This window comes from Sceloporus occidentalis, unplaced genomic scaffold (assembly GCF_023333645.1).
Source record: "Sceloporus occidentalis isolate IW3139 unplaced genomic scaffold, rSceOcc1.0.p SCAF_4, whole genome shotgun sequence".
Taxonomy (NCBI): domain Eukaryota; kingdom Metazoa; phylum Chordata; class Lepidosauria; order Squamata; family Phrynosomatidae; genus Sceloporus; species Sceloporus occidentalis.
Window position 1 is genome coordinate 103,931,456 of NW_028316984.1, and position 121,896 is coordinate 104,053,351.

General features: G+C 41.6%; 1 protein-coding gene across 6 annotated transcripts; it reads right to left on the reverse strand.

Moving 5' to 3' along the window:
• Nucleotides 1–14,045: 14,045 nt before the first annotated feature.
• On the reverse strand, nucleotides 14,046–121,336 carry STK33 (serine/threonine kinase 33). Of its 6 annotated transcripts, XM_089521123.1 has the most exons (17): nucleotides 102,167–102,352; nucleotides 101,001–101,169; nucleotides 99,684–100,396; nucleotides 84,185–84,317; nucleotides 74,675–74,995; nucleotides 67,068–67,187; nucleotides 64,133–64,246; nucleotides 60,439–60,543; nucleotides 56,264–56,402; nucleotides 53,032–53,120; nucleotides 47,823–47,907; nucleotides 40,244–40,319; nucleotides 30,704–30,816; nucleotides 30,360–30,445; nucleotides 20,813–21,064; nucleotides 20,555–20,638; nucleotides 14,046–14,906 (listed from the first exon to the last, which is right to left on the reverse strand). In XM_089521123.1, the coding sequence occupies exons 4-17, from the start codon at nucleotides 84,224–84,226 to the stop codon at nucleotides 14,730–14,732; spliced, it is 1,803 nt and encodes a 600-aa protein (XP_089377249.1). In that variant the 5' UTR covers nucleotides 84,227–84,317; nucleotides 99,684–100,396; nucleotides 101,001–101,169; nucleotides 102,167–102,352; the 3' UTR covers nucleotides 14,046–14,729. The 6 variants fall into 6 exon arrangements, with proteins under 6 accessions (XP_089377249.1, XP_089377247.1, XP_089377250.1 ...); XM_089521121.1 differs by lacking the exons at nucleotides 99,684–100,396; nucleotides 101,001–101,169; nucleotides 102,167–102,352 and adding an exon at nucleotides 121,239–121,336; XM_089521124.1 differs by lacking the exons at nucleotides 99,684–100,396; nucleotides 101,001–101,169; nucleotides 102,167–102,352 and adding an exon at nucleotides 120,716–120,871.
• Nucleotides 121,337–121,896: the final 560 nt, after the last annotated feature.

Below are 121,896 nucleotides of genomic sequence, written 5' to 3' on the forward strand. Positions count from 1 at the left end.
TTTTAATGGCACCTCCTCAGGGTTAAATATAGATTATGCAGTACAAATATTTTCATGTGTAACCCCACACACAACTCTCACTCCTAGTTCTGCAAATCATTCATGTTCTTGCATTTATTGCTATAAAAATTCTTAATCAGGCACCAATAAACTATACTGAGTAACATTCCTTCAACTCCAGTACATGATTGAGTGCTATGCAGCTTTCAGAGCCTTGTTTAGAATCCCTGTTTTGGTTTATTCACAAATATTGCACTGGTGCTTCATGAATTTCAGCGTAATGATTGTTATAAATATTTGTGGTTGCAGTTGTTATTTGGGGAAATCTTGTTAGCTTACCAGGAAGTTTTTTTTAAAAAAATACCAAAGCAAAGAGGTTACACTACATAACACAAATTAATTCTGTTATATATGGGGCCAGGCCTGAGGAAAGTCTTTGTATTTAATTCCCTGTTTTAATAAAATAATTTCTCACATGCATAGAGATTTTTTAAAAAGTTTTGTGTTGAAGTGAAAATCATGAAAATCCTTTGGAACTGTCCCTCAAACCCACAAATACACTGGGCCCTTGGTATCCATTGGGGTCTGGTTCCAGGACACACACACCATGGATTTCAAAATCAGATGCTCAAGTCCCATTAAATACAATGGCATAGGGCATAGGTCCAAAACACACTGCAGAAATAACCCACTTTGAGACTGTTTTAACTGCTCAGGCTCAATGCTAGGGAATCTTGGGAACTTCCGTTTTGTGAGACATTGAGCCTTCTCTGTCAGAGAGCTCTGCGGCCATAATAAACTACAACTACTAGGATTCCCTAGCACTTAGCCAGGGCTGTTAAAGCGGTCTCAAACTGGTTTCATTCTGCAGTGTGTTTTGGACCCTAGTAAAGTAGTGTCTCTTATATTAAAATAGCAAAATTATGGTTTGTATTTTTGGAATTTATCATTTTTAAAATATTTTCAAGCTGTAGATGCTTGACTCTGTGAATATAGAATCTGTGGATATGGAGAGCTAACTGTAATTCTTTTGGATGGCTTTTTACAGCCATTGTAGAAGGAGGTACCCAGAACCTCTTTCATGCAATGACATCTTCTCTGCCAAGGCAACTTTGATGAAGGGATGTACAAATTCTCTCCTTGTCTGTCAGAACTCACTAGAAGATTCCACATTAAGGTCTGTACATGTCTTGTGACCACCAAGTATGGAAACAAATGCTTCATGTGACCTAAGTAAAAGAAAGAAATCAAGCAAATTGCAAGTACATGGTATGCACAGGTTATATATGACTTCCAGTGAATTGTGAATCATGACTGCCAGTCACAATCCTGCTGCATATCTCAGTGATCAGCTGCTTTTTCATAGTTACTTAATGATCCTCTGAACCTGCCCTATGTGCATACTTCAAAAAATGTACCCTTAAGTATTTCAAGTTGGAGTCTAGCCATGAATAGCAATTTCCATCTTAGTCATACAGATTGTAAAACTAAACACACAGTTCTAATGTGCATAATGTGTGTCCAAAAGTCCAGGTACCATAAGCACCCTACATGTGAACATTTCACAGATGCTTAAAAATGAATTCTCAGTTTATGTCATTGGATGTGGAGATTACTGTAAGAGCCAAGCTTGAATAGCATTTGATCTACAAACACATTAAAGGAACCAAAGAGAATCACCTTGGGTATAATTTCACTCCAATCCAAACTTACATGAACAATCACATCAAAAGTCAGTTCTTGAAACACTGAATATTTAATTTAAGAAGATGTGAAATAAGAGCATTTACAAAAATTAATACCATGTAGTGGTTGACACCCATGTGCGCACGCTATTCCGACACAATAATTGGAAATAAGCTTCTGGAAACATGGTACAGGAGCTCCTCTAATGAAACCTTTGGAGAGCATAGATAATCTTTAGTTCAACCATTCAACTTTAGGGTTTTTTTCCCCCTGTTCATCTCAGATGTTTCCCCCAAGGTGTCTTTGCTGAGAGAATACCTTTATGGTTAGACGAGTTCAAACACAACTTAAAGAAAATGTGTTTCATGTAATTTTTACAAGCTGAGGTTGGCACCTCACTGTTCTACAATGTCCCTAGCAGGTAAAGAAAAAAAGTGAATGGTAGATGTAAAGAGAAATATTCAAGCTAAGCACTAGAGCAGTAATTCACTGAAAAGTTTAATTATTTTTCAAGTGTCCCCCCCCCCCCCCCCAGACATGCTTATCTATTGACCTAGCCATTCCCACTTTTTAATCTCTCGGCTATGTTCTTCGGTGATTTGCATTCCCTGTCATGTTCAGTACTATCTTTCCTACCACATTGATTGGAAGACTGACTTTTGCTTGGTTTTTTTCCCTCCTTTCTTTTTTCATGGGACAGTCATATTATTGGCAAACAAATGACAGTATCATCCAACGAACTATAAACCAGATACATTTCAGTGGATCATCAGCAGGGCTCACACCTACATCAAATACACTCTTTACACAGTCACTGTTTTATCATAGCCTTGTCAAACATATCCAGTGAGTTAGGAGATTAGTTAAAAAAGGCAAGCATGTTACTGGCACAGCGACATCTGAACCTACCTTGCACCACTATGGAGCTGTAGCCAATGCGAGGGAGGCACTACTGGAAAGTGTCATTGCCTACTCAGCTTGGGGCAGCTGATTTTCACCAGTCTCTACGACCCACTGCAGTTGTCTGCACCACTTGTCATCCTGTTTTAAAGCATGTCCCAAGACTTGGTTTTTCATAAGAGTCTTGAGATATAAAATTGGGGAAGGGGGAAATCTAGCCCAAACAGAGCACTCCTAAATTGACTTTCCTGAGTACAAAATGACCAGATGTCCTAACTGCAAAGGAGGACAAGGCACTGTAAAATGTAGGACATTCAAGAAAAATGAAGAACATGACAAATAAAAGCTCAAAACACTCCTATAAATCTAAATTCTTGCTTTTTAGTCCTGCCCAAAATAGAGGACATTTTGGAACTCTTCCTGGACTGAGAGTGGAAATGTAGGACATGTCCTAGAAAATGAGGACGTGTGGTCACCCTGCCTGAGCAAAAGCCTGTTTCATTAAAGCAAAAATGGACCTGAGAAGTACCCTTTAGGATCACCATAAATTGGAAATGGCACACAACAACAATAACAAAGAAGTAACTAGACAACAAGGATAGAACGGCATAACTAAATTGTAGCTTAACAATTGAAGTGTAACTATAATTTTCATTACTTTTATAGGTACAGATATGTAAATGGTAAAAGAGAAGTATCACCATGTGTTATGTTTCTTATGTTTGTTGAGGCAATAATGGGGTAGACAAGAAAAAAAGTATGTTTTGTACCGCAGCCCAACAGTCTGCATCATACAGATTTTGTTAAAGTAAATAAAAGCAACCATCTAATAATTTCTAAAAAACAGAAATGGAGACGGTTAATTTTAAAAATTGTAACTGTAATGGTAACTAAGGTCCAAAACACATTGCAGAAATAACCCACTTTGAGACTGCTTTAATTGCTCTGGCTTAGTGCTGGGGAATCCTGGGAATTGTAATTTATTGTAACACCAGAGCTCTCTGACAGAGAAGACTAAAGGTCCCATAAAACACAAGTTCCCAGAATTTCCTAGCATTGAGCCAGGGCATTTAAAGCTGTTTCATACTGGATTATTCCTGCAGTGTGTATTGGACCTCAGTCTTGTTACGACAACTCTACCAAATTACTGTTGAATGTTAATTTTGAGGCCTGGATGCCAGCATTAGCTATAACACATGGTAAACTAAGAGGAGAACAAAAGCAGCCAGATGGCAACACCAGTCTCCACACACATATATACATACACACACACACACACAAAGCTGCAATATCCTTTTCCAGCTCCCATAGACTGCTTCTAATCAGGTAGCTGAAAAACACTTGTCTTCTTTGTCTTTCTTTGGCCAGGTTTAAGCCGCAAAACTAGGTCACTAGTCCTCATGAGGCAATCCCACATCCACCAGAGAAGTCGGTGTGACACACATTCCTTTATACTGGAGTAGCTAACACCTATCATTGCCATTAAGCAAACTATGTCAGCTGTCAAACGATTTTAAAAATAACTTTAGAGGTAAAGCCTCTAGAGATTGGGTTTGTGTGGGTGATAGTCCACATAAATACAACTTTTCTACAGTAGTAGAAAGAACTCATTAGTGGCCCTCTCCAGTAAGGATTTTTTTCCCCTCCAACCAACCAATTTTTTTTTCATGTTTAAAACCTGAAATCTCCTTCAGGTTTTCTAGTATTTCCCTCTTTTAGAAGGTTTGCCCCACTTTGGTTGATATAAGGACTGCCATTCCAGTGAAGTAATTCCTCTGTTCTGAAGGCTTTCTTCTATTGAGTAGTGTCTCTCCTACCGAGAAGCTTCCAAGTCTGCTGAAGTGGAGGAAAAACGTATATTAGCTAAGCACAATCACCATCCACTGTGTCTCTGTGCATTCTGTTCAAGAACATTTGGTTAACGACTGATTTCTCTGCTTTGGGCTTCAGTATAACACCATCTCCCAGTCCTGGTTCAAATTCTGTAAGCTGAGATGGGTGCTGATATATGTGATACAGCTTTGTTAAAAAAACCAGTTACCTCCATTTTTACAAGGAACATTTGTTCTGTGCTAACAAAGACAAGATCTGGGGCAGTTATACTTACCTGATGAAGAAAGGAGAAAGGTTAGGGGAAGTGCTGTTGGGGAGCAGTTCCTGTATTGTGCTATTTGAAACTATATTTCAACCCCCAAACTAAATGGGGAGGAAAGCAAAGCATCTTTCTTTTCTTTTTCTTTTTTCGCACAGTAGCCCAGGAAATTTATCTGGTAGATGCTTGAGTGAGCATGAGGTTTTTAATTTACTTCAAATTTTCAATTTACTTTTCATTTTGAAATGAACAAAAGGACAAGTCTTCCCTTCAGCAGCCTTATTTCCAAGTCAGGAAAGCAACCCCGTGCCTGAAAACGCCAAAGGACTTTACACTTCCACAATTTTTCTCTGGCGAGAAAAAAAATCAGCTGAACTCTAAATTGCAGAAAAGAACGGACAGAATTTGAAAGGGTTAGTAGTGGGGAAACCTTGAATTCTCTCAGCAACCTTTCTACTGCTAGTTTCATTTGGGACAGAAAGATCATATAGTGAGGAGGTCTGGGGTGGTCATTGTCTTATAGAACAAGGGGTCCATGAAGGTGTGAAGGCTGCTCAGCCCACCTACTCCCCAGAGTGTAGCAGCTATATAGCTGGACCAAGGCAAAACCTGGCTGGCTGGCTTGCTGGGCCTGGCAGTGAATGTGTTCGGATTGCCATTGGATTATACTTCCAGTTTTCCTTGCCTGATATCATCCCATGACTCTGGAGACCAGGTTTCAAATCACAGCTCAGCCTGGAAACCCACTGGCTGACCTTGGATGAGTCACACTTTCTCAGCCTCAGAGGATGGCAATGCAAACCTTCTCTGAAGAAACTTGCCAAGAAAGCTCTTATGATAGGGTTGCTTTAGGGTTGCCAGAAGTCGGAAACAACTTTTGAAGACACACAACAACAAAGTATTATTATCTTAATTCTTGGGGTTCCACAGCAAGAAAAATATTTAAAAGGTGTGTATTTGTGTGTGTGTGTGTGTGTGTGTGTGTGTGCATTGCGTGCTGAGTCATTTTGACTTGTGGCAACTCTAAGGCAAACCTGCCATGTGATGTTCTTTGCAAGATTTGTTCAGAGGGGGGTTGCCATTACCTTCCCCTAAGGCTGAAAGAGTGTGGTTTGCACACTGTCACCCAGTAGGCTTCATGACTGAGCTGGGAATTGAACCCTGATCTCCAGAGTCATAGTCTAACACTCAAACAACTACACCATGCTGGTTCTCATTTAAAACAGTTAAGCATCACTGCTGCAGAGCCTCTCTGATGAGTGATAGCCTTCGAAGCATGGGAAACCTTGCTCTTCTGCAGCAGTAGCGGTCTAGATAAGTTTAATAATAACAATAATAATAATAGGTGGGTCATAACCTCTTTGCCAAGCTTCAGTTTTACAACCATTTTAGGAAAAGTGTCTCTTATTTGAATATCTCAAAATTAAATGGAATTACACCAATAGCACACCATCCCCACCACCACCCCACATACACACATATATTTGTGATTTGCTGCACCACATCAGGAGGGGATTTTCAAACAATCTCATTCTCTTGACTTGTAGGTACCCTTAAAGAGTGAGCTCCCTTAGGCTTCTTTGAAAAGCCCAACCTATAATTCTTGTACCTCTTTATTCCTCTCCTGTGGAGACTACACTGAACTGTAATAAGGCAGCTCTAGTGCCTCCATTGCACTGAAAACTCCTTTCTCCATTATCACATCTATCGTCTTTTATCCTTTGAGATGGAGGAATGCCCTGTGTGTTGGGGCCTTTGAATTTGATAGGATCTCTCCTCATTAAGAGTAATAAAAGAGCCACTTCTTATCCATGAAATTATATTAAGTGACAGAAATACCCTCTCTTTCTGATGTAAGCATATGGACAGCTGCATTCTTTCCCATGCCATTAGCATCAGCCATCAAGTGCATTAATATTGAATTAGAGGCTGTAGATCACTTTTCCATTCTTAATGAGTACTTAAATTTTGCTCTAATAAAAATACTAATTGGTATGATGTTAAAATGAACCTTTTTCCAGTGCAATTTCAAATATTCCCGGTGCAAAGAGGCCTAGAATAGCAAGTGATCGCCTTTAAAAATGAGTTGTTGCTTTAAGGCAAAAGGTTTCTATATTGCATGGACACTCTCAGCACACCTGCATACTTGTTGCAAAAACATAATGCACATTTTTAAAGTAATTTTTAAAATAGGTCCTTAAAATGAAGGAGACTTTTAGACTTCATGTTTGAGATTTTCCTTCGAACAACCTCCAAAAAAAGAAGACATTTTATACAAAATAAGAACTAACCTGGGGAGAAAAGAGAAAAATAAAATCTAGCACAATCATATTGTTCAGTACAGTTTGTAACCACTTCAAGCGATAAATAGGAGTACAAAGTTTGGATAGGACAATGGTCAGATTGTATTCTCTTATTATCCTACTTCCCATACAGAACCATGTCTGAGATATCTGAAGATATTTGGTTAGTATGCAAATATACTCATTCCCAAGGCTCTGAGACACAAGAGTCAGCCAAAATGGAGAAGGCTGAAATTTGTGGGTTACACAGGGAACAAATACAGGTTTTTCCTGGGCAATGGACAGGTGGTCTTTGCAAGGTGTGCAAAATTTTGAAACACACAGTGGTTGGGACAAGGTCCATGCCAACCAAGAGGTTTTAGTCCATCAATTAGACCCACCAGAACAAAAATCCACAAATGGAGGGGTAGAAATTCCTAACACCACAGAACAACAACCTGTGTATATTGTTTTGGCTGTAGCTGGGTAATTTTTACCCAGACTGTACCAGGAGTTGGCCTTGTCTCCAATATATTACTGGCTGACATTATCTGCCTCTTTGGGAATTTACAGCACACTCATTACTGAAATTTTATGTAAGTGTTTATATCTCTGCAAGGGAGTAATAAGCTCTCCTGCAGCTTGGAAATGCTGAAGAACACAAGCAGTCAGGTCATAATGCACATTTCATGTTTTGGGTGAGTGTGGTGTCACAAAGATTCCTCTCCATATAATAGATGTATGAAGATCAGTGGCATATTGACAGCTAATGGGGTACCTGCAGAACAAATGGTGGAAGAAGTGGAAAAGGAAGAACAGACTTTAGAGGTCTGCAGAAATGAATCCCTCCAAACATGTATTGCCAGAGGCTTCATAAATGTTCTGCTTTTGATTTCTAACTGGGACAGGGAACATATCCACAACCTGGCAGGACATAGTACTTTATACATGAGTCATAAACTGTGTTTGATTTGTAAGTCAGATGTTGTGAAGTTCTGCCTTAGACCTGAAACAAGTCATTGGCTGAAAACACAGTTCTGAGCAGAGCTTGTAACTGCTACTTTTGTGGACTGCAACTCCTAGTCTTCTTCATCAACATGGCTATCATGCTGCTGGGAAAATTTGGGAGATGCAGGCCAAAAAAGTAACTTTTGCAGGCTTTGGTCTTGAGGCCAAGCAACTGAACAATATCCCATTATTCTGAAGCACAACTGACTTTTTGTGCTTAAAGCTTGTATGCTACTTTTGAAAGTTCCCATTTAAAGAACTTTAAACAACTGCATACTTGTTCTTCTCCAAGTATTTAAAACATCACCATTCATTAAGAGAGAGAGGTTTATTTCCCATACAATTAGATTCTCAAATTATATCTTGTAATCTTGGCCAATCTGAAATTTCTCTTCTTTATTAATCCCCGGAGAGCTGCCATCTTGATTTACACTGGACACTCAGTATGAGAATAACAAACATATAGCAAATATACGGCAGCATCTTGAGAACTGAAAAATAAAATACAAAATACAAAATGATCTTGCTAAATAAATAAGATATAATGTGTCCCTATCCAGCAGAAATGGCAGCCTGAAAGTTCCCAAATCTGGATGGTGGTCTGCAATATTCCAGACAGGTAAGTTCTTCATGGAAAAACCCCTATCTATAGTTTTCTAAAGGATAAGATGTTCAGTCTGTTAAGAAAATCAGTCCAACCAAGCTTAATTCCTGTTATGGTGCAAGGAAAACTTTAAAAAACCATAGGGCACAAGTTATAGTCAGCACTTTGAATTTCTCCTATAAAGTGTGTGTGTGTGTGTGTGTGTGTGTGTGTGTGTGTGTGTGTGTGTGTCTTTGGAAGCCAATAACGAAAGTTAAGCAAAGGTGTTCTGGTGCTGGCTTAAAGTTAGCCCAAGCACAGGACATTACAGAAGTCCAATCTAGGGGTCACAATAACAAACAAAGGATTTCTGGAACCAGAGACATCAATTAGGTACCTTTAAGATGTACCAACATTCACTAAAAAGGTAAGAAAGGGAAAGATTAAAGTTCTTTTGTCGCTTTGAAAAGGCTCATCCTAACCTTTCTTTACTCTAGTTAGAAGGAAGCCCATTTTCCCCCCATCGATCATATCAAAGAGAAGCAACCCTTGTGCTGCCAGGTTTGCTTTCTGTCCCTCACCTGCACATCTTTTCTTTTTTTCTTTGATTGTGAAATGCTGTGTTCCATCTTCTTTTTTCTTCAAAACAGCTCCACATTTAACAGCCAAGAACCTTCCACTACATCCCTAGTACATTCACTACATTAAGGGGATAGGACTATGATTTTAATTTGGGACTAATCCATTAATATTTCTTTATTACGAGTAATTAGCAAACTAGAAATATAAAGAAAGGCAGACATTGGGCTTTTTTTTTCCAAAAAATCTTTTATTTATCAATTGACTCTAAGCTTAGGAGGCCTTGAGGTTTGCACAGTGCCTTTCTAGTCCTTTGGCAATTACAAGCATACAAATAAGGTGTGCTGTACAGTGTTATTTTATATCAACTTGCAAGATGAATTTTCTAGCAAACATTTTCATTAAGCTTCTGTTCTATTATATATGAGTCTGGAATACTCATTCAAACACATTTTATAAAGTTTTCTGATATAAATTTAATAGGGAAGGTAAAAATACATTTCTGAAAGAGCTTCTTTTTATCACAGACCCTTAAAAACAACACCCTCCAAGGCCAAGGTACTATTTCCATATGAAAGGATGTTTTTTGGAGAGGGGGTCTCCATTTGGATTTTTTTGCACAGTAATTGTATTATTTAGGTTGTTGTCATTTAGTGCATAGATCAAACTACATGGCAAACACAAAGAAATCACAGCTAATGGTAGGCAAAGCTCATCCACTTACAGCCATAAAAGGTCTGGGTCTGTCCATACTTTTAAAGGATCAATTGGGGAAAGCTCAGGCTTTTAAAAACAATTTTTAAAATCTTAGAAAGGTGTGCACGTGTGCACACACACATACACACAGAGCTAATCCCTCATAAGCAGTCCTTTTCTACATTATCCTCTTTTCCCTAAACTTATGAAGTTGGAACAATTTGATGGTGGTGATGTGTGCCTTACTATGCCTTCATGCATAATTATAGTTTAAGTGCATGCCAAATGCAGTTAGGGGCTGATGTACTGGGAATTGAATGAAATTCAACATTTGTATCACCAATTTTAATGTTTTTTCTGGTATGCTAACAAATGGATTTGATGTATCCATTCCAAACTGGCTATGAGACCTAGGCCTCAGTCCTATGAACTTAAGTCTTGATGATGTGTCCAGGACAGGACTAGAAATGGCAGGCAATGTCAAAAATTTTGCTGGAGGAAGTTAACTGTTATGACCTTCTAGTTAACCTTCTAGTTAACAGTCATTCATATTCTTATCAGTCATGGAGAAGTCAAAATCTAGTCATTCCAAAACAGTAATACCAAGAATCAGTATCTCTTGGGCCAAAGACAATATTTGATGTTTTCAGAATACTAAAGGTCACTCTGCTCATCAAGAATGGGTGTTTCCTAGATAGAACCTTTTCTATAACTCTTCTGTGAGTAAAGCCTCTTCTTTCCTGAATGGACAGCACTTTCATAGCAAAGAATGAGAGCCACATATAATGATAACACATCTGGGTCTTTTGCTAAGCAGACAAAAACTGGGAACCTACAGCTTCCCTACACATATATACAGTGGTGATACATACACAGTTTGCTGGAAAGGAATAGGCTGCTTCTGCTCATAAGTAAGTAGAGGGAGCCTGATGCCCTTACCAGAGGGTACCATGAAGCAACATTAGAGATGTAGGGGCTGCTTATTTCAGGACCAAGAAAAAACACTATCTTTGGCTCCTAAATGAAGTAGCAGGCTCCATGCCAAACTCACAATGCCTTCTGGGTAAAGATCTCCACTCTCCAATAACCATTCAGCAGCAGAACCCTATTACTTTCCATTGAACCACCTGACAAACAACTACTAAAAATGCCTATGTGGGTACATAGCAAAATGTTCATGGACTATTGTCAAGTGACAGTGATAGCCAGACAGAGAAAAACCATGTCAAGGTTCTGCAGTGATTTTTAGAACTTATATTGAAACAACACTACTTTCTATACATTGGTGGAGCAAGAATGCGAGTGTATTCACACATATCTTGCTCCTGTCTAAAGAAGGTAATACATCCAGGACTAAACTCAAAGTATAGCTTAACAGAGCACAGTTTTCCAACAACTGGTGAATTATAATGCCAAAAAGCAATGCAGAATGTACAAAATTCAGGCCCAGCATGTAATTGCTATTGGTTTTAGGAAATAAAGGAGTGGGGGAAACCTCAAAAGTCAGTTTCGTTGACATTTTCACATATCTCTTTCAAAGATTTATATATGTAGCACTGTTGAAAAGCAACATATATTCCAGCAGTCTCTTCTACATGCATATGCATGCATGCATGCATTCTTACCTATGCACTCACACATATATAAACAACTTTATAAAATCCAGCTTCAACTCTCCCTTTAATTAAATCTAATAGCTATTAGTAAAATCTTGGTGTAGAACAAAACTACTGTGTGTGCAAACTACTTGTGCTATTCACAGACCCCTTTTTTTATATAAGTAGAAAGGTTCTCTGTTGTATCTCTACATACCATTAATATTTGAAATATTCTTCAAGGTGATTGTTTCTATCAAATTTTCATGTAGATAGGCTGAACAAATGCAATAGTATTGCATTTTTAAAGGATCAGACTACTGTTGATTAAGGCTTTGTCAGATCAGGCACTTTCTTTCAGTTTTCCCAGTGGTGCCCCTGACAAGCCACTTATACAAGCATTAGCATAGGCAAGATTCCATTGCAATATGAAAGTGTCCTAGGAGAGATATATATGTACACACACACACACGTACATACAGGGACAAAAGTTCTGGGATATATGTTGTTGGTTTTAAACTTTTAACTCCCACCCCAGGACCCCAGAGCAGCAGCCAGTGAGGCAGACTATTATACAGTGATATGCCAAGCATCACAGCTAAGTGGGAATGTGAACTTGGACTTCTAACTTATACACCAAGACTCTAGTCACTGTAAAGGGAGACCATCTTGGATAGGGAGCTATAAATCAGGATGCTGGAAACAATACATTATTGAATGTGATACTGAAACTTCATGATACCAAAGCAAATGTTACACATTCACAGTAAGTAAATAAATCACCCCACTCACAAGGAAATTTTACTGATGTATTCCTTTTATATAAGTATAGCATTCACAGGCCCATGGTACAAAAGAACAGAGGGCACCATATATGTCAGCTTGGCTCATAAAAAATTCCATTTACAATAGCCAAGGACTTATTTGAACACAAAATGAAGTCACCCTTAACACTATGTAGTCAGTTTGCAAGTACTGTGATCAGGTAGGACTGACCTGAGGTTGGCTAATGATGCCTCTGCAGCTCTAATAGAGCAAGTCCTGACATACCCTTCAAGCAACTGTCTCACTAAAGGGAAAGAACTAGCAGTGAGAGTTAATAGCTAACTAGATCTGCTGTTTTAGGACAAAAGGGACCTATTGTGCTTCTGTCAGGAAAATCAGAAAGCTGGACGGACTTTCTAAGAGACTCTGTCCGTTTTATATCAAACTAGAGAAACTGTCAGATTCAGTATCCAGAATTTGTTGAGAATAACCTGAATGTGGGATGTGGAGTGGTGGTTTAAGTTCAAGAGAAGCACTTCTGAATATAAATTGTTACAAAATTAGACTCTGTCACATTCGCATGAACAATTCTTTAAACAGCTTAGTGAAAACATTACATTCTTGCAACAAAATTCTTAACTTTTCATACAAAATACAGTAAACATGAATGCATCTATTGATTTCAAATAGACAAAAGCAATTCCCCATCACCCATTCATACAGTATTTAGAAATAGTTCAGAAACAGTTCGGTTAAGACATACACATAGTATTTAGAACATTTGAAATACAATTACTTCAGGCACTTTGAAAGGTCAAAAGAAGTCTTTGCAAGTGACAAGGTATGTCCATTATGACACTGTTAGGCACCAGGGTGCAGAAAACTCTCTGTAGCCTGTTGCTGGCACAGTGGGTTCTCAGTATTTCCTCAAAGAGTCACCTCAAAAGGGAGAGGAAAAGACAATGTAATCTGTATCATGCAGGCCAGAGATTCACAGAGGTACTAGATATTTCTACATGTACAGGGAGGATTCCGTGCAATTATGGGAAGAAGAAGAACAGTTTGTTTTTACAGATTCTAAAACAATATGGGCGCGTTACATACGCACACAAAGTACACACAGAGCATGTATTAGGGTTAGGAAGGGGCATCACTTCCTGACGCCCCTAACCCTAATATGCGCAGAGCGTGTAGAAAATGGCAGCGCCCTATACACATGGGTGCCGCCATGACTATGTCATGACCGCACTGCCTCCAAACGGGGCGGCGAAGAAGTGACGTAGTGGGGCTGCGCGAGGGCGCCTGGGGCGCCCTTTCCGTGGCCCCGGAAGGAGCTCCGTTTCGGAGCTCCTTCCACGATTTGCGTTGCTGGCGCAACCTCTACACGGCTGCGCCAGCAACACAAATGGAAAAGGGGCCGAGCGGCCCCTTTCTCCGCACTCTTGCCGCCGTCGGGTGTCCTTGAGGCATGAAGCCCCAAGGACACCCCTTTCTAGGCCACGGGGAAGCGGCCTTTTGCCACTTCCCCGCGGCCTGGGAAGCGGCGGATCGGCGCCACAGAGGCTGCCGCTGTGACAGCTGAGGCCCCGATCCGGCAGGGAAAGGGCCAGTTACAGGCTGCCCCAAACAGGCGATCTGTAACGTGCCATAAACATATTTGAAAGAATCAAATGCTATGAAAAGCATCTGGATCAAACCACTATAAAAATATTTAGCCTAACGAAGGGATTTTAAACAAAAAGGGCATTATTTGTAAATGAAAAAGAATCGTATGACATAAGCATTTAACTTTTCTTTCACAACACAATTGAGTTTTCATTTTAAAATGAAGACGAACTAGCATGTGAAAATAATTTCCCTAAAATCTGGTTTATTTAAACATGCAAGAATTCTAGCAGGAAGAATATACTTAATAATACAAAAACATTTAAGGTAAATTATCTAAACAAATTATAGTGACATTAAATATCAGAAACAATTTTCACTTGACCTTGGTAAATGGGTATATAATTTTGACAAATTTATAAGCAAACTGCTAACAAATTATTTGAAGTGCAAAATGCACAGTTATTACAACACACATACACCAAAAAAAAAAAAAAAAAAAAAAAACCACATCACGTAGCCACCATAGGTTTGGCTTTTCCTTACCCCCCCCCCCCTCAACTTCACAAATCTTTCTAATACTAACCAACCTTCAGTAAAACACAACAAATGAATTCAAAGAAACTAATTGCTTGCCGGAATGATGCATAGCCTACAATAAATAAAAGCCAGATGGTTTTTTTTACACACTTCTGTGCTCTGAACATTATACTATCAGTGGATGCCCTCATATAGGTTAGGAATTCACACTGCTTTACCATTGTTAACAGCACTACTGTGAGGCTATTGCTCCTGATGATGATAATAATAATAAATCTCAGAACAAGAAAAAAGGCATAAGTTTAGGATACATTGGTCCTTTTTAAATAGTTGCCACACTTTTGGCACCAGCAATAGTTCCTTCATAAGAATTGGAATCTGAATAGACAGATTCCCCCTTAAGGTTTCTTTTTCATTTTGTGTAGGCTACTAAGGACAGTTGATTTTGGTGTACTTTTGCCAGATGATTCTTGACTCAAAGATGAAGACGATTTTTCCATTTCCATTTTTTTCTCTTGATTATCCAGACTCCGCTTTGTGATTGACCCTGGAGACAATGACCCAGATCCACAACTCTGTATTTTTAAAACAAACAACAAAACTCATGAGCACAAGGAGACAATGCTATGTTGAACATATTAATTAGGGCAAGGGAGGGAACATGTGGGGAATAAACTGAGAGTATTTGTCCTCTAACTTATATAGCTTACTTTAGCCTGATCCAGACAGGCCAAAATAAAACTGCTTCGAGTCACTTTGGAGGTATGCTGTTTAAATGATACATGCATCCTAAGAGTCCAGAAGGCGCACCAAAGCCACACTCCAGTCCTAAGGACTGGAGTGCAGCTTTGGTGCAGCTTCCAGACTCTTAGGATGCATGCATCATTAAAAACCATACCTCCAAAGTGACCTGAAGCAGCATTATTTTGGCCTGTCTGTATAGGGCCTTTGCTATTCTAGTTTCAACAACTTGTATCCACAAAGACATCAGTAAGGACAGATTGCTTACCTGTAACTGTATTTCTTCGAGTGGTCACCTGCGAATACACACAAATGGGTTATATCTGTACTTGCATAGAAATCTCGGAAACTTCTGGAATCACTGGGCAAAACTTAGTTTGCAATTTTTGGCAGTAGCTCCGCCTACCCTTATAAAGCCCCTGGCGTTCCTGCTCTTTCCTCAGCTCCATAAAGTACACCGCATAGCAGCGACAGAGAGAACTTAGCCATGAGCAGAACACAACTGAGGGGATGATGGGCGGGATTTGTGTGTATTTGTGGACGGCCACTCAAAGAAATACAGTTACAGGTAAGCAACCTGTCCTCCTTCTTTGTGGTCTGCGCGAATCACATAAATGGGTTAGACGGACAAGCTTTGGTCAGTGGAGGAGGGAGTATCATGGCACCAATTGTGGAGTTCAAACAAGTTGTGTTTATTAACAACAATAAACTCTTGAACTTAAGTTCATTTGTTAGTGTCATTTTCTTTAGTTTCAAAGCATATACAATATGCAATGCAATTGTCAATGTCATTTATTGGCATCAAAAGGCATAAAAACAACAATAATGCATTTGTCAGTGTAAACTTTCTTGGTTTCAACAGCAAATACAACATGTAATGCAAAGAACTGTTTCAATGCAAACCCCAAAACAACACTGCCCTACAAAAGCTGCATCCCATCTGGCGAAGAGCCAGTTGTCCAAATAGGGAAAGACTATGATTCCGCGTTGATGGAGGTAGGCAACGATTGGAGCCATACACTTGTGAAGACTCTCAGTGCTGTGGAAAGTTTGAACGAAAAGATCCTGTACTGGAATATGTCGGTCCCAATGGCAAAGGTGAGGAATCTTGATCTTGACAAACCCCTTGTGATCTTGACAAACCCCAATGTGGAAGTAGGTGTCCTTGAGATCGAGGGTCACGAAGCAATGATCTTTCTGCAAAAGTCGCAGAATAGAAGCAAGGGTTATCATGTGAAAATGGAAATAGACAATAAAGGAGTTCAGTTGCCGTAAGTCCAGAATGGGCCTGAAGCCAGAATCTCTCTTAGGAACAGTAAAGTAATGGGAGAAGAAACAGTAGTGGGCCTGAGTGGGGTCTACCGGCTCAATAGCACCCTTGTGAAATGTGCGCACTGCGTCAAGTAGAGTGTCTGAGGGTGTGGTGGCGTTAATCAGGAGCTCTTCAAACTTGAGGGTATAACCCTTACAGATAATGTCCAAAACAGTAGAGATGATTGAGGCCCAGCAGCTGAAGTAGGGCCTCAGCCTATCCCCAAAGGGAGTAGATACAAAGTGCGCAAGCCCATTTCACAACCTCCTCTTACCTTTTTGAGCATTCTTCTTCTTACAGCCCTGGCTGTATTGTGGCTGTGGTAGTTGGTGACGATCAGATGAAGAAGAGGAGGATTGGGATGGTCGGCACTGTCTGGGTTGGTCCTGCTGATACCAGTGCTCCTGTGGCTGGTAAGACCTCTGTTGGTACAATTGATACCAAGGGCGTTGAGCTCCGTACTGACACCAAGGAGACTGAAATGAGGTAGAAGATATGCCATGTTTCTAGGCAGCGGCCTGTCAGGGATTTGAAGGGTTAAAACACAGCACACAGGGAAATGCTTGATGTGTGTGTGTTTGGCCATGAGCATTCAACAGAGTGGCAAGGCTGATCAGCTCAGCTGAAGCTCATTGTCTCAAGGACACTTCAATGCCCAAGTGCACGTAGCCATGGCTGATGAAACCATGTGTCTGGACTGCACAGGAGACACATGACATGGCTACACACCTGAACTCACTGGGTTTGAGAGACCACATGGTCTGGAGACTATATAAGCCCAGGGGTTGCAAGGGTGTGGTGTGGGTTTGTAGTAGGAGTTGGATTGGTATGGTTTGGAGTTTTAGAGATCTAGTTTTGTATAATAGCACTGTGAATAAAGAGCACTTTGGGAGACTTAGTTTCTCTGGTGGTTTATCAGAAGAAGCTATAGCATCGGTTTGCTGTGTGTCCCCGGAGGTTCCTGCATTGCTGCAGTTCCTGGAAGACATCCAGTTGCTGTCATCCCAACTTGGACTTTGGAGCCACGCTTCGGCTTCTGGAAATTTGCCAGCTCTGCTCCAAGGGTCTGATTTAACCCCAGGACTCGTTTGAGTTGCTGACAGTGGTTGTTGGACCCCAGCAGTTGCGCTGACACGGCCTTCATCCAGTATTGAAAATTGAGCTTCTCAACCATCTCCTTGTTAAAGAGACCAGAATCATAAAAGCGCATGTCCTCAATGGCTTATTTGGTGAAGACATGAGAGAGAGCCTTCTCAGTGGTTGCTCACACCCTGTGGAACTCCCTTCCATGGGAGTCTAGGCTTGCCCCCTCACTGCTGGCCTTTCACAGGGAGGCAAAGACATATTTGTTTAAACAGGCCTTTTAAGATCTGGCAGGCTTGGTTTTATTGGGGGATGAGAGGGTTGGTTTTAGATTATTATTTTTAACTTTGTATGTTTTACATTTTATATTTGTAATTGTTTATAATTGTACGATTTTAATTGTACAATTTTAGTTGTTCTGTTTTATATATGTTGTTAACTGCCTTGTGTCCCACTTTGGGAGAAAGGTGGGATAAAAATAAAATAATAAATAAATAAATAAATAATGGCAGAACGAGCATGGGGGTTGAGATCAGAACAGTGCAGCCAAGTGGGCCTCCGAAGGCCGCCAAAACCGACAAGATCTTGGAGGCTCTGGAATGGCGCACTGAGATAACCTGTTGGCCACCTATGGAATAGGCTTCGGCACAGAGGGCCATAGCGAGCTGCTTTTTGTCATTTGGCATCTCATCCAGGAGGGGCTCCATATGCTCCATGCAATCCGTGTAGTTAGCCACCTTAAGGTTGAGCACTGCCGTGGCGTAGAATTTTTCCACCAACCCATCAGTCTTCTTACTCTCCTTGTCAGAAAGGGCAGAAGAAGTTCTGGAGAAGAAAGGCAGCTGCAAACCCTCAATAATTGCCAAGTTCAGCTTCGGATGCTCAAAAAGCCAGCTTGGGCCTGAGGAAGCAATTCAGTATAGGCTCTTGATCTTTCTCAAGGTGGAAACAATTGTAGCTGAAGTGGACCAAGAGTGTTTGGCAATCTTCTCCAATGAGGGGAGGTAGCCGATGAAGGGAGGCGTCAGTACCAAGCCATGGATCCTGCGTTTGATCAGGTCCACCATGTCACCATCCATACAGGAGACCTCTATCTCAAGAGCATTCGCCATCTGAACAATGTGATCGGTAAAGGACCTGACATCATCCGTGAGGAAGCAGGATCCAGCTCCACAAGACATTAATGGAGACTTCTCAACATTCGAAGTAAGGCTCGGGCAGCATGATTCCCTCGGAAATCGACCTGAACCAGGGGAATCCTTGGGAGTCCTCGGTAAGGGCCTATCATAGATTCCTGACAAGGTGGTACTGGCAGCCATGTTGGAGGGGAGGCCCTGATGACCTGAGCCTCAGTCACGATCTTAGCAGGAGCGGATGGTACAAGCTTTGGGGGCTGGAGATTGTGGCAAAGATCGGCGGGATCCACTAGCAAAAGATAGCTCCCAGAGTCAGAGTCGAACACCAAATCCGGATAATGTTGAAGAAGGTCTTGTGAAATGAGGACTCCACATCGACATTAGCAGCCTCATCAGCCTCGGTCACGAGACTGGCTCGATCCCATCAGAGTGGAGAGACACAAGCCCATAGGCTAACATCTACTACTTGACCAGACAAGTGTGGAGTCAGTGTCTGAGGATTTGTGTCTTGAATCTCTCCTTCTGACTCGGGAATCAGTATAGAGATGGACAATCTGGGAGGTATCAAACAGAACCAAGAATTCAGCAGCAGAAACAGTTGGGCTCAGGACCAACGCCTCTGGGTCAGCACCCAAGGCAGCAGATGGAGCCAGACTTCAAACCGAGAGCCCTTTTCAGCTCAATTTAGTAGAAGGTGCAGCAGAGCAGGCTCATTTTGAAGCCATGCATTCGGTAGACTTATCCTTTCAGGTATGGGAGGTCTTATCTTCAGAGTGCTTATGCTTCAACGCCTTCTTGGAGTCATCACTCCAATCCTTCTCCGAACTTGGAGCCTTGGGGTCCTTGGAAGACTTTTCTTTAGGCTTGTCCCTGACTTTAGATTTCCCTTTCTCCTTACCAGAGGTAGAGGGATGATCCAGAGCAGGGGCAGAGGTCAGTCTTAAGGCCTGCTCCCAGAGAGCCACTTTGAGCTTGATGTCATGGTTTTTCAATGCCTAACTAGTCATGGACATGCAAAGAGGGGAAGTCTTGGCATTATGTGCTTCTCCTAAGCACAAGACACACAAATTGTGGTGATCAGAAGTGGGGATTTTAGTCCCACATTTGCCACATCTCTTGAATGAAGCCCTCATAATCAGAGTTGACATATCAAAATCACAAAATGGAGTAAAATGGTCAAACAGTCCTAGGTCAATCAATCAACAAACAACATCCAAGTGAATTTCTAAAAGGAAAATAAAAAAAAAGCTGTTAGGTCAAAATCAAAAGTACAAGTGATTCCACAAGCGGTTCCCTCGAGCTGCTAACGCGGCAGATGAAAGTAACTGAGGAAAGAGCGGCAACGCCAGAGGCTTTATAAGGGTGGGCAGAACTACCACCAAAAAGTTGTAAACTAAGTTTTGCCCAGTGATTCAGGAAGTTTCTGATCTTTTTGCACAGGCACGAATATAACCCATTTGTGTGATTCGCAGAAACCGAAGGGAGGTTCTGGAGGAGGTTAAACTTTTTTAAAACAAACAAACAAACAACTCCACCAACAGCAGATACTCAGAGTAGGGCAGTACCTGATTTTCAAAATGATTATAAATCACAAAAGTTGAATATACCTGTAAGAACTACAACAATCCACTAAAAAATAACCTGGAAATGTATAGGGCCATCACTAGGCTCACAGCTAAATTCAGTTCACCCAAATGTGCTAATTATGTGAACCAGCATCAGCTAATGGGTAATCTACATAAATGTCATGATGGTGGCACTTTTTCTCATCAGGAAATCAGGGTTTTCAAATATATGCTCTACTGGCTGGGGATAATATACTCCAACATATTTGGAGCACCAGACTGGGGAGGCTGATATTTAAAAAGGCAAGAAAAATACATATGAAAAATAAATAAAATATTAAAGTAGTTGGGGGGGATATGACTGATATTTTTGTAAATAAGCTTACACTGGAAGTTGATCTAGCAGATGAACTTTTCTTTTTAAATGTTCCATTTTGTAAAGTACTGGTGTGATGCTTTTTCTTGTTAGTCTGAAAAAAAGAATAAAAGTCAGAATGGTTTGAAGAAGAATTCACAGTAAAAGAAAAACAGAAAGAAGTCACTGTGATGCACAAAATTTGATTTTCTTAAACATAAATCAACTTTGTTCTGCACCATCATCTACTTCCATTTATTTAATTGAACATGTATTGGTAAACTTTTACTTGTTTTGTTGGTGTAGAAGGTTTGCTGCTCCCACTTTCAGTTTCTGTGTCAATATTAGGATCTGAGTTGCCATTGCTGCTAACAGGACTGTTTTGGCCTTCACAGATTTCTTCCTGTTGGGTAGTGGATGATGAGCCATTCAGTTCACTTTCAGAAATGCTTGTTTCTCCACCCTCTGTGCTGGAGCTCTGATTCCACTTCTTCATCAGCTCAAGGACATTAAATTGCCTCTGAACAATGTGTGTTTCTCCCTAAACAGTAACAGTGAGTTCAGTATTTGCTTCTAAATTATGAACAACAAACAACAAAACAAATAAGACATTTACATTTGTGATGCAGGGCTTAGTATTCATCAAGCCTATGTGTTTCTTCAATTCTCTCAAACAGATAAAAACCATAAGGGATTTGATGTAGTTGAAAGAAAGAGCTTGTGCTCTGTGTTGCCTGGCTTTTCATCCTCATTGTCAACCAGAGTGGAGTAAGGTATGTACTTTCATTTGCTTTGTGAGGCCTCCACAATGATAGACGTGAGGTCTGGTTAGTGAAACAAAAGCCCACAGTCCTCCTCACAGATATTAAATAGCTTCTCTACTTTCAAAGTGGTAGGAAGCATAGAACATAGTCTATGATTCTTTCAAAACAAAAGTAATGCTGGCAACTCTGAACACTACCATATTTGAGCGGTAAACAAATGCTTGTTTCAAGGCCAACAATATTATTATTATTATTAACCTTTATTTATAAAGCGCTGTAAGTTTACACAGCGCTGTACATAAATATTTTAGTCAGACGGTTCCCTGCCCTCAGGCTTACAATCTAAAAGACACACAAGGAGAAGGGAGTGCTGGTGAGGAATAGGATCAGGTCCAGCAGATCTTCTCCACCTCCGAGGCCTGGACCAAGGTAGATGGGCCGGAGGAAGGGCTTGGATTCTTGATGGATGGTTAGGAGGAGGCTTCCTGGGTCAGAGAGGGGCTCACCTCTGGGAATGCTTCTCTAAACAATATAGTCTTTAATTCAGTTTTGAAACTGGGTAGAGAAGTGATGAGGTGAATACTGAAGTCCAGATGACTTGCTCCACAAAGACCCATGTATTACTGTAGGCCTGCACACCATATGGCCCAGGGGCTGCATGTGGCCCACCAGAGGATTCTGGGCAGCCTATGAGGATGTGGAATGACTTTAAGGCTCCTCCACTGCTCAGCATCCTCCTGAGGAGAGGGGTCATGTGTAGGAAGAAGAGGACAGGCAAACATTTGCCCAGTTAGGCTCCTGCACTGTTTTGCTTTCTCCTGAGGAGAAAGACGGTAGGGGAGAAGGAGGGGGAGGACAGTCAAGTGCTTGCCCCTCAAGGCTCTTCCGCTGCCCAGCTCGCTCCTGAGGAGAAGGCCAAGTGGCGAAGGAGGAGGATTGGCAAATGCTTGCCCTGCGAGGCTCTGCTGCCACTCTTTCTCCTGAGGAGAAAGCCAGATGATGGTGGAGATATAGGAGGACAGGCAAATGCTCACCCAGCAAGGCTCCTCCTCTGCCCAGCTTTCTCCTGAGAAGGCCAGGCAGCAGACAAGGAAGAGGGGCAAATGCTTGCCTCTCAAAGCTCCTCTGTCACTTGGCCTTCTCCCAAAGAGAAGTCCAGGTGGAGGAAGAGGACATGAAAGGCTCTTCCACCACTTGGCTTTCTCCTGAGGAGAGGGCCGGACAGAAGAGAAGGAAAATGGAATTAATATTAATTAATCCTAATTGATATTAATTAATTAGTATTTAATTAAAACCTATCTGTAGTGCGAAGAAGTTTAGCCTATTTTAATTTTGGCCCAAACCCACCGCCAAGTTGTGCAGGTCTGTATTACTGGGCAAGAGCAATGGTGTCTGATCATCTAATGCTACATCTAGGGAAGGGGTGGCAATTATATCATTGTAGACATTGGTGTCTGTCTCAAAGGCAGGAGCATTGCCAAATTCAAATCAAAAACTGTTGGTGGTACAGTTAGTACAGTGGTACCCCGGGATACGAATTGATCGCGTTACGAAATTTCCGGGGTACGAAAAAGTTAGATTGGAAAAAACTGTTCCGGGTTACGAAAGATTTTTCGGGTTACGAAAATCATTTCGGCGCGAAATTCAAATGCGAAGCGCGGCTAGCGGCTTTCCAGCGCTAACGGAAAGCCTTTTCGGGTTGCGAAATGTATCAGGTTACGAACGGCGCCGTGGAACGAATTAATTTCGTAACCCGAGGTAGCACTGTATTGCAGAAGCTGTCTGTGACGTTGGGACTTAAAGGAAAAAAGCACTGATGGCATAAAAAGACTGGAGAGTTTGGGAGCCCTAGTAGGCCTTCTAGGTACTGGATGATTTGGGATTGGGCAAGCTACAGTAAATATAACCAGCCAGTAATGACTATAGTGTCCAGCAAAGGGAGACAGAGATCGTGGTAAAAAGTATAGTAATTCCAATCTCTCTGTCCATACTCTGGATCATCCTACACAATGTATTTAGGCAGAGCTCAGTCCAACCTATGCAGATATTGCCTGCCTCTTATTCTTACAGCTGGTACATTTGTTAAACAAGGCCTTCAAGGCCATAACTCCCTGGGACATAGAGACAACATCTGAAGATGACACCTGAAGAATAAAGAAAATGAAAATCTCTTGACAAAATGGGGATGTTTAACTAGAATAGAAAAGAAAAAATAGAAGAAATTAAAACAATCAAAATTCAGCAAGTTGTAAAGACTGGAAAAATCTCTAAAAAGAGGCCATTCCAAAAGTTCTTGCAGCAACAAAAAAGGAACTAAATGGAATAGCACAAACCACTTCTTTTCATCATATGCAATGGCAGGCTCTCACAAAACTCTGCTCAATAACAAAATGTTCCAAATCACACTGTGCACTAGTACAGACCTCATATGTGGCACTCTGAACACAAAAAAGAATATAAGATTTCACCTATACCCATAAATACCATATAGCAAGGCAATTCAGGGCAAAACTTATGTCCTCTTTTCCAGCTACTAGATTACATTGCCTGTATCAGTATACTTCAGTTTTTGTCTTCCAATACTTTTATCTTCTTATAGTACAGGGCTGTGCCTATATGCACGTGTCGTTTTTTAAGCACTTAGGGTTGGGATGAGACACACACGAAAAGAGAGAATTAATTCTCTATGAATCAGGGTAATGTATTCCTGGTCCTTCCAAATTTATAGAATGATTTTCCAATGTGGACTCCAATTTTGCAGGTGCAAATTTGCATCTGTAATTAACTATAGACAAATTGATGTTGTAGACATCCAAATAACTACCTTATTTGCAAGCGCATTCAGGTAATTAAATTTCTAAGTGCACCAAATCACACCTACAAAATAAGAGGCTGAGTTGTGGCCTCAGGGGAAAAAAACCCGCTATGTTTTAAAGAGCTACAAATACTTAAATAGCACATGAAATGGAAGGGTGGTTGTGTTCTGACAGTTTTTAAGAAAGTGGAACCACTTAAGTTAATTGTCTGTATTGCCTCATTTGAACACCTGTTGAGTTTAATTGGCTAGCATCTGGTGCTAATTGTAGGGAAAGTGGAGGATTACTAATTGGTTGCCTTTTAGATTGTTTCATTTTCTTTTGTCTTTCCTTCAAGCTTTTTTACTTCAGATTTTAAGGGAGTGCACATCAGTGAGATTCAAAGAAGAGAATGAAACAGTTCACCGCTCCATCATGTGGCACCCAGCATATGTTAGAAACACATTTTCCACTTTGTGATTTCCAGGAGATTCTGTTCTGAATGGCAATACTCCCACACCCCAGCACCCAGAGAGAATAAAGATTTCGTGAAGATATTGTTCAAAGAAAGAGGAAGCTGTTCATAAATGATATTAATAAGAAAATATGATATCATGTGTATAATGAAGAAATTCAAGACTATTTACATAGCTGCCAATTATTAACTAGTAAACAATTTGTGACAGCAGGAATACACAAAAACAGGAAACCAGAACAATCATTTATATACTCAGTAAGAGCAAAAATCTGGTCAATAGGAAGGCAGGAGGAAAACAGGTGAGAAACCGCCTCAATAACGGAAAATGAAAATGCAGCACTCAAATCATGAAGAGCAGATATATATGCAGTAGTGACAAAATGTTCCATCAGCTCCAAATATGGACCAGCATGTGGAAGCTGAATGTTTGCTTATATTAAGATAGTTAGGTTCTTATACAAAAAAGAAGCCCCATGCCCTCCTTGAAGCACTAGAGAAATGTATTAGTTTCTCCAAACATTTTTGTACATTAATGTTGCTGTTGTTAACTGCCCTCAAGTCAACCCTGACTCATGGTGACCCTATCCTCCACTGCCCTGCTTAGGTCCTGCAGATTCAAGCCCATGATCGCCTCGATTGAGTCCAGCCATATGAAGTGTGGTCTTCTTTTCTTACTTACTATTTTCTACCTTCCCTAGCATTACTGTCTTTTCTAATGAGTCATGCTTCTCATGATGTGGCCAAAGTGTGACAGCCCCAGTTCTGTCATCTTGGCTTCCAAGGATTGTTGAGGCTTGATCTGTTCTAGGACCCATTTGTTTGTCTTTTTGGCTGTCCTCAGTATCCTCAGCACTCTTCTCCAACACCATGTCTCAGATGAATTGATTTTCTTCTTACTTTCTTCACTGTCCAGCTCTCACATCCATACATGGTAATGGAGAATACAATGCCTTGGACAATTCTAACATTAGTGCTCAGTTATATATCTTTACATTGGGATCCATTCTGTTTCTCCATATTCTGTGCTAACCTAGCCTATTGTACATTACTCCTTGAGATTCAAAAATTCTAAGGACATATCCTCACATAAATTTGGAGTATTACTAATGTCTAGAAGTGCTCCTATCAACTGAGTTCCCAAGGATAAGTTAAGAACTATTTTAATGGACAAGCATAAGCCTGGGTTTCAGAGGACCAACAAAAAATGAAACCATACAAAGTATTCTTGAGAAGTTACCAGTGAATTAAAAAAAAACAATACTGATGGCAAAGAATAAATGCTCCTAACTCTGGCCGAAAGAGTAGCCAGTGACCACACAATCAGAGATTTATAAACAGACTATCTCCATTAGATTGCATAACGTGTTAACATATATAACATTCTGTCAAAATAATAAATATTTTAGCAACTCTCTTTGTGCTAAATTTGGTGAAAATTGTCTATGATTCAGTGAAAATTTCTACAAACATCATAGTTCTGATATATAAGCATTATCTTTGCTGGACCATAAATAATCTTAATTATGATAATTATTAGACATCACATTAACTATTAATTATCATTTGTTGTTTTAACTATTTTCATATTAGTGCTGACGTAACTTGGGCTGGCTACAAATCTACTTCCAAAATCAGTTCAAAATACTTTAATGTCGTAAATGACTTTGTACTTCTGATAAAGTGGCCTACCAATGTTTTAAATGAAATAGTTCATGTGTATGTAAACACCTGTCTTTCTATAGCCAAATAAAAGTGGAAGATAGGTGAGTTGATTTATTGGTTTATTGGTTTGCCTATGCAATCCAAATGAAGTCAGGCGTATGGCTACAAAAGAAGAAGCAACTGGAAACAACCAAACCAGAAACACCCAAGAAACCTTACATGAAAGAAAAATACTGAGTTTCAGGATGTTTCCATTTGTCAGGATTGCTTTGATTGTGCATGGCAGGTGGTTGGACTGGATGCTCTCTTCCATTTCTATGATTCTGCATAACAAATCTTGCCAAGAACCATAGAATCGTAGAGTTGGAAGAGACCACAAGGGCCATCCAGTCCAACCCCCTGCCATGCAGGAAATCCAAATCAAAACATCCCCAACAGATGGCCATCTAGCCTCTGCTTAAAGACCTCCAAGGAAGGAGACTCCACTACACTTCGAGGGAGTTTGTTCCACTGTCGAACAGCCCTTACTGTCAGGAAGTTCCTCCTGATGTTGAGGTGGAATCTCTTTTCCTGGAGCTTGCATCCATTGTGATAACCCCCTGTGATAGGTTCACCTTAGCATCACCATAACTCTGAAATGACTTAAAGGCACATAATAACAACAGCAACAACAACTAATCATTCTATCCTGACATACATATTGGAGAAACAGAAAGCTATGAATACTAGCCTTATAACCCATGGAACATTCCCTTTTATCTCTACCACCATCAAGAATATTTATATACTGTACTTGCTTAAGGGAAAAAAAACTTTACCCAATGCATCATTAAATGGAAATAAGTCCTGCTGAACTTACCTCTGATGAGATGCACAGGATTGCACAATGAATGGGGGTACAACCTATTTTAAGACAATTGTTTTGGGTAACAGCCTTCTACATAATCAATGTAAACAAAGTCTGCAGATTTCCCTAATGGATTGTGCCCTTGGTAGTTTATTTTGAATGTAAATGTGCAATTTTGGGGGGTGTGGTGTGTTTTTTACCGCCACATTCAGTTATGGAGAATGATAGCTTGTGTTTTGTCACTTTTTTGTTGTTGTAGGTAGTATAGTCTCCTAATGGAACAATTCAGTGTCACATGCATCAACTCTGAAGAGCATTATATGACATTTGGCATCAAGGGGTTAATTTATTTTACACAGTAAAATCCTCTACATGATAAACCACTTTCAAGGCCATACCTCTGGACTTTTTGAGATCACCTTGGCTGTCAAGGCAAAAGTTTGAAACCTGCTTAGGTTTTCAGTGGAGCTGAACAAAACTTTTCCTGGTGGGGGCAGCTTTCCTTGGAAGTTAATCTGCTAAAACTCACACACCAATGCAAGCAATAGGTGAGGCAAGAATTAAAAGCATCCTCTTTTCTCTCATTCTTTCACTACTCCCTTTTCTGTCTTTTGCAATTCCCTTTTCTCTCTCTCCTTCCCTCCATCACTCTCTTTTTTCTCTCTCCAATTGACAGACTGCATAAGAAGAGATAGATAATTCTTCCAAAGAGTCTTAATTGATCAACTGCAGAGGGCTTTTAGACCAGCAGGCACAGGGCACCTAGTCCCCCACTGTATTAAGTCTGGATCTTAGAATTTCTGAAATCTAAACTTGAAAATGGTATCTTAATAAATATACACAATGCACAATACTGAACATAAACTATGAGCTAAGTCCTAGCTTGTTCTCCCTCCATGCTCCCATTAAATCTTTCTTGCTAAAGTGTTTCTCAAAGTTTTTTGCTATCTACCTCAACTATTATAGCTTTTTTCTATAACTGTCTGCTCCAAACTTACTAAATGTACTCAAGCCCTTCTTTAGGCATTGCCAACTTATGTATCAAATGGTATTACCATCTTCTGAATCCATGCAAGACAAATGGCACATAACAAGTCCCCTGGCACTTTCATATTGGTCTATTCAGCTTGGGTCCAGGCTATTTGAAGGACCATATATCCCTGCACAAGTCCACCAGAGTATTGAGATCGTCTAGAGAGGCCCTTCTCTCTGTCCCACCACCTTCTCATGCATGTTTAGTAGCAACAAGAGAGAGGGCCTTCTCAGTGGCTGCTCTCAAGCTTTGGAACTCCCTGCCTATGGAAGCCAGAATGGCTTCATCCCTGCTATCCTTCCAGTAGCAGGTAAAGATGTTCTTGTGTGGGCAGGCCTTTGCAAATCTGGGAATGTTGTGCTTTTTAAAATTTTTAAGGTTTGTATTGTAATATTCAATTTTAACTCATAACTCGGGTCGGCAACCCCCGGCCCGCGGGCCACATGCGAGCTCGGTCCTGCCGCCGATTGCCAAAGGCGTTGCGCCGGCAGCAATTGGCGGCAGGACCGGGCCTCTCGCGCGAGCGGCCGCCGGCGTCCTCCCTCTCGCGCGAGAGCCGAAAGGCCCCGCACCTTCACACGAGAGGCCAAAGGTCTCGCGCGCGGGGCCTTTGGGGGGCCACCGGCCTCCTTCCTCTCGCGCAAGAGATCAAAGGCCACTTGCAGGAGAGGCCAAAGGTCTCTCACGCAAGCGCGTGGTGCCTTTGGGGGGCCGCCGGCCTCCTTCCTCCTTCTTGGCCTCCGCGGAGGCCGGGAAGGAGCCCGTGGGGCCGGGAAAGAGGGGGAGGCCTCCAGCAGTGGCAGCCCCCCGCCAGCTCTTTGCCGGGAAAGAGGGGGAGGCCTCCAGCGCTGGCACCCCCCCGCCGACTCTTTGCCGGCCCATGACGGGGCTCAGGCCCGTCAGGGGCCAGGAAAGAGCCGGCGGGGAGACCTCCCTTTGCCAGCGTCTGATGGGCCTGGGCCCCGTCAGGGGCCAGGAAAGAGGAGGAGGCCTCCAGCGCTGGCAGCCCCCGCCAGCTCTTTCCAGGCCTGTAGGAGCCCCGCTGCGGTCGCCAGAACCCTCCAGCAGGGCTCTAGGGGCCGCAGCGGGCCTATAGGAGGCCATGCAGCCCCAGGCCTCCCTCCGGAGAGAGAGGCCTGGGGCTGCAAGGGCCGTGGAGGAGCCCAGGAGGCGGCCTGCCACTCCGGGGCTCCGTCGCGGCCCCAGGCCTCCTTCCAGAGAGAGAGAGATCTAGGGCTGCAAAGGCCATGGAGGAGCCCAGCACGGCGGCGTGCCCAAGCCCTTCTCTTCGGCCAAAAGGGCCCCTTGGAGCCCTTTCAGCCGAAGGGAAGAGCCGAAGGGAAGGGCCTGGGATGGGTGCCCAAGCCCTTCCCTTCAGCCTCCCTCCCCTTCAGCTGAAAGTGCCCCTTGGAGCCCGTTTGGCCGAAGGAAGGGACCGAGGAGGAGAGGGCGGGCACACGCCTCCTCCTCCCTGTGGGGCTTCAGCAGACCTGAGGTGTCCTTCGGAGGACACCTCAGGCCTGGCAAAGCCCCGAGGAAAGGAGCTGGGGCCGCCAGCCTCCTCCCCCTCCCCGTGGGGCTTCGGCACACCTGAGGTGTCCTTCAGAGGACACCTCAGGCCTGGCGAAGCCCTGAGGAAAGGAGTGGGGGCCACGCGCCTGTTGCTCCTGCCCCTCATGGGCCCTTACTGGTCCCCAGCTGTCTCTGAGAGGCAGCTGGGGGCCAAGGAAGGGCAGGAGGAGCAGGCACGCGCCTGTCACCCCCACTCCCAATCCCCCCCCCACTTCTAGCTGTCTCTCAGACAGCTGGAGGTCGGGAAAGGGAACAGAGAAAGCCCCGCCCCCAGAGGGTGGAAGCTCCGCCCCGGCATGCGGCTCCACCCACGGAGGGTGGAAGCTCCCCCCCGGCTTCGGCCTCCCAGTTGTCTGAGGGACAGCAACCCGGCCCCCGGCTCAAAAAGGTTGCCTACCCCTGTTATAACTGTTTTAACTTTTTAAATGGTTTAATTGTTTTTTACATTTTATATTTATACATTTTAATATTGCCCCCTTTTGAAATTGTACTGTTTTAAATCTGTTGTTCACCCCCTTGAGTCCCTATATTGGGAGAAAGGTGGGATACAAGAAAATAAAGTAATAATAAATAATAATACTACCCCAAACATAAAACAGTCATATGGCATTTATCTAACTCTGGCATGGAAAAAATAAATCCCACAAATGAGTAGAAGTTTTAAGAAAATAAAAGGAAAACTTACTGTTATCCACTGGCAGTCAAGCAGTTCATTAGCAGTGAATCTGTGGGCAGGGTCTACTTTCAGCAGCTGCTGCAACACATTTCTGGCTGTAACAGGAGACATTCATAAACCTCATTTCTCTTAGCTGTTAACACACACTTCTGTACATTTCCTCAGGATGCTTTAATCCAACATAATATTTTACTTTACTGTAGTGAAACTAACACTTAGCAACTGTTTAGGAGTTTTTCTTAATATCACTTTTACAATTATGAGAAAGCAATACTAAAGAAATCAAAATATTGCAGCAAAATGTCATGCTAATAGGGCTTTTGTTTGCTCCTGTCATGCAACTGTCTACTTACCAGCTTCACTGACTGACTGCCAGATTAAATGTTTAAACTGAAGATCTCCTTTCTTTATAACTTCAAAAAGTTTTTCTTCAGAGCCTGCTATAAAAGGTGGACCACCAGATAATCTATTTTGGAAGAGGGAGGAAAAGGAAATCATTTTATGTTCTGAGTCTGTAATTACATCCCTAATCTTCTACTATCTTAATATTCAAGCTTTGACTTTTTATTTTAGGACAGCATTTTTCACTTTATGCGGAATGATTATGATAGGACAAAAACTGTTCAGGCAGAACATCATTAGCTGAATCTAAAGAAGTGGATTTATATCCATGAAGGCTCATGATAAAATAAATCAGTCTCAAAGGTGATGCTTGATTCCTTCAGTCCCTCTCCTTTTTCCATTTTATAATGTAATCCAGGAATGTTGGGATGTATCCTGACTAGGGTGAGCAGAGAAGCCTCAACCTCCTATTCTTAATTTATCACTGTCAAACACAATTATATATTGATCAAAAGTTCCATATTGTGATTACCCAAGTGAAGAAATCTACGGTTCACAGGCAATTTAAAAAAATCGAGATTTGAAGCCAAACAAAGTCTAAAATATTTGAAGGAATGAGGAAAGTTTATAGCATCTGCCAAGAATCAGCCATGAAAGAGAAGATTTGTGTGATCACAAAATCTAGAGTAAGGCCTCAGTGTACAGAACACAGATTTTGAATGCAGACAATTTCAGGGTCAATCCCATGCATCTCCAAGTTGGGGCAGGGACATGTAAAGCCCTGAGAAACCAGTGCCAGATAGTCTACATAATACTGGGTTAGATAGACCACTGATCTAAGGCCCGGTACAGACTGCCAGAAAGCGGTGGTCTGGGGCCGATTTCAGGGCATCTGTCTCTGTTTTCCACAAGTACAGGATTTCAGCCACATGATGTTTAGCAGATGTTACTTTTGTTACTGTTCTATCAAAAATACAGCTTTGGTCTATAAGTTTATACTTTACTAGAACAGTGGTTTCCAAACTTTGGTTTCCCAAGGTGTTTTGGACTTCAACTCCCAGGAGGCCCAGACAGTTTAATAAATAGTCAGAAATTCTGGGAGAAGAAGTCCAAAACATCTGGAGGACCAGAATTTTTTCTATAAATGTGTTCTCTTGTTGTCTCATTAACTATAATGAAGATCATCAATTTCAACATTTACAAATTATCTTGCAACATGCTTATCAATCCAACAGTCTGCAGTGGGTTAACCTTCCAGCAGCACAAGCAACATACAGAGTTTTTCCCATTAGTGATAATGGCTGGTACAACTGTCAAATATGGTTTTGGGTGGCACTTGGGAGCCATATAGATGCCCATGACTTGTTTGATTATTTTGTTGAGCTTTTATTGGACTCACTGGAAGATGGGACAATGGAATACATATTGAACTCAAAAGATACAATGTAACTTATGAATACAACCTTGTTCTGTTACATTGTTTTTAGAAACAATCTTGGAGGAGTAAATATATATGTACCTCGGCATAAACAGGGAGGTAGAATTCAGAGACATGCAACATGTTACTCTGGAGTATCAATATTCAAAGGGATCTTGTAGCATTTTAGGCACTACGTGTAAGGAAAGCACGCAGGTGAGCTCCTGTCACCTAGTCCCAGCTTCTGCCAACCTAGCAGTTTGAAAGCATACAAATGAAAGTAGATAGATTGGTACCACTTCTCAATGGGAAAGTAACAGCATTCGGTGCAGCCATGCTGGCTACGTGATCACCAGAGCAATCCTCAGACAACGCTAGCTCTTCGGTTTAGAACGGAGATGAGCACCATCCCCTACGGTCAGTTACGACTAGACATTCATTTTAAGGGAGTATCTTTACCTTTTTACCTCTTATTAGGAATGGCAGGAACTGTCCGCCATGAAGTGATACAACAAGAAAAATTTGAGTAAAGTGCTTGGGTAACAGAGCCAAGTGTTTGCTTTTAATATCTGCATTTGTATTCAAAATTACTTTAAAATAACAAGCATAAAACATATGAAGATGAAAATGAAATTTATCAGAATCCTATCTTTATCCCTTTTTTAGAAGTGTCTAAATCCTGAACTGCTTCAAGCCTACTGTTAGAATGGCCTGAGATATAATCATGAAATCAGAGCTAATCTGAATTTTGAATATACTTTGGGTTACCATGGCAGGCAGGCAGGCAAGGCAGAACTCCTAACCTCTCTTCATTGATCCCTTCCTGTATTTCTCTCTATACTCCTCATCTTTCTAAAAGTTGCTTCTTGGAATTCTAAATCCTCACTTCCCATGTGGCTTATGAACCAGTCTTTTCCTCAACTGGGCTTACATAATTAATGAGCATTTGCACAAACAGCAAGGTCCTGGATTCCTGCTGGAGATAACCTGCTTAATAGGCCAGTGTTCCTGGCAAGCAAGGTATTTTTCAGAATAATCTGTATTTCAATAAAAATTCAGGATCTAAAGATATTTACAATGACTAGATCATAACCTGAATGTGTCACATGTCACTATAATATGACCATAAAAAAGTGTGAACTGATTCTAAACAAATAAGTAGAAAAATGAGGTCATATTCACCAAATATATTATGTAGTGAGTATTTTTATTTTATGTCTGCTCTCAAAAGCACATAAGTAGCTTTTGAAAATGTTGTCACGTATATTTGATTGATGCCTGCCACTTTAAATCAGAATGCAGAATCATTACTGTCGAGTTCACTTAGCTTTGTTCTTAAAGAAAGTGAAAAGTAAATCTGTTTTCAATTTATTTTCAACTCACTTTAGCCTAATAAACATTTCAAAGAATTTTCCATTTTCAAGTCTCTTTCTGGAATGGCACTAAGTGGGACCAAAATAAAGCAAAATATCTTAAAGGGGAAACAGATAAGAGGAAATGTTTCTGTTGGTTGCTCAATTTGTTCTTAAAATTGGGGGGGAGGGGGTCAATATCCACATGATGGTCCCCTTTTTACAGGCAATTCCCAGCACAAATAAAGACATAGCCATCAGGGTCATCAGAGTGAATAGTGATCAAAGACACAGAAGAGATCTATGATTGGCTAGCTGTGTATAGTATTATGAAATCTGAATGCTCTGGCTACTCAGGTTCATCCATCCTCCCTCTCTCCCTGCTGGCAGGAGAGGTCTATGTGGATTGAAAAAGCTTTTCCAGAAAACCCCCATCAGTAATAAATGAGACTGTCTGTTGCAAGGGATCCTGCTTTTTTGCAAGTTTGGACAGCCCTTTAGAAGAATAAGTATGCTAAATACTACCTATTTCAGAACAAACATATCTACTCCAGAATGCAAAAGTTAGAAGCAGCTCCTGAAATGCTTTTGTATTTCACCCTCTTTTGTACCATACTATTTCCTACATGCTCATGCTTCAGAATCATTGCTTTTTATGCAAACTCTTTCCCCTTCCTAGTTAAGTTACACTGGTAGTGCTCATGATGAGATTTGATTTAGTTACCGTATATTCTCAGCTATAAATCGATCTCATGTATAAATCAAGGACAGGGTTTGGAGCCCAAATTATGGATTTTGATATGAGTCATGGATAAGTCAAGGGAGAAAACTTTGGGGCATGCAACAAAGCAATGTTTTCAGGAGAAAAACAATGCCAAAGAACTTAACAAAATTTCAGCAGGCCTAACTGTGCTTATACTAAAGGCAGGATGGAAGAGAGAATAGAGAGGGAGTCAGTGCTTCCAGAACAGATTATACTCTTGCTTTTCACCAGGGAATGGTTCCTTTTTTTTTTGATAAGAGTTAAAGTACAGTGTTTACACTGACCCGTAGATAAGTCGACTCGGGTTTTTAAAGTCAATTTTTGACTAAAATTTCTAGACTTATACATGAGTATATACAGTAAATGTTATTTAGCACAACCAAATCATCCTTACATCCATTTTTAGATACTCATATTTGGGATTATAGTTGCCCCTCCTTTTTCAGGGGAGATCCGTTCCAGACCTCCTTGCAAAAATGGAGTTTAGCTTATATTCAAGCCCCATTGGCTTGAATATAGGCATGGGCACATGGGGGTGTGAAGGCGTGCGCCGTGGACTCACACCCCATTCATTCCCCCTCCGTTCATCCCTCACACATAAGCGAGGGACGTGAGACCGAAGACCACAAGAACGGAGGGAAAACTATATAGACAAAAACTATCTCAGAAGAGATACATTATCTATTGTCAGATGTTGACTTTTGTGCAACAAGTGTTTTGTTTGCTTGCTTGCTTCTTTTGTCTGCATTGGCATCTCCAAGAATCCATGCAAAAGTGCTACTGAAAGGTAGCTTTAAATTGACATGATAATGCCCTGATTCAATTATTTTATTATTTATTTCAATATTTTCTCTTGCTTTTTGTTATTTCTACTTTTTATTTACTAACTTGAATTATATATTTCTGGCAATTGTATTTGCAGACAATGGTCCACTTGGCCACTTACAAACAAGTAACCATCATAGTTATTGTGCCATGCAGTGAATCTCAGCCTGACCCTGCTTCCCAAATCTTCACTTACCATACAGCAGCCATTGCAATCAATGAGGGTCCATTCTCCTGCCACTCAGGAAGCAGCTGACTGACATTCCTATCCCCTCCATGAGTGATCTCCACTGGGAGAGGCAGAAGCAAGGTTCTTATCACAACTCCCCCTTGCACTGGAGATCGCTCACACAGGTAGAGGAACATGAGTCAGCTGCTTCCGAAGCAACTGGGAAAAAGTCCACCATCGATTGCAGTGGCTGCTGCCTGGTAGGTGGGGACTGGAGGACTTTCACCCTCCCAACACATCACCTGAACTAGAGTATACATGTGTGGGTGTGAGCCTTCAAGTCATTTTCAACATATGGTGATCCTAAGGCAAACCTATCCTGGGGTTTTCTAGGCAAGATTGCTTCAGAGGAGGTTTTGCCATTGCATTCCTCAAAGGCTGAGAGAGTGTGCTTTGTCCAAGGTCACCCAGTGGGTTTCCACGCCTGAGCCAGGATTCAAACTCTGGTCTCAAATGCTCAAGCGACTATGTTGTGTTGGCTCTTCAGAGGATACACAGGGATCGTGAATATGAAGCAGTCACAAATGTGAAACTCTAGGTTAGGCACTTAAAACTGCCTAAGTGGAGTTTGACCTGTGATCCAAAACACGCTGCAGAAATAATCCAATTTGAGACTGCTTTAACTGCCCCAGCTCAGTGCTAGGGAATCCTGTGAATTGTAGTTTATTGTGGCATCAGAGCTCTCTGACAGAAAAGGCTAAATGTCTCACAAACCTACAGTTCCCAGAATTCCTTAGCACATTACTACAATATTACCAGAAAAGTTCCTGAAAAACAGTATTTTTTGCTCACTGCAAGCACAGCTGCTCTTCAGGATTCAGTAATAAAATACATGTCCAAGACGGAGCTTCTTGTCTTTCCTCCTAAGCCCACTCTTCAACACTCCTTTTCTGTCTCTGTGGACAATACTTCTATTCAACCAGTCCAGCAAGCCCGCAGTCTTGGTTTTATCTTTGATTCTTCTCTGTTGTGTATCCCTCAGATCCAGACCACAGCCAAGGCTTGTAGATTCTTTTTGTACAATATTGCCAAAATCCGACCATATCTCTCCGCCTCTACTGCCAAGATCCTGGTCCATGCCCTAGTGATCTCACGACTTGATTACTGTAACGTCCTCCTGGCTGGGCTTCCTCTTTCTCACCTCCGCCCTTTAATCTCTGTCCAGCATTCAGCTGCACGCATTATCACTTCCACCCACTGCTCTGACCACATCTCTCCTGTGTTGGCATCCCTTCACTGGCTCCCCCTCCCTTTCCGCATTCAGTATAAGCTCCTGCTGTCGACATTTAAAGCCCTCCATGGACTGGCCCCTCCTTACTTATCAGACCTTCTTTCTCCTCACCTTCCCACCAGGGCCCTCCGTTCTAATAGTCAAGGCCTGCTGTCACAGCCCAGGATTTCCTCTGCCCCATCCTGGATTCGCCCCTTTTCACTCGCTGCCCCTCACTCCTGGAACCTTCTTCCCCCGCGAGCAAGAGCCATCATTTCTTTAACCAGCTTCAAAACGGAGCTGAAGACCATCCTGTTCAGAGAAGCGTTCCCAGGCATTGCATAATTGTCACTTGCTATTTGATGTTCTTTTGTTGTCTGTTTTATTGAATCACTTCCTGTATTGCTATGTATTTTATATGTATTATCCTACTAGAGAGGCCCCCCTCCCCACCATCTTTCCCTTCTCCTTTTGTGTCATGTCTTTTTAGATTGTAAGCCCGAGGGCAGGGAACCGTCCAATTAAAAAGATTGTATGTACAGCACTGTGTAAATTTACAGCTGTTTATAAATAAAGCATAATAATAATAATAATAACTGACCAGATTTAATGCCAGTTTGGACCTGTTGAATATATGATCCACTATATCAAGCCAAACACAGTCAACTAGGAGCACAATAAACACATAATTGGTTGTTTTACAAGTCTAGAAATGGAATACACATTGCTACTACATTCTGTCTAACAGCACTAAAGTGGCATTTCTTATCATACAAAGCATCACATAGTATTCAACATGCATGATAAATGAATTCATATCAAATCTTAAGGCCTGGAATTTCAAGTGAGGTCAAGCTCAAACTTACGACACCAAAACAATTGTTAAAAGAAGACATGCCATCTGCACTATTGCCATTGTCTTGGCAGTCACCAGGTTAATGCAGAGGCTTTAACAGCTACTGGAAACATCTGCTAGAAATGGCAACATTAAACATTCACTTAGAAAGAGCCGCTCAAAAGTCCATCTAGCAATAGCAGGGTGGGCTGTTTATGAAAACTGCATGAACATTTTTTTTAAATCTTATACATCTCTTCAATATTATTTCCAAACACAGTAGAACTGGTGGGAACTGTATTCTATTAACCCTTAGATAGTTCAATGTTTTTCTACAAAGTGGATGAGGTATAATATGGTAGATTCTTATAATACTATTGTGATTATAAAATGCTAAGTTAAAATATTTATATGTTAATTAAAGTATAATGTCAAGAGTTCTGAGCTGTGACCTACAATCGGCACAATTCACTGCTCTCTGTTTTACAAGGTCTGTGAATTGTGTAAACTGCAGAAACAGCATGGAATTCTTATTCACCAATCAAGTCATTCAGTTTTCACAACCCAATTTATAATACATTCAACTGTACTACATTGTGCAAATATGACTTTTTCAGTGGCAACATTAATACTGCAAAGTATGGTCATAAAACGGTTACTTCCTCGGCATTAAAAATTTTGCAGAACACAGCATGTGCCACAAATTTTACAAAAGAAAAGAAGCAATAAAAATGTACTGTGTACATTATGATATGCAAAAAAACTACAATGGATGGATTCAAAGAACAATGGTTTGGGAGTAATTCAGCCCACACTGTATCAAGCTTAGACTGGAGGCACATTGTTTTGACAATGCATATTCTTCCTCCCCATGTGCTTGATCAAAACAGAACTAACCTGCTGCAGCTACCAGCTCACCAGCCAAAGTGGGAGAAATCTAACTATAGACTGAGCAGAGCAGGATTTACTCTCATTCTGCCCATGTTCATATCACTCTTAGCCAAGAACAACAGGCAGAAGGATGCTACCCCCAAACGCAAATAGCCCAAGGGATCTCAGCTGCACCAAGGCTGATGGCACCTTGAATTCAGCTGAGAAGCTGCTCTGCTGGAAGTGCAGCAAATGAAGATTTTGTGATGGCTGCAGTAAACAACCATTGTGAGACCTGCTCTTATTATAAGATGCCCTAGTCTTGCAAAATTTGGAAGTCTCATAAGGACCACAATCTTGTGACTTCAGGCAGTCTTATAAGGACTCCCACACATGCCTCAGCCTCATTCAGTGTCCAGACACTGGATACTCACCCATCTGTTTCTGCTGCTTTTCCAGCTGCCCAGACAACCTGGGCATCCAACTCTTTCTTAGCACAGTATGGCTGTATCCCATAAGGTATACTACAGTCTACTGGTCTATAGACTCACTGGGACATAAAATAATGAGGCTAAAGTGGAAGACAGTAGGAAAAGAGGAAGCCTGCATTACAGGCAGACTGATGCAATCAATGAAGTCATAGCCCTGAGTTTTCAAGGAGGGTAGTTCACAACTGATACTCTTGCAAGTATCTCATTCATAGAGTCTCCATAAGTGAAAGTTGGCTTGACAGCAAATAACAACAACAACATCAACTGCCATTCCCTCCCCACACCAGCTCTGTATATTTAACTGAAATTTATCCTGAAAGGAAAAGTATCCAAATACCACATGGTGTTTTGAGGTGTCAGTGTATTTTGAAAATTTGGCAAACAATGTTTTTGTTCAATTTAGTTTGATTAATTAAAGTACTTGGAAGCTCTGGTCTGAAGCAGACGGGCAAGAAAGAGTAGCTTCCAGTTGCTCCAGGGGTGGGGCGTGCAAGTGACACATGCCTGTGAATTGGCTGGAAACAGCACTGTGGCTGTCAAAGGTGGCCCAAACCCAGCTGCAAAAGGAGCAGAAAAAATCTGCTTCAGCCCTCTGACACACAAAGAAACAAATGAAACACAAAATTATTGGCTCTGTATATAAGCATGTATACCAGATACAGTTAGCTGGTTGGAGCTAGACTGAATTGGAGTGCATTGGTCTGAATCAATGACACTTAAGTTAGAAGTAATTGGCTTTTTTTTTAATTTGGACTATTCTAAGTATCCCTAGCCTGGATTAAATCCAGGATATAAATGAGTTCTGTACAATAAGCAGAGAAGGTACTACCTGAGGTGGACATCAGGGGGTAGGGGTAATGTTCTCCCCATGACCATGCTGTAGCCATACCACTTTCTTGAGTTTTTATTGATTTTTGGCAGGGGAGAACGGTTATTTTGGGTGGTGAATCAGGTATTACAATTAAGCCACCAGCACCCCATTTGGAAGCAATATGGAGGAGTTTGTGGGAATTTAGAGGGGGCTTGCACTTGTTTGTTTGTTTTTTTGTCTCAACCCCCCCCCCCCCAAACTAGTTTTTGTCTTTAAAGGAGGGGTCAAGGAAGTCTGAGGGACACAAAAATTCTTTTGGGAGCACATGTAGAGCACAGATTTCAGTTTCCCCACCTGCAATACCAGAGAAATGCCTTAAGTGATGATATCCATCACTAATAGCTTCTACTGTTGTCAAATCTAAGCCAACGTGGATAGAAAGAACAACTATATTTCCACAAATCTTATTTTCCATCTAGGAAAAGTTGCAAGAATACGCTGATCTGTTGATGTATCTGGACAACGCATCCTAACGCTATGATCCTGAGAACAATTACCTGAGTTATGACTAGAGTGGAGGCATATTTGTATTAAAAAGATTAATCATTCATGTTAAGAAGTTAAGAAAGACAATTAAAAAATGCCAGTTAGTATGAAGGTGAGTCAAGCAACAACTTTCAATTTAAAAAACAGTTATCTTCTTTAGAAGGAAAATATTAATTTTATATAAATTTTGCAAGGTACTTACAGCATATACATAATGACACCTACGCTCCAAACATCACACTGTTGGCTATAGTCATGTGCACTTATCACTTCTGGGGCTGTCAACCAAGCAGAAACAATAATATTAATAATACAAAAAATACTTTTAAATGCTTAAAACAAAGCATGTGCTGATGAATACACTTTATTCCTCCCTCAAGCAAAAAGAAAAGCAGCAGATGTTGAGATTAATTATGTACAGTCCTTAACAATTCATGCCGATGTGTCCTCACTTTGATCATTTAGGAATGATGACATTATGACTAACTAATTGCATTATTGGTTTTCTCTGTAGCTATAAATTGTGGAAAAAAAATTCTTATAAAATCCTGATTGCAAATCCTTCATGACATCACATAAACATATGTCCATTTGGAAAATAAGTATAGTGCATAATGTTATGTACTGGATGTAAAGACAGTGGGAGTAACATAAATATCCATCTGGGACAAATCACAACAAGTACAACATTCATTTTTAAGATATGCTCTCAGAAAATAAAAATGTCTGTAAACCATTTGACATTGTTTTACATATCTATACACATCCTAGAGTTTAAACAATGTATACCTTGCAGTTTATTCACTGACACAAATCATGTGATCGTTTAGTAAAATGAGCTGTGTTTTCCCCTACACATGCACTCCACTTGATTCTCCCTTTGCATGGGACACAATTATACCAGGCTGTTTCTAGGAAACATATTCAGGTGCAGCTGTGTTAGCCATGTGGCAAAACAAAGCAAAATACAAAATCCACAAACAAGCAGCCAACCAAAATGCATGCTTATAATTTTTCATTGTCCCAAGTGGGAAACTATGTTTATTAACTTTGGAACATGTAAGTATCTTAAACTACCGGTGTCTGTGTTTACTTTGACAGAGGAAGCGTGACCCTGTTGGTGCTTCTAGACCTCTCAGCGGCCTTTGATACAATAGATCATGACATCCTGTTGGAACATCTGAGAGAGTTAGGAATCGGTGGCACTGCACTCCAGTGGTTCCGGTCCTTCCTCTCGGGTAGATTCCAAAGGGTGATGCTCGGGGAGAGTCGCTCCTTGAAAACGGAACTTAAATGTGGTGTCCCTCAAGTCGTCATACTGTCCCCGATGCTATTCAATATTTATATGAAGCCGCTGGGAGAAATCATTCGCAGACATGGGGCAGGGTGTTATCAGTACGCTGATGACACCCAAATATTTTTCTCCATGTCCCGATCAGCAGCTATGACAACAGATGGCATTTCTCCCCTCAGTCAGTGTCTTGAAGTGGTAATGGGTTGGATGAGGAAAAACAAACTCAGGCTGAATCCAGACAAAACGGAGGTACTTACAGTAGGGGCCCCCAAACCAGGTATAGGGTTGCAACCTCCAGTCCTAGATGGGGTCACGTTCTCCACAAAGGACTGTGTTCACAGTCTGAGGGTGCTCCTAGATCCGTCGCTTCACATGAGAAATCAGGTGAATGCGACGATCAGGAGCGTCTGTTATCAGCTTCGGCTGATACGTCAGCTGCGCCCTTTCCTGGAAGTAAAGGACCTAGAAACTGTTGTACATTCACTGGTAACTTCACGACTTGATTTCTGTAATGCGCTCTACATGGGGCTACCCTTGTCCAGAAACTTCAGCTAGTGCAAAATATGGCAGCCAGCCTTGTCGCCGGAAAAACTAGGAGTGACCGAATAACACCCATTCTAAAATCTCTTCACTGGCTGCCTATTACTTTCCGGGCACAGTACAAGGTGTTGGTTATAACCTTTAAAGCCCTACATGGCTTGGGCCCAACCTATTTCAGGGATTGCCTGCTCTCATATAATTCGCCCCGCACACTCAGGTCCTCCAGGAGGAATCTATTGCAGCCTTTAAAAACCAGACTAACTGCTACCTCCCAGAGGGTCTTCTCTGCAATTGTTCCCAAACTATGTAACGGCCTGCCGGACGAGATCCGTCAAATTGCCAGCTTAGACAGCTTTTAAAAAGCTGTCAAGACGGATCTCTTCCGACAGGCCTTTCCTGAATAAAAAGTGCCCGGCCACAGAATGACTGCCTCTCACATCATGTATTAGCCCACCGTTCTGTCCTTGTCATACTGTATATATTTGTTGTTGTTGTTGTTGTTGTTCTGTTTTGATAGATATTTTAATTGTAACATGTTTAATCCTGTTTTAAGGGGGGGGGGGGAATTTGGGACATAATGTTGTAAATGTGAATTTTAATATGTTGTGAGCCGCTGATTGTCTAGTTACAGAAAAGCGGGATACAAATAAAAGTTTTACTTATTTATTATTTACTTGTTTTTATTCTCAGATCTTGGCTTGTTACAAAACTGGTAATCTTAGTCTGTTGTCCACACAAAATAGGAAGCCACATCACTAGTTAAAAATCTTTCTGGTTTAATCATACCTCATGAAATAGAAGGAGCAAAGGATTGATATATGAGAAGTCAGACTCTTGTATTTTCAGTTTAATAAACAAATATCACAATCCAAACACAACCACTGAATGTTGATATCACAGTATTCATGACAATTGCTTTGAAGTTAACACATTTTATCTATTCTAATGCAGTACTGCAGATCAGGAGTTTCATCTCCTATTGTACCCTTTGTCTGCAAGAGGCATTTCATCTCAATAAGTGAACCATCAATGCTACATGCATCAGTACTTCAGTCTATGTAACACTAATATCAATGGTCTTAGCAAATGTTTATGATCAACTGTCTTGACTATCCAAACTTGCCTTTAGTATGTGCTAAAACTAAGTGAAATCTTCCTCTTAGTATATTCAACTGTTGCTTTGGAATTATTAACTGACTTAAAATACTGTAAAACCTAATTTTGAAATGTTGTTATATCATAGCTTGTCTACTATTAGGTAAACAACACCAGCCACAGTATCTTTTTTAAAAAAAAATGCTGGATCCTAACAAAGCAGGAAGTATGATGTACAGCATCAAATATGGGTCAACACAGCTAAAACACAAAATACAGAAAATAAAAGCCAATTACGTGAAGGATTGTCACACATTTTTAGCTCAGAAAATTTGAATAGAAACACACTGCATTTAAACTCACCAAACCCTCACTAATTATTTGCCATCGTACAATATAGTTATTCAGATACTTGCTTTTGTTGTTCTACAGAAATATGTTATCTTGAGATGTTATCTTGAGCCTATGTTATCTTGAGATCTTATTCTAGATAGCAGGTCAGAAACAGGCCAAGCAACAGGCTAGATAATGGACTAACTGTTCTGTTATCTCTACAGCATAAATACAGATTGTCTTCTACAATAAGGTTTTAGTATATCTGCTTTTGAGAAACGGATCACACTTGGATTAGAACCAAACCTTTGTAAATGCTCAATACAAACTATAGTTTGCAAGTCCATAGAAGTGGTTTTCTATCTAATTTCTGTTTCTGATAAAATATTACCCAGGGAAAATAAAAATGCCTGAAGAATTTACGTATCATGTTGCCTAATTATATCTTCAGTTTTAGTTTTTTAAATTATTTTAATGTATACAACACATTCTAATGCATGTTTACATTGAATCCAACTGTAGTTACCTTTATGGTTCTTCCTCCCTAGTAAGTGTACTTAGGATTGCACATTTAATATATGAAATATTTCTGGAAGAAAAGAGCTAAACTGATTACTCACGAGTATACCTTTTATATACAATCAAACCCTATCTAAATAGTGTAAACTACACTCATCCCTCCCCGTTCGCGGACTTGGACTCCGTGGTTTTGGTCCTTCGCAAACGGTAAAGGAAGAGGGACAAAATGGTGCACATGCAGGAGCTTGAATATCCACAATATTTCTGATTCCTGGAAGGGGGGGTCCAGAACGGATCCCTCCCAAATTCGGGGGGACGAGTGTAATTAATAAATGAACTATAGCAACAATAATAGACCTCTTTCCAAAATTTGACAACATTATTATTATTATTATTATTATTATTTGTATACCGCCCTCTGGCAAACCAATCCGGGCGGTTAACAACAGTAAAATATAAAATATGACAATTAAAAACACTTTATCCCTCCCCCCCTTAAGACAGTATTAAACAGTATAACATATTAAAACACAATATCAATGCATAAAAACAACAATTAAAAACTAAACTAAAAACCCTGACGTCCCTCTGTTGATCCTCAACCATCACTAAGATGGGGCCACGGGAGGAATGAGGGAATCAGGGAACCTGGGCCGGGATGGTTAATCTGGAAAGGCCTGCCGGAAGAGATTTCTTAAAGCTGTCTAATGATGTTATCTGACGGATCTCATCCGGCAGGTCGTTCCAGAGTTTGGGGGCGACAGCAGAGAACGCCCTCTGGGAGGTTGCCGCAAGCCTAGATTTTAGAGGCTGTAGTAAGTTCCTCCCAGAGGACCAGAGAGCGCGGGGAGGATTGTACGGGAGGAGGCGGTCCCTAAGATAGCTTGGACCCAAGCCATTTAGGGCTTTAAAGGTGATAATCAACACCTTGTACTGGGCCCGGAAGCTGATAGGATGCTAAAATAACAGGAAGGGCCAAAAGTATTAGAAAATTGTTATGTATTATCATACTTTGGGTTAAATTACCACATATCCAAATTTCAGCCTCAAAAATGATTTTAAAACATTTTTCCTAAAAATATGGCTAAACAGAGAGCTTCCTTTAATTTGAATAAAATGTAGGCAGGCCTGTGAAGTTCTTGTGGTTTGAGATCTCCTGACTAAGGGATGGGCAAGAGATGAGCAATTTTCTGAAAATGGATTCCTTCATGTCCAGAGGACATTGTCTACTATTCTAAGTACACTTATTAACATTAAATGTCAATGAAATTGGTGGCATTATTTCTGAGTAAGCATATAATAGATCAGGTTACTAATCCACTCAGTATTATGCCCGAATTCACTTATGACAGAGTTCTTTTTTTAATGCCACAATTTTGTGCTTCACCAGTATAAAGCTGTATTGACCACATAGTATTAACAGTCAGACTTAACTAAAAATGCCTTGGGAAATGCAAGCTATACCATTCTATAGAAATAGTTTTGCATCCACATAATGAATAGAAGACACTAAAATGGACAGCCTTGACAATATTCATGCTAAACTGGAATAGGTTTAGTCAGATATTCCTTCAAGCTTATTCCCAACCTTATATTGAAACAGTGTAGCATGTTCCCATAAGCTTAAGGTACTACAAGTTGAGTATCTCTTATCCATAATTCCAAAATACTCTAAAATCCAAAACTGTCCACATGGGTGGCCCAAATAGTGACACCTTTGCTTTCTGAAGGTTCAATTTACACAAGCTTTGTTTCATGCACAAAATTATTAAAAATATTAAGTATAAAATTGCATTCAAGCCATGTGTATAAGGTCTATATGAAATATATGTGAATTTCATGTTTAGACATGGATCCCATCTCCAAAATATATCATTATATATATGGAAATATTCCAAAATTTAAAAAATTCTGAAATGCAAGACACTTCTGATTCCAAGCATTTTGGATAAGGGAGGCCCAACCTGTATCTCAATTAATGGAATCAAAGGCCTGTTACAGACTGCCAAAATAAAGCTGCTTCGGGTCTCTTTGGAGGTATGCTATTTAAATGATGCATGGGTCCTAAGAGTCCGGAGGTCACGCCAAAGCCACACTCCATTCCTAAGCACTGGAGTGTAGCTTTGGTGCAGCTTCCGGATTTTTAGGATGCATGCATCATTTAAACAGCATACCTCCAAAGAGACCCGAAGCAGCTTTATTTTGGCAGTCTGTAACAAGCCAAAGATTTCACACAGGTCTATGAGAAAGACTATAAGTGTTTGAGTGACAGCAAGGAATCTTTCTTCTCCCCTCCTACTAACTGCAGAATCGTGCCAATTCCATCCTCCCCTCCAGATAGTACAGAAAGATCTATGACCGTGATGGAGAACCTTTTAGAGACTGAGTGCCCAACCCCAAAGGTGTTCCCACACCGAGCATCACCCAGTGCTGGGGGCAGGACTTCTGGGGATGGCACATCAGGGGGTGGGACTTCCAAATTCTGGGGGGGGGGGGGACTTCTGGAGGCAGGACTTCCCCGGAGACAGGTTGAAGGCCTGGGACAGCCGGGAAGAGGAGGAACAGGCACACACCTGTTCCTCCTCCTCCTCCCCCCCAACACTTCCTACAGGTCTTCAGCTGCCTCTCTGGAGACAGCCAAAGGCCCAAGATGGCCACGAAGAGGAAGAATAGGTGCGTGCCTGTTTCTCCTCTTCCCCACCCTCTGTGTGCCCTCAAAAATGGCTTTGCATGCCATCTCTGGCATAATTAATAATAATAATAATTTGTTTTATTTATATACCGCTATTCCAAAGATCATAGCGGTGAACAGCAAGTAAGCTAATTAGCAAGTAAGCTAATTTGCCCCCAACAGTCTGGGTACTCATTTTAGCGACCTCGGAAGGATGCAAGCCTGAGTTGAGCTTGGGCCCTTTTGCTGGTCTTGAACTCGCAACCTTGTGGTTTCAAGTGAATGGCTGCAGTATAGGCATTTAATCACTGTGCCACCAGGGCTCCATGCATGCATGCTATAGTTTCACCACAATGGGCCTAGAATATGACCTGGTAAACTGGGAGGAATTAATTGCCCCCAACTTGGCAGAAGCAGTTATTACATGGAATATTGCTCAAATAAGGTACAGAATTTTGTTTAATTCTTGCCTCCCTCAGGTCTTTTGTGACAGTTTCATCACAATCAGATGAGGCTAGGAAAGAAGTTGAGAAAGTCCTCTTATGCAAGCAGATGCCCATTTTCATAGTACGGGTTACAACCATTTAAGGTATAGAAATTCTTTCAGAAATCAAATGGTTACAACATAAAAAGACTGAATGATGCCACTTCTTGCCAACCTAAAATTTACTTAGCCTTCAGTCAAAAGTTCACTAGATTGAAGATGTTTTCAAATAACTATAATAAAATAGTTTCACTCAAGATATATTTTCCTGATTTAGGTCCAAAACACTGAAGAAATCATTCAGTTTGAGACGGCTTTAACTGTCCTTGCTCAATGCTAGAGAATTCTGCATTGAGCCAAGGCAGTTTTGTGAGACATTTGGCCTTCTCTGTCAGAGAGCTCTTGAGCCACAATAAACTACAATTCCCTGAGTTCCCTAGCATTGAGCTGGGACAGATAATGTGGTCTCAAACTGGATTATTTCTGCAGTGTGTTTTGGACTTTAATTCATGGGATGGGGGATTAGAAAGACATGAACCTTCTTGATTACACCATACATGACTTGGTATCTGACTGAAGCTTTATGAAGCTGTTTATTAGCAAGACTATTTTACAACTGTGCAAAGCTTCTTGCAACTGCGAAAAGGTTCATGCAAATTATGAAACACTGGCATATCTGTAAGCAATAGGCAAGGCTAAGGTACAGTATATGTATACATCTAAATAAATTGGCATGGCCTATCCATTAACAGTTACCTACAAAACAAGACGTAATTCATTCAAATGCCATTCCTTTATGAGATGAGACTGAATGGGAATATTATCATATGATGCACTGAACTTACCCATGTAGATAGGAGTCCCACAGGTAGACTGGAACATGCTTTCACTGCCTCCCATCTTTTGTACAGCTAAACCAAAATCAGTCACCTACAAGAAACAGAACTCATCTGTCTTGAAAATTCCCTGCTGATATGTAGTTGCAGCTCTTTTATTTCTCTTAAGAGTTCATTGTTCACAGCAAAACCACTTCAGTGAGAACTAAAAGAATTTGACTAGATTTCTCAAATGATCTCATGTAACAGTGCATCTTAAGCAGAGAAAGCTCTACACCAATCCTCCTATAAATATTCAGAGCCCAGTTTTAAACAACTTTAATCCTTACTTTGCCAATGGTACTAGCATTTGAGCATACATAAAGCTGAGAAGATTATTAATGAGATTCAAACTAAGTATATGCTGCTATCAAGCCTGCATCAAACTCCTTAAATAAAAAAGGCTGATATTTTAATCATGTTCCATTATTACAAGATCTTTAGGGAGCACAAACATGGGACATAGTAGATGCTAACAGAGAAGTATTTTATGAGTTGAATAGAAACAAGGAAGGAAGTCAAGAGGAGTAGTTGGACATTTGATAGCCTATTCTTACTCTCTTTATGTGGAGACTCTCTGGGTAAGCAAGAAAGAGAGAAGTAGAAAGAAAGCTGAAATTAATTCATCCTTTGAATATCCAGGTATTCATATTCATACCCATCAGCCAAGTGTTCCATGGATATTCCATGGGTTGAAGGCCAAAGCTTACCATACATCAAAACAGTGCAGAGCCATTTCCAGCTGAGACAAGGGGTCCCAATGGAAGGCTGACAACACAACATTCTGATTATGGTGGAATGGAGAGACCACCTTTGGGGAAAAAGCAGGATCAAAGTGCAGCACCACCTTGTCTCTGTGGGAGATCGTATAGGGCTGATCCAACCACAGGGCACACAGTTCCCCAGCTCACGGAGCAAAGGTGAAAGCCATAAGGAAAAATGCCTTGAGGGTAAGAAACCTGATATCCACAGTAGCCATAAGTTAAAAAGTGTTCTCCATGAGCTGAGAAACGCCAACAAGAGGGACCTTGGTAGAACAGGGTCCTTGGTGGGTGAGTAGAAGTAGGACAAACTCCCGAAGAGCCTCTTGACAGTCACCCCCCTAAACAACACCGAAGAAGGGTGGTCCATCAGTTGGTGAACCACTTTGGCTATCAGCTATACCCTCTGAGAAGAGAACAAGAGACACTCCTTCTTCAGGTGCAGCGTGAACAATATCACCATCCTCTCATTGGTCAGTACCAACAGGAGACCTGCTGCCAAGGCAAAGGCATAGAAGCATCACCATTTGATAGTGCAGAACCAATGGGCAGATGGCTTACAAGATGCAAGCAGTACTGACCAAAGGCACCCATCTAATTCTTGTGGAAGCACCACGTGGTCAGATGAAGAGGCTTGAGATTTGGGTTACATACTTTGTCCCTCACTTGTGTGAGCAGAGTTGGGGAGTAAGGCAGGCAGAGGTACTTGTGGCCTGACATCTGAAGGAGCATTGCAAACCAGGGCTGCTAGAGCCGCTGGAGTGCTATGGGGATGCATTCTGACTTGTCCTCATGAATCTTGACCAGCACTCTCGTTATCAGGAAAGAAGCAGAAACAGGTAGAGCTGGCACCCTGTCCAATACAGAAAAAAGGTGTTGCTCAGCAAGCCATGACTGCAGCCCCTTCTGCTGCAGAACAGTTTGCACTTGTGGATTAGTTTGAAAGAAACATGTTGTAAAGAGGGAGAGCAAGGGAGGGTTGGATGGGCGAAGGAGGAAGAAGGGGGAAGGGAGGACCCAGGGGCAGCAGCAGGATGGAAGGATTCCCAGCTGAGTACAGGGGAAGAAGAGTTGCAGCTGGCGCCAGGAAGGCGGCTGGGGGAGGCACCCCAGGAGGAGGGACATATAAGGCATAGGGAGGAAGAGGAAAGGGGAGGAGACGGGATACGCGGAAGAAGGGTTCGAGGAGGCATTAGGGAAAGAGGACGGGGTTCCCTTCAGGTAACACCCAGCCCCAGCTTCAACTCCCCAACACGGGCTGGGAGGATAAGAGCCGGACCCTGCCACGTGTCGGTGCCGGTGAGTCCTAGGGGCCAAAGACCCGAACAGGGAGAGCCTTTTAACCCAGGAGCCGGCCGGGGTGAAGGAGGGAGAGAGGGAGAAGAACCCACCTGGTGGGAGTGGAGAAACAGGGGCAACCCGAGAGAAGCAAACGTGCCCGTGGTGGGTCCGGGAGAAGAGCTGCCGCCGGCTCGTCCTGGAGGACTAGCGCCCGAGTGAGCAGGCAGAGACGCCCAAAGAGAAGCTAGGGCTGTGCAGTTAACAGCCATCCCCCCCCCCCCCCGCCCAGTGAAGTAACTAGGGAGTGGGAAGAAGGGCTGCTACTTCAAGACTTATTGAGAATAAAGTTGGACTGTTGACTGTTCGCCTGGAGTGAGTGGTGTTGTACTAACGGGAAGCACACAAACCCCTCATTATGGAGCCTCAAAGGGTATTGCCGCCCATGGGACCACAGGCCCCGCCCACACATGTCTACCAATGGACAGCCCCACTGTCACACTATCAGGTTGAAAGCATGCTGGGACAGAGACCATTTGTGTACCTCTACCACAATCCAGCTGAGCATATATGTTAGTAGATTGGCCTGTCCGAGGACAATTTTCCTGAAATAATATTTTGGGCACATACTTAGCTGGAAATACTAAAACATATTATGATCACTAACGAGTCATTCAACTAGATAGCCCATCATCCAGGGCAAGTTTAACGGTATAAATATGGTTTTAAAACCTATACACACTCAAACTCTATGTTTGTTCTGTTTTGCTCTTTGACCTTCCAGTCTGAGCCACTTCACCTTTCCACTATCTTCTCATCAGACAGTAATTATAATCCCATTGCAAACCCCTAAAGCTGTGCTATCCTTTTTCCATATTTCTATTTTGGTTAGCACTGTATGCTGTAGTTTTTTGTCGGTTTTTCGGGTTATGTAGCCATATTCTAGAAGAGTTTCTTCCTGATGTTTCACCAGCATCTGTGGCTGGCATCTTCAGAGAATGCTTGCCTGGAAAGGAGTTGGGTATATATATTGTGTGACCTGGAAAGGAAGGAGTGATTTGCATGTGGATTGTTCGGTTGCTAATGACAAGCCTCAGGGTGGGAGGGTATGCAAAGGAAGATTAGTATCTGCTTGATTAGTGCTCATTGTCTGCTGGGAAACCCCTGACCCTGGGAGATTTCTCATTTGCATTTGCTGAGTCTTCATCTTGCTATTTTTCAGAACTGGTAGCCAAACCTTGTTTACTTTAAGGGTTTCCTCTTTCCTATTGAAATTGTCCAGGTGTTTGTGGATTTCAGTGGCTTCCCTGTGCATCCTGACATGGTAGTGGTTGGCATGGTCCAGAATTTCAGTGTTTTCAAACAGTATTTTATGCCCAGGATCGTTTGTAACATGTTCTGCTACTGCTGATTTTTCTGGCTGACCCAGTCTGCAGTGTCTCTGTATGCTGTGTTTGTTTGAATTGCTCTCTTGTGCGTATGATACATTTTTCTAAATAAAAACGAAGACCTGGAGTCCTCCCCAGTTACTACTGGTATACACTGATGCAAATGGTCCAAAGGCTCCCCAAGCCTCTTGCAAAAGCTAATTTTCCCAACATGTGAAGTAACACTGACAGTTGATGGGGGGCCCCCAATCCCCAACACCTGTTCTTTGGATAACAAAGATCAGCTGAATGATGCATCTGGGAATGCACCAATCCCACAGGTGTATGGCAAACTTGTTCACTGCAGAGGATCTGATGCCACCTTGCTTATTTATGCAGTACTCCATGGTCATGTTGTCTGACAGCATCTGCACTACCATTCCCCTGATGAAACCCTGATGAAGGCCTCCATGACTGCGATCATTTCCAGGGCATTAATATGGCAGTTCATCTCTGTCTCTGAGCATGTCCCATGAACCATCAGACTTATCCCAGTCTATAAATAGCCAGTTCACACATGTATGGTGAAATAACAAGAGACAAACTCAAACAGGCATGGATGGTTGGGAAGCTATTTGGTGTAATAAAAAACACCTTGAGGTAGGTGAACAAACTTGATTGCATAGCCTAGGTGAACAATAGTAAGAGCAGACAATGAGCACTAATCAAGCAGATACTAATCCTCCTTTGCATACCCTCCCACCCTGATGCCTGGTAGTTTGGCTACCAGTCTTAAAAAAATACCAAAATCAAGACCTAGCCCATGCAACTTAAAACTACCCAGAGTGAAGGGGGATTCCCATTAATTAAATGGACACCCTGAGGTCTTGCCTTTCAACGACTGAACAATACACAGGTTAACATGCACTTCCCCTTAACCAACATACATATATCTACTCTCTTCCATGCTAGCATTCTCTGAAGATGCCAGCCACAGATGCTGGTGAAACGTCAGGAAAAAACTCTTCTAGAACACGGACTCATAGCCCGAAAAACCCACCAAAAATGATGGATACCAGCCATGAAAGCCTTCAACTTCACATTAAGCTGCTTTATTTATCACATACTGTACCCCAAAACTTTAGTTCTATGTGTCAGCATGTACTTTTTATAAAATCCGCACAGTCGTTTTATATCAGCTATAAAAATGATACGTAAGGATGTTGTAATATATAATTTAGTAACCACAAAGGGCCAATTATTGCCATACAAATAAATGAGTATAAGTTCTTGATATATTTAATGTGTTTAGGTAGTAAATATCCAAAGTCCACAAAGCAAAAAGTAGCTGGTAAGTAAAACATTGTACGTTTTTCAAAATTATAAAATGTTTAAATTAAATTGCCAGTGCATATAATTCATGCTAATTATCGCTCCCCCGCTTATGGTTGTTAAAGCTTGGAACTATATCCAAAAGGTATAAGAAAAGGAGTAGGGTATACTTTTGAAAACATTTCTTTGTAAATGACCTATAAGTATATTATTCTTCATTCAATAAGAAGTTTCACCAATGGTATTTGACTCCTACATTCTTGTCAATTGCTAGTGCACCAGACCCTTTTATTTTGTCTTGATTATACCATTACACCTGAGCTTAAAACCAATAATAGGCATTTATGGGGAAACTTCACTTTTGATACCTGGATCTACAAAAAAATTGCACACAAAACAAAAGTACTGCTTGAAGTAAAGTGTTGCAATTTCTGGGCTTACCTTTATGTTTAATTTCATTTCATTTTCTTCATCAATGTCACTGCTTTTAACTAAAATGTTTTCCAATTTCAAATCTCTATGAACAATATCTGTCAAGATGAGGAACAAAAAGTGAAAGTGTTATTTATCAAGTGCGTAGAAAATATTCTGACAGAAGTGTTTTAAACCCTTTTGATTGAGTAATTTATGAGCTACATTTTCAATGCATTTCATCTTACATTAATGCACATAACCAGACACTGTATTCTTTCTTTTAGAGAAGAAGTATTGTCTATCCATTCCATACCTGGATCAAACTTAGATCCATTCTTTTAATAAAGTGAAAAAGAAGTCTTCACAGATTTTATGACACTAAATAATATGATTTGTCACATGATTTACTTTAAAAGCACCAATTTGTAAGATTAGTATATCAAATGGAAAAAAATCCAACTCATTTCCTGTGCTTGGGAAGAAAAAGTACAACGATCAAGAGAAGCAGAGATGAACAAATCTTTTTCAATCTTTCACAGTTTACACTTGTGTTTCCCTTCACAGTATTGCCCTGAAATTCCATTGAGCTGTCTCCCATCCTCAGCTCATGATTTTTCTGTTTTCAAAGAACAGAACTCTCAAAATACTATCTTTTCACATTTATGTGTGTTTATGTCCTTCAGCATGCAAGCTGGGGAGGACAAGGCCCCACGTCACTGCCCAATGAGCAAATAAACTGCTTTTTCTGCCTGTTCAGAAAGCCAAGAAGGGTTAACCGACACCGTTGCACTGTCCAGAAGAGTCAGCACACAGCACCACATTCTGTCTGAACAGCACTGTGATGAGGACTCAGGCCCCAGATGGCCCAAAAGGGCCATCAGTGGGCCAGTCTGGGGGGCCTCAGATTGGCCCAATGACAGCCCTTTGGGGCAATCTGATTGAGGCCTGAGTCCTCATCACACTCCTGGATCACTCAGATCACTCACACCCCTGGATCACCCTGGATCACTCAGAGGCTGCACCGAGGCCGCTGAACACAGCCCAAAATCGGATGTGAAGGAGTGGTTTCTTACCACTCCTTTTTGCGGCTCATTCAGATCTGCAGCAGCAAGCACCCTCAGGACTGTGGCGTCTGGTTGCCACAATCCCGCGGCAGTCCCAGGTAGATCTGGGCAGAAGTAGCCTCTGGCCACTCCTACTTCCCCATCTGCTTGAGGAGTAAAAAAAACAACCCCAAGAATAAATAAGGAGGAAGGTGAGAAAGCTTCAATATGGATTTGCAAAAATTTGCTCTTCCCTGTTTGCTTATTCTGTGTGACCCTACTGGGCCTAGTCCTTCATACTGCATACCTAGAGGAAGTGGAGAAAGCAGAGCTAGTAGAAGTGGTGGCTGCTCATGTGGCTTTCTCTCATTCACTCTCTCATCCATTCTGGATGGCTATGCTGGACTCAGACCTCCAGTTATGCTATTTAAATTGGTAGATCAAGAGGATAAAATAGGAAGAGCTCCCCAGAGCAAAATGGAAGATATTGCTTCTTAGAGTCACTAATTGCCCAGTTCTTCTTTCTTTGTTTCTTTCCTTCTTTCCTATCTTTCTTTCTTTCTATCTTTCTTTCTTTTTTTTCCTTTTATTTATATTCCTCCTTTTTCCCAATATGACACCCAAAGCTGGTCACAGTCCTTTCTGCCATTTCCCGAGAGACAGAAGGAAAGTGAACCAGAGGAGGCAGAAGCTACTCTTCTTTTTCACCTGTGCTCTCCCCTCTTGCACAGTGCTGGAGACCAATCCCAACAGTGTCAATCATTCTTGACATGAGTCAGCAGTACGTCTGCACCAATCCACAGTGTCACAATACACTGCACTGTGTTTCACATTTAATTTTGCATAAACTGTATAAAACATAAGTTCCTATTAAAGACAAACTAAAAACTGTCTAAAAATTATGGGCAAGTTGCAAACAACACCTTTGGGTATATTTATTTTATTGACTGATTTGATTTTTTTATCCTGACTTTCTCCCAGACTGGACCCAAGGAAGTGTACAACATGATCTATAACAATTAATAAATACAGAATATGTAATAACATTAAACATAATTCAACATTATGTAACATTAATACACAATTAAATTTAGATAGTTTAAAAACATAAGGATTTAATATATAGCATCCATCCATTACAAACCCCTTCCCTGTTTTGTTTCTATTTGTTTCTTGTACAGGTAGAGTTTCTCTTATTCAAAATGCTTGGGATTGGAAGTTTCAGATTTTTTCAGATTTTGGAATATTTGCATAAATGTACACAATGAGATATTTTGGAGATGGGACCCAAGCCTAAACATGAAATTCATTTATGTTTCTAATACATCTTATAAATGTAGCCTGAAGATAAGGAAGCCTGAAGAAAGAAATGAAACTGGGGACTGCATCAGGAAAGAGAGGCTCAGAGCTTCACTGTATATGTAAATATCATCAAACAGCCTCATGGAGTAGGGTCTGCATTTACAACCAGTGGTAGTGAAAGCTCCGACCACCTTAGCTGAGAGAACATAAGTCACCGTCAATTCAATCACTGTAGTATCCTCACCAAAAATAAGCAAAGCAGTAATATTTTAATTGTTGAAGAAGCAATCCTCTTAGGGAGCCCTAGTGGTGCAGTGGTTAAATGCCGGTACTGCAGCCACTCACAGCCATAAGATTGTGAGTTCGATGCTGCAAGGCCCCAGGGTCCACTCAGACTTTCATCCTTTCATAGGTCGGTAAAATGAGTACCCAGCTTGTCAGAGGTAATTAGCTTACACATTGTAACATGCTTAAGGTTGCTAGTTCATTGATAAGCGGTATAGAAATGTACTTACTATTGCTATAATCCTCACCACTGTGTTGCAGAAAAGAACTTCTGCACTGTCAACATTTTTAAAAAAAGTTTTTTAAAAAAGAAAATAAAAAAGAGACCAAAAAAGAAATAAATTTTGGTTTTCATTCAACAGGTGCAAAATTATACTATGAAATCAGTCAGTGTTACTCAACGTGGTGATCTATGGACCAGTGCTGTTTCACAAGCCATCAGCTGCTAGGATGCACACGTTTCTAAGAAACTGTGTGAATACATTAATAATATAGCATAAACATGGTACTGGTCCATGGCACACCAGGGAAATAAGAGTCATTCCCCCACAACAGATAGTTTGGGAAGCACTGAAATAAATACATACAAAAATTGCAAACATAGTACAATAAAGAATGAGCATTCTTACCTTTCTTGTGAAGATATGCTATTGCTGATGCAAGACTTTGAATTATGTGCCGTGTCTCGTTCTCTGAAAACTGACCTTTTCTTTGAAGAATCTCTTTAAGTTCTCCATCTTCACATAACTCCATTACAAGATATACACGCTAACATTAATAAACAAAATATAACTTTTTATTTTTAACAGTTACAGTAACTTTAACTTTAAATCCTGCAAATCTGAAGTATAAAAATTTTATAAATTCTACTTTACCAAGACTGGATAATAAATTAATTATAGTTCTTGTCTCTTGACTGGCCAACTGTCACTCGCATTAACAAAAACATTACAAGATTCAAAGGTAAACTATAAAGAGCAATTTATATTAGTTATAAGTGGTTCCTCAAGAAGCAAAGGCTCATTTCAGATTAGAGTTAACGTGTCATTTAAAGATTCTTATCATCATGTGAGCTTCAAAAAATAAACATGGTTACTCCATCAATATTTTTTCCTTATCTGTCCCCATTCAATTGGGGAAATAAATTAGGTTAGGGATTGGTGATTTTTGTAAAGCTCAGTTTGACTAAGGTTTCATTTGCCATTGCTATGCTTTTTCTGTCTCACTTCCATGCCAGATTTCATTTTCCATCCTAATTCCTTTCCCATCATGCTTACATCTTTGCATGCATTTTTCAAAGACATTATTCAGTAAATAAAGTACACTGGTGCACATTTTGATGTGTATACTCTATTATTATTATTATTATTATTATTATTATTATTAACCTTTATTTATATAGCACTGTAAATTTACACAGCACCATATAGACAATCTTTTTAGTTAGACGGTTCTCTGCCTTTAGGCTTACAATCTAAAAAGACACAACACAAACGGAGAAGGGAATGGTGGTGGGGAAGGGGATCAGGTCCATCAATTCCTCTCTCCCTCTGAGGCCTGGACCAAGGCAGATGGACTGGAGGGAGGACTCGCCTTCTAATACAATATTAATATACATCCTGAGGCAGACAAGAGCACACACCTGGGAACGCTTCCCTAAACAATATAGTCTTTAACTCAATTTTGAAAGTGGTTAGAGAAGTAATGAGGTGCGCACGTGGGGGGAGAAGGTTCCAGGAGTGAGGGGCGGCAAGTGAGAAAGGACAAATCCGGGACGGGGCAGTGAAAATGCTAGGCTGGGACAGGAGACCTTGACTATCAGAATGGAGGGTACAAGTGGGAATGTAAGGAGAAAGAAGTTCGGGTAGATAAGGAGGGGCCAGTCCATGGAAGGCTTTGAAAGTCAGCAATGACAGCTTGTACCGAATGCGGAAGGGGAAGGGGAGCCAATGAAGGGAGGATAAGAGAGGAGAAATATGGTCAAAGTGGAGAGCAGATGTGATAATACGTGCAGCTGAATGCTAGACAGAGATTAAAGGACAGAGGTGAGAGAGAGGAAGCCCTGTCAGAAGGTTACAATAATCTAGTTGTGATACCACTAGGTCATGGACCAGAGTCTTGGCAGTAGATGCTGAGAGGAATGGACGAATTTTAGCAGTGTTGTAGAGAAAAAATCTACAGGCCTAGGCGGTGGCCTGGATCTGGGGAGTAAATGACAGAGAAGAATCAAAAATGAAACCAAGACTGCGGGCTTGCTGAACCGGCAGAATAGAAGTGTCGTCAACAGAAACAGAAAACGAGTATTGAAGGGTGGGCTTAGGTGGAAAGACAAGAAGCTCAGTCTTAGACATGCTGAGCTTCAAGTGCCGATGCTGCATCCACTGAGAGATAGCACTCAGACAAGATGAAACTTGCGCTTCCGGGCGCAATACAAGGTGTTGGTTATTACCTATAAAGCCCTAAATGGCTTGGGCCCAGGGTATCTGGAGGACCGCCTCTCTCCGTACAATCTGCCCCGCACACTCAGATCATCAGGGCAGCTATTGTTAACCGTTCCAGAGGCGAAATATAGTTCTACCATCAGGAGGGCTTTCTCCATCTCAGCCCCCAACCTCTGGAACGCGCTGCCCTTCGAGCTCCGCTCAGCCACCTCCCTAGCCCAATTTAGGAAGGGGCTAAAGACCCACTTATTTGAACAAGCTTACCCCTGACCAGTTACTCTCCCCCCCCCCTTGTCAGCACTGTCTTGCCGGCATGGATATTTTGTTATTTTTATTAATCTGTTTTTAATGTTTTGTATGACTTGTTGTTATATTGTTCGGAATTGTTGTTCACCGCCCTGGTTTTTAGAAGGGCGGTATACAAATAAAGTTTTTATTTTTTTTATTTATTGCTGTTCAAGCCCTGGAGAAAAGTCAGGGGTGGAAAGATACAGCTGAGTATCATCAGTGTACAGATGATAGGAGAAACCAAAAGAACTGATGAGTTTACCTAGGGACAGTGTGTACAAAAGGGGACCCAAGACAGAGCCCTGGGGAACTCCAACAGATAAGGGAACAGAGGACGAAGTCTGACCACCCGTTACCACTGCAAAAGATCTATCTGACAAGTAAGATTTAAACCAGTTGAGAACAGAGTCGGAGAACCCAAGGTCAGAAAGTAAATCAACCAGGAGACAGTGATCCACAGTGTCAAAGGCCGCAGACAAGTCAAGAAAAATGAGAATAGATTAGAGGCCATTTGCCTTGGCCTCCAAGAGATCATTTGAGATCTTGGTGAGGGCCGTCTCTGTAGAGTGCCGTGGGCAGAAGCCAGGCTGGAAAGGGTCCAGGATGGAATTTGCTTTGAGAAACTAAAGACAGCAAGAATAAATGACCCGCTCCAGAACCTTAGAAAGAAAAGGAAGAAGAGAGATCAGGCGACAGCTAGACAAAGAAGAGGGATCAAGAGAGGGTTCCTTCAGAATTGGGGAAACGAGAGCATGTTTGAAGTCTGAAGGGAAGGCACCCGCAGAGAGAGAGAGATTAAAGATATAGAGGTGCAAGGGAAGAAAAGAAGGGGCTATAGAGGTTAGAAAATGGGAGGGGATAGGATCGAGAAAACAGGTTGTAGGTTTGGAAGAGTTTAGCAGTGTAGAGAGTTCATCCAGAGAAACAGGTGGAAACATAGAGAGTTTATTAGTGGAAGGTACCTGGAGACTGGTGGTAGGGGAAAAATCAGGAGGAACTATTTCCGATCGAATAGTAGTGACTTTTGTGATGAAGTAGTTGGCGAAATCAGTGGGGGAAAATGAGGAGAGGACGGGGAGAGGAAGGTTTTAGTAGTGTATTGAAGCAGGAGAACAAACGCTGCAGGCGCCTCTCGTTGATGCAGATCAACAATTTATAGTAGTTCTGCTTTGCCGAAGACAGAGCGCATGAAAAAGATAAAAGGATAAATTTATAATGAAAGAAATCGGCCCACTCCCTGGACTTTTTCCAGAGACATTCAGCCGCTTCAGAGCAGGACTGGAGGAACCTGATAGTGGGAGTGAGCCAGGGCTGAGACCTAGTCATGGAGGAAGACATGCGTACAGATACAAGGGCAAAGCTGTCGAGAGTTGAAGAAAGAGCGGAATTGAAGAAGGACATAGCTGAGTCAGCAGAGTCCCCATTTATCTATTTTTCACCTAGATAAATGGGAAATGGGGGGGGGGGGGCAAGGGGAAATTAAAAGTAAAAAACAAAAACAGCCTGCTCTGGAATAAAGAGAGGAGAGAGAGGAGGGGAGAGAGAAGAGAATACTGACAGCAGACCAATACCAGAACTTCCTGTTGCACCTACTGCAGCACATTTGGGAGCTTATTTGATGGACTTTTCCCATCAATGACAAGGTATGCTCTAACAGCACTTATAGGGCTAGGCAGCAACAAGATGAAGATGGTGTCATGGAATAAGTATCACCAAAGGAGCTATTATCAAACCTCAACAGCAGTTTAAAAGCTGTGTGTGATAAAGTCAGTATCCACCTTTCATCATTGCATCTTATACAGTGTGCCCTTACTTTACACAGGGGATCCGTTCTGGACTCCCCCACATAAAGCAAATACCGCCTATGCTTGTGTCCCATTTAAATTAATGGGGCTTGTGCACGCAGTGGCACAGCGGTGCATACGCACCACAGATGCGCACTCCATTCGTCCCTATGGGATGTGCCACCCCCTTCTCCCCACATGGCTTTCAGCGTATGCTGAAAGCCATGTAAAGCACACCTGCGTATGACGCAGGCACACTGTATGCCCTTTAGTGAATTCATGAGCACTTACTTTTGGTGTCTCAAACACTTCCTCAAGGTGTATTATATGATCATGGTTGACTGTTTTTAAGATGCTTACTTCTCGTTCAAGTAGTTTGACAGCAGAACTCCCCGCCTTAATGAGAAAAATACATTTCTTACAAATTAGAGTATTAATGCAGCTGCATAATAACTATATAGGGGCTGTGCAGACAGCCTCCTGCTACCCCTTTTACAGCCAGACCGGGGCCGTGGCAACCGCACGCCATGGCCCCAATCTGGCCTTTGCAGGGGGCTTTAAGGTGCATCGTGTGGATACAGCGCCAGAGGAACACCATGATGCCATACGCTATGCAGTGCAAAGCATCACATCACCCTGGGGGCAGAGCCAGAGCATGTGTCATGTAGACGCTACGCCCTGACTCTGCCCCCAACCTGGCCGAAACTGCCAGTCTGCACAGGGCCATAGTTACAGATATTTTTCAAAACACATCCTTGAAAGTCTGGTTCCATAGCTTCAACCTTAACAGCACAAGAGCTCTCAATCCAGGAGCAGTGGGATTAGATACTTGTTCTTTAGTCCCTGTGCCATTCAAGCAACCTCATATAGAATGTCAGCACCACAGCACAGAAATTGCCTGGTCTTGGGAAATAATTATTCCAGAGAGCAAATTCCATTCCATTATATTCTGTAAAGCTTCCAGACTTGCTACACTCCCGTAGTATCTGCAACATTTTCAGGAAAGCTATGAAGGCATTTTCTACACTTCTATGCTCTGTGGCCACGTGCCTCTAGATAAAAAAAGAAACTGGGAGGTGATACCCTAAACGAAGAAGCAAATGGAAAAACACTGAGTTTAGGGGGAAATGAAGCTAAAAAAACTATAATTTTATTGGAACAATATGTTAAATACTAAAATAAGAGCTAAAACCTGCTGTGAGGCTTATACTGGCTTGTAAGCCACACTTAGTAAGTTAATAGGCAGAACTGGGCTTGGAAACTGCAATTCCCAAAATGATACAAAACTATAACAATTCCTCTGCGTCTCACACCTTGTATAGAAATGAGTACACACAATATTATTATAGTTACAGAGTGCACAAACAGAGGCTTGGATGGAAAGGGATATACAGTATGCCCAAAAACAATTAAAAGTGTACAAAAGATTCAAAAAAAGACCAAACGCGTTTCGACAATTGTCTTCATCAGTGGTCCAAAGAATTAAGCCACCTTGTAAGGTAGAGCATGTGGGAACCGCCTGTCCTTTTGGTAAGTGGAAGGTCAACTCAGACCTTGAGCCGTGCCTAGGCTGGGGTGTCCCACAAGTACTTGTCAGCTCATTCAAGTCAATGCCAACCTATGGGAACCCTAAGGCAAACTTATCATGGGGGTTTCTTGGTAAAATCTGTTCACAGGGTGTTTGCCATTACCTTCTTCTGAGACTGAGAGAATATGACTCATCCAAGGTCAGCTAATCGATTTTTAGGACTGGGCGGATTTGAAATCTGGTCTTCTATGGTCTTATGTACTCACTACTTGCTACTGCTATTCAGCCATCGCCCATGTCTCTTCATAAAAATGGCTAATACATCCTGGACAAATCCTCTGCAAGAAACTGGCTGTTTGGAATGAATGTTGCTTATATATTAATGCAATCCCCACCTTCTGGCCTACATAACCTAAAAGCACCAGATCCTGTCTGATACTGAAAGCTAAGCAGGATCATCTCTGGTTATTATTTGGATGGAAGACTGGTAATGAATACCAAGTGCTGTAAGCTACATCTCAGAGGAAGGAACTGGAAAATCCACCTCTTGAGTACTCCTTGCCTAAGAAAACCCTGTGAAATTTATGTTGATGGGTGACTTGAAGGCACATGCACACACACCATCATTCAGAATGTACTTCATGTCAGAATTAAATCAGGTAAATATCCTAAAGGTACCAGATCCTATCTGATCTCAGAAGCTAAGCAGGGTCAGCCCTTTGTTAGTACAGTGGGCCTTTCCTGTATGTAGGGGATCCATTTTGGACACACACACCCCACGTAAGGGAAAAAACATATATGCTTAAGCCCCATTGAAAATAATGGCCACACGCTCCATTCTGTCCCCTCAGGCTTGCCGTACGTGTATGCTCAAAGCAGTGTATGGCAAGCCTGAATATGGCACGGGCAGACTGTACATGGTTGGGAGACTGGCAATGAATACCAAGTGCTGTAGGCTATATTTCAGAGGAAGGAAAGGGCAAAACCACTTCCGAGTATTCCTTGACTAAGGAGATTAGCACACTCTTTTTAAAGCGCCTTTAAAGCGCATTTAAATTTACAAACGGGTTTTATTGCATTCACTGTGGCCGGGCAAATGCAGCCCAGATGCAGTCAGGCTTATTCTGTGGTTTTTCAAGAAAGGGAAAATCCATGAGTCAACACATACAATCTATACCCACCCCTCTAATTGATACCTACAAGGAAAAAGTCATAATGTCAATTTTCTTTCCGGTTGACACCTCTTAATTTTTTTAACATTCTAAATAAAGATTTGCTGAAACATCAGAAAGCGGGAAAACAACTATTGTTTTATTGTAACCCGTAAAGTGAAAAAATGGGGCTAGAAGGTCTGAAATTTAGTACCCTTTCCTCTCCCTGATATTTGCAAGGTTTTACTTTGTTTTTTATCTAAGCCCTTACCAAATTCTGAGTGCCAGTGAGAAGCACTCTTAAATTCTGAACTTTTTACTGAACTTTCCTTCCCCACACTCCTTTATTCACTGCAACCTACTGTAGTCCCTTCATCCTTGCAGTGATTTTCACTCAATTTGCATCCCAAAGCCTAATGTAAACTGTCTTAACTATATTACTTCAGACACCCCTCCTACAAAATTGTCACTGCAAGTCCTCTAATTGAATTTCTTCCCTGTCCATCTCTCTAATTCTTTCTTCTTCCCCGTATTAGACTTTGCACACAATTGTCAGCAAAAACATACTATGCATGTTTGTTTCTCTCCTCTTACATATATTTACAAGTCATATTAGTGTCAATGATATTTTAAACTATGTCTCTATTATTATTTAAATGCTTTAAACAAACATTTTAATCTTTTATGTTCTTATTAATTCTTTGAAAATCCTCAAAATAGTTTTCTTTATGTGTTCATTCCCAGTGATTTTCATTGATTCAAGAGTTTTAAAATCCTTTACATATACTGGAATAAAACATATGAATATGAATTTGCATGTTGGTCAATCCGGCTGGTAACATGGCACACCAGACAATTATGTGGAATAGGAACACAGTACCTGCTTCCACTTTCTCAAATAGCCTGAATTTCCAGATCAATCTAGACTGTCTGGCAAGCAAATGGAGAAGCTTCTTGATTCTTCTGTATTTGTTAAATTAAACTATTTTCAAGCTGGCCATTTATCCTAATGGAAAAAATTGAACTCTAATTTGAAGAACATCCTCAGTGGCAGTCTGAAACAATTGATTTCATCTAAAGCAACTACTGTTTCAAAATGGTAGCCAATATATGCTAACATTAGCATTTTCTAGTTTTCAAGGAAATAACATTGTACGGAAATACAACATAGTAATCAATATAATATCTAACTACAATAGGAGTTTTTTTGGTACCTGAATATACCATGGGAATTTAGATGCCAAGTGAAAATAAGATTATCATAGTTTATGAAAAGACTCTTAATCCATGACAAATAATTGCCTACCTTTTCCCGGTTAACTTTCTTGATCGCCCACTTTATGCCTGTTTCTTTGTGTGTTGCCTCAATCACCACACCAAAGCTGCCTTGTCCTAATTTCCTTCCGAAGGTATAAATTTGCTGCAGAAATAGATGATGATAATGATAATAAAAGAGGAAGATGAGAAGCAGGGACTCTAAAATTGGATATTATTATGGAGGAATGTTTAAAGATTTCTTAGTAGCCACATATATAAAAATCAATATGTATGAAGGCATGTAAATTTCAGTATTATGATATGTAAATTTCAATACAAATTTATTTCTGAGGGAATAAACATTGGCGTTTCTTCAAAACCTGCTACTTATAATCTCAAGTAGATATATACACAAATGATGATGTTTTAAGAAACATAAAGTACATAATCTAGAAAAGGGAAAGAAAAAGCGAATGAAAAAGAAAATAACCAAATATTCTGGAAATCTAAAGCATTCCTATAGTTTTATCCAAAGTAGTTCTCTCTCCACCTCCAGTTTAATACCTCTTTTACAGCTTGCACTTTTAGCCATATTCGTATTAATATCATTCTAATGCCACTTTACCACATTTTACTACATTCGTGTTTGTATGTTTTTTAAAAAAATAGATATCATTTGAACATCTACTTTAAACTGCCATTTAAGCTACCTGTCATCCACTGCTTTCTCCAGTGTACAGACTAAGTATGCTTCAGTGTCCTGTGCTTTTTAGTTCAGAAATGTTTGCCAGGCTGCTTTATATCTTTGGCTCAGGCAACATAAAACTATATGGCATGGGCCACTGTAAGATTCACCAGTGATGACATAGAAATGCAAAGAGGAAGTCCAAACACTGTTTTGTTCAAATGCAACTTTTTTATTAAAAAAAGCAAATATTATTCTGTACAAAATCAATAAAGATCAAGTCTTATAACAGTAACAACATTGCCAAAGAGCAGAATTCCACAGTCATTTTTATGTATTTCACCCAAGAAAGTGAGCTAGCAGAGATATAACTGAACTAAATATACAAACTTTCTGCCACTATCTATTGACATGGGTAAGGAAAGATTCCACCTGCTGCTCAGGTAGGGCAGTATCTGTACTGAGACTGTTTAAACATAACTCTTCCACCAGTTTCAATCTAATGAAAGGCTTAGCCACCTAAAGGCTCTGAGATTTGTAAAACAAACCACAGTTTAGTACAGTACGAGAACTTGCAGCATAGGCAACAGGTTATCACAATTTTCAGTTTTACACAATTCATAAAAAATATACAAAATCATTATAAAAATGGATAAAATTTCTCCAGGACTGACCACAAGTATGCTGGCATTTTATCACAAAAAGAGAAAAAAGGGTTGTTCCAATTACTACACATGGGTGAGCATAATCATGATTTACATCCCTACCTTAGCAATCCCTCTTTCTTTCTCCCTCCTCAAACTACATGTATCCTGTGTCTTGAATGCCCAGCTAAGTTACTGTTGAATTAGTGCCCCTTTTCTGAGTGAACAGATAGGTTCTGTACATTTTTCTTCTTTCAAACTGCTTTTCAAAATAACTGCTTTTTCCTCCCCTGAAATTGAAGTACAACTATGTCACAAATACACCCTAAACCCCTATTTCACTTTCTCTTTCTCCTTTTACTTCCCATTAATTAACTGTTTATCTCCCATTTTATTGTATTTTGCTGCAGTAAAACTTCATTTCTGACCTTATCTTCCAATCTTGTCTGCACTCTATGTTGATTAAACAATGCCAGTTAAACTCAATTACCCTGCATTTTTTTAAAAGAATGCTAATTCTGGACAAACTCTCTAAAGTAAACAATATCCTGCTCCCTGGAACAGAAGGAAAATTCTCCTAGCACACTATTTGTGCTAAATTTCTTCCATTTGTTTTCCAAGAGAGTCTATTCCTCAAAAAAAGAGAAACTTAGATGCATGATTACAGACATCAACTCTAACTCTCCTTTCTATCCAATTCCAAGGAAGCTATTCCCTTTCCATCCAGTTCCAAGGAAGTTAATTTCTTCACTTCTCTGCTGTCAGTAATGGATTGTATGAGGGTGGACAAATTGAAACTTAACTCAGACAAGACAGACATACTCCTGGTCAGTCACAAGGCAGATCAGGGAACAGGGATTCATCCTGTGCTGTATGGGGATACATTCCCCCTGAAATCTCAGGTTTGCAACTTGGGTGTGCTCCTGGATTCAGAACTGAGCCTGGATGCGCAGCTTTTGGCTGTGGACAGGAGTGCATTTGCACAGTTAAAACTAGTGCACCAGCTGTATCCATTCCTTGAAAAGTCTGATCTGACATGCCTTGATTATGTCCTGACTGGACTACTGCAACAAACTCTACTTGGGGCTGCCTTTGGAAACTACAGTGCGCCCATGTGCCAGAAAGAGTAAGGTTGTGTGCGCCCATGGCGTGCGCCACCACAGGCACAAGCCCCATTATTTTTAATGGGGCTCAAGCATACACGGAATTTCCTTTTCTCAGGGAGGTTTGGAATGGATCCCCTGCGTAAGGGAAGGGACCACTGTATTCAGAAACTTCAGCTGCAGCCAGGCTGTTGACCAGAGCTGGTTTGCCTCTATTGAAACAACCTCACTGGTATCAGTCCATTTCTGGGCATAATTCTCCATTCCAAGAGAAATAAAGTAAATAAGATAAATAAATAAATAAATATGTTTATATTTATACTGCAAGTGTGGCAAGAGAACCATGCTCACCTTCTTCCCATCTGCACCTTGTTTTGTTAAATATTTATTCTGATGTCTAATCCTGAAGCACCTGAAAGACTGTTGTATGTGAGAATTTGGTCGGTCCTAATAAAGGTATTATCATAAAGCAGCAGGGCTCCCTCCCCACAGTGAAGGGCTAATCTGGTTCAATGTTACAATAAAAGTTTAGAAGAATATACAGTTACTAACCTGAATTGCTGCTCCATCATCTATTCGTGTGTGAGGGATTTTGCATTCTGTATTACTGCCACGAATGCCTGAGGTAATGAGCATTTTTCTGTAAGAGTCTGTTAGGTCTGATTTTGACATCTTTAGAAACATAAAAAGAGAAGCATGAAATTAAAATAAAAGCCATTGTTTTAAAAACAATGCTATTTTACATACCTTCCAGCACATAAAGTAAGCTATACATAAGACATTACAAAAAAAGAAGAAAATATATGAAGTGGGAAAGCACTAGAAAAAGTGATCTTAATAGACAGAAAAATAAGAATGTAGACATAAGTCAGAGGGTGAATCAGGCAAGAAGAATGACATCTAGAAACAACCAAACTTTTAAGGCAAACTGGACTTTCCACCCCTTAAAAGCTTTTGACAATTTTAGTGAGGAAATCCAAATGCATTAGCATTTCATAATTTTATGTTCACTTCTTGTGAAAACACTGCCTAAAAAATCAGCCACTAATAGAATCTGCACAATTTAGCCTTGTGAGAAAGTCCCTTTCCCCCCCCCCCCCTCCATGTTCTATAAGAGAAATGGTACATCTATGTGAAAGGCAATCACTAGAAGATGAAAATGGAAAACTGCCAAAGACAACGTTTCAAATAGCACTGTCCTACACTATTTACGGTTCACAGAAAGTCACAACTCAATTATAGAACACATGAACTGCATGTTGAAGATCCCAAATCAAAACCATGTGGGCTGGTGGGAACAAGATGAATCTGAGCAATGTCAACAATTGTAATGGCAGTCCTAAATACCAGTAATTTAAAAAAATACTTCAAGAACATAATGAAAGCATAGCAAAACAGCAAGGATCCACAATGTCTCTCCAATTTCTGTCATAAGAGGAAATACTGAAACAGACTGATTGGAAACTAAATCTGTATATCAGGGGTCAGCAACCTACGGCCTGCGGGCCGCATGCAGCCCGCCGAGGCCTAGGGACCGGCCCCAGACCGGTCCTGCCGCTGATTGCCACCCGTGAAAGGTGGCCTCCTCCCTCCTTCCTGGCCTCTGTCCAGGCCGAAGCCTCCACAGAGACCGGGAAAGGGTGCGGGGGCCGTCCGTGATCGCCGCGATCATGGGCGGCCTCCTCCCTCCTTTCAGGCCTCTGTCAAGACCCAAGCCTCCACAGTGGCCTGGAAATTGTTCTTCATTTTAAATATTGTATATGTTCCCATATAGTACCTGATGTGTGAGAAAGAAACAAATATGTACTATACTAAGAGAACAATAAAATGCTAACATTCTTTGTACCAACGTGATGATCCTCTAACTCTAAAGCTATAATCCTATGGGTTCTGCAGACAGCATTTCAGGAGTCATGGGATCACCCAGTTTGAGGGACAGGAAGGATGCCCAGTCTCAAAAGAAAAGACCTGATTATGCCATAACAGAGGTTCTCTCCCAACTATAATGTACAAACTTCCATGGATTTTGCTTGAGGAGGGGAGAGTGTGGAAGGCTATCAGACCACCTCAACCTCCCAGGAAAATTTAGCAGGCAACACCCCTCCTGCACCACAAAAGTCAATGTTTGATTTCAAATGCCCTCTAGGATTTGTGGGGGGCATTTTTGCCATGGTTTTGGGCCCATGGCCCAGGAAAGACTTTTTTTAGCCACAATTATTGTTTAAGGCATTTTCTGTTTCACAGAAATGCCTTTCATGGGCCTAAAATGGCCCGAGGGGCAAAAATGCAGTAAAAAAGCCCTCAAGTCCCAAGGAAGGTATTTGGAGACCAAAAAAAAATTGTGGGGGAAATTATCCCTGGTGGCCACAAAAATGGTTGTGAGGGCCACATGCAACCTATGGTCCACCCTTTGCCCATCCTGGCTTTCCTTTCTGACAGCTCTAGCAACCACTGAGACAAAAGTGGGGTATTTGGGAATGTCAAAGGAAGGTTCATCCTGTTTGAGGGATGGGAGGAATGCCCAGTCTCAAAGGGAAAGACCTGATTATGCTGTAACAGAGGCTCTCTCCCAAACATGGTACAAACGTCCATGAATTTTGTAAATATAGATTCACAGAATCTATAACCTCCCCTTTCCTCCTGCACTTCCTTCTTACTGGGAGACATGACAACCAATACTGGACCAGGTGTTCCTTTCCCACTGCCATCAGATAAGTAAAGAAAAGGCCTGAAAAGGTAGGGGAGAGAGAAAAACACTTTTCTTTCCTTCCTCCAGTTTTGATGGAGTAAGTATTGCAGGGTATTAGGGTAGGGGCCTTCAGATCCCCCACCTATGCAACCATAAAACTGTTCTGCCCAATATCCAGGAATCAAAATAAAGGATATCAAGAGTAAAAGGAGAAGGTCAAGAGAAGTCTTATCAGATTTAATTTAGCATGAAATTTTGTGGGTTAAAATCCACTTCTGTTAATGCATTAGTTCACCTAAGGAAGTGAACTGCAACTCCCAAAAAGGTCACATGAAAACAAAGCTGTTAGGCTTAAAAGTACATAAGGCTCCTATTCCCCCTCCTCAGACTGAAATAGCTAAAAACTGTTCTAAAGAAAAGGTTTAATGTATGTCAAGTATACCTTTAACACAGATTGCATATTTTCCAAAACGTCTTATGTATCTTTGTAGATTAATTGAATATTCTTTATATACTGCTGCTGGCCATCCAATGTGTCAAATTGGATAGATAATGATGTGATTCTTTGAGATCATGCTATATTAGAGCACACAGAGAATTGTGCATAAATACCATTAGCGTTTCTTGTCAAATGTAATGCTCGTGGTATGTTCAGATATTGTTTATTTGAGACTACATTAAGTTTGCATCCCTCTTTTTAAGAATGCTACTTTTAAGGACACCAATTTATATTAATGTACCAAATTATGGATGATCCCTTGAAATTTCTGTTTTAAGTGCTTTCCCATCACATACATTTCAAGTGGGTATTTATTAAAGATTTTTGCAGCAAAAGCTTTTAAAAATTCCTCTCTATAAGGTTAGAGTATATAGCTCTAAAGAGCTTTTATGATGTAAGATGAACATGTTCTTAAATAAAGGCACCAGACAATGCTGGACTGAAAACAAAAGAGAGGGTTCCTGTACACTTTTTCTACAAAAAACGAAGTCCCTTATAAAATGACTTATTTATTTATGTTTTATTTTAAATATTTGCATGGTGATCAAATATATTCCAGGCCAGTGAATAGCAACTGTAAATAATTATTTATTCAACTGGTGAAGTGTCTGTCTTTGTGGAGATTTGAAACTCCTCAGCTCCCCACTTCAGTATTCTTTCTCTCTAACCCAGCAAGATGCTTTCTCTCCTATTACTAAGTCACTGACCCAGGTGACCTTCCACTCCCCAAACCCACCTTCTCATATCGGTGCTCTTTTTTCCCTGAAGGCAAAAGACAGTCAGCCCTCTGCATTCGTGGGTTTCAGATTCGCGGTTTGGACTATTCATGACTTTGTAGCCTGCTTAATAAGGTCAACCTCTTCAACTCCCTCCTCCTCACCCTTCCTACCAGCCAGACAAAACCAACACCATACATTCTCCTGCCTTGCCAAACTTTGCATCTTCCTCATTTCCAAAGTCCTTACCTTTGAATCCAATGTTTGCAGCCACCCCTAGGGAGGATTCAACTTCTCTCCCTCCTCCTTCTCCCCCTCTTTCCTGGCCAGACAAAAGCAACACCATACCTTCCCTTTAAGTGGAAAGACTTTGGAGATAGGCAGAATGCAAAGTTTGTCAAAGTGGGAATATATGGTGTTGATTTTGTCTGGCCGGGAGGGAGGGGGAGGGGGAGAGGAGAAGGTGGATCCTTTGCAACCATGGCTGCTAACATCAGATTGAAAGTGGAAGCTAACATATTTGTGGTTTTTCCACTTTCAAGGGGGCCCTCAGCCCCTAACCCCCGCAGATGTGGAGGGGTGACTATAGTCTTTCTCTTTAAACACCAGTTGCTTTTTTTTCTTCACATGTCCTGGTATGCTTTCTCTTTTTTCTGCTCTCCACCTAGCCTTGCCTACTGGTCTTTCTCTCCCACCACTGGTCTTTTTCTCCCTTCACACCAGTGTTCATTCCCCCCTTTCTGCTTACTCTACCTCCTCTCATTGCCAGACCACACGACCTAGCTCTCTCTCTCTCTCTCTCTCTTTCTCTCTCTCTCTCATTCTCTGCTTTTGAAAAGTCCAGAGACACCCTTCATGGGGAAACAAAAATCATGCATGGTATGATATTTCCCCTACCATGCCTCTGTCTAGATACCCTCTGCCTTCTGGAGAAATGAACATACCAGGTCTGACTACAGCTTTCATTGTGAGAGTTAGGGAAGTCTGCCACTGAGTGAATGAAAATAGTATGCAGACTACCAACAGATTTAAATTAACTAAAACATAATTAAACCATTTGAAAATCCAAATAACCCCAAGATGCACATTTCTTGGGGCGCCTCAATATGAATTCCATACTTTCCATGTTTTCAGTTTTTAAGCTATGGTGGAGACAGAAACATATAGAGGCAAACACAGACACAACATATTCTCATTTATTAGGATAAATAACATACTAAAATACACAATAAAACCATATAATGAACAAAAAAATTATGTAGCAACTATGTAGACACATAGCAGAAGAATAACCCATTCCAACATCAACCAGAAACACCCCAATTCAGGAATCTATTTAATTGTATAAATCTCCTGGGATGGATCACCTTAACATCCCCTGCCCTAGAAGTGAAAAAGTGGTGCTGGACAAAAGAAACAAGCAAGCAAACTGAGAGAAATTAATGGCCTGTTACAGACTGCCAAAATAAAGCTGCTTCGGGTCTCTTTGGAGGCATGCTATTTAAATGATGCATGGGTTCTAAGAGTCCGGAGGTCGCACCAAAGCCACACTCCATTCATAAGCACCAGAGTGCAGCTTTTGGTGCAGCTTCCGGATTCTTAGGATGCATGCATCATTTAAATAGCATACCTCCAAAGAGACCGGAAGCAGCTTTATTTTGGCAGTCTGTAACAGGCCATCGCCTCCCAAGTTAAACACCCAGGTTTCACTAATGAATGCCAGGTGAGCCTTTTCAGCCACAATTAAACCACAGGTATAGATGTCTTATTATGGACTGATCACGATTAAGCTGGAGAAATTGACAGGGCCCTCCCTCCATTCTATCTGCCATGACCCTGGACTCGGAGGGAGAGACAAATCGCTTGAACCCTTCCCCACTGCCATCCCATCTCCTTTTGAGACATGGCTTTTTAGATTGTAAGCCTAACGGAAAGGAACTATCAAATTAACTATTTGTAAGCTGCTCTGAGATCATTTTAAAAGAGCAGAGTACGAATACAATAATAACAACAACAATAATAATAATAATAATAATAACCCCAAACTAATTAGTGGGTGAAGGACCAGTAGAGCAGAACTCTCTCAGAGGCCTCACCATCCTTTTTCTCCCTCTCCCCTTCCATCTCCATGACAACTGTAATGGTAGTATATCATCTCCCCACACACTAGACCCATTGTCCTTGTGTATACCATAAATATAAAAATAAACAGAGTGGTCAAAATAACAAATAAATAAAGTATAAGTAGCTTAAAATTGACATATCATCCAAACCAAAGTCTAGGTGTTAGATGAAAGTTAGCAAAGCACAGTTTCAACAAGAAATATTTATAATTCAGTAAACCTTAGTAGTATGTGAACATAAAATGCAAATGACTAGGAAATAATTGGCACAATGTTATAATTGTAGTGCTAAACCACAACAATGGGACTCCAATTTTAAACTGAAAAAAACACTATTGGCTTAAAAACCAAACAATATTTAGGTCATTTTTGTTGAGGGAAAAAAAAAACTTAGACCTATTATTTTTAAAAAATAAAAATAAAAAAAATCAAATAGCACATTAATCTCAAAAGGAACTACAGTGGATCCTTGTTATACGCTGGGGTTTGGTTCCAAGATCCCCCGTGTATAACAAAATCCGTGTATGCTCAAGTCCCATTAAGTATAATGACATAGCAAAATGGTGTCCCTAATAAAAAATGGAACATCAAGGTAAATTTATACTTTTTTGGAACATTTTCAAACCGTGTATGCTTGAATCTGTGTATAAAAAATCCGTGTATAAGAAGGGCCGACTGTACCGTACTATTCTTTCATGCCCAAAAATATGTGTTCAGATTCTGACCACAGTCCATTGATCTGTCCTTTCCCCCTCTCCCACACACACCGGCAACAGCTCTCTAACTGATATAGAGAACGTGACTCTATGGAAACCACAAAAACAAATAAGTCAATCCAAAGCAACTTTTGGAAAGCTCATCCATTCTTCAAAGTGACCAGACTCATTCTACTGCTCCTCTGTGTTGCTAACCTACTAGTTCTAGAGGCTCCTGACTGACAGACAGGGGAAAACACATCAAACATAGAAACAGAGCCATTGTGAACACAAGACCTGGTACTTTGGTGTCTGCTGCCTAGCTGGGGCAAAAGACTAGCAATTATGTTTATTTTTGATTGAGAAGCTACTCGTGTATGATGCTATTCAGTAAAATCTGTCACGTTGTCACAATTACTCTTTCCTTGCTACTTTCTGTCAGAAGGAAAAGGGTCCTCTCCCACTAACCCAGTTAAATCTGTTTTCTGAATGAGCTTTTTTGTTTACAGAATTTGCCTATTGCCTTTCAACCACTAAGACCCTAAAAACAATGTACAACAGATGGAAATGTTCAAAACATTGAATGCATGAATGAAAGAATGTTAAAACCAAAAATTCTCTTTATGAAAAAAGCCAAAGGAACCATCTCTAGTGTTAAGGACCAAAACCAGCAGAGTTTTAACTGCCTACCAGAAACTCAAAACAGGATGGATCCAGTGTGACTTTCCTTGGGAGGGAGGTTTATACTTGGGGTGCAGCAACAAACAAAACCCATCACATCTATCTACCAACCTAATTTTGATCAGTTTGACCTGGAGGAAAGCAATGACTTTTCTACTAACGGATCTTGATGTCAATAAACTTCCCAATTTTTGCCCACTCAGGTTGCTGTGGGAGCAAAGTAGCATCCCTTCAGAACTGAGAAACAGAACCGTTACTACTGCCACATTAAACAAAACAATAGCTATGGAGGGTTAGGTGAATGACAACTGGCCAATAACTAAACAAAGCAAAACAGAAAAAGTGCATCAAAACAGTAAGTAGCCCATGGGCAACTGGCCCCATACAGCACTCTTCCTGATTGAGGCAGAGGTGCCTCTGTAGGCTCTTCCCAGCCCAGAGATCTTATCCAAGGCTACAGCCTGGCCTTCCATGAGAAAGCTACAACCGTTTCACAGGCTAACAGCTCCTCATGGTACCTATAAAAGCTTTAGATATGTAGCTGCTTACAGGTTGGTATCTGGATGTATCTGTTTCCGTAGCTGAGCAGGTAGGGAGCTGCTCTATGAAGCGATCAAGTGTAGGTTCAAATTTTGACAGCTCTCTATTTTGTCCCCAGTATGAGTGTTGCTGACTCCATATCCACAAGGCAGAAACTAATCTGAATGTATATTAGGGTGGGAAGGAGAAGGAAATTGCTGAATTGAGTTTGCTTACGTCTCCTACAAGAGATGTTTGTTTCCTTGACATGTCTTCTTCTGATTCCGAATGTTCCTGCACTGATGCTGAAGCACTCAGTGAATCTGAATTCTCGACTACACCTTCTCCAGAGCAAACGAGACCCATTTTGCAATATGGGCAAAAAAATACAACATTCCTTGACTGAAATGATGTGGAGCACTGGGTGCATTTTACAGTCTTCTCTTCCTGACTAGGATCAACCATCTGTTTTATCCTGTAGATCCTGATGTGCAAATTAAATATAAGAACAAAGACTGGCACGTCTCTGTCCACTGTTGAGGGAAACAGGACAGAAAGCTGAGAAAAGGAATTGAAAGGTCACAGTTAGTGGATTGGTGGCATAAAAATGTATTGTGATTGGTAATTGCTATCAAGCAAGGACAGTGTTCTCATACATGCTTTACATGGTGGTAGAATTCAAATATATAGCCATGTTAGTCTGTAGAATCAATATGTAGAGGAGTTCTACATACAGGCTTCTCTTGTGTACATAAAAATAAATTTGTAGAAGTTGCAGTAAAAAAATGTGGTTGCAAAAATGTGCTAGCCACCAAGCAATGCTACACAATTGGCAAATTATGGGGCTTTTTCCACATATGAATAATGTAAGTAATCAAAATAACACATTTATAAACCAATCCTCATTTAAAACAGTATTATTCCTAAATAAGACGCAGTTGGCAAGTAGTATTTTCTCCTTGATTCTTAAAAACAAGTTATTAAGTCAAAGTAGCACAAGACACTAATCTATCAGTGCTCTCTGTCTCTATTCTTCTTCCTTTGTAACATCTAATATAAACAGCACATGATAAGATGTCATTATTCTGCACATTCCCCAATGCCACACATCACTGGTAGGGTAAGGGGAGCACAATGTATTGTCTTATTGTATATTACAAAGAGCAAAAAGAAGCAAAGTACCTCCTTGTCTTTTATCACATCCTACATGATCCTAAATGTATTTTTAAGTTTCTGAATTTGTGTACACAGTGTTTAAATTCTCAAGAGGGAACCGTACATATATAATTTGGAGAAAGACAGAGATTGAAATCACACATCCTTCCTCTTTTATATTTATTTTGTATATTTTGAATAATTAAAAGTGTAAACATATATAGTTAGAAAACATAACCAGCATTTACTTATCCAGGCCTAAGCTTATGGGTGAATCCATAGAACAATACAGTTGCATATATAAAGATCAATTAATGGAAGAAGGAAGCACATAATTGAATGTCTTCTGCTGAAATCAATGAGACTGAAAACAAGTGAATAATTTTAGCTAGATCATGCTCTAAAAGTTCCTCCCTAAAACTCTGCTGTAACATTGAAGCAAATTACCACTCAAAATTAAAATGTTAAAATACAGGCTCTTTTTGTTTCCAGCATTAATTGCCTTCAGAAAAAAAGATATTTTTGGGTGTTGGTCTTTTTGGATTTTTTGCATTTGGCAGCCATTTGCAGTTTTATAGATTCACTCTTGCAAGCTTGTTGGGAGTAAAAACAAGACAGACAACCCAAAAAGGACCAAAAGGAAAGAAGAAAATGAGAAAGAAACGTTCAAACATATTTAGCTAAGAAATCTCAAACAGATTTAGCAAAACTCAGATTTACCAAAAGAAGGACAGGTTGTGTACCTGTAACTGTAGTTCTCCGAGTGATCATCTGTGAACTCACACAACTGGGTTATCCTGCACAGAACCTCTTCAGAGCATACTGCAAACTTTCTAAATAGAATAATGGTGGTAGCCTTGATGGCCTCCAACAGCCCTATATAAGGGACTTCCCAGGAAAACCGCCAGTTCCGTAGGATGCCGATTCAGCTGTTCGTGGGAACTGGCATGACACAATGAGGGGAGGGGAGGTTGTGTGATTTCACCGATGGTGACTCAAAGAATTACAGTTGCAGGTATGCAAACGGTCCTTCATAGTCTCTGTACCTCACACAACTGGAAGACTAGCTAACAAAAAGCAGGAGGCAGGAGTGCTGGTGCAAACAATAAAATACTTTACTGAAACAATTAATGTCAGCAACATGCACCAATACATGTTAATGCAACAAGCATGAATAACACAACTCCTATAGAATGACATTTTACAGATTAAGACAAATCGTATTGACATATCAAGCCAAAAGTATGGTTACAGAAGAAAGACCTGCAAAACTGAGAGAAACACAGTACCAAAATATAGCAATACAGTACAGAGGTAGATGTAAAAAGAAAACATCAACTCTATGGTACAGAGATAAAACATAACCAATAGTTAAGGATCAGTACAGCCTTCCCAAACGTCCTCAATCGGTACACCAGCCACAAAAGCATGGGACGTAGCAATTGCCTGTGTGGAATATGCTCAAACCCAAGTGGGAGGGCCGTTTTGAGCCATCTCATAGGAGAGGTTGATAGCCAACACCATCCACTTCAAGAAATGCTAAGAGGAAACCGGCAATCCTTTCCTTGAGCCCAAGTAGCAAATGAACAGTTTGGGTGAGGGATGGAAATAATAATAATAATAATTTTTATTTTTACCCCACCTTTCCAAAAAGATGATCAAGGCGGCTTACAAGGGCTAAGAAGATTACAATACAAGATAAAAACAATACAATAAAAGTTAAAAACATTGCTACAAGGAGGGAAACAGGAATCAGTATAAAACACGTATGTCAAGAGGCAGGAAATGGAAAAAATCGATTTACAATGGTCCGGGGTCAAAAGGAAAAACAAGGGGCAGAAAAAAATAATAATTGACTAAGGTGGGAATGCCAGCCGAAACAAATACGTTTTTAAGTTTTTCTTAAAAGAGTCTAACGATGCGGTGGAGCGGAGCTCCACGGGGAGCTTATTCCAAAGAGAGGGGGCGACGATGGTAAAAGCCCTCTGTGAGGTCCTCACGAAATGTGACCTAGGGACCGCCAACAGATTTCTCCCAGATGTTCTGAGTGTGCGGGGTGGATTATATGGGGAGAGGCGGTCCTCTAAGTACCCTGGGCCCAAGCCATTTAGGCAGTCTTCCAAGAAAGCAAACAGAGGTCACAAGTTGCAGCCCAAGCTGCAATTTTGTCCACTTAAAAGGCAAGAGCCTTTCATACATCGAGGTGGTGCCAATATCTCTCACAATCCAAAGTGGGGTTCTGGAACAGGGAAAGCAACATAATGTCCTGGTTTATCATAGAATCATAGAATAATAGAGGTGGAAGAGATCACAAGGGCCATCCAGTCCAACCCCTGCAATGCAGGAACTCTCAGTCAAAGCATCCCTGACAGATGGCCATCAAGCCTCTGTTTAAAGACCTCTAAGGAAGGAGATTCCACTACACTCCAAGGGAGTGTGTTCCACTGTAGAACAGCCCTTACTGTCAGGAAGTTCCTCCTAATGTTGAGGTGAAATCTCTTTTCCTGGAGCTTGCATCGATCGCTCCGGGTCCTAGTCTCTGGAGCAGCAGAAAACAAACTAGCTCCCTCCTCAATATGACATCCCTTCAAGTATTTAAACAGGGCTATCATATCACCTCTTAACCTTCTCTTTTCCAAACTAAACATACCCAGATCCCTAAGGCATTCCTCATAGGGCATGGTTTCCAGACCCTTAGTCGCCCTCCTTTGGACATAATTTTGTTTTATTTATATACCACTATTCCAAAGATCATAGCGGTGAACAGCAAGTAAGCTAATTAGCAAGTAAGCTAATTTGCCCCCAACAGTCTGGGTACTCATTTTAGCGACCTCGGAAGGATGCAAGCCTGAGTCGAGCTTGGGCCCTTTTGCTGGTCTTGAACTCGCAACCTTGTGGTTTCGAGTGAATGGCTGCAGTATAGGCATTTAACCACTGCGCCACCAGAGCTCCTATTGCTCCAGTTTCTCAACATCCTTTTTAAATTGTGGTGCCCAGAACTGGATACAATATTCCAGGTGGGGCCTGACCAAAGCAGAATATAGTGGCACATTTACTTCCCTTGATCTAGACACTATACTTCTATTGATGCAGCCTAAAATTGCATTGGCCTTATTAGCTGCTGCATCGCACTGTTGACTCATGTTCAACTTTTGGTCTACTTGGACTCCCAGATCCCTTTCACACATAATCTCTCTCTCTCTCTCTCTCTCTCTCTCTCTCTCTCTCTCTCTTTTATTGCATATAAAAACAAATATATAAAAATATACATTCTAACAACATCCATCTCACACATAACATATAACTACATCTACAGACAAAGGTAAATTTCACAAAGACATACAATTCCCCCAAAAAGAATAGAGATAAAAAAAGACAAGAAAAGGCACATGAAGACACTATTCAATACTTCCTATTGCTGAATTTAAGTTTTGCCTTTGGGTTCTATCTTATATTAAGTAAGATCTTTATATCTTAATATCCTATGATGTCTCTTTTCACACTTGATTTATTAACAAAATTTTACCCAGAAACAGAATAGAAGCATAAGAAATCTTCAAGTTGACAGTGTTACACCATTTTCGTTTGACAAAATTTTTATACAGACTCTCATACCTCCACTCCTACCATTTAAGTGTGCTACTGCACCCATATTTATTGTAAATAATCCATCAATAAATTCCAGTCTTCTACATATTTATCCATCATTTCATAATCCAAACTCCTTGCCACTTATCCAGCACATGTATTCTCATTCAGCCCAGTATCGCCCATCCTATATCTGTGCATTTCATGTTTCCGCCCTTTAGATTAAAAGAGGAGATGACCTTCGGTAGGAAGGTCATATCTGGTCTCAGCACTGGCCTGCCAGAATGGAACTGTAGGAAAGGTCCATCCATCCGCAAGGCACACAGTCCACCAGCATTCTTTACAGTCACTATGGCAAGCAGAAAGGCAGTCTTCCAAGAAAGCAAACAGAGGTCACAAGTTGCCATCAGCTTATAGCATCCCCCAGAGAGCTGGCACAACACCAGGTCTAGACACAGGAGGATGCAGACGCTTCAAGAACTTCTCTACCAAGAACTTCTTTATCTAGAAATGGATGGACAAAAAAAGAAGTTTTGCCCAACAACTGTAAACATGCAGATAATGGCAGCTAGATAAAAACAAATCAAGGACAAGGAAAGGCACAATAAGATAAGCAGAACATTCAGCACATGGTGGCATCAGATGCTTCAATGGACAATGGAAGCAAGAATTTGACAAACTTCTTCCACTTATACTCATAAGACCTTTTGGCTGATGAGTGATGGGCAGCATCCATCTGTAGAGTTCTTCTGTAGACCATCTGTAGACTTCTTCTTCATCTGTCCAGACTTAAACTTCTTATCAAAAGTTGAAGGCTTCTGTGTCAATGCACCTAAACCAAGACTTTGATGAAACATACAGACATCTGAAAGACTTAATGTACTTGTAGCTGCCATACTTGGACCTGTAGGGAGGTAGTACTAACGGCTGAACCTGAACTTCCTCACTGTCGATCACATTTTGTGGGTGTGCTCCAACCTGGAGTCTGTCTCAGAACTGAACAGGCTAGCATTGTCCAAGGGAAAGTATTCAATGACAATTTGTCCAACGGGCCAGAAGACTGAAGCCACATATGTTGATAAAGAGCTACAGCACCAACAATTGCTTTTACGTTGCTAACTGATGTGTCTAGAAGTTATATTTTGATAACCTGCCAATTTCCAAGCTTCTGATTGGAGGAGGGTAGCCACTCTGCGATCCTCATCACCACCTCTGGCCAAGAATGGAGTCATCTTCTCCCTGAGAAGATGGTTGTAAGAACCCATGCATGCCAGGTACTTCAAAATCTTGGAGTTGAAAGCAGCTGAGTAGAACCTTCTCCCCACATCAAGCCTCTTGTCTTCCTTTCTGCTGGAGTGGAGTGAAGATGGTGTGAGGCCTTGGACTGGGCAGCATCAAAAGAGTTCAGTTTTAGATGCTGACCACGAGGAGCAAGGGTGGAATAATCCACCTTGTACAAAGTCTTCAACTTGCTTGATGTTGATGGGATGGAAGACATTGTTAACCATGACTTCCAGATCACTTGGGTAAGGTACGGAAGTACCAGCAAGGCTGCAGGGCCTGTGACTGGACCATCTTAAATACAGAGTCCTCGATGGAGGTCTGCTCCTGCTGGACCTTAAGGTTTAAGGATTTAGTCATCTGGAGCATCTGCTCAACAAAACACTTGACATCTTCCGGTGGGGATGAGGGATCTGTAGCACCCAGCTCAACCCAAGCTGATTTATTGGCAGGGACCACATCCAAGTCCAAATCTGATCTCAATCCAGAAATAGAAGTGGAAGAGGGGATCTGTATGATCTGATCGGCAGCTGTCACAGAGGAAGCAGGTTTCTCTCTGATCTTCGTAGAGCTTTCCTGTGCTTCTCCATGTCAAGAGGAAGATTGTGCTATTTTGGTAGAACTCTTAGTAGCAGACTATCTACCAACATTCTTGCTGGATGTGGCAACAACCACAGACTGAGTGTGCCCAGGATGGTGTCATCTTTTGGAGTGATGGTCAGACCTACGAAGCAGTCCACACCAAGTAGACCTGTTATCACTGAAGAATAGCTGCTATCTTAGTAATACGATTCCTCCAAGGGAGATCGATACACATAACACCCACAGTGTCAAAAATAAACTGACACCGAGAAATTATAATGTTGTCTACTCAATAAAGGTTCAGGGAAGCAGACCCGAAGTCTGAGACAGAGCTGGACTGGGACTTGGAATGGACTCAACATCAATGTCAATGAGGAGACAGAATTGTCAGGAGAGGGTTCTCTCGAACCAGAGTTGGAGCTAGAGATAGGGAGACTGTAACTCTGACCACAGAGGATTCATGGATCTACCACTCCAAGTTGTCATCCAATCCTGTGCCCCCGGACAAAATTATCTCCATTACAACCATACAGCATTGTCTAATGTAACCTCTTGAAGCAGAGTCAATCGTCGAGCTGCAGCTATAGCGCCAGCCATAAGAGTAAAAAAAAAGCTCTGGGCAAAGAGTGTTCCCTTGACGACTTCTTGTTGTTTTTGTGTTTTTTGCTTTTGAAATTGCTCATCAATGGAACCGATTGAGTTTGAAGGCAGATGTCACTTCTTGGCAGGAATACAGATGACATCCATTACAGTACCCTTGGCTCTTCTCTTGGTAGGCCGAACATCCATCAGAACTGAGGCTGCCTTCTCCACAGTCAACATCCTCTAGGTCAAGGGGAGATTCCTGGAACTGTCATCTCTCTTCAATGTTGAAGGCTTCCAAGGAGATTCTTGAGGAGCCAAGATTTCTTGTACAGAAGAGCCTTGAGATCATGTTCTCTGTGAACCCAGTGTGAATGATGTACAGGGTACACACGAGGCAACGATATGGGACTCAGTCAAACATTGAAGGCACTTCAAGTGCCCATCTCAGCTACCTGGGATCTTAATGCCACATTTGACACACTTCTTAAAAGTAGCCAGTAGTACCGAGAAAGCCCAAAGAACTAGTGTGGCTGACAGCCAATGCCAACAAAGCAATCCAACAAAGGCTCCTGGAACCGAAGTTTTGGAAGCCCAAATGAATGTTGTTCCTTATCAAAGCTGCTGCAGCGGCTAATAAAAAAAACTGGCAGTTTTGGCAGGAACACCCTTATATAAGTCTGTCAGAGGTGGACGGGGCTACAGCCAAAATTCTATTTAAAATGTTGTAGAATGTTCCAAAGAGGCTCTGCGCAGGTGCAAGACAACCGAGTTGTGTGAGGCACAGAGGCCATGAAAACAACATGAAATACAAGAAAATACAAAATGTCAACCTACAGTGATACAGTACTTGTGGAGACAAGTTCAAACGCAATACTAGACACAGAAAAGCAAAGTAACAGGTGAAGCTTCAGGTTCTAGTTAATAGACCTTAATCCATACAGGAGATTTCACAATTGGGCTTAGAACAACACAAACAAATCTCTATTTGAATGGACTTTGGCAAGCACAATAAAAATCTCCAGATAGGCTCTGTATCACTGAAGGATTGGCTCAGATGACTACTCCCAAGATTGTGAAGTTGTTTAATGTAATATGATGTAAATACAGTTTCCAAATGAAATTCCAATGGCAATAAGCAAAATACAGTTGTCCCTCCACATTTGTGGCTTTGAGTTTGAGGATTTGATTATTTCCAGCTCTGATTAATATGTTTTCTCTAGGAATCTCTAAGTCCTCCAGTGCAATTCTGCTGGAAGTTGACCATAGAGTTGTGCTGCAGAACCTAGAAAGTCCTAGAGAAAACACTTCGCTAGGCATTTGTAGGTCCTCCAGCATTATTCTATGATCAACTTCTGGCAGATGTTGACAGAGAGTTGCACTGGAAGACCTGGAGATTCCTAGAAAGGTTTCCTCTTAGGTAAAAAACAGTGTTGTTGATTTTTTTTGCACTTTTTCCACATTCATGGGGCTCCTTCACCCCTGACCCCAACACATGTGAAAGGACCACTGCATATCAGTCTCTAATGATTCAACTCAAAACACAGCTAGATGCAGATACTGCAAAAAGATATAGAACCTGAATATTAGTGTGGTTCAAAGCCCAACTGTAGAATCTCTTGTGTGAATTAAGGACTATTCACAAGAAGCTTTTGTTCTTCCTTGTGTTTCTTGTTCTTTATCATATTAAATACTGCTTCAATTACATAGTGGACCCTTGGTATCTGCTGGAGTTTGGTTCCAGAACCTCCAAGCCTATGGATATCAAAATCTGCGGATGCTCAGGTCCCATTAAATAAAGTGGCATAGTAAAATGGTGTATCTTATATAAAATAGCAAAATCAAGATTGCCGGGACGGGGGGGGGGGGGTGTTGTTGAAATTATTTTTAATACTTTCAAGCCTTGGATGGTTGAATCCAGGGATAAAGAACCAGTGGATGCAGAAGGCCTACTGATAAATTTACATTTTTTCATTAATTTTTCCTTCTTTTCTTTTGGTCCTATTATTATTATTATTATTATTATTATTATTATTATTTGCAGGAGTATTTCACTTATTTGGAGAAATACATACACACATAATTTCATGTTGTTGGGAGGAAAAGCAGCACATTTAATGATGAAGTATTGCCTGATTTGGGACTGTAATAAACTTGCTCTCATTTAATAATAAACATGTTTTCATTTAATACTGAAGAATTATCCAGTTTATAAACTGTAACAAACCTGATTTCATTTGATTATGAAAGGAGCAACAGAGAAACATTCCCTATAAAAACATGAACAATAGTTTGGATTTGTATAATCAGCATTTATTATTCCCATAAACATTGTATAGGATGGTTAAAAAGAATAGGTAAAGCACAGGCCACCAAGACAGCCAAGAAAAATAGGCTAAATAGTTATTTACCTAAATAAGTTTTGATAGATATTTTAATGGTAATTATTGATTTTCATGTTTTCAAACTACGAAAGAGAAATCTAACACTATCATCATGAGCTATGATCAGAAGTTCATTAGGTAACCCTTGAAAACATAAACACATGAAGTATCTTACCTCATAAAGTGAGTGCCATGATGAAATGGGTAACGCTGTCATGGAAGGAAGTAGGAGCAATACTGGATAGAGAAAAATCACTGCATTGCCAAACTACAGACTAGATTCAATCCGCCTACTGTTCATGAACTATCTAAAAAGACAAAAGATACAAAAAAATACATTTCTAGGGAAATGAATTCAGATTTTCATTGGAAGCTGGTGGCTTCCACGTCAGAGAGATGCTAAATCCACTCCAGGCTTGAAAGTCTTAATTTGGAGGAAAGTCTCCACAGTGATGAGCCTTGGGGAGAAGATTCAGCACCCTGGAAATGTTTGAAAGACTGAAGTAAGACCTGGAGCAGATTCACAGTCTTGTGACATGGACGGCACCAGCAACCAGGGTGGGTTTAACAAGGTTGCATACAGTGAATAAGGAATTGGACAGAAGTTTGAATTGATAGCCTTTGAAATTTTCTTATTGCTTGCTTTTTTTATAGACTAAATCATAAGACTCATATACAATTCCATCTCCCTTCAAAACCTTCCATGCACTCCATGGGCTACTGAGGCTATACCTATCTTGTTTTTACACTTTCTCAAGCCCCTTTTCTCCTTCCACTAGATTCACAAACCCTTAGTTTCTTCTCCATTCTTTAATTACTATTTAAATTATTTTCTACTTTTTCAGAGCACAAGGGATCCTAAAACAATGTACAAAAAACCCACATAAAACCATTATTTAAAAACAAATTTAAAATAACTTTTAAACAAAAATATTTAAAAACCAACAGCCATATGGAGTAAAATAACACAATTTTGGCCACCTACTGAAAGCTCTGTGAGTAAAGCTTTGATTTCCCTTGGACAGGAATTTCACAACTGAGGAGCTCCTATAGAGAAAGCTTGGTCTTAAATCTTCACCAGTCTAGTCTCTTGGGGTGCTGAAATACACAGCTGGGCCTCAAATCCTGGGCAAACTTAAACAGGTTGCTTGGGATATACATGCCTGTTACTACATACCCCAAAACACACTCTCTTGGATTCTAAGAAAAGTGAACTAAAGGAAGTTCATGGTATAGATACTTCCTGTTCTCTCTTTGCTCCTACAAATGCCTGCACCCTCAGAGAGTTGGTAGCTCTCCTGAATCACATGGGATAGGATTTGGAGGGAGCTGGATCACCCAAAACTGGGTGGAAAACTCTCCCCTTCCTAACACCCTAATTTGGGACAACTCTCCCCTTCCTAACACTCCTCCAAACCCCATACCATACAATTCAGGAGAATACTTATAGCTCCTGAGAGATGGGGGCATGAAAAAATGAACAGAAAGGATGGACTAGAGTATGTTTTTACTCTACTTCTCCTGCAAATACTTTTGAGCTTCTCTCCCCACTGGGGGCATGAATTTGCTCATGAGGCCCTGGTCAGGCCCAGGTTTGTCCATAGTTTCAGTTGTAAGAAAAAATAAAAATAGTTTCACTTTGCAAGAAATGGGCTTCACACTTTGTATTGCAACTCTCTTTTGAATTTGGTACATGACAGCTCAACTAATCAAAAGTACAAGCACTCAAAAACCACAATGTTCTTACTACTATGATGGACCAGCTTTATTACAAAGACTGTCTACTCATGAGGAGGTGTTTCCAGTGCCATAAACATGTACTGCTCTCAGATCACTGTTTGGAGGAAGAAATGATCCCTAACAATACAGAAGTTGGTAATCCTTGACAAATGGCAGACCAATGAGTTTAATGGTCAACCATGCAAAGTGGGGACATATTTTAGCTACTACATGGATAATTATATCTCAAAAATAATTAACCCAAAGAATCTTCCACATGTTTTTGTGCTAGCCAACCATATCAAATATGCAGTCTTCTCTCTTTTTATGCATGAAGAGCCACAATACATCTCAAAACATTCCTAAAATGCCAAAGAAGAACAAGACAACACAACATAATATGAAAGTAATAAGCTGAACAGATTCAGGATAAAGTATTCATTTTATCCATTCTGGACACATCAAAGCTTTTAGTAACCAAAACAGAAATATCTAAGATATAAAGGTTACTATAGGTCCCTTGAAATGTCTTCCAGTGCTACAGGAAGCTGAAAGAGTTGTTGATGTCATGTTACCAGTTTCATAAACCTACCATTGCATAACTACTAAAATAGTTTAAAACAATAGTATGTAGCTATAGCCAAGGCCTTCAGCTTTGCAAGCAAACCAAATGTTTTTCAGTTACAGTGGGCCCTTCCCTTACGTGGGGTATCCGTTCCGCCCCCCTCCCCCCCGTGTAAGGGAAAAACACGTCTGCTCAAGTCCCATTAGAAGCAATGGGGCTCGTGCCCGCGGCATAGAGAGGGGCAAGCAGAGCCGGCGTGCGCCCCATTACTTCTTCCAGGGCACACAAGGGTTTTTTCTGGAGCGCACCCGTGTATGACACACACACTGTGTTTTGTGTTTCAAAGAATTCATTCAAAAGCAATAGGTACTAATACTTCTACAATCACATATACAGATTTATTAATACGTAAAACTGAAGGTTTGCATTGTTTTGGCCATGTGATTATAAGCAGAAAGTCTCAAGATGGGTGTAAATGAATTCTTTGAAACACAAATTACAGTGTGCCTTACGCGGATTCCAGCATATGCCGGAAGCCGCGCTGTAAAAAAAAACCTTTCACACACCAGAAGAAGTAATGGGGTGCACGCCTGCACCACACGCACCGCTCTGCGATGTGGGCACAAGCCCCATTACTTCTAATGGGGCTTGAGCATATGCAGTTTTTCACTGATAAGTGGTATAGAAATGTACTTGCTATCGCTAATATGAAATTCTGCATATGTTTCTAATTTTAGAGCCACAGTAGCTAATCTATTGCACCCGTGCCCTCTCTGCCACACGAAGCTGTCTCTGAGAGCACACGGAGACAGTTGAATGCACGAGAGGGTGGGGGAAGAACAGGAACAGCCACACACCTGTTTGTCCTCTTCCCCTGCCCTCCAGTGCCTTTAACTGCCTCCCCAAAGACAGTTAAAGGCATGGGAGGATGGGGGAAGAGGAGGAATAGGTGTAGACCTGTTCCTCCTCTTCTCCCGCCCCCCCCCCCCATGCCTTTAAGTGTCTCCAGGGAAGTCCTACCCCAGAAGTCCCACCTCCAGATGCCCCCCCCCCCCCAGCACAAGGTGACGTCTGGTGCAGGAATACCATTGAGTTGGGCACCCAGTCTCTAAAAAATTTGTCATCACTGTCTTAGAGATTCTGTAAGCAGTGAGAATCCAGAGGGAGAGATAGGCAAGCCAGTTCCATCAGGCCTTGCCTGAAAGATGAAGGCCTCCCTCCATCCACCATTAAGAGGGAGAGATAGGCAAGCCAGCTCCATCAGGCCTTGCCTGGAAGAAGGCCTCCCTCCATCCACCATCAAGAAGGAGAGATAGGCAAGCCAGCTCCATCAGGCCTTGCCTGGAAGATGAAGGCCTCCCTCCAACCACCATCCAGAGGGAGAGATAGGCAAGCCAGCTCCATCAAGCCTTGCCTGGAAGAAGAAGGCCTCCCTCTATCCAACATCCAGAGGGAGAGATAGGCAAGTCAGCTCCATCAGGCCTAACCAGAGTAAGAAGAAGGGCCCTCCCTCCAGTCTATCTGCCATTGTCCAGGCCTCCGAGGGAAAGAGGATCTGCTGGACTTTCCCCCTTCCGCACTGCCATTCCCTTCTCCTTTTGTGTCTTGTCTCTTTAGATTGTAAGCCTAAGGGCAGGGAAATGTCTAATTAACAATTTGTAAGCCTCTCTGATAGCCTTTTGGCTGAAGAGCAGGGTATAAGTAAATTATTTTATTATTATTATTATAGGTTTTTTTCATCAGATCAAAACTTCTCTATAGTACAAAACCAGACCCATTAGCTTTATCAGCCTAGAGACAGCAGAGCAAAAAAACAGAGAACACAAATATACAAATCCCACTCATCCCCTGCCACTCTCCTCTAAGCACCACTCTGGACTATTCTTTCCATCTTCTGCAAATAACTCAAGGAAGTCTGGAAACATGCAAGGAAAGAATCCCTGAAAGGAAGATATCTGAGAAGATTAAGAGCAGGCAAGAAAGCCAGGGAGAGATTTACAATCTTTAATCTGTTGGTACAGTACTATCAAACATTTTCAAGATTGATAATGAGTATGCACAAAATATCCATATTTTCTTTGCTGTTGCAGACAGTGTGAATTAGCAAGTTTGTAATGATTACCACCAGCATTTTCCTTCAGGAAATCTAGAGAACACTAAGAAATTCTAAAAAGAATTATCAGAATATACAAAATATAACAGACATGAACAAAATAATCCTTAAACATATTTAAAACAGTAATTTCCATTTATAAAATGCAAATTTTACTGAAAAACCAAGCTACTATATGTTCTAAAATAACTATGTCTTTACACTCTTTTACACTCCTAGATGTATTTTTCAAATAACATGATACATAAGTATTGGTTGAGCAAGTATTCTTTAAAGCAGAAAACTGTACAAAATTATGTTCAAGTACTTTTGTTCCAAAAGGTTTGTGAAAGGCATATTGGAACTGCCAGCATTAATAGAAAATATATTAAACATTTTAGAAAAGAAAAATGCACTTGCAGCATGCCTGCAAGTTCACAGTGCAGTGTTGAGTTACAAAGCAAAGCAATGGATAAAAAGTGAAAAAACAGTAAGTAAAACATTATGTTCATTTGAGCATTGCAATGACCTTGAATACTTATCACAACAGTGGAAACAAATATCTGACAATTTTAGCAACTCATCTGCTATTTGAATAAATAGGTTCCAGGGAAAAAATATTACTGCCTAGTAGCATTTTAAAACCTTAAAGGGGATCTTAATTTCCTTAAGTGAACAGAATTTTGCTCCTATATGATATAAATTCTAGAGTAATTCCACCAAAGCCAGTGCTGTTACTCTAATTTTAAAGAATTTGGCTCAGTGCGATTAAAATCAACAGAGTGCACCATTTGATGGTACCACTTCTCAAGAAAAGGCATTAAGCCTCAGGCATGCTATCCTTTGATTACACAATTTCATTGATAGGTTGAAAGGCTTAAAAGGCAACTGAGAAATGTGGAGGATTTCATTTTCACTGGGAAAGGATTCATTTCCTCATTTGAAAGGACATCACCATGTCATTTCCTGAAAGCTAAAAAGAAAAAGAAAGAAACCCCACTGTCCTTTGTTGTAAGATGTTTGACAAGAAAAAAAATTATCCTATATCTTTTAATCTCAAAGAAACAGATTTCTTGCCAGCTATAGTTGGAGGGGAGGGGCATTCCAACACTGCAAGGCATCATTTGAAAATATTGTTTGTTACAATAATTGTTTTGTATGTGCATGTCTATAAAAGTTAATATTTTGAAATCCATCCTTTGCTCCATCCTCCTCAGGTCCATTTAATTTAATATAGACAGGATCCAGTTTCACCATCCACAGAAATAAGAACTCATTGCCTCCCCAGAAAACATGTGACGCAGCAGATGAATCCCATGGGGGAAGTGTGGTTTGCCCTTTTCCCCTGCAGTCTTATGAAAATTTGCTGCATCAGATTCTCAGGTCCTCTGCAGCAGATTTTTAGAGGGATAAAGGAAATTAGAAAAAGCCCCAATACCTACCACCAGTTAGTGCATCCTCACAATACAATTCCCCTAAAAGGAGAAGAACCTGGATCTGACCTGATGTTTCTGATTTGAGCCTTCTAAGCAGCATGCTCATACCAACATTATTCAATATAATTGTCAACTTCTTGAATCTTCCAAACAGATTATGATTTAAATCAAACTAAATAAATACTTTTACAAGATGTATGACCGAGCATACAAAAGGGGGATTTCTGCAATACCCATACAGATGGAATGTCCTCATTAAACAACCTGCTTTCACAAGCCTACACTGGTTCATAACATGCATTAAATAAGGTACTCTGTCAGTATCAGAGGCTATTTGGCCACACGGTGTTACGATTTCCTACCAAGCTCTCCTGCCTGTCTTCTAGACTTTGGGCTTCTTCAAACATTAAAGAGCCATGTCCCCAGCTCCAGAAAAATCTTCATCTAACCCAGCAAATCACTGCTTTCATGAAAACAAGACAGGCCTGCTTTAAAGACTTAGTGCAGTAGAGGCTAACAGGAAAGTACTGTACTGAGTTGGAAAGACACAACTTCCCCACTGAGAAAAGAATGATTTGCAGCCTGACTCTTACTGTGATAACATTACAGACTGAAGCCTCCTTGACTATATACTTCCTAAGTGCAGAACTCAAATCTTACTTACTTCCTAAGCCTTAGATTTGTCCCAGATCTTGTTTCCCAGTCAATTCTCAACACTTCATGCTTAATTCTTTGATCTCACTTATTTTGAACATGAAACAAGCACTCTTGATTATTGTCTTCTCATTCTTAACCCATTCATGATTAATACACTGATAGCTGCCTGGAAACTGAGGCATCCTTTTCCTCTGAAATGATAGCTTAATGCTGGCTCTTCCACTTTATTTCAATTTTGTCTACTTCTAATCATGGTCTAATTAAGTACAGTATTCATCCAGTTTAAGATTCACTAACTAACTTAACAGATGTGTCATCATGTTACATACAAATGGGCTGTGCATTTTATATTGTAGTTGTGCTCTCACATTGCAAGTATGTTGTTTTATCACACTGCAGCAGATGCAAGGAGAAATGGTTGTATAGTACATGTTGTACCAAGTTGTGTGGAAGAAATGTCTTGCACTGTGACGGTCTGTAGTATTGTGTGCATAAGACAGATATATAGTTGCATGTAACTGGAAAGTAGGATGTGCAAGGAGAAAGTATTAAGCGCTGGAGTATTTATATGATGAGATTTCGATTTTGATTGATATTCACCTAACCAGTTACAGAATATTGATGAACATTTAATAATATCATAGCAGCTCAACCTTGGGGGAGTGCAGGGTTTACTACTACCACCACAAAACTGAATACATTACAGTAAAGATAATGATCATGCAGTGAAATGTAAATTGATATTCTCCCTCTTTGAAAAATAAAAAGCATTAAAATGGAAGTTAATATTGTAATATAGTATAATGTCAACTGATTTCTACCATTTCTGTGTATATTGTAAGCAAAAGCTAAGAAACACTGAAAGGGCGGGCTGAGAGATGAGCTATAGGGAGAGGGATCATTTTACTAACAGATACACAGTGGAGGCAAGAGCTTAAGACCAAGCTTTGTGGCAAGTAACTTCTCACTGAGAAGCAGAAACCTAGGACAGTACTTTGATCACCTATCCCCCCCAAGACTATTGTTGAAAAATCAAAAACAGAAATGCTATACTATCCTGCCAATCAAAAGATTACCAAAAAAAAAACATTTTGGGGTCTGTATATGTGTTGTTTTCTGTTTCTGGGGGAAAGGGTTAACAGATGGTGAACATTATTTTTTTTCCCCCAAGCATTTTCATCCCTTTCCCCAAACCTCGTATTGAGAACAGAAGGGATGAAAGCAGGGGGGAGGGGGTCTGCATTTCACTGCTGCAATTAATGAGACTTTCAAACATGTATCAAAGTCTGTGGAGTTTGGTATGCATGACATCGTATGTGCCCATCCAAAGCCACCTTGAAGCTTAAATGTAACTCCCCACACCAAACACAAGGAACTCTCTGAACATATGCCTCTTGTTTTTTTACTTTGACACAGAACAAATCACATGGGTATTGACAGAACATCTACAGAGTTCTGTTTATCCCTATGGTTGCCTCCATATATCAGTACAGATATCCAAGAACACTCCCTGCCTCTGCTCCCAAAGAATAAGTTTGGTTAGTATCTACTTCCATTTAAACCATGTGTAGGCAAACACTGGTCCTTCAGGAGTTGTTGGACTGCAAATCCCATTAGACCCAACCAGTGAATCCACTGGTAAGAGATATTGAGTTGCAGTCTCCAAACAACATCTGGAAGATCACCAATTGTCTGTTGTTGTTGTTGTTGTTGTGTGCACTCAAGTTGTTTCTGATTTATGGTGGCTCTAAGGCAAACCTATCTGAGCAAGATATGTTAAGAGGGAGTTAGCCTTTGAAGCTGAGAGACTGTCATTTGTCCAGGGTCACCCAATGAATTTCCATAGTTAAGGAGGGATTTGAACTTGATTCTCCATAATCTAAATCCAGCACACAAACCACACCAACACTAAACCGCTCTCACTAGTTGCCTAGCCTTGCTTTAAAGAAAGTACATTTAGGGGCTAAACACACCGGCAAAATATGCCAGCTTTCCAGCAGCTTGGAGGCGTCGCCACACACCCCAACTCCGCTCCCAAGCCGGCAACTCACCGCCCACCCAACCACACGGTGGGCAGCATTGTGGTGGCGCAGCATTTAGACACTGCACTCTGCAGAAACAGGGAAAAACCACCGCCATGGCAAAGGCGCCTTTTTCCCAGCACAAAAATGAGCAGCTTTCTGCAACTTCTTTTTGTGCCAGGAAAATGCTGGATTGGGGCCACGGCATGCGGTTGCCACGGCCCTGATCTGGCGCTCAAAGGGGCAGCCAGAAGCCACTCCTTCAGGGCTGTTTCACCCCTTAGAGTCCTATAAATTGCTTCACAGTGTCACAATGAAAAGGTTGAATTCTTGTCTTTGCTGAATGGCTTAAAATATATCAAAACAACACATGATTGTAAGCAACAGGAAATACTGGGGAGGCAAAGAAAAATTAATCCACAGCTATACTGTTAAAATAATCAAGTATAAGACCTGTTTAGTTCAAATTTTTACTCAAGGCACTGGCAAAACCACTTCTGAGTATTCATCTCCTAAGAAAACCCTATGAAACTCATGGGGTCACCATAAGTTGACATGTGACTTGAAGAAACATGAACACACATTTACAGGACAATCCAGTACATATTTACCCAGAAGTATGTCCCACTTGGGAATGAATGGATCTGAATACTCAACAGGTCTTATTCCCTTGTAAATCTTTTTAGGACTGCAGCCTTTAGCTAACACACATTTAAAAAGAGACAGACTGAGAGAGAGAACATACTACCAGGTGCCAATGCAGTATCAGTGATCCAGAAGTTTTTAATTAGGTTAGCCTACTTCAGTGCATTTAATAACTGCAGAATATAGTAACAGCTCCATTTAATAACCTTCAGTGAAAAGCAAACAAACAGGAGAATTACATAGATGCTAACATTTATTTATTTATTCACTTATTTATTGTGACACTAAATATAAATATCAGTGAAGACTTGAAGGAATGCACACATACATACACACACACAAGGATAAACCACTGGGACCAACCTATATGCGATACCGCCTTTGCAAATAACAATGGTATGAACTGATATTGTTATGTATTATTTATATGTATTATGCTATTATTTCTTAGATTGTATGCCATGGGCAGGTTTACTTTTATCTATTTTATTGTTTGTCTGTACAGCGCTCTGTAAATCTACAGTACTATATAAATAAAGCATAATAATAATAATAATAATAATAATAATAATATGAACTTTTTTTTTTAAAGCAATGTGCATACATGGGGGGAGGGCAGTCTAGGTCTGGACCCTGATAGTGAGATGTTTTAATCCTATGCTTCCCCACACTATGGTCCTGATTCAGATTCCGTCTGCTACCTGAACTGAACAGCAAAGCTTTCTATTTTATTTCTTATCTTCTTTAGCAGAGTCTCAGTGCAGACCAGGCTCCTTCCACCTAAAATTTACATTATATTATGTGATCATTACTTTACTTAGTTGTTATTTTCTACAGAAAGACAACTAAAATACACTTACAGTATTCACTTCATTACCTCTTTTTTATGAAACAAGATATAAAATGAAAAAATGCTGAAGTTCCTATGATCTCTTTTCTGTCAGCAGAGGGCACTATATATATATTAGATTATACAGTATTAATTTCAAAATTGAACAAATAATTATGATTTACCTTAATGTATATCCTCTTTTTAATAGAAAGACCTACTGTGATTCTATGGCTAGCAAAGCAAACAACAAAAAAATAAAGCATTTTATTCACATTAGTTAAAAATCAAAATTCTTACCTGATTCACTCAGATTTGATTGGCTACACAAAAGCAGCAATATAACATCAAAATGTTTGTCTTACCAAAATTTTAAAAATGAATTAATATTTTACTTTCTGTTTATACTACTGCTCTATAATAGTAAGTCAACCTAGAAAGTTTTAGTCAGCCTTCTATGGAACATACTGACAGACTAATAAAGTCACCTTTGGTCCACAGTGATTGGAAATCGAGGCTTTATAGTCAGTGGGGCACATTTGGAAAGGTGTAAATCTGTTAAAAGAACCCAAGAAGAATCAGGACAAATTAATATTTGCTAGCACACAAATGCATCCCATTGCCAATGGCAACAGGGCCACGTCTGTACAAGCAAAAGTAATTCTTTAACTAGTCAAGTTGTTAACTAATGCTTCAGAATGTTGGGAATGCTATCCACAAAATATGTACTTTAGATAGAATTGAAAACTAGGGAGAGGAAGATTCCCCATGTATCACAGAAGTATCATAGAATCGTAGAGTTAGAAGAGACCACAAGGGCCATCATAGATCAGAAAGCCATACTGATGTTAATTATTCAGCCAAAAAATAAACAAATAAGGCAATTCTTATTTGCAGCAATGCTATTGCAAATAGTATGCAAGCTTTAGTGTTTCACTATGCTTTTCTTGGAGTGTGCTTTGCATTCTAACATTTCTTACAAAAAATGTAATTTATCTATCTGTCCGTTTTCAGAGAAGATGTGACTCTATCAACATGTATAAATATTAGAGAAAGTTACTATAAAATATTATAGGATTGTACATGACTCCTACATCTCTGAATGAAATTGATAGTAATGTGTATGATTCTTGTTGAAGAGATTTCCAGTCTAATACCTTTCCCATTTTTGAATGATTTGTCCTAAAATGATGTCTTTCTAAAAAAATATATCTTTATTATTGAACAGATAATTGGGTACGTGGTATTGGCTATTGCACTAGTCCAGGAATGAGCCACATTTTCAGAGATTTTGGCTGATACCCTGATGAGGATGCTTTTAAAAACAATACATTTAATTGTGTGTGTATTAAAATATATAAGCTGATATTAAATGTTATATCACTTATTCAAATAAATCAATCCTTTTAACATATATGCAGTGTTTTATCTTATTTAACATCATTTCAAAATAGACTTTAGTTAAATTGCTCCTTGCAGTGTTATATAAATTATAAACGCAGCTTTTGTTTCTGAATATTACAGGTTAAGTCTCCCTTATCTGAAATGCTTGGAACCAGAAGTGTTTTGGATTTTGGATATTTTTGGATTTTGGAATATCAGCATATACATAAGGCGATATCTTGGAAATGTGACCCAAGTCTAAATATGAAATTCATTATGTTGCATATACACTTTATAAACCTAACCTGAAGGTAATTTTATATATAATATTTAAAATAATTTTGTGCATGAAACAAAGTTTGTATATACTGAACCGTCAGAAAGCAAAAGTGTCACTTTCTCTGCAACTCAAGTGGACAGTTTTGGATTTTGAGGTATTTTGGAATTGAGAATTCTGGATAAGAGATACTCCAGGAGCCATAAGTCAAAAACAACTTGATGACACACCACCACCACCACAGCAACAACAACAAACCAACCTGTATATTGCATTGTATGGTAAAGTACGATGAGAGCGTGCATAAAGCTGTTGCGTGAAGTGAATTTGTATGCAAATGACTAAAGAGTGAGAGTGGGAGGGGATACTGGAATGATGTGGTGAGAGTCAGGATGAGAGAGCCAGATAGGACAGAAGCCCCCACTGAAGTGTTTGGCTTCACGCTTTCTTCAGCACAGGAGCAGGTAATGCCTAGGCCTTGTTACCCTGCCATTGCTTTGTCATATGCAAAGCAGTGCACTTTAAACTAAGAGGTTCCTATACATGCATAGACTCTCATGTGAGCCAGAATCTTGGCATATGAGGGATTTTGTTCACATGGAAAATCTCCACATTATCAAAAACCTTTCTCCTTTAAATGAAGTGCTTTCCACTTTAGGAAAATGAAAATGGAGAGTTTGGGTGGGATTAGACATTCCCGTTCCAGTACTGAAGAAAACATGGTAAGTAAAGTAAGTAACAAAGCTAGAGAGGGAAGAAGGCTAGGGAAGCCGGAGTCTGAATTTGGAGAGAGGCAGGAGAGAGACTTGTGTGAGATCCTACATCTGAATTGTGTAGCATCAGAGTTGTGGGTTATTAATTGTGCTATGCAACTTTTCTGTTGAATGCCAATACTAAGCAAATGAACCAACAAACTAAATGTACAAACCAACTAAACGAGCATGTGCATCCACACACTATGCACATCTGTATGTGCAATCAGGCAAAACTATCCAAAGATTTTCATTGGGGAATTTATGTGGTAATAAAATGCCAGTCATTCTGTTATACAGTGATTATAAATACTATATTAAAATAAAAGAAACTGCAACTACAAGTATCCATGTGCTAGAGAGCAAAGTGTATAACATCCATAGCATTTAAGATGTATTTAATACAATTATATTTATTATTAATCATAACCACAGCTATTGTCTGGTTGCTGTTGTTGTAGCTATGTGCCTTCAAGATATTTCCTGCTTATGGTAACCATAAGGCAAAGCTATCATGGGGTTTTCTTGGCAAGATTTGTTCAGAGGAGGTTTGCCTTTGCCTTCCTCTAAGGCTGAGAGAGTGTGACTCGCCCAAGGCCAACTACTGTGTTTCCATGACTGAGCAGTGATTCAAACCCTGGCCTCCAGTCAGTTCAAGGCATAAATCACTATACTACACTGGTTGGTTATTGTACTGGGTGTTAAATCTAAAAATGATTTTTAAAAAACTAGTAAAGCCTTTTCTACACATTTAGAAAGTGTAGTGGATCCAGTGGGGGTCATGTTGGTAGCAATACTGAGGAGTGTAGGTAGGGATTTAAGGTCAGATCACCACAGTGGAATTCCAGCCCACTTCAACATCAGATAAAGTGTCCAGAGGTCTGTGCCTATGCCATTTGTTTTAATCTTTAAAGTGCCATGAAGCTATACTAAAGCTTACAAATCAAACTAAAAGGAAGCAACATTGTACCAAGATGGAATCAACTTTTAGGACTGGGGATCTATCATACAGTGAACCACATTTAATTTAATATAAAACAGGTATTACAGTGATGCTTTAAGTGAGGAAACTATCAAAAGTTACAAAATCATTAGAGAAAATGGAAAAGTCTTCATCACCTGCCCCATCAGTATTCTTCTGCAACATCCCATTATATGGTGTGGCCTACCACCAAATATTATCATTATATTGTAAGGCTTTCCAAAGGGTAACCACAAATCTTCAACCAATATCATGGGTACAGTCAGCAGACAGTACAGTTTAATACAACATTTCCATATCATAAATGTTATTTCTAAAAAAAGCCTGGATCAGTATATTTAAAAAACTTCTCTCTATATATATTCACAATTTGTGTGGATTTCTGATATATTTTCCATGTGTATGATATATGTTTGAGAGATAATACTAGCATGGCCTTAATTAAATGTCTTCATGCAATTGTATTTCCTATCCAAATCTTTTACAATTACTAAATTATAAAGTTGTATGGTCATAGTTTTCAAAAATAACTATGTTTAAAAAAAGACTGACACAAATTATTAAAATCTTATAGTATTGTAGAGTTGCTCACCATCAGTTTTTACCAATATTTGTTCACTTTTTATTATGCTAGATATTAACTCAAAAATGGAATTACATATACTAATGAAAGGACAAATGTTTCTTATCTATTGTCTCTGTGAAAGACAGTTAAGACCATCTTTTGTATCTTCCCTTAGTAATAAAATGCTCCTTTATGGTGTTTGCTTTATCTGCTGAGCAAAGATAACAGAGCTGCTATTGTCCAGGTAGACTTTCATTTCATCTGCCAGCCAACATAAGATGCAAATCCCTGCTTTCACATATCTTGAACCTCCTGCCCTAAGTCATAGATATAGCCATAAAGCACTCCAATGCACAGATATTAATTTGAGAAAAATCTCCTGTTGAAGCCAGCACGCTTACGGTTGCACAAATCACAAAAATGATTTTTACTAACTCTAGCATACATACAGCTTTGAATGTTAAACACAAAGACCAACAGTTACTATTATTTATCACAAACATTTCAGTTTTAAACTGTACCATTACAAGCATCTGCACAGATCAAATATCCAAAATAGTTTTCAAATACCCATCTAAATGAAAAGATTTTAAAAATTGAAAATTAATGTCCAATTATACTAGAAATCCCAATTAAGAAATGTGTAACAGTAAAGGTAAAGGTTTCCCCTCAGACGCATTTGTCTAGTCATTTCCGACTGTAGAGGGTGGTGCTCATCTCCATTTCTTAGCACTGTCAAAGATGAATCCATGGCCATGACTGCACAGAACTCTATTACCTTTCTATCAAAGTGGTACCTATTTATCTACTTGCACTTTTACATGCTTCTGAACTACTAGGTTGGCAGAAGCTGGGACTAATGACGGGAGCTCGCTCTGTCACGCAGCACTTGGGAGTCAAACTGCTGACCTGCCAACCTTGTAATTGTCAGTGTCTTAACTGCTAAGCCACCAATGTGCAGTGCTACATATATTTCCTTGAGGTTTCTGATCTATTTCCGTCTGAATTCAGTACTGTACTAGTTTTGATACAGAATAATATCTTGGTCACGCAGTTGAAGTATCTAGGCTGGAGACAGGATCAGTATGACATCTTCAAAATTATTATTATTAACCTTTATTTATAAAGTGCTGTAAATTTACACAGCGCTGTACATACAATCTTTTAGTTAGACGGTGATAGTATATTCCACAGTAGTACCATAAGATGATGTGGGGAACGGTGGCAGTTCTGCTAATATTTCCAGAACAATTTACAGAGACTGTTCTTCAGGAATTACATCCTCAGATATTCATATTATTATAGTGTCCTGCAGGGTTCATCTTATCCCCCATGCTCTTTAGCATTTCCATGAGAGTGCTGGGGAACTATGGTGTTATCACATCTTGATTACACCCAACTCTGGTTTTGATATCATCAGGAAATAGTAAAGTTGACTGGAATCAATAATAAAGGAGATATAGATTGAGGTTCTATGGAAATGTTTGAGAAGATGCTGTTCCATGAGACTCACTTAGATTTTGCTTTGTCACCACTGGCCCACGTTTTTTCAACATCATTAAGAGCCTTTTATCTGCTTAGGCAGATATACCAGCTACAATCCCACTATGGCCACCGTTATCTATGTTCTCTTTTAAACAGTGTAATGGGTTTTATGTGGGATGGTCACTGAAAATAGTTTAGAAACTGTAGTTAGTACAATATGGTAGGCAGAGTTGTAACTGGGAACAGAAGCTGGAAATGTATCTCACCATTATTCAAACAACTTCACTGGCTCCTGGTCCAGACTGAATTTCAGCTGAAGGTGCTGGCACTTGCACAAAAGGCTATCACATGCTGAGACACAAGTACATAAGAAAACACCTGCCTCCATATCAATTTACTTGGGTTGTAAGGTCATCTGCCAATGGTTTGCCTTGGATGTCATTACCACTGGGCATGAGGAAGGTGGCAAGTAGCAAGGAGGCATTTTCGGTTGTGGCATCCTGTCAGTGAAATTTTCCCTGGAAGAGCTATCTTTCTGGTGCCAGCTGAAATCCATATTATTTTCCCAAGCCAGGTTATCTGCAGAATTTTGTGACACTCCAGAACTTCATTTCTAGCATTCTTCTCCATTGGCTATGCTAGCTAGGCTTGAAATCTACAAGACAACATTGATACTCCTGACCTGGGACTTTGATTTCAGGTCTTGGCTTGGCAATTAGACAGTTTTGGTAGCTCTCCAACAGACGTCTGCTTTTGGAGAGAGAAGATAGTGTGATCCAGTTGATACTCCATAATCATACAACCATTTTTTATACCATTACACATGGTATTTTGCTGAATCAGTTCTGCAGGTTGGATGCAGGACAGACTGTGATGTGGTGCTTTCACTCCTCAGAGCTGCTTTCAGAAAGGAACACTGGCGGGTTTCTCCTCCATAGCAATTGTGCTGTATCCCACAAAATTCCATCTTATCTTCCACCTTTTAAAATATGAAAGCAATGGTGAGGCATATGTGAATTTGGAGTAAAATTTCACAGTATCTTGACAGCACTATTACCTGTTTCTTTGTCAACTGAGTCAGATAAGGCAGCACAAATGCTGAATGAGTGTCCAGATTTGGCAATGGGCTGGATAAGGGCCAATAAACTGAGGTCAGACCCCACCCGCAACAAGACTGAAGCCTGTAAGGCAGGTGGTACTCATGTCTGTGAAATATGTGTATAACCTGTTTTAGATGGGCCTGTGCTCTTCATGAAAGAACAAGTGCATATCATAGATAATCTCCTTTATACAATCCTGACACTTGATGTCAGGGTAGCTATTACCAACTTCATCTGTCTTAACTCCCATAACTGGAAGGGACAGTCTGGCCACAGCAGTTCATCCACTGGTAGTCTTTTGACTTGATTACCGCAATATGTTGCTCATGAGGCCCCCATTGAAGATGACATGGAAGCTTAAGTTTATGCAGACTTTAGCAGCCAGAACTGTAATCAGTGCAGGACATGTAGTTACATTGTACCCGTTTTAACTGACTGGCACTGGCTCCCAATTCACTTCCAACCCCAATTCAAGGTACTTACCTTTAAAATCCTGAAAGACTTGGAACCTAAATATCTGAGAAAATGCCTCTCCCTCTAATAGACTGCCCACGCTTTAACTTCTTCAGGGGCAACTGTTCTCCAAATATTTATGGTACATGAATATGGCAAAAAAGGGAATGAGTCTTCTCTGTTGTAAGGTTTCATCGCCCTGATACCAAAAGATGAAGAGCAGTATGTAAATATTATTTTTAATAAATACTAGTTGAATAAATCACTTTTTAAAATCTTAAAATTATTTTATCTGGTTCTGTTGCTTTTAATCACCTTTACTGTTTTGTGATTCTATTTTCCTTTTTATTACTGATTCCTATCTCTGTTTTCAATTCTGTGAACGACAGGACTCTTATGATTCTTTGGCTAGTACAATAGCCAGATTTCTGTGAAGATTTCCAACCTAGCCTGTCCTCTCTTTTGCAGCCTTCAAGTTTGCTTACTAATGGTAAGTACAAGCTGTTAGTGTAAAAAATGAACTGTTACGATATGAACATTTGGAATTTTATGCTATTGTAAACTATGAGTGTGCTTCAGATTCAAACAAATCCAGCGTTCAGAACTGAATTGGATTGATTCATACAGATACAGCAGCTATTTCCAAACATTTGCATTTCCAAACTGAAATGGGATTTTTCTGAAGCAGACCAAATCTGCATCTACACTCATCAAAAAATTGGATTTGGAACATTTGGATTTGGAGGGACATAAAGCCAGCCAGATGTTTAGCAAAAAATAAATAAAAAAAAATCCCTAAAATCTTATCAATTCTTTTTAGCTCTTCCACCAAAGTATTTCCAACTAGTTAAAACAAAAATAAATACATATTTTGTTGCTGGTTTTTAATATTTTCCATGCCACTTTTCAATCAAGTGAGTTTTGCTGTTAGCAAGATACAGTTAAATCCCACCAAGCGTGATTCCCTACAATCCAAGTCAACACTGTTAAAGTGCTACAAGTGCCCATTCAGTAGCATCTGGGCTATCAAATGCATGTAGGTAATGAACCAAGCAACTATCCATGTCAGGGCTAGGCCAGTTTTATAGCTGTAGAGGCCAAATCCCCCCCCCCCCCGACACACACACAGAACCAGATATGAGTTGCAGCTGTTTGCCACTCCCAATAGTAAATTAACTGCTGTACCAAAAACTAACCTTTTTTTCTTGCTGTTTCTTAGTCTAGTAGTACTCTCAGATGGTCTTATAGAATCACAGAGTAAGAAGAGACCTCAAGGGCCATCAAGTCCAAACCCCTGGCACACAGGTATACAAAATCAAAGCATTCCCTACAGATAGCCATCCAGCCTCTGTTTAAAAAAAAACCAAAGAAGGATAATCCACCACACTCCAAAGCAGTGTATTCCACTGTCAAACAGCTTTTACCATCAGGAAATTCTTCCTATTTAGGTGGAATCACTTTTCCTGTAATTTGGAGGAACAGAAAACAAACACACAAGGACACAGAGCAATGGATTCAAACTAAAGAAAAAGAGATTCTATCTAAACATTAGGAAGAACTTTCTGAGTTCTTTTGGTTGGAGGAAAGACATATGGGATGTGTGCCTTTTATTTACAGGGCCAATAGTGCTTCTGAGGGGCTTCTGAAAAACAAGCTGCACATATGGCATGTATTTTCTTATCAACAGAAATACAAATGGGCAAATATTTGGTTTTTGTCATTATACCATGAAATTCAGTAATGGGGTTGAGGGAAATTCAAGGAGTGTAAGCTGTCCACAACTGACAAAGAAAGGATTCATGAGATTGGGATACATAGACCAGGTATAAATGGATAGGTAGCACCATCCTGGTGCGGATTCTAGGGTTGGGGAGCGCTTAGCATCTGCAAGCTCCCAAATCCTAGCATGTAATGGCGGCATCATAATGGCGGCCTGCCGTCCACATGGGGGCAGCCATTATGAAGCAAGCGCGGCATAGCATCTGCATGTTGTGTTGCCGCGCTTGCATCATCAATGTGCACCAGTGCGCCAATGGCTCAGCCATGATGCCTGGCGCATGGAATAAAAAGAACCTGCTTTTAGCAGGTTCTTTTTGGTGCAAAGGGACACCACGCAGTTTGACTGCTGCAGCATCCCTCAGAAGGAAAAACAGGTGGCTCCAGCCTGCCCTTTTGGGGTGGTCGGTCGAGTCCCATAGTTAGATGAAAATGTCAACTCATTATACAGCTGTTATAAAAAAGAGGCATAAGTATAAAGGAAACCTAAAATAAAAGTACAGTGGTACCCCGGGATACGAAAGCACCGCCTTACGAAATTCCCGGGATACGAAAAAATTCCAAAGAAAAAAACTGTTCCGGGTTACGTTTTTTTTTTCGGGTTACGAAAAAAATTTTTGGTGCTTTTCGGCGCGATTTCACACGAAATCGCAGCTTTCGCTATTAGCGCCTATGGGCTATTCGGCTAGCGAAAGTTTCCGGGTTACGAAAGCGGCAGCGGAACCAATTAATTTCGTAACCCGGGGTACCACTGTACCAATATCATACTGCATATTGCAGTTATGTAACTATTGTACTGCATATAAAATAGTTATAGATAGTTCTGGTCACCCCACGCATATTCTAGAAATAGAAAAAGTGCAGAAAAGTGCAAGAAGAAATATCCAAGAAATGTAGCTACTGCCATAGGAGGAAAGGTTTCATTGTTTGGGGGTGCTTAGTGTAGAAAAATGAGAGTAAGGTGAAAGTGGATAAAAGTAAGCATGGTGTGGAGAAAGTTGATAGGGAGAAGATTTTCTCCCTCTCTGGTCACACTGGAACCTAGGGTCACAAACTGAAACTGAATAGCAGTTGGAAATTCAGGACAAATAAAAGGAAGTACTTCAAACAGCACATAAATTGTGGAGTTCACTCCCACAAGATCTGGTACTGGCTGCCACTGTGGCTGGCTTTAAAAGGGTACTGCATAAATTCATGGAACATATTGCCATCAACAGCAACTAGTCAAGAGGGCTGTGTGAACTTCCATTATCAGGAGCAGTTGCTGAAGAGAGTGAGACAGTTGGTTAGTTGCACTCATTTTCCTGCTAGTGAACTTATTGTGAGCAACTGAATGTCCACTGTGTGAACAGGATGCTGTACTCGATAAGCTTTTGGTCTGATCTATCATAGCTAAGAGGCTGGGATTACAAAAACTGAGAGGGAGCTGCATGCAAAGCATGCTTTTCCCACCCTGACCTAAATCCATTTTTGCATTATATTGTGGTAATTATATGAGTTATCAGACCACAAAACAGAGGTCTCATATGGGTACTGAATATGAATTAAGGCGAAGCCTGGAGAAGGCCTATGGAAGATTTAGGGCGAAAATAGATGGCTTGGATGGGGCAGTGTATAGCTGCCCCACCTGAAGACAGCTTGGGGCCGTGGCAGCCACACACTGCAGCCCCAATCAGCTGTAGCGCCAGATGAAAAAGGAGCAGTTTTCAACCGCTCCTTTTTTGGCCACAGAAAAGCCGCCTTTAGCTGGTGTTCCGTCGCCCCTCAGTGGCTTCCCGGCTTGTTGGGGGCTTGCGGTGTGTAACCACCACACACCTAAGATGCCTGGAAGCCGGCTGACTGTGGCCACTCTGGGCGCCTTCAGGGTATCATGGAGCATGTGGCATGTGCACACCATGCCCCCAAGTCACCCTCAGCCTTCCAGAAGGCAGCCTTTAGTGCCGGTCTGTACTAGCCCTCAGTTTCTTAATCAAGTATTCAGCCATTCACTTGATCCTTATGCTAGGCTTACTACTAAGGCAAACAGACAAAATTAGCCATTTCCAGTAGTACATGTTGAATCACCTGTGCCTTTCAACACATATATCCAGAAAGGTCACCTTCCAAGCTGAGAAACAATATATTAACCATGTTGCAGCAGGCTTTAGTATATCAAGGCCAACCTGGAAAGGAAAAGTTGCCTAGCACCTTAAGAATTAACTGATTTATTGCAGTGTCAGCTTTTGTTCACAAACATACTTGATTAGATGCATCAGACAGATAGAGATGGTCCTGAATGCAAATAAATACATAGATATTCATTGATCTGGAGGCAGAGTAAAGGATTTCATCATATATCAGGATAACACATTTGAATTAAAGATACTGAGGTTCAAGGGTAGGACAAATAAAAAAATACCTATTTCAAAATATTAGACTTTCTATTGGGTGTGCCTGTTTCAAACAGATGAAGATTTCTCAGAAACAGTAAGTTAAAGGGCACTCTACAAGAGAATGTAAATTGTATATGCATCCAATGTGAAACGTCTTTATGTTCCATTGTGTTAATCTTTCCTTAAAGAGAATAAATCAAAGCTATTATCTCTGTAGCTTTATCTCAAATAAAAAAAACTAAAGAAAAAAATTCCTGGCCTTTTTTATCATCCAAACGTCAGCCAAATTGTTTAACATTTACAACTCTATTATACGATAAGCCTATACCTCAGATTAGCTTCATTCAAAGACCTAGCACATACAACACTGCTAAAAGAAAAAGAAAATGGTTGAAGGTACATACCTGATAAGAAGTGAACCAGGGGAGAAAACCTGAAAGCTCACTTTGAAAAAGAGAAAGTGTATATATCGTAAAGTTTCAGTACTGAAGCAAATACCACATTTGGCTAGATTCACTTATCCAAAGGTTTTTAAATCTTGAACGCCAAAGCTGCCGTCAACTAAAACTTTAGGTGTGTGGGAAACAACTTTAAAGCCCCCAAAGAATAAACTTCCAAGATATCACATTCAATAGCAAAACTAATCAAATAGGTATGGGTTCATATTAATATAGCCACCTAACCCTGTAGTTATTCATTTTTACCACATGGTGGCACTTTAGTACCACACTTGCCTGGTACATTGTTTTCAATGTTATATTGCTTGTCAGTAGTTGAAACATATTCTTGGGAATCATACTTTAGATTCAGCTGTTTTAAAATTCTCTCATATAATCATTTGACTTCTGTAACTATATACACTAAACAATCTATATATTTTACACCAAGTTGTAACCATACTGTTCTCTACAAATCAGGAAATTGTCTTCTGCTATCACAAAAGCTGGGAAATATACACTCAAAGGCAGATGGAAGCGGAAATCCAAGATGCCTGAGGATATCCAAAGGTTCTCCATCCTTCTCATACAAAAGTATGAACACAACTAAGTATTATTGAAATTTATGTATTAATCATTAAAATATAAGCTATAATACAGGAGCTGTGCATACAACTAAGAGATACTGTACATTAAAAGTGGTGAAACAGCCTGTAGTCTACAAAAGATTAAGCATTTTACATTTAAATTGCCATGGGATTTTCAGTTGCTTTTTCCACAACAGGTTAACACATCCTCTCCTTTAGGAATCAGTCCTACTGGTGATCTAAGCATTCCAGCTAAGAAACTGCTTGCAAAACCTTGTCTACAGAGTTTCATTGTTAAATGGAAACCACAAAAATGTACACAATAAAGCAGTTTGCCATGCTCATGTTTACTTGAGTCCTTGGATGGTTGCTAGGAGTTCTACTTTCAAAAGGAATTTTACATCTCTCAGATTATAGATAATTGTGTCCAAATAAAAATTATAAAGCAGCTTTATGTCAAAGTTCGTTGTCAATTTACAAATTCTGGCTTGTTTGTGTATACTGGCCATAAACCCAGATTCAGACATCACACAAAACTCATATCTCCTTGCTTTGTTTAATATCTAAAGAGCAGAGGGGGGGCTATATTCATTATTATTATTATTATTATTAACCTTTATTTATGAAGCGCTGTAAATTTACACAGCGCTGTACATACAATCTTTTAGTTAGACAATTCCCTGCCCTCAGGCTTACAATCTAAAAAGACATGACACAGAAGGAGAAGGGAGTGGTGGAGGGAAAGGGTAAGAGGTCCAGCAGTTCCTCTCTACCTCCAAGGCCTGGACCAAGGCAGATGGACTGGAGGGAGGGGGAGGCTTCGTAATTAGCAAATTGCTCTTTCACACTGCAGCTTATTAAAGAGACTTAAAGAAAGAGAACTGGAAACATAACTATTAGCAGTGACTACTAACAACAGTTAACCAGGGATCTCAGTCAGGTCAGAATCTAAACCATACTTTCAATTCCTCAATTCATACCTATTTGTTCTGATAGATTAAAAATATTGTACAAGCCATAGGACTGAAACAGAAACAAGACACTGCTACTGGATTAATATACATCTTTGCTTCTGAAATAAACTGATACACCACTTTATTCATAACACTTTACTTAACATCTGTTCTGTAGGCTTTAAAATAAAAATCAATTTCACTTTAAATGAACCCAGATATATAAAGAAAACTTAATACTATTTGCAGCAAGTAACTACAGTGGTTCAGAAAGCAAAAACCAGAGTCAATTACGATATTTCCTTATGAAAGTTTAAAGCGGAACTAATAATATATACTTGGAAGAAGTGTGACGTAGCTGACTTAAACAATATTATCATCCTTGGAAAGACTATTATGCAGGTTCTTTAGAGGAAAACAATGCTGTGTTAGATACCATCCCCAAGCAGAGTTTCTATAGAATATTCCTATAGGACCCAGAACAGACAGGCCAAAAGGAGTGGTTTCCGGCCACTTCAGATGACACATGGCCCTGAAGCAGCCAGAAGCCATCCCAAGGCCGCCAAAGGCAGCCCAAAGCCACTGGAAAAAGGAGCAGCAAAAAGGGTTTGAGATTGTGGCGGTGGCCCACTTTGAGAGCTTGCCGTGTGGTCACCAGACTCAGGCGGCCCACAGCCCAATTGTGGATGAAGCCTGTCTGCTTCACCCCATTATGAATATGGTGAGGAAGCAATACTCACCCTCAGCAGCCCCAGTTTTCCCTGCCCCACTGTTCTTGATGCCCCACCTCTGAAGCTAGATTTGAGGGTTTGATATAAGGGTTTGCAGGAAAAATCTCTTTTGGATCACTTTACTGGACCCCAGCCATTGTTATTTTGAATATCAAATTGTTATTTTCAATAGATGGACAGGTTGCTTACCTGTAACAGTATTTCTTCGAGTGGTCATCTGCGAATACATACAAATGGGTTGTACTGCGCCTGCGCAGTGCCTTCGGAAACTTCTAGAATCACTGGGCAAAGTACTCTTTGCAACATATAGAAACTTTTTGGCGGTAGCTCCGCCCATCCCTTATAAAGCCCCTGGTTTCCCGCTCTTTCCCCAGTTCCGCCATTTTTCCGCCGTGTAGGCGACAAGGAGTGAGCCAATTCGTAGCAGGACACCGAGGGGAGGATGGGCGGGATTTGTATGTATTCGCAGATGACCACTCGAAGAAATACTGTTACAGGTAAGCAACCTGTCCTTCTTCTTCGTGGTCTCTGCGAATCATACAAATGGGTTGAGACTAGCAAGCTAAGGTTAACGGCGGAGGGAGTGTCCTGACACCATAATTAACCAACAAAAGTTTATTTGCCACAATAAACCAGAATTCAAAAACACTGTCTCAAAGACCCATTTGTTGTACCCTGAGTCAAGTGCGTAAACAAAAAACCCCTACCCCTAAGGGGAGAAGGGTTACATCAGATAGCTTAATATGCTTAAAGGAGACCAGAATCAGTGCAATCCAGACACCAGGATAGCCCTGCCAAAGGCTGCATCCCTCTTGGCCCTGGTGTCCAGCCTGTAATGTTTGATAAATGTCAGGGGCTGTGACCACACTGCAGCTTTACAAATGTCATCTAAAGAAATCCCTGACAAGAAGGCAGAGGATGAGGCTACCGCCCTTGTGGTGTGGGAGCGAACCCCAGCCGGCAACGGCTTCCCCAAGAGTTCATATGACAAATAGATGGTGCTTGACACCCACTTGGAGAGTCTCTGAGCCAACACCGGCAACCCCTTTTTCGGTCCCAAGTAACACTGGAACAGTCTCTCGGAACGGCTAGAGTCTCTAGTTCTGTCTAGATAGAAAGCCAGTGCCCTTCGGACATCTAGGGTGTGGAGGGCCCTTTCCGCATCCGTAGTCGGGTTCGGGGCCAGGGTAGGAAGCACAATGTCCTGACACATGTGGAACAGTGACACAACCTTGGGTAGGAACGTAATGTCCGTCCTAAGGACTACGGCTTCCTCCCACCCTGAGCCCTATTTTGGAGTCATCTAAAGCCTGCTGCGATGATTTTAACAACTTCTTTGCGGATAAAATCTCTCGGATAAGGGCTGATCTCGACGCCAGTACTTATGCAGATCATATAGGAGAGGTGTCCGAAGCGTCCGTGGTCCCTGTTATACTGGATCACTTTGAGTTTGTTAGTACCGATGAAGTGGACAAGATCCTCCGAAGTGTTAGGAGGACGACTTGCTCTCTTGATCCCTGTCCCTCATGGCTGGCAGCTCAGGGGGGAGATGCGGTGCGACTTATGTTACACCGCATAATCAATACATCTCTAAGTGAGGGTCAGTTTCCAGCTAAATTAAAATCAGCAGTGGTTAAACCCCTGCTAAAGAAGCCCTCCTTAGACCCTCTGCTTCATAATAACTATAGACCCATCTCGCTGCTGCCTTTTTTGGGGAAGGTGATCGAGAGAGCAGTCGCCCTCCAGCTTCAGTCGATCTTGGATGACACCGATTTTCTGGACCCATTTCAAACCGGCTTCCGGGCTGGCTATGGAGTTGAGACTGCCATGGTCGCCTTAGTTGATGACCTCCGTCTGGGCATGGACAGGGGGAGCGTGTCCCTGTTAGTGCTTCTGGACATCTCAGCGGCCTTCGATACCATCGACCATGGTATCCTTCTGGGACGCCTGAGGGAGTTGGGAATTGGGGGCACTGCTTTGCAGTGGTTCCGTTCCTACCTCTCGGGCAGATCCCAGATGGTGGAGCTGGGGGACTGTCGCTCCGATAGGAGGGCCCTGACATCTGGTGTCCCTCAGGGAGCGATCTTGTCCCCTATGCTATTCAACATCTACATGAAGCCGCTGGGAGAGATCATCCGGAGACATGGGGCGCGGTGTTATCAGTACGCTGATGACACCCAGATAATTTTCTCTATGTCTCCGACTGATGCAGTAACTAAGGATGGCATCTCTCCTCTAGATGCCTGCTTGGCGTCGGTAATGGGCTGGATGAGGGAGAACAAACTCAGTGTGAATCCAGGGAAAACGGAAGTACTGGTGATAGGTTCCCCGGTTTCGGGTGGTGAGATCTGTCACCCGGTCCTGAATGGGGTCACGCTCCCCCTGAAGGACTCGGTGCGCAGCTTGGGAGTACTCCTTGATTCGTCGCTCCAGCTAACTTCTCAGGTGGATGCGACGGTCAGGAGTGCTTGTTATCAGCTACGGCTGATACGCCAGCTGCGTCCCTACCTGGACCGAAAGGACCTTGAGTCTGTTGTACATGCTTTGGTAACCTCTCGATTAGATTTCTGCAATGCGCTCTACATGGGGCAACCCTTGTACCAAACCCGGAAGTTGCAATTGGTGCAGAATATGGCAGCCAGATTGGTCGCTGGTAGCTCCAGGTCGGACCATATAACACCTATTTTAAAAGACCTTCATTGGCTGCCTATTTGCTTCCGAGCTCAATACAAGGTGTTGGTTTTGACCTATAAAGCCCTAAATGGCTTGGGCCCAGGGTACTTGGAGGACCGCCTCTCCCCACATAATCCGCCTCGCACGCTCAGAACTTCCGGGACCAAATTGTTGGAGGTCCCTAGGTCCAACTTGATGCGGACCTCACAGAGGGCTTTTACTATTGCTGCCCCTTCTCTCTGGAATAAGCTCCCTGCAGAGCTTCGCTCCGCCGCCTCATTAGCTGTCTTTAAGACACAGCTGAAAACATATCTATTCCGGCTGGCCTTCCCACCTTAGACTGTCTGTTTTTTTCCTGCTCTCCTTTTCCCTTTTGACCCCGGACCATTGTAAACTCCTTCTCTCTTCTCCTTGCCCCTGACATGTATATTTTATTGTCTTCCTGTTCCGTTTTTGTACTAATGTTTTTAACTGTTATATTGTATTTTTTAACTTGTATTGGAATGTTTTAATATTTTTGTAAGCCGCCCTGATCATACCTATGGAAGGGCGGGGTAGAAATAAAATTTATTATTATTATTATTATTACCTTGTCCAAATGAAACCTGAGGAATGGCTGGTCCCGTCTCAGTGCACAAAGTTCTCCAGCCCGACGAGCGGAGGTAATCGCCACTAAAAAAACTGTCTTCCAGGTCAGGAGCCTGATGTCCGTTGTGGCCATGGGCTCAAAGGGCCTGGACTGCAAGGCCCCCAGCACCCCTTCTAGACTCCAAGCTGGGGGTGGTAAGGACACCTGAGGGTTTAAATTGTTATACCCCTTAAGAAAACCCTTAATTAGAGGATCTTTGAAAAACGAAGGCTTACCCTGAAACTGGAAGAAGGAACAAATGGCCGACAGGTAGCACTTAATCGAAGTGAGGCAGAGGCCCGAGTCGACCAGGGACATTAAAAAGTCCAACACCACTGGCGTCGAGACCTGAGCAGGAGAAAGGTGTCTGTCCGCCAGAAACTTAAGAAATTTGGTCCACTTTTGGGAATAAGATTTACGGGTAGCCGGCTTCTGGGCAGCTAGAATGACTCTGTGCACCGGGTCTGGTAAGCGCACTAGGGATGGATCCTCCATGCTACCAGGGGAAGGGTGTCGATGTCGGGATGGTGGACGCGACCTCCCTGAACTGTGAGAAGATCCGGCCTGCGTTCGAGTCGGAGAAAAGTGTCCCGGGAAAGATGAAGGAGGCTCGGGAACCAAGGCTGCCCTGGCCACCACGGAGTGATTAGAATGGCGTTGGCAGCCTCCGATGTCATCTTGGATACTGTCCTGGTGATCAAAGGGAACGGGGGGAAGGTGTACAGCAGCACCCCCAACCAGTCGAATCCGAACGCATCCCCGAGGGAGTCCTCGTCTCGCGTCCGGGAGCAGAACTGGGGACAATGTGTGTTGTGGACAGTCGCGAACAGGTCTATCTGAGGGGTTCCCCATCGACGGAAGAGGTCTTTCACAGTGTCTGGGTGAAGCCTCCACTCGTGGCATGATGATGGGGACCTGCTGAGAAGGTCTGCGAGGTCGTTTTGTGTCCCTGGCAAGTGAACCGCTTGAAGCAGGATGCCTCGGGCGATGCACCACTCCCACACTCGAAGCGTGATGTCGAGGAGGGTGCGTGATCTGGTGCCTCCCTGCTTGTTCAGGTAGTACATCACCGTGGTGTTGTCCGTCCGGAGTTGTACGACCTTGTGGGAGAGGGAGGATTCGAACGCCTTTAAGGCCTTTTCCACTGCTATCAGTTCCAGGGCATTGATATGCAGGGCCTTCTCGTTGAGAGACCAAGGGCCCTTCGCCCAGAGATCTAAAGCATGGGCTCCCCATCCGTCTTCTGACGCGTCTGTGGTTAGTGTTATCTCCGGCTGGGGCTGTGAGAACGGCATGCCTGCGCAAGCGTTCCGGGAGTCGAGCCACCAATGGAGGGAACGGGCGACTGGTCTCGGGATGGTGAGGCAACGCGATGGCGTGTCGGTCTCTGGGTCGAAGACTGACAGGAACCAAGATTGGAGGATTCGGGATCGAAGCCTTGCCCACGGTGTGACGAAGGTTGTCGAGGCCATGTGTCCGAGGGCCACCTGGACGTCTCTGGCGATGACTCGTCTTCGGTCCGTGCACCTCTGGACGGCCACGCGAAGCGCGGCAAACCGGTCGAGGGGTAGGAAGGCCATGCAATTGTTGGAGTCTAGGATGGATCCGATGAACCTTATTTGCTTGGTGGGAAGCAGCTGTGACTTTTCGAGATTGACCACCAGTCCTAAATCGTTTAGAAGAGCTAGGGTCTCCGAGGTGTGTCGGCGGAGCTCCTGGCTTGAAGGGGCCACTATCAACCAGTCGTCTAGGTATGGAAAGATCCTGATGCCTCGGCAATGAAGGTGGGACACCACCGGTGCCATGCACTTTGTGAATACCCGAGGAGCCGTGGCAAGGCCGAAGGGCAGAACGTTGTACTTGTAGATGTCCGTCCCGACGGCAAAGGCTAGGAACCGGCGGTGGCTCTCCCGGATGCTGACATGGAAGTAGGCATCCTTCAAGTCGATGGTCGCAAACCACAGGCCCTGGTGCAACAAAGGTAAGATAGAGGCAAGGGTTACCATCCGGAACCGGTGATAGGAAAGGTAAGCATTCAGGGCCCTCAAGTCCAAAATGGGTCTAATGCCCCCATCAGTCTTAGGGACCGTAAAATAACGGGAGAAGAAACATCTAGGGACGTCGACGGCATCGACGGGTGAGATGGCGCCCTTGGACAGCAAAGTGCGTACTTTGTCGAGAAGGGTGTCTGAGGGGGGGGTGGATAGGAAAGCTCCAGTTACTCTTCGAATTCGAGGGCATAACCCCTACAGATGATGGTGAGGGCCCAAGAATCGGTGGAAATCGAGGCCCAGATGTTGGAAAAAGGCCTCAACCTATCCAAAAAGCAAAGGGATGAGGAGGCGACGGAGTACGCGGCATCACTTCAATTCCTCTTCTTGTTCTGATCAGGATCCTGCCTCCGGTAATTCTTTTTATATTTAGGAGCGGAGCGACGACCTGAAGAGGAGGAGGACTGCGAGGGGTACCTCTGCCTTGGCTGATCCTGGCGCTGGAAGGGACGATCCTGCTGGTAGGATCTCTGACCCTGCCCGTACCATGGACGGACGCCAGTGAAACACTTACGTGAAGCCTGAGGAGAGGATGACATACCGTGCTTCTTTGCTGCGGTCCGCATCCGGTACTTGAAGTTAAGTTTTTCATCCGTCTCGCGGTTGAAGAGGCCGTCCTCGTCAAATGGCATGTCCTCTATGGTGGTACGGGCGTTCTGGTTGAGGTCCGAAGATCTCAGCCAAGCGTGTCTGCGCAAAGCAGTTGCCGCAGCCATGGATCTTGCCGAGCAATCTGTGGAGTGTCTGGCAGACGTGATTAGCCAACTCCCGATCGAGTGCGCCTCATCTCGAACCTCGGAAAGGGTGGCCTGTGAGTCATCCGGGAGGTCGGGGATTAGAGGGGAGATCTTCTCCATCAGCCACTGGATATATGCCCCCATACAAGCATTGTAGTTGGCCACTCTAATCCCCAGGGCTGAAGAAAAATAAGCCTTCTTGGCTAAAGCGTCCACCTTTTTTGCCTCTTTGTCAGCCGGCATCACGGACGATTTTGGCGTAGATGTCCGCTGAGCGCCCTCCACAATGGCGGAATTCTGCCACGGGTGGCCGAAGAGCCATGAAGGAATGGAGGGAGCAATCCTATAAAGGGACTCTACCCTGCGATTGCTAGAAGCCGTAGAGGCGGGCGCTTCCCACGAAGGTCTCGCAAGCTTCTCTAATGATGGTAGCAGGGGGATTGCAGGCGGGGTGGGAAGCTTGCCATGGATTCTCCTTTCGATGGGGTCCGAGGCCTCATCTTCCACCTGGGAGGTCTGGATGTCAAGTGCATTTGACATCTTTATCACGTGCTCAGCAAAGGTGCGGACATCATCCGAAGGTGAGACGGCCCCGGGCTGGGCGAATTCCTGGACGGAAGGTTGGTAGCCTTCGGCATCCGAGGAACCGGAGTCGCTCCGGGGACGGTACCGAGTGTGAGAAAGGGTCTCCTCCTCGGGGTCCAGATCCACTATTTGAAGGTCGGGATCGGGGGCAACATCAGCCCGGCAGGAGGACGATGTGGTGTCCCGGGTAGGCCTGGTGCGTGGGTCTAATTTGGATTTTCGCGGAGTCCCAAAGCGGAATACAATGGAGTCGTGTGGGACCGCCATATAATAGGTGTCCGTCTCACTGTCATAAAGGTAGTCCGGTTTCTTCGGTTCCCTCGAAGGAGAAGGCGAAGCGGCCCGGTGGACCATGGCGGTGTGGACTACCGATCTCGGCATCGGGGTGACCGAACTACGGCTATGCGTGGAGCTCGCTGGAGACGCCGGTTCGGAGATGATGTCAATAGTGTCATCCGGCATGTGGCGAAAGCTAGGCAGGGCTCGGCCATCCGAGGGAGGACTACGAGGACGGTCCGGTCGGGTAGCGGAGGCCTTTGCGTGCTTGGAGCTCCCAACCTTGGAGCCTTTCTCGGCAGGGCGAGATTCTAGGAATCTGCGCTCGGTGGCCGGCCGGTCCCGAGAGGTCTCCCTGCGACGGGAGTCGTCCAGATCTCGCTTTTCGGAGCGGTGATGCTTAGCCGATGGGTGTTGGTCCCCCAAGGAAGACGTATGAGCCCTCTTTGAAGCCGAGGGCGACACCGTAGCCAAAACCGAAGCCGGGGTGGCCGCTTTGGAAGACGAGGGCCTCGAAACCGAGTCCGCTGAGGCCGAAGGCTTCGGGACCGAAGGTGTGGATCCTGAGCCCTTAGTTGAGCTCACCGAGGTCGAGGCCTTCGGGGCCGAGGATCTCAAGGCTGAACCCTTCTGGGCGCTCGAATCCTTTTCAGAAGCGCGGCTCTCCTTAGAGCTCTTCTGGCGCTTATCCTTCTTGGACGGCCGAGGAACATCCACCGAAGGTGTGTCAGCGTCGGGTCCCTCACGGAGGGTCACCTCCACAGAGGTCGGAGGCTCGGCCATAGGCTGAGTTGGGGCCTCGGGAAGAGCCGGTAAGGGCGCAGATCCAGATGAAGAAGGCGGGCCCAGAGAAGACATGGCACCTGCGGAGAAGACCTTGGAGTAGATAGCCGCCTTCAATCTAGTCTCCCGGTTCTTCCTCGCTTGGGGAGTGAGGGATTTACACAGGGCGCAGGATGCTGGGATATGCGCCTCTCCTAAACACAGGAGACAAGCCGAATGAGGGTCCTGGCCGGGGATTTTCCCCCCGCAAACAGTGCACTTTTTGAAGGGCACCGATGGCATGATCCGCTTACGGTTCGTAGTCAACAATCCGAGGTCCACAACAAGGGTCAATCCGGTTGGAGAGAATGGGAAGTCGTACAGTCCAAGGTCACAACGTTCAATCAATCGAGGGTCAAGCAAAGAGTGGTCAATAAAACAGTCCGTGGTCAAACTACCAGTGATCCAACAATCAAAGAGGAGCGAAGTTCCCAAAGGCAGCTAACGTGGCGGAAAAAAGGAACTGGGGAAAGAGCGGGAAACCAGGGGCTTTATAAGGGATGGGTGGAGCTACCGCCAAAAAGTTTCTATATGTTGCAAAGAGTACTTTGCCCAGTGATTCTAGAAGTTTCCGAAGGCACTGCGCAGGCGCAGTACAACCCATTTGTATGATTCGCAGAGACCACGAAGAAGAAAGATAAATAGATAGATAGAAATAATCTCTTGCCTTTCTCCCAGTGCTGGCCCCAAGCTGCCTTAGTTATCCTAACAACATTACTGGAAAATTAGTGCAATCGGGATTCTACTTCCTCCAGCAAATAACCCTAAATATTCCATGCTGAGTTCAGGAGTTGGAGAAACTATACTTTTCAGTATGTGATGTTAGTGACTAGGGCGCGGGACAGATGGGCCAAAAGCGGCATGCTACTGCCGATACTAGGGTTCCGGAGCTCTGGAACCCTAGCACATCACGACGACGGCCTAATGACGGGAGCTGCCATCTTGACATAAGCGATGCACAGCATATAGATGTCGCTGTGCGCGTCATCCTAAAAAGAACTCGGTTTTTCCGGGTTCTTTTTGGGGCGGAGGGACACCACGCAGTTTGGCTGCTGCGGCATCCCTCCACAGACAAACAGGCCACCACCAGCCCACCCTTTTGGGGCAGTTTGAACTGGGCCTAAATAACTGCCAATGAATATACCAGGTGCTACAGGCTATATTTCAGAAGAAGGAACTGGCAGAACCATCTTAGAGTATTCCTTGCCAAAAAAACCTATCAAATTCATGGGGTCACCATAAGTCTCACACACACACATACCCACAAGTTTCAAGACATTTTCACTTTCCCAAGGCGGTTTTCTTGCCTTTGTTATCTTAAGGATGTGAAGAGAACAGCAACCCACCAGGGGGAGCATGAGCATAATGAAAATGGAATAGGCAAAATAAAAAATTCCAGAATCTTAGTAAGGACATTTAGGCTTAGTAAGGACATTCAGAAGATACCTTTGTATATCTAAAGGAACCTTTATATACATGAACACACCCTTTGTTTCAACTGACTTTGTCACTAAAATGTAAATTGCATCGCAAATGTTTACTCTGCATTATCTTCCACAAGAATATGAAATATTAACATCAATAATACACAAGGAGTTAAAAAGAAAGGGTAGGTCTCCCATATGAAAATACCCTAGAGTTGGAGTCATAAGCACTGTTACGGGCTGAACTAAATGCTGTGGAACTGAAGTTTTGAGTAAACATGCCCGCACACATGGTGGAAAAGTGTTTCCTGATTTCAGACAGCTTTGCAATAACTATGGAGACCTTATTTGAATGTCATTTGCATGGTAAAAACAAAGCAGTCAGACATGGTAACAAATAATGAGTGAGAACTGCAACTATGCAATGGAGATGTTTGCTGTGATCTCATGGCACTATGAAGGCTGATTCTACTAAACAGGAGAAAAGGGGATCTGAAATTAGATCTTTTCTATTAATTACGTACTCCTTAGAAAGAATAACAAAAGCAGAAACATGCCAAACAATTGGTAGTATGAAAGCCCTATAATTTGATTCTACCACATCAGCGTCTGAATCTCTTCCCCAGCTTTGAAAGCAAAACAACCTTTATTTGGCAAACAAAACGGTGAACCCTGGCAGCCATTAAATACAGTTCTTCTCGCTAGTGGAACATGACCAGATCCAGGACCATATAGGCAGAAAATAATCAAGGAATTTCTTACAGTTCTCTGCTCCAGTCAGGGACATTACAGTGCTATGACCAATTACTGTCAGGTAACTGCAATACCTGAAGACTAGGTTAACTTGTCTCAAGGAAGAACAAAGATTCCTCTGAAACAGGACTAAGCTCAAGTACCTACTTCCTTTAAAAAAAAAAAGGCACTTCTTGCCAAATAGCAGTACACTTTTGTCAAAAACAACACCCCACATATTGAAGATTCCATCATTTCTTCCAGCAGAAATCTAGCTGTATTCTAAACACATGTATGGCTGAAGGAAACATAAAACTAAAACTTTTCTAGTCATCACTGCACCTACTTCACCTGAATTTCTGCCGGCTCCAGAACTGGTGTAAAGCTTAACAGTCACATCAGGAGGAAAATGGCAAGACTGTACATATTAAATATTAGAAAACAAAGGCCTGTTACAGACTGCCAAAATAAAGCTGCTTCGGGTCTCTTTGGAGGTATGCTATTTAAATGATACATAGGTCCTAAGAGTCCGGAGGTCGCGCCAAAGCCACACTCCATTCCTAAGCACTGGAGTGCAGCTTTGGTGCAGCTTCCGGATTCTTAGGGTGCATGCATCATATTTTGGCAGTCTGTAACAGGCCAAAGATACTTAGGTAAAGATCATCAAGAATGAAAGAGAGGAAACAAGTTATCTGAGATCTAACCAGTTAAATGATGATAACTAGTACATGGTGAAGTGAATATTAATAGACAGAAATTAACATTAAAAATGGCAGTATACAGAAAGCAGTGTAAAAACATTTCAGCTTCACAGAATTTTCTGTTGCTGTTCCTAAACAATCCCATCTTTGCATAAAGGTACTGACAGAGAAAATCTAGCCTGAAATCACTGATTCACACATAAAATATTGATCCACCAAAAATCCTATCACCTATAGCCTGGATTCAATTAATGATTTGTGTCTATTTATATATGTTAATTATTTTACCAATCCCAGGATATTTGTGTTGTAATCCAACAGTGCAACAGTGATTATAAATATGTTTAGGCTGAAAACCAGGGAACAAGTCTTACTGAACATAATGGGACTTAACTTCTAAATAGATCTTTACAGGGTTATGATTTTTAGCTTTAAGAAAATCCTAATAGTTGTTGTTTTTATACTTTGGTTACCTCACTTGCTTACAAATGTTCTATCTTTTTCTGTGACCATATGTATTATATATTTATCCAGACAGGAAAACACTTCTTGCATCTGATGATCATGTCACAATCAACGTGCAGTGCAAGGATCCCCCCTCCTTCTTCCCCCCTACAGCACCATAGCAATGCTACTCCTCTGAAGATGGCTAAAAGTAGGAATATCTGAGAACGCTGCCTGGGTCGCACAGTGGGAGAGCACAACCCCAAAGTCAAGGATAACTGAAATGAGTGTGAGAGAGGGAGGGAGTAGAGTTGCTAGGTGTCCCTTGTTGTAATATAGAATTGAGAAACATAGCCTTGCTAGTCTGGAATATCAATAGGCAAAGGGATTGTGTAGCACCTTTGAGACTGAGTGAAACATTGGCCTGTTACAGACTGCCAAAATAAAGCTGCTTCGGGTCTCTTTGGAGGTATGCTATTTAAATGATGCATGGGTCCAGAGGTCGTGTCAAAGCCACACTCTATTCCTAAGCACTGGAGTGCAGCTTTGGTGCAGCTTCTGGATTCTTAGGATGCATGCATCATTTAAATAGCATACCTCCAAAGAGACCCGAGGCAGCTTTATTTTGGCAGTCTGTAACAGGCCATTGAGTGAAAGAAGTGTAGCATCAGCTTTCCTGGATGAAAAGAGGCATCTGATGAAGTAGACCAAGGAGATTATCGCATGCCAAATCGTGCCAGGATAAACACAGGTTGTAACTTTCACTGATGGATCTTATCGCACTGCCCCATGCCTGGGAAGTAGGCAACCTATATCCAATCTGGGCTTTTCCCGCAGCTTTTCAAAAATGGGAAAATCCTCTTTTTGAAAAGCTGCCTCAGAAGCCTGGGTTGGACATGGGTTGCCTACTTCCCAGGCATGGGGCTGCTTGATATGAATCATCTGTTATGGTTACAACCTGCATCTATCCCGTGCAGATTTCACATGCGATAATCACCTGTCTATGAAAGCTTGTGCTATAACTTTTTGGCAGTTAGTCTCAAAGGTGCTACATGATCCCTTTGCAAACCTTTAATATAAGACAAGAAGTACAGGAGAAGAAACCATGTATGGACGTGAGAACTGGACAGTGAAAAAAGTGGACAAGAAGGAAATCAACTCATTTGAGAGAAGAAAAGAGAAGAGTGCTGAGGAAACTGTGGACAGCCAAAAAGACAAACAAATGGGTCCTTGAACATGCCAGAAGACATGCCAGATGGCTGGACTCAAGCAGGGAAGTCTCCAGTGTGGATCTACAAGACCAAAGCAGAGAAGTAGAGGGCAGGAGGCCTTGGAAGTGTCTCATCCATAGAGTGCCTAAGTGTCGGGGTTGACTAGAGGGCAGCTAACAGCAGTACAGACTAAAGGAGATGCAAAAATAATAACAACAATTGGACAATATAATTGCTTTTACACAGAAATACATGGTTGGACAAACTGAAACCAATATACAGGTCAAGCAGGAACCAACAGTGTTTTGAGAACTGGACTAAATGACTCTGGATTAGCACTGTCATGAGAGCCAGCCTGGTGTAGTGGTTTGAGTGTTGTACTAGGACTGTGCAGACCAGGGTTCGAATCCCAGATCAGCCATGGAAACCCACAGGGCGACCTTGAGCAAGCCACACTCTCTCAGCCTCCTCAGAGGATGGCCATGGGAAACCCCCTCTGAAGAAACTTGTCAAGAAAACCCCGTGACAGGTTCACCTTAGGGTTGCCATAAGTCAGAAACAACTTGAAGGCACACAACAACAACAAACATAGGTAGAACACACACTTTTCTGAACAGCTGCTTCCTGCCTGCCATGAACTTCAACCCCCCCCCCCTCACTGCTATGGGGGGAGGGGACTGGCAAACGCTAGGAGGTCCTCCACACAGGGTGACCGCAAAGGAGGACAGGGTGCCTCAAAATGGAGGACGCTGGAGGGGAAAAATGGAGGATTTTTTGTGGTCTTGCTCAGAATGGAGGGCGTTTTTGGAATCCTCCCTGGACCAAAAGGCCAGAAGGGAGGACGCGTCCGGGAAAAGGAGGACCTGCCCGTTCCTAGGACCCAAAAGGGCCCGGAACCATAAAGCGCAGCCAAGAGTTCCCGGGGTGCTGCTTTTCCCCTCCCTCCCAAAGCGCAGCCGGCATCCTCCTCGTCGCCATGGCAACCGGACAACTCGCCGCCGACCTTCCCCCGCCCCCCTCCATCCCTAACTGTGGACCCTTCAGCCTTGGTCCCCTCTGAAGCCTCTTCCCCTCGCAGTCACTCACTCGGCACCCCTCCCCCGCCCTCTCTCCGCGCGCGCCACTCACCCCCATAGCCCCCCCTCCGCCGCCTCCTCCTTCTCCTGCGGCGGCGGTTCTTCGGCCCCTTCGCGCTTGCAGAAACTTTTCTCCCAGAGGGGGTACAGGGCCCGCGCGGGGACAAAGTATCTCGGAGCGCGAAGCCGTTCCAGGGTTGGTCGGCTGAGGGAAAGGAGGAGGCGGCGCTCTTTCAGTTTTGGCCCTCTCTCTCTCTCGTTTGGGGACGGTTCCCTATTGAGCTCCAAGGGGATGAAAGAAAGAGTGGACCTTGCTTGCCTCAGCTGACCTGCTTTCGTGTGTCTGCTAGAGTTGTCACACACACCACACACACACACACACACTTTTTGGTAAACAGTGCGCTGCTCTGGCGACAACCCATTCCTGTCACGAATAAAACTTGAGTTCCTCCCAAAGCTTGTCACTTGTTTTTTGGCATCGCCACCATTTTGAATCCATGGCCTGGAAATAAAGAGCATTTGACTTCACTGACACATAATAATAATAACAACAACAACAATATATTTTATTTATATCCCGCCTTTCCAGAAAGATCAAGGCGGGTTACAATAGAATCTATAAATAAATACATAACACATACAAAATTATATATCCCTTACTTTAAAACTGAAATACCAACACTGCAAATACAAATTAAAATCAATTTTAA

Bases quoted from the DNA above. Each gene is read 5' to 3' on its own strand.
- STK33 (XM_089521121.1), bottom strand. From the start codon at position 84,226: ATGACAGCGTTACCCATTTCATCATGGCACTCACTTTATGAG. The intron at 56,403-60,438 runs GTAAGTGCTCAT...TATTAATGTTAG, and splicing joins AAGTGTTTGAGACACCAAAA to CGTGTATATCTTGTAATGGA. The intron at 14,907-20,554 runs GTAAGCTTATTT...TTAAAAATACAG, and splicing joins CTGCTAGATCAACTTCCAGT to AGTTGTGGATCTGGGTCATT.